This window comes from Pristiophorus japonicus, chromosome 28 (genome assembly GCF_044704955.1).
Source record: "Pristiophorus japonicus isolate sPriJap1 chromosome 28, sPriJap1.hap1, whole genome shotgun sequence".
In the NCBI taxonomy this organism is placed as follows: Eukaryota; Metazoa; Chordata; class Chondrichthyes; family Pristiophoridae; genus Pristiophorus; species Pristiophorus japonicus.
The window spans coordinates 17605446-17749624 of NC_092004.1; positions in this window are offsets into that span (position 1 = coordinate 17605446).

Genomic DNA, 144179 nt, shown 5'->3' on the forward strand with positions numbered 1-144179 from the left:
TGTGGATTGATGCGTGGAATGAATTGTGGAATGATGTTTGGAATGTTGAGTGGATTGATGAGTGGAATGATGTGTGGAATGATGTTTAGAATGAGGTGTCGAATGATGTGTGGAATGATGTGTGGAATGATGTGTAGAATGATGTGTGGAATGATGTGTGGAATGATGTTGGAATGATGTGTGGAATGACGTGTGGAATGATGCGTAAAATGATGCATTGAATGATGTGTGGATTGATGTGTGAAATAAATTGTGGAATGCTATGTGGAATGATGAATGGAATGATACGTGGAATGATGTGTGGAATTATGTTTAAAATGAGGTGTGGAATGAAGTGTGGAATGATTTGTGGAATGAGGTGTGGAATAATGTGTGGAATGAGATGTGGAATGATGTGTGGAAGGATATGTGGAATGATGTGTGGAATGATGTGGTGGAAGGATGTGTGGAATGACGTTTGGAATGAGGTTTGGAATGATGTGTGGAATGAGGTGTGGAATAATGTGTGGAATGATGTGTGGAATGACGTGTGTAATGATGTGTGGAATAAGGTTTGTAATGAGGTGTGGAATGATGTGTGGAATGAGGTGTGGAATGATGTGGGGAAGGATGTGTGGAATGAGGTTTGTAATGATATGTTGAATGATGCGTGGAATGATGTGTGGAATGATGTGTGGAATGATGCGTGGAATGATGCATGGAATGATGTGTGGATTGATGTGTGGAATGAATTGTGGAATGCTGTGTGGAATGATGTTTCGACAGAGTTGTGGGATGATGTGTGAAATAATTTGTGGAATGAGGTTTGGAATGATGTTTGGAATGATTTGTGGAACGAGGTGTGGAATGATGTGTGGAATGATGTTTGGAATAATGTGTGGAATGATATTTGGAATGATGTGTGGATTGATGTGTGAAACTAATTGTGGAATGATGTGTGGAATGAAGTTCCGACAGAGTTGTGGAATGATGTGTGAAATAATTTGTGGAATGAGGTTTGGAATGATGTGTGGAATGATGTGTGGAATGTTGTGTGGAATGAGGTGTGGAATGATGTTTGGAATGAGGTGTGGAATGATGTGTGGAATGATGTGTGGATTGAGGTGTGGATTGAGGTGTGGAATGATATGTGGAATGATGTGTGGAATGATGTGTCGGATGCTTTGTGGAATGATGTTTGGAATGATGTGTGGAATGATGTGTGGAATGAGGTGCGGCATGAATGTGGAATGATGTGTGGAATGATGTGTGGAATGATGTGTTGAATGATGTTTGGAATGATGTTTGAAATGATGTGTAGAATGAGGTGTGGAATGAGGATTGTAATGACATGTTGAATGATGTGTGGGATGTTGTGTTGAATGACTTGTGGAATAATGTGTGGAATAACGTGTGGAATGACGTGTGGAATGAGTTGTGGAATGATGTATGGAATGCGCTGTGGAATGATGTGTGGAAATGTGTGTGGAATGGTGTGTGGAATGATGTGTGGAATGAGGTGTGGTTTGAGGTGTGGAATGATGTGTGGAATGATATGAGGAATAATGTGTGCAATGATGTGTAGATTGATATGTGTAATGATGTTTGGAATGATATGTGGAATGATTTGTGGAATGATGTGTGGAATGATGTGTGGAATGATGTGTGGAAGGATGTGTGGAATGAATTGTGGAATAATGTGTGAAATGATGAGTGGATTGATGTGTGGAACGATTTGTGGAATTACGTGTGGAATGATGTTTGGAATGACGTTTGGAATGATGTGTGGAATGATGTGTTGAATGAGGTGTGGAATGATGTGTGGAATCAGATGTGGAATGAGGCGTGGAATGATGTGTGGAATGTTGTGTGGAATGATGTGTACAATGATATGTAGAATGATGTGTAGAATAATGTGTGGAATGATGTGTCAAATGATATTTGGAATGATGAGTGGAATGATGCGTGGAATGATGTGTGGAATGATATGTGGAATGACGAGTGGAATGACGTGTGGAATGACTTGTGGAATGATGTGTGGAATGCGCTGTGGAATGAAGTGTAGAAAGATGTGTGGAATGTTGTGTGGAATGAGGTGTGGAATGAGGTGTGGAATGATGTGTGGAATGTTTTGTGGAATGATGATTGCAATGATGTGTAGAATGATGTGTAGAATGATTTGTGGAATGATGTGTGGAATGATGTGTGGAATGATATGTGAAATGATGCTTGGAATGATGCGTGGAATGATGTGTGGATTGATGCGTGGAATGAATTGTGGAATGATGTGTGGAATGTTGAGTGGATTGATGAGTGGAATGATGTGTGGAATGATGTTTAGAATGAGGTGTCGAATGATGTGTGGAATGATGTGTGGAATGATGTGTAGAATGATGTGTGGAATGATGTGTGGAATGATGTGTGGAATGATGAATGGAATGATATGTGGAATGATGTGTGGAATGATGTTTAGAATGAGGTGAGGAATGATGTGTGGAATGATTTGTGGAATGAGGTGTGGAATGATGTGTGGAATGAGATGTGGAATGATGTGTGGAAGGATATGTGGAATGATGTGTGGAATGATGTGGTGGAAGGAAGTGTGGAATGAAGTTTGGAATGAGGTTTGGAATGATGTGTGGAATGAGGTGTGGAATGATGTGTGGAATAAGATTTGTAATGATGTGTGGAATGATGTGTGGAATGATGTGTGGAATGACGTTTGGAATGAGTTGTTGAATGATGTGTGGAATGCGCTGTGGAATGATGTGTGGAAAGATGTGTGGAATGGTGTGTGGAATGATGTGTGGAATGAGGTGTGGAATGAGGTGTGGAATGATGTGTGGAATGATGTGTGGAATGATGTGTGGAATGATGTGTAGAATGATGTGTGGAATGATGTGTGGAATGATGTGTAAAATGAGGTTTGTAATGATGGGTGGAAGGTTATGTAGAATGACGTGTGGAATGACGTGTGGAACGAGTTGTGCAATGATGTGTGGAATGCGCTATGGAATGATGTGTGGAAAGATGTGTGGAATGGTGTGTGGAATGATGTGTGGAATGAGGTGTGGATTGAAGTGTGGAATGATTTTTGGAATGTTTTGTGGAATGATGTGTGCAATGATGTGTAGAATGATGTGTGGAATATTGTGTGGAATGATGTGTGGAATGATGTGTGGAATGATGTTTGGAATGATGCGTGGAATGATGCGTGGAATGATATGTGGATTGATGTGTGGAATGAATTGTGGAATGATGTGTGGTTTGATGAGTAGATTGTTGCGTGGCATGATGTGTGGAATGATGTTTAGAATGAGGTGTGCAATGATGTGTGGAATTATTTGTGCAATGAAGTTTGGAATGAGGTGTGGAATGAGGTGTGGAATGATGTGTGGAATGTTTTGTGGAATGATGATTGCAATGATGTGTAGAATGATGTGTAGAATGATTTGTGGAATGATGTGTGGAATGATGTGTGGAATGATATGTGAAATGATGCGTGGAATGATGCGTGGAATGGTGTGTGGATTGATGCGTGGAATGAATTGTGGAATATGTGTGGAATGTTGAGTGGATTGATGAGTGGAATGATGTGTGGAATTATGTTTAGAATGAGGTGTCGAATGATGTGTGGAATGATGTGTGGAATGATGTGTAGAATGATGTGTGGAATGATGTGTGGAATGATGTGTGGAATGATGTGTCGAATGATGTGTGGAATGATGCGTGGAATGATGCGTGGATTGATGTGTGGAATGATGTGTGGATTGATGAATGGAATGAATTGTGGAATGATCTGTGGAATGTTGAGTGGATTGATGAGTGGAATGATGTGTGGAATGATGTTTAGAATGAGGTGTCGAATGATGTGTGGAATGATGTGTGGAATGATGTGTAGAATGATGTGTGGAATGATGTGTGGAATGATGTGTGTAATGATGTGTGGAATGATGTGTGGAATGATGCGTGGACTGATGCGTTGAATGATGTGTGGATTGATGTGTGGAATAAATTGTAGAATGCTGTGTGGAATGCTGAATGGAATGATATGTGGAATGATGTGTGGAATGATGTTTAGAATGAGGTGTGGAATGAAGTGTGGAGTGATTTGTGGAATGAGGTTTGGAATGATGTGTGTAATGAGGTGTGGAATGATGTGTGGAAGGATATGTGGAATGATGTGTGGAATGATGTGGTGGAAGGATGTGTGGAATGAAGTTAGGAATGAGGTTTGGAATGATGTGTGGAATGAGGTGTGGAATGATGTGTGGAATAAGATTTGTAATGATGTGTGGAATGATGTGTGGAACGATGTGTGGAATGACGTTTGGAATGAGTTGTTGAATGATGTGTGTAATGCGCTGTGGAATGATGTGTGGAAAGATGTGTGGAATGGTGTGTGGAATGATGTGTGGAATGAGGTGTGGAATGAGGTGTGGAATGATGTGTGGAATGATGTGTGGAATGATATTTGGAATGATGTGTAGAATGATGTGTGGAATGATGTGTGGAATGATATGTGAAATGAGGTTTGTAATGATGGGTGAAAGGTTATGTGGAATGACGTGTGGAATGACGTGTGGAACGAGTTGTGGAATGATGTGTGGAATGCGCTATGGAATGATGTGTGGAAAGATGTGTGGAATGGTGTGTGGAATGATGTGTGGAATGAGGTGTGGAATGAAGTGTGGAATGATTTGTGGAATGTTTTGTGGAATGATGTGTGCAATGATGTGTAGAATGATGTGTGGAATAATGTGTGGAATGATGTGTGGAATGATGTGTGGATTGATGTTTGGAATGATGTGTGGAATGATGCGTGGAATGATATGTGGATTGATGTGTGGAAAGAATTGTGGAATGATGTGTGGTTTGATGAGTAGATTGATGAGTGGAATGATGTGTGGAATGATGTTGAGAATGAGGTGTGCAATGATGTGTGGAATTATTTGTGCAATGAGGTGTGGAATGATGTGTGGAATGATGTGTGGAATGATGTGTGGATTGATGCGTGGAATGAATTGTGGAATGATCTGTGGAATGTTGAGTGGATTGATGGGTGGAATGATGTGTGGAATGATGTTTTGAATGAGGTGTCGAATGATGTGTGGAATGATATGTGGAATGATGTGTAGAATGATGTGTGGAATGATGTGTGGAATGATGTGTGGAATGATGTGTGGAATGATGTGTGGAATGATGCGTGGAATGATGCGTTGAATGATGTGTGGATTGATGTGTGGAATAAATTGTGGAATGCTGTGTGGAATGCTGAATGGAATGATATGTGGAATGAAGTGTGGAATGATGTTTAGAATGAGGTGTGGAATGAAGTGTGGAATGATTTGTGGAATGAGGTTTGGAATGATGTGTGGAATGAGGTGTGGAATGATGTGTGGAAGGATATGTGGAATGATGTGTGGATTGATGTGTTGGAAGGATGTGTGGTATGAAGTTTGGAATGAGGTTTGGAATGATGAGTGGAATGATATGTGGAATGATGTGTGGAATGACGTGTGGAATGACGTGTGGAATGATTAGTGGAATAAGGTTTGTAATGATGTGTGGAATGATGTGTGGAATGACGTGTGGAATGAAGTTTGGAATAAGTTGTTGAATGATGTGTGGAATGCGCTGTGGAATCATGTGTGGAAAAATGTGTGGAATGGTGTGTGGAATGATGTTTGGAATGTGGTATGGAATGAGGTGTGGAATGATGTGTGGAATGATGTGTGGAATGATGTGTGGAATGATGTATAGAATGATGTGTGGAATAATGTGGGCAATGATGTGTGAAATGAGGTTTAGAATGATGTGTGGAATGATATGTTGAATGACGTGTGGAATGACGTGTGGAATGAGTTGTGGAATGATGTGTGGAATGCGCTATGGAATGATGTGTGGAAAGATGTGTGGAATGGTGTGTGGAATGATGTGTGGAATGAGGTGTGGAATGAAGTGTGGAATGATGTGTGGAATGTTTTGTGGAATGATGTGTGCAAAGATGTGTAGAATGATGCGTGGAATGATGTGTGGATTGATTTGTGGAATTAATTGTGGAATGATGTGTGGAATTATGAGTAGATTAATGAGTGGAATGATCTGTGGAATGATGTTTAGAATGAGGTGTGCAATGATGTGTGGAATGATTTGTGCAATGAGGTGTGGAATGATGTGCGGAATGATGTGCGGAATGATGTGTGGAATGATGTGTGGAAGGATGTGTTGAATGAGCTTTGTAATGATATGTTGAATTATGTGTGGGATGATGTGCGGAATGATTTGTGGATGAGGTATGGAATGATGTGTGGAATGATATATGGAATGATGCGTGGAATGGTGCGTGTAATGAGGTGTGGAATGAATTGTGGAATGATGTGTTGAATGATTTGTGGAATGATGTGTGGAATGATGTGTAGAATGAGGTGAGGAATGATGTGTGGAATGATGTTTGGAGTGATGTGTGGAATAATGTGTGGAATGAGGATTGGAATGATGTGTGGAATGATTTGTGGAATGATGTGTGGAATGAATTGTGGAATGATGTGTGGAATGATGATTGGAATGATGTGCGAAATGATGTGAGTGATGATGTTTAGAATGAGGTGTGGAATGATGTGTGGAATGATTTGTGGAATGAGGTGTGGAATGATGTGTGGAATTATATGTGGAATCATGTGTGGAATGAGGTGCGGAATGAATGTGGAATGATGTGTGGAATGATTTGTGGGATGATGTGTGGAATGATGTTTGGAATGATGTGTAGAATGAAATGTGGAATGAGGTGTGGAATGATGTTTGTAATGTTGTGTGGAATGATGTGTGGAATGATGTGTGGATTGAGGTTTGGATTGAGGTGTCGAATGATATGTGGAATGATGTGTGGAATGATTTGTGGGATGATGTGTGGAATGATGTTTGGAATGATGTGTGGAATGGTGTGTGGAATGAGGTGCGGAACGAACGTGGAATGATGTGTGGAATGATGTGATAATGTGTGGAATGATATGTGGAATGATGTTTGGAATGATGTGTGGAATGATGTGTAGAATGAGGTAAGGAATGATGGGTGGAATGATGTGTGGAATGTTGTATGCAATGATGTGTGGAATGACGGGTGGAAAGAGTTGAGGAATGATGTGTGCAATGATGTGTGGAATGATGTGTGGAATGATTTTTGGATTGATGTGTGGAATGTTGTGTGGAATGAGGTTTTAGAATGATGTGTGGAATGAGGTTTGCAATGATGTGTGGAATGATGTGTGGAATGATGTGTTAAATAATATGTGGAATGATGTGCGGAATGATGTGTGGAATGACTTGTGGAATGATGTTTGGAATGATATGTGGAATGAAGTGTGGAATGACGGGTGGAATGAGTTGTGGAATGCTGCGTGGAATGATGTGTTGAATGATGTGTGGAATGATGTGTTGGAATGATGTTTGTAAAGATGTGTGGAATCAGGTTTGGAATGATGTGTGGAATGATGTATGGAATGCTGTGTGGAATGACAAATGGAATCACGTGTTGAATGATGTGTGGAATGTGTGTGGAATGATGTGTGGAATGATGTGTTAAATGACATGTGGAATGATGTGTGGAATTGATGTGTGGAATGATGTGTGGAATGAGGTTTGGAATGATGTGTGGAATGATGTGTGGAATGACGTGTGGAATCACGTGTTGAATGAGGTGTGGAATGGTGTGTGGAATGATGTGTGGAATGAGGTGTGGAATCATGTGTGGAAAGGTGTGTGGAATGATGTGTGGAATGATGTGTTAAATTACATGTGGAATGATGTGTGGAATGATGTGTCGAATGATGTGTGGAATGAGGTTTGGAATGATGTGTGGAATGATGTGTGGAATAATGTGGTGTAATGATGTGTGGAATGATGTGTGGAATGATGTGTGGAATGATGTGTGGAATGATGTGTCAAATGATATGTAGAATGATGTGTGGAATGAGGCGTGCAATGAGGTGTGCAATGACGTGTGGAATGAGGTGTGAAATGAGGTGTGGAATGATGTGTGGAATGATGTGTGGAATGATGTGTGGAATGAGGTATGAAATGAGGTGCGGAATGATGTTTGGAATGATGTGTGGAATGATGTTTGAAATGATGTGTAGAATGATGTGTGGAACATCCAGTGGTATTCAACATTCAGGAAGGAAAAGGAGGTTGGGTAGCATTGCTGGTTAAAGAGGAGATTAATGCAATAGTTAGGAAAGACATTAGCTTGGATGATGTGTGGAATGATGCGTGGAATGATGCGCGGAATGATGTGTGGAATGATGTGTGGAATGATGTGTCAAATGAGTGACTTTAATATGCACATAGATTGGGCGAGCCAAATTGGAATCAATACGGAGGAGGAGGATTTCCGGGAGTGCATAAGGGATGGTTTTCTAGACCAATATGTCGAGGAACCAACTAGGGGGGAGGCCATCTTAGACTGGGTGTTGTGTAATGAGAGAGGATCAATTAGCAATCTCATTGTGTGAGGCCCCTTGAGGAAGAGTGACCATAATATGGTGGAATTCTGCATTAGGATGGAGAATGAAACAGTTAATTCGGAGACCATGGTCCAGAACTTAAAGAAGGGTAACTTTGAAGGTATGGAGCGTGAATTGGCTAAGATAGATTGGCTGATGATACTTAAGGGGTTGACTGGGCAATGGCAGAAATTTAGAGACCGCATGGATGAATTTTCTACCACAGAAATTAGTTGAGGCCAATTCAATAAATATATTCAAAAGGGAGTTAGAAGAAGTCCTTACTACTCGGGGATCAAGGGGTATGGCGTGAAAGCAGGAAGGGGGTACTGAAGTTTCGTGTATAGCCATAAACTCATTGAATGGCGGTGTAGGCTAGAAGGGCTGAATGGCCTGCTCCTGCACCTATTTTCTATGTTTCTATGTTTCTATGTTGTGTGGAATGATGTGTGGAATGATGTGTGGAATGATGCGTGGAATGATGCGTTGAATGATGTGTGGATTGATGTATGGAATGACTTGTGGAATGCTGTCTGGAATGATGAGTGGAATGATGTGTGGAATTATATGTGGAATGATATTTAGAATGAGGTGTGAAATGATGTATGGAATGATTTGTGGAATGAGGTGTGGAATGATGTGAGGAATGATGTGTGGATTGATGTGTCGAATGATGTGTGGAATGATGTTTTGAATGAGGTGTGGAATGATGTGAGGAATGATGTGTGGAATGAGGTTTGTAATGATGTGTGGAATGATGTGAGAAATGAGGTGTGGAATGAGGTATGTAATGATGTGTGGAATGATGTGAGGAATGTTGTGTGGAATGATGTGTGGAATGATGTGTGGAATGATGTGTTGAATGATGTATGGAATGATGTGTGGAATGATGCGTGGAATGATGCGCGGAATGGTGTGTGGAATGATGTGTGGAATGATGTGTCCAATGAAATGTGGAATGATGTGCAGAATGATGTGTGGAATGAATTGTGGAATGCTTTGTGGAATGATGAGTGGAATGATGTGTGGAATGATGTGTCAAATGAAATGTGGTATGATGTGTGGAATGAGGTGTGAAATGAGGTCTGGAATGATGTGTGGAATGATGTGTGGAATGATGTATGGAATGATGTGTAGAATGATGTGTGGAACATCCAGGTGTATTCAACATTCAGAAAGGATAGAATAAAAGGAAAAGGAGGTTGGGTAGCATTGCTGGTTAAAGAGGAGATTAATGCAATAGTTAGGAAATACATTAGCTTGGATGATGTGGAATCGATATGGGTAGAGCTGCAGAACACTAAACGGCAAAAATCGTTAGTGGGAGTTGTGTACATACCTCCAAACATTAGTAGTGATGTTGGGGAGGGCATCAAACAGGAAATTAGGAGTGCATGCAATAAAGGTGCAGCAGTTATAATGGGTGACTTTAATATGCACTTAGATTGGGCGAGCCAAATTGGAATCAATACGGAGGAGGAGGATTTCCTTGAGTGCATAAGGGATGGTTTTCTAGACCAATATGTCGAGGAACCAACTAGGGGGGAGGCCATCTTAGACTGGGTGTTGTGTAATGAGAGAGGATCAATTAGCAATCTCATTGTGTGAGGCCCCTTGGGGAAGAGTGACCATAATATGGTGGAATTCTGCATTAAGATGGAGAATGAAACAGTTAATTCAGAGACCATGGTCCAGAACTTAAAGAAGGGTAACTTTGAAGGTATGGTGCGTGAATTGGCTAAGATAGATTGGCTAATGATACTTCAGGGTTTGACTGTGGATGGGCAATGGCAGACATTTAGAGACCGCATGGATGAATTACAACAATTGTACATTCCTGTCTGGCGTAAAAATAAAAAAGGGTAGGTGGCTCAACCGTGGCTATTTGGGGAAATCAGGGATAGTATTAAAGCCAAGGAAATGGCATACAAATTGGCCAGAAATAGCAGCGAACCTGGGGACTGGGAGAAATTTAGAACTCAGCAGAGGAGGACAAGGGGTTTGATTAGGGCAGGGAAAATGGAGTACGAGAAGAAACTTGCAGGGAACATTAAGGCGGATTGCAAAAGTTTCTATAGGTATGTAAAGAGAAAAAGGTTAGTAAAGACAAACGTAGGTCCCCTGCAGTCAGAATCAGGGGAAGTCATAACGGGGAACAAAGAAATGGCAGACCAATTGAACAAGTACTTTGGTTCAGTATTCACTGAGGAGGACACAAACAACCTTCCGAATATAAAATTGGTCAGAGGGTCTAGTAAGGAGGAGGAACTGAGGGAAATCTTTATTAGTCGGGAAATTGTGTTGGGGAAATTGATGGGATTAAAGGCCGATAAATCCCCAGGGCCTGATGGACTGCATCCCAGAGTACTTAAGGAGGTGGCCTTGGAAATAGCGGATGCATTGACAGACATTTTCCAACATTCCATTGACTCTAGATCAGTTCCAATCGAGTGGAGTTTAGCCAATGTAACCCCACTTTTTAAAAAAGGAGGGAGAGAGAAAGCAGGGAATTATAGACCGGTCAGCCTGACCTCAGTAGTGGGTAAAATGATGGAATCAATTATTAATGATGTCACAGAAGCGCATTTGGAAAATGGTGACATGATAGGTCCAAGTCAGCATGGATTTGTGAAAGGGAGATCATGCTTGACAAATCTTCTGGAATTTTTTGAGGATGTTTCCAATAAAGTGGACAAAGGAGTACCAGTTGATGTGGTATATTTGGACTTTCAGAAGGCTTTCTACAAATTCCCACACAGGAGATTAAAGTGCAAAGTTAAAGCTCATGGGATTGGGTGTCGTGTGCTGACGTGGATTGAGAACTGGTTGTCAGACAGGAAGCAAAGAGTAGGAGTAAATGGGTACTTTTCGGAATGGCAGGCAGTGACTAGTGGGGTACCGCAGGGTTCTGCGCTGGGGCCCCAGCTGTTTACATTGTACATTAAAAATTTAGACGAGAGGATTAAATGTAGTATCTCCAAATTTGCGGATGACACTAAGTTGGGTGGCAGTGTGAGCTGCGAGGAGGATGCTATGAGGCTACAGATTGACTTGGATACGTTAGGTGAGTGGGCAAATGCGTGGCAGATGAAGTATAATGTGGATAAAAGTGAAGTTATCCACTTTGGTGGTAAAAACAGAGAGACAGATCTGAATGGTGACAGATTAGGAAAAGGGAAGGTGCAACGAGACCTGGGTGTCATGGTACATCAGTCATTGAAGGTTGGCATGCAGGTACAGCAGGCGGTTAAGAAAGCAAATGGCATGTTGGCCTTCATAGCGAGGGGATTTGAGTACAGGGGCAGGGAGGTGTTGCTACAGTTGTACAGGGCCTTGGTGAGGCCAGACCTGGAGTATTGTGTACAGTTTGGTCTCCTAACTTGAGGAAGAACATTCTTGCTATTTAGGGAGTGCAGCGAAGATTCACCAGACTGATTCCCGGGATGGTGGGACTGACCTATCAAGAAAGACTGGATCAACTGGGCTTGTATTCACTGGAGTTCAGAAGAGCGAGAGGGGACCTCATAGAAAAGTTTAAAATTCTGACGGGTTTGGACAGGTTGAATGCAGGAAGAATGTTCCCAATGTTGGGAAAGTCCAGAACCAGGGGTCACAGTTTACGGATAAGGGGTAAGCCATTTAGGACAGAGATAAGGAGAAACTTCTTCACCCAGAGAGTGGTGAACCTGTCGAATTTTCTACCACAGAAATTTGTTGAGGACAATTCAATAAATAAATTCAAAAGGGAGTTAGATGATGTCCTTACTACTCGGGGGATCAAGGGGTATGGCGTGAAAGCAGGAAGGGGGTACTGAAGTTTCATGTTCAGCCATAAACTCAGTGAATGGCGGTGCAGGCTAGAAGGGCTGAATGGCCTGCTCCTGCACCTATTTTCTATGTTTCTATGTTTCTATGATGTGTGGAATGAAGTGTGGAATGATGTGTGGAATGATGCGTGGAATGATGCGTTGAATGATGTGTGGATTGATGTGTGGAATGACTTGTGGAATGCTGTCTGGAATGATGAGTGGAATGATGTGTGGAATTATATGTGGAATGATATTTAGAATGAAGTGTGAAATGATGTATGGAATGATTTGTGGAATGAGGTGTGGAATGATGTGAGGAATGATGTGTGGAATGATGTGTCGAATGATGTGAGGAGTGAAGTTTTGAATGAGGTGTGGAATGATTTGAGGAATGATGTGTGGAATGAGGTTTGTAATGATGTGTGGAATGATGTGTCGAATGATGTGAGGAGTGAAGTTTTGAATGAGGTGTGGAATGATTTGAGGAATGATGTGTGGAATGAGGTTTGTAATGATGTGTGGAATGATGTGAGAAATGAGGTGTGAAATGAGGTATGTAATGATGTGTGGAATGATTTGTGGAATGAGGTGTGGAATGATGTGTGGAATGATGTTTGGAACGATGTGAGGAATGTTGTGTGGAATGATATGTGGAATGATGTGTGGAATGATGTGTGGAATGATGTATGGAATGATGTGTGGAATGATGTGTGGAATGATGTGTCAAATGAAATGTGGAATGATGTGTGGAATGATGTGTGGAATGAATTGTGGAATGCTTTGTGGAATGATGAGTGGAATGATGTATGGAATGATGTGTCAAATGAAATGTGGTATGATGTGTGGAATGATGTGTGGAATGAGGTGTGAAATGAGGTGTTGAATGATGTGTGGAATGATGTGTGGAATGATGTGTGGAATGAGGTGTGAAATGAGGTGTGGAATGATGTGTGGAATGATGTGTGGAATGATCTGTGGAATGATGTGTAGAATGATGTGTGGAACATCCAGGGGCATTCAACATTCAGGATGGATAGAATAAAAGGAAAAGGAGGTTGGGTAGCATTGCTGGTTAAAGAGGAGATTAATGCAATAGTTAGGAAAGACATTAGCTTGGATGATGTGGAATCTATATGGGTAGAGCTGCAGAACACGAAACGGCAAAAATCGTTAGTGGGAGTTGTGTACAGACCTCTAAACATTAGTAGTGATGTTGGGGAGGGCATCAAACAGGAAATTAGGAGTGCATGCAATAAAGGTGCAGCAGTTATAATGGATGACTTTAACATGCACATAGATTGGGCGAGCCAAACTGGAATCAATACGGAGGAGCAGGATTTCCTGGAGTGCATAAGGGATGGTTTTCTAGACCAATATGTCGAGGAACCAACTAGGGGGAAGGCCATCTTAGACTGGGTGTTGTGTAATGAGAGAGGATCAATTAGCAATCTCATTGTGTGAGGCCTCTTGGGGAAGAGTGACCATAATATGGGAAATTCTGCATTAGGATGGAGAATGAAACAGTTAATACAGAGACCATGGTCCAGAACTTAAAGAAGGGTAACTTTGAAGGTATGGTGCGTGAATTGGCTAAGATAGATTGGCTAATGATAATTAAGGGGTTGACTGTGGATGGGCAATGGCAGACATTTAGAGACCGCATGGATGAATTACAACAATTGTACATTCCTGTCTGGCGTAAAAATAAAAAAGGGAAGGTGGCTCAACCGTGGCTATCTAGGGAAATCAGGGATAGTATTAAAGCCAAGGAAATGGCATACAAATTGGCCAGAAATAGCAGCGAACCTGGGGACTGGGAGAAATTTAGAACTCAGCAGAGGAGGACAAAGGGTTTGATTAGGGCAGGGAAAATGGAGTACGAGAAGAAGCTTTCAGGGAACATTAAGGCGGATTGCAAAAGTTTCTATAGGTATGTAAAGAGAAAAAGGTTAATAAAGACAAACGTAGGTCCCCTGCAGTCAGAATCAGGGGAAGTCATAACGGTGAACAAAGAAATGGCAGACCAATTGAACAAGTACTTTGGTTCAGTATTCACTAAGGAGGACACAAACAACCTTCCGAATATAAAAGTGGTCAGAGGGTCTAGTAAGGAGGAGGAACTGAGGGAAATCTTTATTAGTCGGGAAATTGTGTTGGGGAAATTGATGGGATTAAAGGCCGATAAATCCCCAGGGCCTGATGGACTGCATCCCAGAGTACTTAAGGAGGTGGCCTTGGAAATAGCGGATGCATTGACAGTCATTTTCCAACATTTCATTGACTCTGGATCAGTTCCAATCGAGTGGAGGGTAGCCAATGTAACCCCACTTTTTAAAAAAGGACGGAGAGAGAAAGCAGGGAATTATAGACCGGTCAGCCTGACCTCAGTAGTGGGTAAAATGATGGAATCAATTATTAAGGATGTCATAGCAGCGCATTTGGAAAATGGTGACATGATAGGTCCAAGTCTGCATGGATTTGTGAAAGGGAGATCATGCTTGACAAATCTTCTGGAATCTTTTGAGGATGTTTCCAATAAAGTGGACAAAGCAGTACCAGTTGATGTGGTATATTTGGACTTTCAGAAGGCTTTCGACAAGGTCCCACACAGGAGATTAATGTGCAAAGTTAAAGCACATGGGATTGGGTGTCGTGTGCTGACGTAGATTGAGAACTGGTTGTCAGACAGGAAGCAAAGAGTAGGAGTAAATGGGTACTTTTCGGAATGGCAGGCAGTGACTTGTGGGGTACCGCAGGGTTCTGTGCTGGGGCCCCAGCTGTTTACATTGAACATTAAAAATTTAGACGAGGGGATTAAATGTAGTTTCTCCAAATTTGCGGATGACACTAAGTTGGGTGGCAGTGTGAGCTGCGAGGAGGATGCTATGAGGCTACAGATTGACTTGGATAGGTTAGGTGAGTTGGCAAATGCGTGGCAGATGAAGTATAATGTGGATAAAAGTGAGGTTATCCACTTTGGTGGTAAAAACAGAGAGACAGATCTGAATGGTGACAGATTAGGAAAAGGGAAGGTGCAACGAGACCTGGGTGTCATGGTACATCAGTCATTGAATGTTGGCATGCAGGTACAGCAGGCGGTTAAGAAAGCAAATGGCATGTTGGCCTTCATAGCGAGGGGATTTGAGTACAGTGGCACGGAGGTGTTGCTACAGTTGTACAGGGCCTTGGTGAGGCCACACCTGGAGTATTGTGTACAGTTTGGTCTCCTAACTTAAGGAAGAACATTCTTGCTATTTAGGGAGTGCAGCGAAGATTCACCAGACTGATTCCCGGGATGGTGGGACTGACCTATCAAGAAAGACTGGATCAACTGGGCTTGTATTCACTGGAGTTCAGAAGAGCGAGAGGGGACCTCATAGAAACGTTTAAAATTCTGACGGGTTTGGATAGGTTGGATGCAGGAAGAATGTTCCCAATGTTGGGAAAGTCCAGAACCAGGGGTCACAGTTTAAGGATAAGGGGTAAGCCATTTAGGACAGAGATAAGGAGAAACTTCTTCACCCAGAGAGTGGTGAACCTGTCGAATTATCTACCACAGAAATTATTTGAGGCCAATTCAATAAATATATTCAAAAGGGAGTTAGATGAAGTCCTTACTACTCGGGGGATCAAGGGGTATGGCGTGAAAGCAGGAAGGGGGTACTGAAGTTTCATGTTCAGCCATAAACTCATTGAATGGCGGTGCAGGCTAGAAGGGCTGAATGGCCTGATCCTGCACCTATTTTCTATGTTTCTATGTTTCTATGATGTGTGGAATGATGTGTGGAATAATGTGTGGAATGATGTGTGGAATGATGCGTGGAATGATGCGTTGAATGATGTGTGGATTGATGTGTGGAATGACTTGTGGAATGCTGTCTGAAATGATGAGTGGAATGATGTGTGGAATTATATGTGGAATGATATTTAGAATGAGGTGAGAAATGATGTATGGAATGATTTGTGGAATGAGGTGTGGAATGATGTGAGGAATGATGTGTGGAATGATGTGTCGAATGATGTGTGGAATGATGTTTTGAATGAGGTGTGGAATGATGTGAGGAATGATGTGTGGAATGAGGTTTGTAATGATGTGTGGAATGATGTGATAAATGAGGTGTGGCATGAGGTATGTAATGAGGTGTGGAATGATTTGTGGAATGAGGTGTGGAATGATGTGTGGAATGATGTGTGCAATGATGTGAGGAATGTTGTGTGGAATGATGTGTGGAATGATGTGTGGAATGATGTGTGGAATGATGTATGGAATGATGTGTGGAATGCTGCGTGGAATGATGCGCGGAATGATGTGTGGAATGATGTGTGGAATGATGTGTCAAATGAAATGTGGTATGATGTGTGGAATGATGTGTGGAATGAGGTGTGAAATGAGGTGTGGAATGATGTGTGGAATGATGTGTGGAATGATGTGATGAATGAGGTGTGAAATGAGGTGTGGAATGATGTGTGGAATGATGTGTGGAATGATGTTTTGAATGAGGTGTGGAATGATGTGAGGAATGATGTGTGGAATGAGGTTTGTAATGATGTGTGGAATGATGTGATAAATGAGGTGTGGCATGAGGTATGTAATGAGGTGTGGAATGATTTGTGGAATGAGGTGTGGAATGATGTGTGGAATGATGTGTGCAATGATGTGAGGAATGTTGTGTGGAATGATGTGTGGAATGATGTGTGGAATGATGTGTGGAATGATGTATGGAATGATGTGTGGAATGCTGCGTGGAATGATGCGCGGAATGATGTGTGGAATGATGTGTGGAATGATGTGTCAAATGAAATGTGGTATGATGTGTGGAATGATGTGTGGAATGAGGTGTGAAATGAGGTGTGGAATGATGTGTGGAATGATGTGTGGAATGATGTGATGAATGAGGTGTGAAATGAGGTGTGGAATGATGTGTGGAATGATGTGTGGAATGATGTGTGGAATGATGTTAGAATGATGTGTGGAACATCCAGGGGTATTCAACATTCAGGAAGGATAGAATAAAAGGAAAAGTAGGTTGGGTAGCATTGCTGGTTAAAGAGGAGATTAATGCAATAGTTAGGAAAGACATTAGCTTGGATGATGTGGAATCTATATGGGTAGAGCTGCAGAACACTAAACGGCAAAAATCGTTAGTGGGAGTTGTGTTCAGACCTCCAAACATTAGTAGTGATGTTGGGGAGGGCATCAAACATGAAATTAGGAGTGCATGCAATAAAGGTGCAGCAGTTATAATGGGTGACTTTAATATGCACATAGATTGGGCGAGCCAAACTGGAATCAATGCGGAGGAGGAGGATTTCCTGGAGTGCATAAGGGATGGTTTTCTAGACCAATATGTCGAGGAACCAACTAGGGGGGAGGCCATCTTAGACTGGGTGTTGTGTAATGAGAGAGGATCAATTAGCAATCTCATTGTGTGAGGCCCCTTGGGGAAGAGTGACCATAATATGGTGAAATTCTGCATTAGGATGGAGAATGAAACAGTTAATTCAGAGACCATGGTCCAGAACTTAAAGAAGGGTAACTTTGAAGGTATGGTGCGTGAATTGGCTAAGATAGATTGGCTAATGATACTTCAGGGGTTGACTGTGGATGGGCAATGGCTGACATTTAGAGACCGCATGGATGAATTACAACAATTGTACATTCCTGTCTGGCGTAAAAATAAAAAAGGGAAGGTTGCTCAACCGTGGCTATCTAGGGAAATCAGGGATAGTATTAAAGCCAAGGAAATGGCATACAAATTGGCCAGAAATAGCAGCGAACCTGGGGACTGGGAGAAATTTAGAACTCAGCAGAGGAGGACAAAGGGTTTGATTAGGGCAGGGAATATGGAGTACGAGAAGAAGCTTGCAGGGAACATTAAGGCGGATTGCAAAAGTTTCTATAGGTATGTAAGGAGAAAAAGGTTAGTAAAGACAAACGTAGGTGCCCTGCAGTCAGAATCAGGGGAAGTCATAACGGGGAACAAAGAAATGGCAGACCCATTGAACAAGTACTTTGGTTCAGTATTCACTAAGGAGGACACAAACAACCTTCCGAATATAAAAGTGGTCAGAGGGTCAAGTAAGGAGGAGGAACTGAGGGAAATCTTTATTAGACGGGAAATTGTGTTGGGGAAATTGATGGGATTAAAGGCCGATAGATCCCCAGGGCTTGATGGACTGCATCCCAGAGTACTTAAGGAGGTGGCCTTGGAAATAGCGGATGCATTGACAGTCATTTTCCAACATTCCATTGACTCTGGATCAGTTCCAATCGAGTGGAGGGTAGCCAATGTAACCCCACCTTTTAAAAAAGGAGGAAGAGAGAAAGCAGCGAATTATAGACCGGCTGACCTCAGTAGTGGGGAAAATGATGGAATCAATTATTAAGGATGTCATAGCAGTGCATTTGGAAAATGGTGACATGATCGGTCCAAGTCAGCATGGATTTGTGAAAGGGAGATCATGCTTGACAAATCTTCTGGAATTTTTTGAGAATGTTTCAAATAAAGTGGACAAAGGAGTATCAGTTGATGTGGTATATTTGGACTTTCAGAAGGCTTTCGACAAGGTCCCACACAGGAGATTAATGTGCAAAGTTAAAGCACATGGGATTGGGTGTCGTGTGCTGACGTGGATTGAGAACTGGTTGTCAGACAGGAAGCAAAGAATAGGAGTAAATGGGTACTTTTCTGAATGGCAGGCAGTGACTGGTGGGGTACCAGAGGGTTCTGTGCTGGGGCCCCAGCTGTTTACATTGTACATTAAAAATTTAGACGAGAGGATTAAATTAGTATCTCCAAATTTGCGGATGACACTAAGTTGGGTGGCAGTGAGAGCTGCGAGGAGGATGCTATGAGGCTACAGATTGACTTGGATCGGTTCGGTGAGTGGGCAAATGCGTGGCAGATGAAGTATAATGTGGATAAAAGTGAGGTTATCCACTTTGGTGGTAAAAACAGAGAGACAGATCTGAATGGTGACAGATTAGGAAAAGGGAAGGTGCAACGAGACCTGGGTGTCATGGTACATCAGTCATTGAAGTTTGGCATGCAGGTACAGCAGGCGGTTAAGAAAGCAAATGGCATGTTGGCCTTCATAGCGAGGGGATTTGAGTACAGGGGCAGGGAGGTGTTGCTACACTTGTACAGGGCCTTGGTGAGGCCACACCTGGAGTATTGTGTACAGTTTGGTCTCCTAACTTGAGGAAGAACATTCTTGCTATTTAGGGAGTGCAGCGAAGATTCACCAGACTGATTCCCGGGATGGTGGGACTGACATATCAAGAAAGACTGGATCAACTGGGCTTGTATTCACTGGAGTTCAGAAGAGCGAGAGGGGACCTCATAGAAACGTTTAAAATTCTGACGGGTTTGGACAGGTTGGATGCAGGAAGAATGTTCCCAATGTTGGGAAAGTCCAGAACCAGGGGTCACAGTTTAAGGATAAGGGGTAAGCCATTTAGGACAGAGATAAGGAGAAACTTCTTCACCCAGAGAGTGGTGAACCTGTCGAATTTTCTACCACAGAAATTATTTGAGGCCAATTCAATAAATAAATTCAAAAGGGAGTTCGATGAAGTCCTTACTACTCGGGGGATCAAGGGGTATGGCGTGAAAGCAGGAAGGGGGTACTGAAGTTTCATGTTCAGCCATAAACTCATTGAATGGCGGTGCAGGCTAGAAGGGCTGAATGGCCTGCTCCTGCACCTATTTCCTATGTTTCTATGTTTCTATGATGTGTGGAATGATGTGTGGAATGATATGTGGAATGATGCGTGGAATGATGCGTTGACTGATGTGTGGATTGATGTGTGGAATGACTTGTGGAATGCTGTCTGGAATGATGAGTGGAATGATGTGTGGAATTATATGTGGAATGATATTTAGAATGAGGTGTGAATTGATGTATGGAATGATTTGTGGAATGAGGTGTGGAATGATGTGAGTAATGATGTGTGGAATGATGTGTGGAATGAGGTTTGTAATGATGTGTGGAATGATGTGAGAAATGAGGTGTGGAATGAGGTATGTAATGATGTGTGGAATGATTTGTGGAATGAGGTGTGGAATGATGTGGGGAATGATGTTTGGAATGATGTGAGGAATGTTGTGTGGAATGATGTGTGGAATGATGTGTGGAATGATGTATGGAATGATGTGTGGAATGATGCGTGGAATGATGCGCGGAATGATGTGTGGAATGATGTGTGGAATGATGTGTCAAATGAAATGTGGAATGATGTGTGGAATGATGTGTGCAATGAATTGTGGAATGCTTTGTGGAATGATGAGTGGAATGATGTTTGGAACGATGTGTCAAATGAAATGTGGTATGATGTGTGGAATGATGTGTGGAATGATGTGTGGAATGATGTGTGGAATGAGGTGTGGAATGAGGTGTGGAATGATGCGTGGAAGGATGTGTTGAATGAGGTTTGTAATGATATGTTGAATGATGTGTGGGATGATGTGTGGAATGTTTTGTGGAATGAGGTTTGGAATGATGTGTGGAACGATGTGTGGAATGATGAGTGGAATGATGAGTGGAATGATGTGTGGAATTAGGTGTGGAATGATGTGTAGAATGATGTGTGGAACATCCAGGGGTATTCAACATTCAGGAAGGATAGAATAAAAGGAAAAGGAGGTTGGGTAGCATTGCTGGTTAAAGAAGAGATTAATGCAATATTTAGGAAAGACATTAGCTTGGATGATGTGGAATCTATATGGGTAGAGCTGCAGAACACTAAACGGCAAAAATCGTTAGTGGGAGTTGTGTACAGACCTCCTAACATTAGTAGTGATGTTGGGGAGGGCATCAAACAGGAAATTAGGAGTGCATGCAATAAAGGTGCAGCAGTTATAATGGGTGACTTTAATATGCACATAGATTGGGCGAGCCAAACTGGAATCAATACGGAGGAGGAGGATTTCCTGGAGTGCATAAGGGATGGTTTTCTAGACCAATATGTCGAGGAACCAACTAGGGGGGAGGCCATCTTAGACTGGGTGTTGTGTAATGAGAGAGGATCAATTAGCAATCTCATTGTGTGAGGCCCCTTGGGGAAGAGTGACCATAATATGGTGGATTTCTGCATTAGGATGGAGAATGAAACAGTTAATTCAGAGACCATGGTCCAGAACTTAAAGAAGGGTAACTTTGAAGGTATGGTGCGTGAATTAGCTAAGATAGTTTGGCTAATGATACTTAAGGGGTTGACTGTGGATGGGCAATGGCAGACATTTAGAGACCGCATGGATGAATTACAACAATTGTACATTCCTGTCTGGCGTAAAAATAAAAAAGGGAAGGTGGCTCAACCGTGGCTATCTAGGGAAATCAGGGATAGTATTAAAGCCAAGGAAATGGCATACAAATTGGCCAGAAATAGCAGCGAACCAGGGGACGGGGAGAAATTTAGAACTCAGCAGAGGAGGACAAAGGTTTTGATTACGGCAGGGAAAATGGAGTACGAGAAGAAGCATGCAGGGAACATTAAGGCGGATTGCAAAATTTTCTACAGGTATGGAAAGAGAAAAAGGTTAGTAAAGACAAACGTAGGTCCCCTGCAGTCAGAATCAGGAGAAGTCATAACGGGGAACAAAGAAATGGCAGACCAATTGAACAAGTACTTTGGTTCAGTATTCACGAAGGAGGACACAAACAACCTTCCGAATATAAAAGTGGTCAGAGGGTCTAGTAAGGAGGAGGAACTGAGGGAAATCTTTATTAGTCGGGAAATTGTGTTGGGGAAATTGATGGGATTAAAGGCCGATAAATCCCCAGGGCCTGATGGACTGCATCCCAGAGTACTTAAGGAGGTGGCCTTGGAAATAGCGGATGCATTGACAGTCATTTTCCAACATTCCATTGACTCTGGATCAGTTCCAATCGAGTGGAGGGTAGCCAATGTAACCCCACTTTTTAAAAAAGGAGGGAGAGAGAAAGCAGGGAATTATAGACCGGTCAGCCTGACCTCAGTAGTGGGTAAAATGATGGAATCAATTATTAAGGATGTCATAGCAGCGCATTTGGAAAATGGTGACATGATAGGTCCAAGTCAGCATGGATTTGTGAAAGGGAGATCATGCTTGACAAATCTTCTGGAATTTTTTGAGGATGTTTCCAATAAAGTGGACAAAGGAGTACCAGTTGATGTGGTATATTTGCACTTTCAGAAGGCTTTCGACAAGGTCCCACACAGGAGATTAATGTGCAAAGTTAAAGCACATGGGATTGGCTGTCGTGTGCTGACGTGGATTGAGAACTGGTTGTCAGACAGGAAGCAAAGAGTAGGAGTAAATGGGTACTTTTCGGAATGGCAGGCAGTGACTAGTGGGGTACCGCAGGGTTCTGCGCTGGGGCCCCAGCTGTTGACATTGTACATTAAAAATTTAGACGAGAGGATTAAAGTAGTATCTCCAAATTTGCGGATGACACTAAGTTGGGTGGCAGTGTGAGCTGCGAGGAGGATGCTATGAGGCTACAGATTGACTTGGATAGGTTAGGTGAATGGGCAAATGCGTGGCAGATGAAGTATAATGTGGATAAAAGTGAGGTTATCCACTTTGGTGGTAAAAACAGAGAGACAGATCTGAATGGTGACAGATTAGGAAAAGGGAAGGTGCAACGAGACCTGGGTGTCATGGTACATCAGTCATTGAAGGTTGGCATGCAGGTACAGCAGGCGGTTAAGAAAGCAAATGGCATGTTGGCCTTCATAGCGAGGGGATTTGAGTACAGGGGCAGGGAGGTGTTGCTACAGTTGTACAGGGCCTTGGTGAGGCTACACCTGGAGTATTGTGTACAGTTTGGTCTCCTAACTTGAGGAAGAACATTCTTGCTATTTAGGGAGTGCAGCGAAGATTCACCAGACTGATTCCCGGGATGGTGGGACTGACCTATCAAGAAAGACTGGATCAACTGGGCTTGTATTCACTGGAGTTCAGAAGAGCGGGAGGGGACCTCATAGAAACGTTTAAAATTCTGACGGGTTTGGACAGGTTGAATGCAGGAAGAATGTTCCCAATGTTGGGAAAATCCAGAACCAGGGGTCACAGTTTAAGGATAAGGGGTAAGCCATTTAGGACAGAGATAAGGAGAAACTTCTTCACCCAGAGAGTGGTGAACCTGTCGAATTTTCTACGACAGAAATTTGTTGAGGCCAATTCAATAAATAAATTCAAAAGGGAGTTAGATGAAGTCCTTACTACTCGGGGGATCAAGGGGTATGGCGTGAAAGCAGGAAGGGGGTACTGAAGTTTCATGTACAGCCATAAACTCATTGAATGGCGGTGCAGGCTAGAAGGGCTGAATGGCCTGCTCCTGCACCTATTTTCTATGTTTCTATGTTTCTATGATGTGTGGAATGAAGTGTGGAATGATGTGTGGAATGATGCGTGGAATGATGCGTTGAGTGATGTGTGGATTGATGTGTGGAATGACTTGTGGAATGCTGTCTGGAATGATGAGTGGAATGATGTGTGGAATTATATGTGGAATGTTATTTAGAATGAGGTGTGGAGTGATGTTTTGAATGAGGTGTGGAATGATGTGTGGAATGAGGTGTGGAATGAGGTATGTAATGATGTGTGGAATGATTTGTGGAATGAGGTGTGGAATGATGTGTGGAATGATGTTTGGAATGATGTGAGGAATGTTGTGTGGAATGATGTGTGGAATGATGTATGGAATGATGTGTGGAATGATTTATGGAATGATGTGTGGAATGATGCGTGGAATGATGCGTGGAATGATGTGTGGAATGATGTGTGGAATGATGTGTCAAATGAAATGTGGAATGATGTGTGGAATGATGTGTGGAATGAATTGTGGAATGCTTTGTGGAATGATGAGTGGAATGATGTGTGGAATGATGTGTCAAATGAAATGTGGTATGATGTGTGGAATGAGGTGTGAAATGAGGTGTGAAATGAGGTGTGGAATGATGTGTGGAATGATGTGTGGAATGATGTGTAGAATGATGTGTGGAACATCCAGGGGTATACAACATTCAGGATGGATAGAATGAAAGGAAAAGGAGGTTGGGTAGCATTGCTGGTTAAAGAGGAGATTAATGCAATAGTTAGGAAAGACATTAGCTTGGATGATGTGGAATCTATATGGGTAGAGCTGCAGAACACGAAACGGCAAAAATCGTTAGTGGGAGTTGTGTACAGACCTCCAAACATTAGTAGTGATGTTGGGGAGGGCATCAAACAGGAAATTAGGAGTGCATGCAATAAAGGTGCAGCAGTTATAATGGGTGACTTTAATATGCACATAGATTGGGCGAGCCAAACTGGAATCAATACGGAGGAGGAGGATTTCCTGGAGTGCATAAGGGATGGTTTTCTAGACCAATATGTCGAGGAACCAACGAGGGGGGAGGCCATCTTAGACTGGGTTTTGTGTAATGAGAGAGGATCAATTAGCAATCTCATTGTGTGAGGCCTCTTGGGGAAGAGTGACCATAATATGGTGGAATTCTGCATTAGGATGGAGAATGAAACAGTTAATTCAGAGACCATGGTCCAGAACTTAAAGAAGGGTAACTTTGAAGGTATGGTGCGTGAATTGGCTAAGATAGATTGCCTAATGATATTAAGGGGTTGACTGTGGATGGGCAATGGCAGACATTTAGAGACCGCATGGATGAATTACAACAATTGTACATTCCTGTCTGGCGTAAAAATAAAAATGGGAAGGTGGCTCAACCGTGGCTATCTAGGGAAATCAGGGATAGTATTAAAGCCAAGGAAATGGCATACAAATTGGCCAGAAATAGCAGCGAACCTGGGGACTGGGAGAAATTTAGCACTCAGCAGAGGAGGACAAACGGTTTGATTAGGGCAGGGAAAATGGAGTACGAGAAGAAGCTTTCAGGGAACATTAAGGCGGATTGCAAAAGTTTCTATAGGTATGTAAAGAGAAAAAGGTTAATAAAGACAAACGTAGGTCCCCTGCAGTCAGAATCAGGGGAAGTCATAACGGTGAACAAAGAAATGGCAGACCAATTGAACAAGTACTTTGGTTCAGTATTCACTAAGGAGGACACAAACAACCTTCCGAATATAAAAGTGGTCAGAGGGTCTTGTAAGGAGGAGGAACTGAGGGAAATCTTTCTTAGTCGGGAAATTGTGTTGGGGAAATTGATGGGATTAAAGGCCGATAAATCCCCAGGGCCTGATGGACTGCATCCCAGAGTAATTAAGGAGGTGGCCTTGGAAATAGCGGATGCATTGACAGTCATTTTCCAACATTCCATTGACTCTGGATCAGTTCCAATCGAGTGGAGGGTAGCCAATGTAACCCCACTTTTTAAAAAAGGAGGGAGAGTGAAAGCAGGGAATTATAGACCGGTCAGCCTGACCTCAGTCGTGGGTAAAATGATGGAATCAATTATTAAGGATGTCATAGCAGCGCATTTGGAAAATGGTGACATGATAGGTCCCAGTCAGCATGGATTTGTGAAAGGGAGATCATGCTTGACAATCATTTGGAATTTTTTGAGGATGTTTCCAATAAAGTGGACAAAGGAGTACCAGTAGATGTGGTATATTTGGACTTTCAGAAGGCTTTCGACAATGTCCCACATAGGAGATTAATGTGCAAAGTTAAAGCACATGGGATTGGGTGTCGTGTGCTGACGTGGATTGAGAACTGGTTGTCAGACAGGAAGCAAAGAGTAGGAGTAAATGGGTACTTTTCGGAATGGCAGGCAGTGACTAGTGGGGTGCCGCAGGGTTCTGTGCTGGGGCCCCAGCTGTTTACATTGTACATTAAAAATTTAGACGAGGGGATTAAATGTAGTTTCTCCAAATTTGCGGATGACACTAAGTTGGGTGGCCATGTGAGCTGCGAGGAGGATGCTATGAGGCTACAGATTGACTTGGATAGGTTAGGTGAGTTGGCAAATGCGTGGCAGATGAAGTATAATGTGGATAAAAGTGAGGTTATCCACTTTGGTGGTCAAAACAGAGAGACAGATCTGAATGGTGACAGATTAGGAAAAGGGAAGGTGCAACGAGACCTGGGTGTCATGGTACATCAGTCATTGAAGGTTGGCATGCAGGTACAGCAGGCGGTTAAGAAAGCAAATGGCATGTTGGCCTTCATAGCGAGGGGATTTGAGTACAGGGGCAGGGAGGTGTTGCTACAGTTGTACAGGGCCTTGGTGAGGCCACACCTGGAGTATTGTGTACAGTTTGATCTCCTAACTTGAGGAAGAACATTCTTGCTATTTAGGGAGTGCAGCGAAGATTCACCAGACTGATTCCCGGGATGGTGGGACTGACCTATCAAGAAAGACTGGATCAACTGGGCTTGTATTCACTGGAGTTCAGAAGAGCGGGAGGGGACCTCATAGAAACGTTTAAAATTCTGACGGGTTTGGACAGGTTGGATGCAGGAAGAATGTTCCCAATGTTGGGAAAGTCCAGAACCAGGGGTCACAGTTTAAGGATAAGGGGTAAGCCATTTAGGACAGAGATAAGGAGAAACTTCTTCACCCAGAGAGTGGTAAACCTGTCGAATTTTCTACCACAGAAATTATTTGAGGCCAATTCAATAAATATATTCAAAAGGGAGTTAGATGAAGTCCTTACTACTCGGGGGATCAAGGGGTATGGCGTGAAAGCAGGAAGGGGGTACTGAAGTTTCATGTTCAGCCATAAACTCATTGAATGGCGATGCAGGCTAGAAGGGCTGAATGGCCTGCTCCTGCACCTATTTTCTATGTTTCTATGTTTCTATGATGTGTGGAATGATGTGTGGAATGATGTGTGGAATGATGTGTGGAATGATGCGTGGAATGATGCGTTGAATGATGTGTGGATTGATGTGTGGAATGACTTGTGGAATGCTGTCTGAAATGATGAGTGGAATGATGTGTGGAATTATATGTGCAATGATATTTAGAATGAGGTGTGAAATGATGTATGGAATTTTTGTGGAATGAGGTGTGGAATGATGTGAGGAATGATGTGTGGAATGATGTGTCGAATGGTGTGTGGAATGATGTTTTGAATGAGGTGTGGAATGATGTGAGGAATGATGTGTGGAATGAGGTTTGTAATGATGTCTGGAATGATGTGAGAAATGAGGTGTGGCATGAGGTATGTAATGATGTGTGGAATGATTTGTGGAATGAGGTGTGGAATGATGTGTGGAATGATGTTTGGAATGATGTGAGGAATGTTGTGTGGAATGATGTGTGGAATGATGTGTGGAATTATATGTGCAATGATATTTAGAATGAGGTGTGAAATGATGTATGGAATGATTTGTGGAATGAGGTGTGGAATGATGTGAGGAATGATGTGTGGAATGATGTGTCGAATGATGTGTGGAATTATGTTTTGAATGAGGTGTGGAATGATGTGAGGAATGATGTGTGGAATGAGGTTTGTAATGATGTGTGGAATGATGTGAGAAATGAGGTGTGGCATGAGGTATGTAATGATGTGTGGAATGATTTGTGGAATGAGGTGTGGAATGATGTGTGGAATGATGTTTGGAATGATGTGAGGAATGTTGTGTGGAATGATGTGTGGAATGATGTGTGGAATGATGTGTGGAATGATGTATGGAATGATGTGTGGAATGATGCGTGGAATGATGCGCGGAATGATGTGTGGAATGATGTGTGGAATGATGTGTGGAATGATGCGTGGAAGGATGTGTGGAATCATGTGTGGAATGAGGTGTGAAATGAGGTGTGGAATGATGTGTGGAATGATGTGTGGAATGATGTGTGGAATGAGGTGTGAAATGAGGTGTGGAATGATGTGTGGAATGATGTGTGGAATGATGTGTGGAATGATGTTAGAATGATGTGTGGAACATCCAGGGGTATTCAACATTCAGGAAGGATAGAATAAAAGGAAAAGTAGGTTGGGTAGCATTGCTGGTTAAAGAGGAGATTAATGCAATAGTTAGGAAAGACATTAGCTTGGATGATGTGGAATCTATATGGGTAGAGCTGCAGAACACTAAACGGCAAAAATCGTTAGTGGGAGTTGTGTTCAGACCTCCAAACATTAGTAGTGATGTTGGGGAGGGCATCAAACAGGAAATTAGGAGTGCATGCAATAAAGGTGCAGCAGTTATAATCGGTGACTTTAATATGCACATAGATTGGGCGAGCCAAACTGGAATCAATGCGGAGGAGGAGGATTTCCTAGAGTGCATAAGGGATGGTTTTCTAGACCAATATGTCGAGGAACCAACTAGGGGGGAGGCCATCTTAGACTGGGTGTTGTGTAATGAGAGAGGATCAATTAGCAATCTCATTGTGTGAGGCCCCTTGGGGAAGAGTGACCATAATATGGTGGAATTCTGCATTAGGATGGAGAATGAAACAGTTAATTCAGAGACCATGGTCCAGAACTTAAAGAAGGGTCACTTTGAAGGTATGGTGCGTGAATTGGCTAAGATAGATTGGCTAATGATACTTCAGGGGTTGACTGTGGATGGGCAATGGCAGACATTTAGAGACCGCATGGATGAACTACAACAATTGTACATTCCTGTCTGGCGTAAAAATAAAAAAGGGAAGGTGGCTCAACCGTGGCTATCTAGGGAAATCAGGGATAGTATTAAAGCCAAGGAAATGGCATACAAATTGGCCAGAAATAGCAGCGAACCTGGGGACTGGGAGAAATTTAGAACTCAGCAGAGGAGGACAAAGTGTTTGATTAGGGCAGGGAATATGGAGTACGAGAAGAAGCTTGCAGGGAACATTAAGGCGGATTGCAAAAGTTTCTATAGGTATGTTAGGAGAAAAAGGTTAGTAAAGACAAACGTAGGTCCCCTGCAGTCAGAATCAGGGGAAGTCATAACGGGGAACAAAGAAATGGCAGACCCATTGAACAAGTACTTTGGTTCAGTATTCACTAAGGAGGACACAAACAACCTTCCGAATATAAAAGTGGTCAGAGGGTCTAGTAAGGAGGAGGAACTGAGGGAAATCTTTATTAGTCGGGAAATTGTGTTGGGGAAATTGATGGGATTAAAGGCCGATAAATCCCCAGGGCCTGATGGACTGCATCCCAGAGTACTTAAGGAGGTTGCCTTGGAAATAGCGGATGCATTGACAGTCATTTTCCAACATTCCATTGACACTGGATCAGTTCCAATCGAGTGGAGGGTAGCCAATGTAACCCCACTTTTTAAAAAAGGAGGGAGAGAGAAAGCAGCGAATTATAGACCGTTCAGCCTGACCTCAGTAGTGGGTAAAATGATGGAATCAATTATTAAGGATGTCATAGCAGCGCATTTGGAAAATGGTGACATGATCGGTCCAAGTCAGCATGGATTTGTGAAAGGGAGATCATGCTTGACAAATCTTCTGGAATTTTTTGAGGATGTTTCCAATAAAGTGGACAAAGGAGTACCAGTTGATGTGGTATATTTGGACTTTCAGAAGGCTTTCGACAAGGTCCCACACAGGAGATTAATGTGCAAAGTTAAAGCACATGGGATTGGGTGTCGTGTGCTGACGTGGATTGAGAACTGGTTGTCAGACAGGAAGCAAAGAATAGGAGTAAATGGGTACGTTTCTGAATGGCAGGCAGTGACTGGTGGGGTACCAGAGGGTTCTGTGCTGGGGCCCCAGCTGTTTACATTGTACATTAAAAATTTAGACGAGAGGATTAAATGTAGTATCTCCAAATTTGCGGATGACACTAAGTTGGGTGGCAGTGTGAGCTGCGAGGAGGATGCTATGAGGCTACAGATTGACTTGGATAGGTTAGGTGAGTGGGCAAATGCGTGGCAGATGAAGTATAATGTGGATAAAAGTGAGGTTATCCACTTTGGTGGTAAAAACAGAGAGACAGATCTGAATGGTGACAGATTAGGAAAAGGGAAGGTGCAACGAGACCTGGGTGTCATGGTACATCAGTCATTGAAGGTTGGCATGCAGGTACAGCAGGCGGTTAAGAAAGCAAATGGCATGTTGGCCTTCATAGCGAGGGGATTTGAGTACAGGGGCAGGGAGGTGTTGCTACAGTTGTACAGGGCCTTGGTGAGGCCACACCTGGAGTATTGTGTACAGTTTGGTCTCCTAACTTGAGGAAGAACATTCTTGCTATTTAGGGAGTGCAGCGAAGATTCACCAGACTGATTCCCGGGATGGTGGGACTGACATATCAAGAAAGACTGGATCAACTGGGCTTGTATTCACTGGAGTTCAGAAGAGCGAGAGGGGACCTCATAGAAACGTTTAAAATTCTGACGGGTTTGGACAGGTTGGATGCAGGAAGAATGTTCCCAATGTTGGGAAAGTCCAGAACCAGGGGTCACAGTTTAAGGATAAGGGGTAAGCCATTTAGGACAGAGATAAGGAGAAACTTCTTCACCCAGAGAGTGGTAAACCTGTCGAATTTTCTACCACAGAAATTATTTGAGGCCAATTCAATAAATATATTCAAAAGGGAGTTAGATGAAGTCCTTACTACTCGGGGGATCAAGGGGTATGGCGTGAAAGCAGGAAGGGGGTACTGAAGTTTCATGTTCAGCCATAAACTCATTGAATGGCGATGCAGGCTAGAAGGGCTGAATGGCCTGCTCCTGCACCTATTTTCTATGTTTCTATGTTTCTATGATGTGTGGAATGATGTGTGGAATGATGTGTGGAATGATGTGTGGAATGATGCGTGGAATGATGCGTTGAATGATGTGTGGATTGATGTGTGGAATGACTTGTGGAATGCTGTCTGAAATGATGAGTGGAATGATGTGTGGAATTATATGTGCAATGATATTTAGAATGAGGTGTGAAATGATGTATGGAATTTTTGTGGAATGAGGTGTGGAATGATGTGAGGAATGATGTGTGGAATGATGTGTCGAATGGTGTGTGGAATGATGTTTTGAATGAGGTGTGGAATGATGTGAGGAATGATGTGTGGAATGAGGTTTGTAATGATGTGTGGAATGATGTGAGAAATGAGGTGTGGCATGAGGTATGTAATGATGTGTGGAATGATTTGTGGAATGAGGTGTGGAATGATGTGTGGAATGATGTTTGGAATGATGTGAGGAATGTTGTGTGGAATGATGTGTGGAATGATGTGTGGAATTATATGTGCAATGATATTTAGAATGAGGTGTGAAATGATGTATGGAATGATTTGTGGAATGAGGTGTGGAATGATGTGAGGAATGATGTGTGGAATGATGTGTCGAATGATGTGTGGAATTATGTTTTGAATGAGGTGTGGAATGATGTGAGGAATGATGTGTGGAATGAGGTTTGTAATGATGTGTGGAATGATGTGAGAAATGAGGTGTGGCATGAGGTATGTAATGATGTGTGGAATGATTTGTGGAATGAGGTGTGGAATGATGTGTGGAATGATGTTTGGAATGATGTGAGGAATGTTGTGTGGAATGATGTGTGGAATGATGTGTGGAATGATGTGTGGAATGATGTATGGAATGATGTGTGGAATGATGCGTGGAATGATGCGCGGAATGATGTGTGGAATGATGTGTGGAATGATGTGTGGAATGATGCGTGGAAGGATGTGTGGAATCATGTGTGGAATGAGGTGTGAAATGAGGTGTGGAATGATGTGTGGAATGATGTGTGGAATGATGTGTGGAATGAGGTGTGAAATGAGGTGTGGAATGATGTGTGGAATGATGTGTGGAATGATGTGTGGAATGATTTATGGAATGATGTGTGGAATGATGCGTGGAATGATGCGTTGACTGATGTGTGGATTGATGTGTGGAATGACTTGTGGAATGCTGTCTGGAATGATAAGTGGAATGATGTGTGGAATTATATGTGGAATGATATTTAGAATGAGGTGTGAAATGATGTATGGAATGATTTGTGGAATGAGGTGTGGAATGATGTGAGTAATGATGTGTGGAATCATGTGTGGAATGAGGTTTGTAATGATGTGTGGAATGATGTGATAAATGAGGTCTGGAATGAGGTATGTAATGATGTGTGGAATGATTTGTGGAATGAGGTGTGGAATGATGTGGGGAATGATGTTTGGAATGATGTGAGGAATGTTGTGTGGAATGATGTGTGGAATGATGTGTGGAATGATGTATGGAATGATGTGTGGAATGATGCGTGGAATGATGCGCGGAATGATGTGTGGAATGATGTGTGGAATGATGTGTCAAATGAAATGTGGAATGATGTGTGGAATGATGTGTGGAATGAATTGTGGAATGCTTTGTGGAATGATGAGTGGAATGATGTTTGGATCGATGTGTCAAATGAAATCTGGTATGATGTGTGGAGTGATGTGTGGAATGGTGTGTGGAATGATGTGTGGAATGAGGTGTGGAATGAGGTGTGGAATGATGCGTGGAAGGATGTGTGGAATGAGGTTTGTAATGATATGTTGAATGATGTGTGGGATGATGTGTGGAATGTTTTGTGGAATGAGGTTTGGAATGATGTGTGGAACGATGTGTGGAATGATGTGTGGAATGTTGTGTGGAAATGAATTGTGGAATGCTGTGTGGAATGATGAGTGGAATGATGTGTGGAATGATGTGTGGAATGATGTGTGGAATGATGTGTCGAATGATGTGTGGAGTGATGTTTTGAATAATGTGTGGAATGATGTGAGGAATGATGTGTGGAATGAGGTTTGTAATGATGTGTGGAATGATGTGAGAAAGGAGGTGTGGAATGAGGTATGTAATGATGTGTGGAATGATTTGTGGAATGAGGTGTGGAATGATGTGTGGAATGATGTTTGGAATGATGTGAGGAATGTTGTGTGGAATGATGTGTGGAATGATGTGTGGAATGATGTGTGGAATGATTTATGGAATGATGTGTGGAATGATGCGTGGAATGATGAGCGGAATGATGTGTGGAATGATGTGTGGAATGATGTGTCAAATGAAATGTGGAATGATGTGTGGAATGATGTGTGGAATGAATTGTGGAATGCTTTGTGGAATGATGAGTGGAATGATGTGTGGAATGATGTGTCAAATGAAATGTGGTATGATGTGTGGAATGATGTGTGGAATGATGTGTGGAATGATGTGTGGAATGAGGTGTGGAATGAGGTGTGGAATGATGCGTGGAAGGATGTGTGGAATGAGGTTTGTAATGATATGTTGAATGATGTGTGGGATGATGTGTGGAATGTTTTGTGGAATGAGGTTTGGAATGATGTGTGGAACGATGTGTGGAATGATGTGTGGAATGATGTGTGGGAATGAATTTTGGAATGCTGTGTGGAATGATGAGTGGAATAATGTGTGGCATGATGTGTGGAATTCGGTGTGGAATGATGCGTGGAAGGATGTGTAGAATGAGGTTTGTAATGATATGTTAAATGATGTTTGGGATGATGTATGGAATAATTTGTGGAATGATGTGTGGAATGATGTGTGGAATGATATGTGGAATAATTTTTTGAATGAGGTGTGGGATGATGCGTGGAATAATGTTTGGAATGATGTGTGGAATGATTTGTGGAATGATGTGTGGAATGATGTGTGGAATGATGTGTGGAATGATGCGTGGAATGATGTGTGGGATGATGTGTGGAATAATTTTTTGAATGAGGTGTGGGATGATGTGTGGAATAATTTGTGGAATGAGGTTTGGAATGATGTGTGGATGATGTGTGGAATGAATTGTGGAATAATGTGAGGAAAGATCAATGGAATATTTGGAGAATGATCTGTGGAATGATGTTTAGAATGAGGTGTGGAATGATGTGTGGAGTGATATGTGGAATGAGGTGTGGAATGATGTGTGGAATGATGTGTGGAATGATGTGTGGAATGATATGCGGAATGAATGTGGAATGATGTGTGGCATGAAGTGTGGGATGATCAGTGGAATGAAGTGTGGAATGATGTGTGGAATGATGTGTGGAATGACGTGTGGAATGATGCGTGGAATGAATTGTGGAATGAGGTGTGGAATGATTTGTGGAATGAGTTATGGAACGATGTGTGGAAGGATGTTTGGAATGAGGGTTGTGATGATATGTTGAATGATGTGTGGGATGATGTGTGGAATGATTTGTGGAATGAGGTTTTGAATGATGTGTGGAATTATGTAAGGAATGATGTGTGGAATGATGTGGAGAAATGATGTGTGGAATGAAGTTTGGAATGAGGTTTGGAATGATGTGTGTAATGAGGTCTGGAATGATGTGTGGAATGACGTGTGGAATGATGTGTGGAGCGTTTTGTGGAATGATGTGTTAAATGATATGTGGAATGATGTGTGGAATGATGTGTGGAATGATGTGTGGAATGATTTGTGGAATGACGTGTGGAATGATGTGTGGAATGAGGTTTGTAATTATGTGTGGAATGATGTGTGGAATGATGCGGTTTATATCGTGTGGAATGAGTTGTGCAATGATGGAGGAATGAGGTGTGGAATGATCTGTGGAATGAGGTGTGGAATGATGTGTGGAATGATGTGTGGAATGATGTGTGGAACGTTGTGTGGAATGATGTGTGAAATGATATGTGGAATGATGTGTGGAATGATGTGTGAAATGATATGTGGAAGGATGTGTGGAATGATGTGTGGAATGATGTGTGAAATGATGTGTGGAATGATTTGTGGAATGATGTGTGGAATGATGCGTGGATTGATGCGTGGAATGATGTGTGGATTGATGTATGCAATATATTGTGGAATGCTGTGTGGATTGATGAGTGAAATGATGTGTGGAATGATGTGTCAAATGAAATGTGGAATGATTTGTGGAATGATGTGTGGAATGATGTGTGGAATGATGTGTGGAATGATATCAGGAATGAGTTATGCAATAATGTGTGGAATGAGGTGTGGAATGATGTGTGGAATGATGTGTGCAATGATGGGTGGAATGAGCTGTCGAATGATGCGCGGAGTGATATGTGGAATGATGTCTGGAATGATGTGGTGGAATGATATCAGGAAAGAGTTGTGCAATGATGTGTGGAATGAGGTGTGGAATGATGAGTGGAATAATGTGTGGAATGATGTGTGAAATGATGTGTGGAATGAGGTGTGGAATGAGGTGTGGAATGAGGTGTGGAATGATATATGGAATGATGTGTGGAATGAGGTGTGGAATGAATTGTGGAATGCAGTCTGGAATGATGAGTGGAATGATGTGTGGAATGATGTTTAGAATGAGGTGTGAAATGATGTATGGAATGATTTGTGGAATGAGGTGTGGAATGATGTGTGGAATGATGTTTGGAATGATGTGTGGAATAATGTGTGGAATGATGTGTGGAATGAGGTGTGGAATGATGTGTGGAATGATGTGTGGAATGAGGTTTGTAATGATGTGTGCAATGATGGTGTAATGAGGTGTGGAATGACGTATGTAATGATGTGTGGAATGATTTGTTGAATGAGGTGTGGAATGATGTGTGGAATGATGTTTGGAATGATGTATGGAATGATGTTTGGAATGATGCATGGAATGATGCGCGGAATGGTGTGTGGAATGATGTGTGGAATGATGTTTGGAATGAGGTGTGGAATGATGTGTGGAATGATGTGTCAAATGAAATGTGGAATGATGTTTGGAATGAATTGTTGAATGCTGTGTGGAATGATGTGTGGAATGATGTGTCAAATTAAATGTGGTATGATGTTTGGAATGATGTGTGGAATGATGAGTGGAATGATGTGTGGAATGATGCGTGGAATGATGCGCGGAATGATGTGTGGAATAATGTGTGGAATGATGTGTCAAATGAAATGTGGAATGATGTGTGGAATGATGTGTGGAATGAATTGTGGAATGCTTTGTGGAATGATGAGTGGAATGATGTGTGGAATGATGTGTCAAATGAAATGTGGTATGATGTGTGGAATGATGTGTGGAATGATGTGTGGAATGATGTGTGGAATGAGGTGTGGAATGAGGTGTGGAATGATGCGTGGAAGGATGTGTGGAATGAGGTTTGTAATGATATGTTGAATGATGTGTGGGATGATGTGTGGAATGTTTTGTGGAATGAGGTTTGGAATGATGTGTGGAACGATGTGTGGAATGATGTGTGGAATGATGTGTGGGAATGAATTTTGGAAAGCTGTGTGGAATGATGAGTGTAATAATGTGTGGCATGATGTGTGGAATTCGGTGTGAAATGATGCGTGGAAGGATGTGTGGAATGAGGTTTGTAATGATATGTTGAATGATGTTTGGAATGATGTATGGAATGATTTGTGGAATGATGTGTGGAATGATGTGTGGAATGATGTGTGGAATAATTTTTTGAATGAGGTGTGGGATGATGTGTGGAATGATGTTTGGAATGATGTGTGGAATGATTTGTGGAATGATGTGTGGAATGATGTATGGAATGATGTGTGGAATGATGCGTGGAATGATGTGTGGAATGATGGGTGGAATAATTTTTTGAATGAGGTGTGGGATGATGTCTGGAATAATTTGTGGAATGAGGTTTGGAATGATGTGTGGATGATGTGTGGAATGAATTGTGGAATAATGTGAGGAAAGACCAATGGAATATTTGGAGAATGATCTGTGGAATGATGTTTAGAATGAGGTGTGGAATGATGTGTGGAGTGATATGTGGAATGAGGTGTGGAACGATGTGTGGAATGTTGTGTGGAATGATGTGTGGAATGATATGCGGAATGAATGTGGAATGATGTTTGGAATGAAGTGTGGGATGATGAGTGGAATGAAGTGTGGAATGATGTGTGGAATGATGTATGGAATGACGTGTGGAATGATGTGTGGAATGAATTGTGGAATGAGGTGTGGAATGATGTGTGGAATGAGTTGTGGAACTATGTGTGGAAGGATGTGTGGAATGAGGGTTGTGATGATATGTTGAATGATGTGTGGATGATGTGTGGAATGATTTGTGGAATGAGGTTTTGAATGATGTGTGGAATTATGTAAGGAATGATGTGTGGAATGATGTGGAGAAAAGATGTGTGGAATGAAGTTTGGAATGAGGTTTGGAATGATGTGTGTAATGAGGTCTGGAATGATGTGTGGAATGACGTGTGGAATGATGTGTGGAGCGTTGTGTGGAATGATGTGTTAAATGATATGTGGAATGATGTGTGGTATGATGTGTGGAATGATGTGTGGAATGATTTGTGGAATGACGTGTGGAATGATGTGTGGAATGAGGTTTGTAATGATGTGTGGAATGATGTGTGTAATGATGCGGTTTATATCGTGTGGAATGAGTTGTGCAATGATGGAGGAATGGGGTGTGGAATGATCTGTGGAATGAGGTGTGGAATGATGTGTGGAATGATGTGTGGAATGATGTGTGGAACGTTGTGTGGAATGATGTGTGAAATGATATGTGGAATGATGTGTGGAATGATGTGTGGAATGATGTGTGGAATGATGTGTGGAATGACGTGTGGAATGATGTGTGGAATGAGGTTTGTAATGATGTGTGGAATGATCTGTGGAATAATGTGAGGAATGATGTGTGAAATGATGTGTGGAATGATGTGTGGAATGATGTGTGGAATGATGCGTGGATTGATGCGTGAAATGATGTGTGGATTGATGTATGCAATAAATTGTGGAATGCTGTGTGGATTGATGAGTGGAATGATGTGTGGAATGATGTGTCAAATGAAATGTGGAATGATTTGTGGAATGATGTGTGGAATGATGTGTGGAATGATGTGTGGAATGATATCAGGAATGAGTTATGCAATAATGTGTGGAATGAGGTATGGAATGATGTGTGGAATGATATGTGCAATGATGGGTGGAATGAGCTGTCGAATGATGCGCGGAGTGATATGTGGAATGATGTGTGGAATGATGTGGTGGAATGATATCAGGAAAGAGTTGTGCAATGATGTGTGGAATGAGGTGTGGAATGATGTGTGGAATGATGTGTGGAATGATGTGTGAAATGATGTGTGGAATGAGGTGTGGAATGAGGTGTGGAATGAGGTGTGGAATGATATATGGAATGATGTGTGGAATGAGGTGTGGAATGATGTGTGGAATGATGTTTGGAATGATGTGTGGAATAATGTGTGGAATGATGTGTGGAATGAGGTGTGGAATGATGTGTGGAATGATGTGTGGAATGAGGTTTGTAATGATGTGTGCAATGATGGTGTAATGAGGTGTGGAATGACGTATGTAATGATGTGTGGAATGATTTGTTGAATGAGGTGTGGAATGATGTGTGGAATGATGTTTGGAATGATGTATGGAATGATGTTTGGAATGATGCGTGGAATGATGCGCGGAATGGTGTGTGGAATGAGGTGTGGAATGATGTTTGGAATGAGGTGTGGAATGATGTGTGGAATGATGTGTCAAATGAAATGTGGAATGATGTTTGGAATGAATTGTTGAATGCTGTGTGGAATGATGTGTGGAATGATGTGTCAAATGAAATGTGGTGTGATGTTTGGAATGATGTGTGGAATGATGAGTGGAATGATGTGTGGAATGATTTGTGGAATGATGTGTGGAATGAGGTGTGGAATGAGATATGGAAGGATGTTTGGAATGATGTGTGGAATGATGTGTAGAAATGAATTGTGGAATGCTGTGTGGAATGATGAGTGGAAAGATGTGTGGAAAGATGTGTGGAATGAGGTGTGGAATGATGTGTGGAAGCATGGGTGGAATGAGGTTTGTAATGATATGTTGAATGATGTGTGGGATGATGTGTGGGATGTTTTGTGGAATGATGTGGTGGAATGATGTGTGGAATGAAGTTTGGAATGAGGTTTGGAATGATGTGCGGAATGAGTTGTGGAATGATGTGTGGAATGATGTGTGGAATGATGTGTGGAACGTTGTGTGGAATGTTGTGTTAAATGATATGTGGAATGATGTGTGGAATGATGTGTGTAATGATGTGTGGAATGATGTGTGGAATGACGAGTGGAATGATGTGTGGAATGAGGTTTGTAATGATGTGTGGAATGATATGTGGAATGAGGTGTGGAATGTCGTGTGGAATGAGTTGTGCAATGATGATGGAATGAGGTTTGGAATGATCTGTGAAATGAGGTGAGGAATGAGGTGTGGAATGATGTGTGGAATGATTTGTGGAATGAGGTGTGGAATGATGTGTGGAATGATGTTTGAAATGATGTGTGGAATGTTGTGTGGAATGATGTGTGGAATGATGCGTGGAATGATGTGTGGAATGATGTTTGGAATAATTTTTTGAATGAGATGTGGGATGATGTGTGGAATCATTTGTGAAATGAGGTTTGGGATGATGTGTTGAATGATGTCTGGAATGAATTGTGGAATAATGTGCGGAATGAATGTGGAATGATCTGTGGAATGATGTGTGGGATGAGGTGTGGAATGATGTGTGGAATGATATGTGGAATGATGTGTGGAATGATGTGCGGAATGAATGTGGAATGATGTGTGGAATGATGTGTGGGATGATGTGTGGAATGATGTGTGGAATGATGTGTGGAATGATGTGGGGAATGACGTGCAGAATGATGTGTGGAATGATTTGTGGAATGATGTGTTGAATGATGTGTGGAATTATGTCAGGAATGATGTGTGGAATGATGTGGAGAAATTATGTGTGGAATGAAGTTTGGAATGAGGTTTGGAATGATGTGTGGAATGAGGTGTGGAATGATGTGTGGAATGATGTGTGGAATGTTGCGTGGAATGAGTTGTGGAATGATGTGTTAAATGATATGTGGAATGATGTGTGGAATGATGTGTGGAATGACGAGTGGAATGATGTGTGTAATGACGTGTGGAATGATGTTTGGAATGAGGTTTGTAATGATGTGTAGAATGATGTGCAGAATGAGGTGGTTAATGTCGTGTGGAATGAGTTGTGCATTGATGGAGGAATGATGTGTGGAATGATCTGTGGAATGAGTGGAATGAGGTATGTAATGATGTGTGGAATGATTTTTGGAATGAGGTGTGGAATGATGTATGGAATGATGTTTGGAATGATGTGATGAATGATGTGTGGAATGATGTCTGGAATGATGTTTGGAATGATGCGTGGAATGATGCGTGGAATGATGTGTGGAATGATGTGTCAAATGAAATGTGGAATGATTTGTGGAATGATGTGTGGAATGATGTGTGGAATGATGTGTGGAATGATATCAGGAATGAGTTATGCAATAATGTGTGGAATGAGGTATGGAATGATGTGTGGAATGATGTGTGCAATGATGGGTGGAATGAGCTGTCGAATGATGCGCGGAGTGATATGTGGAATGATGTCTGGACTGATGTGGTGGAATGATTTGTGGAATGATGTGTGGAATGATGTGTGGAATGATGTGTGGAATGATATCAGGAATGAGTTATGCAATAATGTGTGGAATGAGGTATGGAATGATGTGTGGAATGATATGTGCAATGATGGGTGGAATGAGCTGTCGAATGATGCGCGGAGTGATATGTGGAATGATGTCTGGAATGATGTGGTGGAATGATATCAGGAAAGAGTTGTGCAATGATGTGTGGAATGAGGTGTGGAATGATGTGTGGAATGATGTGTGGAATGATGTGTGAAATGATGTGTGGAATGAGGTGTGGAATGAGGTGTGGAATGAGGTGTGGAATGATATATGGAATGATGTGTGGAATGAGGTGTGGAATGATGTGTGGAATGATGTTTGGAATGATGTGTGGAATAATGTGTGGAATGATGTGTGGAATGAGGTGTGGAATGATGTGTGGAATGATGTGTGGAATGAGGTTTGTAATGATGTGTGCAATGATGGTGTAATGAGGTGTGGAATGACGTATGTAATGATGTGTGGAATGATTTGTTGAATGAGGTGTGGAATGATGTGTGGAATGATGTTTGGAATGATGTATGGAATGATGTTTGGAATGATGCGTGGAATGATGCGCGGAATGGTGTGTGGAATGAGGTGTGGAATGATGTTTGGAATGAGGTGTGGAATGATGTGTGGAATGATGTGTCAAATGAAATGTGGAATGATGTTTGGAATGAATTGTTGAATGCTGTGTGGAATGATGTGTGGAATGATGTGTCAAATGAAATGTGGTGTGATGTTTGGAATGATGTGTGGAATGATGAGTGGAATGATGTGTGGAATGATTTGTGGAATGATGTGTGGAATGAGGTGTGGAATGAGATATGGAAGGATGTTTGGAATGATGTGTGGAATGATGTGTAGAAATGAATTGTGGAATGCTGTGTGGAATGATGAGTGGAAAGATGTGTGGAAAGATGTGTGGAATGAGGTGTGGAATGATGTGTGGAAGCATGGGTGGAATGAGGTTTGTAATGATATGTTGAATGATGTGTGGGATGATGTGTGGGATGTTTTGTGGAATGATGTGGTGGAATGATGTGTGGAATGAAGTTTGGAATGAGGTTTGGAATGATGTGCGGAATGAGTTGTGGAATGATGTGTGGAATGATGTGTGGAATGATGTGTGGAACGTTGTGTGGAATGTTGTGTTAAATGATATGTGGAATGATGTGTGGAATGATGTGTGTAATGATGTGTGGAATGATGTGTGGAATGACGAGTGGAATGATGTGTGGAATGAGGTGTGGAATGTCGTGTGGAATGAGTTGTGCAATGATGATGGAATGAGGTTTGGAATGATCTGTGAAATGAGGTGAGGAATGAGGTGTGGAATGATGTGTGGAATGATTTGTGGAATGAGGTGTGGAATGATGTGTGGAATGATGTTTGAAATGATGTGTGGAATGTTGTGTGGAATGATGTGTGGAATGATGCGTGGAATGATGTGTGGAATGATGTTTGGAATAATTTTTTGAATGAGATGTGGGATGATGTGTGGAATCATTTGTGAAATGAGGTTTGGGATGATGTGTTGAATGATGTCTGGAATGAATTGTGGAATAATGTGCGGAATGAATGTGGAATGATCTGTGGAATGATGTGTGGGATGAGGTGTGGAATGATGTGTGGAATGATATGTGGAATGATGTGTGGAATGATGTGCGGAATGAATGTGGAATGATGTGTGGAATGATGTGTGGGATGATGTGTGGAATGATGTGTGGAATGATGTGTGGAATGATGTGGGGAATGACGTGCAGAATGATGTGTGGAATGATTTGTGGAATGATGTGTTGAATGATGTGTGGAATTATGTCAGGAATGATGTGTGGAATGATGTGGAGAAATTATGTGTGGAATGAAGTTTGGAATGAGGTTTGGAATGATGTGTGGAATGAGGTGTGGAATGATGTGTGGAATGATGTGTGGAATGTTGCGTGGAATGAGTTGTGGAATGATGTGTTAAATGATATGTGGAATGATGTGTGGAATGATGTGTGGAATGACGAGTGGAATGATGTGTGTAATGACGTGTGGAATGATGTTTGGAATGAGGTTTGTAATGATGTGTAGAATGATGTGCAGAATGAGGTGGTTAATGTCGTGTGGAATGAGTTGTGCATTGATGGAGGAATGATGTGTGGAATGATCTGTGGAATGAGTGGAATGAGGTATGTAATGATGTGTGGAATGATTTTTGGAATGAGGTGTGGAATGATGTATGGAATGATGTTTGGAATGATGTGATGAATGATGTGTGGAATGATGTCTGGAATGATGTTTGGAATGATGCGTGGAATGATGCGTGGAATGATGTGTGGAATGATGTGTCAAATGAAATGTGGAATGATTTGTGGAATGATGTGTGGAATGATGTGTGGAATGATGTGTGGAATGATATCAGGAATGAGTTATGCAATAATGTGTGGAATGAGGTATGGAATGATGTGTGGAATGATGTGTGCAATGATGGGTGGAATGAGCTGTCGAATGATGCGCGGAGTGATATGTGGAATGATGTCTGGACTGATGTGGTGGAATGATATCAGGAAAGAGTTGTGCAATGATGTGTGGAATGAGGTGTGGAATGATGTGTGGAATGATGTGTGGAATGATGTGTGAAATGATGTGTGGAATGAGGTGTGGAATGAGGTGTGGAATGAGGTGTGGAATGATATATGGAATGATGTGTGGAATGAGGTGTGGAATGATGTGTGGAATGATGTTTGGAATGATGTGTGGAATAATGTGTGGAATGATGTGTGGAATGAGGTGTGGAATGATGTGTGGAATGATGTGTGGAATGAGGTTTGTAATGATGTGTGCAATGATGGTGTAATGAGGTGTGGAATGACGTATGTAATGATGTGTGGAATGATTTGTTGAATGAGGTGTGGAATGATGTGTGGAATGATGTTTGGAATGATGTATGGAATGATGTTTGGAATGATGCGTGGAATGATGCGCGGAATGGTGTGTGGAATGAGGTGTGGAATGATGTTTGGAATGAGGTGTGGAATGATGTGTGGAATGATGTGTCAAATGAAATGTGGAATGATGTTTGGAATGAATTGTTGAATGCTGTGTGGAATGATGTGTGGAATGATGTGTCAAATGAAATGTGGTATGATGTTTGGAATGATGTGTGGAATGATGAGTGGAATGATGTGTGGAATGATTTGTGGAATGATGTGTGGAATGAGGTGTGGAATGAGATATGGAAGGATGTTTGGAATGATGTGTGGAATGATGTGTAGAAATGAATTGTGGAATGCTGTGTGGAATGATGAGTGGAAAGATGTGTGGAAAGATGTGTGGAATGAGGTGTGGAATGATGTGTGGAAGCATGTGTGGAATGAGGTTTGTAATGATATGTTGAATGATGTGTGGGATGATGTGTGGGATGTTTTGTGGAATGATGTGGTGGAATGATGTGTGGAATGAAGTTTGGAATGAGGTTTGGAATGATGTGCGGAATGAGTTGTGGAATGATGTGTGGAATGATGTGTGGAATGATGTGTGGAACGTTGTGTGGAATGTTGTGTTAAATGATATGTGGAATGATGTGTGGAATGATGTGTGTAATGATGTGTGGAATGATGTGTGGAATGACGAGTGGAATGATGTGTGGAATGAGGTTTGTAATGATGTGTGGAATGATATGTGGAATGAGGTGTGGAATGTCGTGTGGAATGAGTTGTGCAATGATGATGGAATGAGGTTTGGAATGATCTGTGAAATGAGGTGAGGAATGAGGTGTGGAATGATGTGTGGAATGATTTGTGGAATGAGGTGTGGAATGATGTGTGGAATGATGTTTGAAATGATGTGTGGAATGTTGTGTGGAATGATGTGTGGAATGATGCGTGGAATGATGTGTGGAATGATGTTTGGAATAATTTTTTGAATGAGATGTGGGATGATGTGTGGAATCATTTGTGAAATGAGGTTTGTGATGATGTGTTGAATGATGTCTGGAATGAATTGTGGAATAATGTGCGGAATGAATGTGGAATGATCTGTGGAATGATGTGTGGGATGAGGTGTGGAATGATGTGTGGAATGATATGTGGAATGATGTGTGGAATGATGTGCGGAATGAATGTGGAATGATGTGTGGAATGATGGGTGGGATGATGTGTGGAATGATGTGTGGAATGATGTGTGGAATGATGTGTGGAATGACGTGCAGAATGATGTGTGGAATGATTTGTGGAATGATGTGTTGAATGATGTGTGGAATTATGTCAGGAATGATGTGTGGAATGATATGGAGAAATTATGTGTGGAATGAAGTTTGGAATGAGGTTTGGAATGATGTGTGGAATGAGGTGTGGAATGATGTGTGGAATGATGTGTGGAATGTTGCGTGGAATGAGTTGTGGAATGATGTGTTAAATGATATGTGGAATGATGTGTGGAATGATGTGTGGAATGACGAGTGGAATGATGTGTGTAATGACGTGTGGAATGATGTTTGGAATGAGGTTTGTAATGATGTGTAGAATGATGTGCAGCATGAGGTGGTTAATGTCGTGTGGAATGAGTTGTGCATTGATGGAGGAATGATGTGTGGAATGATCTGTGGAATGAGTGGAATGAGGTATGTAATGATGTGTGGAATGATTTTTGGAATGAGGTGTGGAATGATGTATGGAATGATGTTTGGAATGATGTGATGAATGATGTGTGGAATGATGTCTGGAATGATGTTTGGAATGATGCGTGGAATGATGCGTGGAATGATGTGTGGATTGATGTGTGGAATGAATTGTGGAATGCTGCGTGGAATGATGAGTGGAATGATGTGTGGAATGATGTGACAAATGAAATGTGTAATGATTTGTGGAATGATGTGTGGAATGAAGTCTGGAATGATGTGTGGGATGATGTGTGGAATGATATCTGGAATGAGTTGTGCAATGATGTGTGGAATGATGTGTGGAATGAAGTGTGGAATGATGTGGTGGAATGATATCTGGAATGCGTTGTGCAATGATGTGTGGAATGAGGTGTGGAATAATGTGTGGAATGAATTGTGGAATGCTGTCTGGAATGATGAGTGGAATTATGTGTGGAATGATGTTTAGATTGAGGTGTGGAATGATGTGTGGAATGATTTGTGGAATGATGTGTGGAAGGATGTGTGGAATGAGGTTTGTAATGATATGTTGAATGATGTGTGGGATGATGTGTGGAATGTTTTGTGGAATGATGTGGTGGTATGATGTGTGGAATGAAGTTTGGAATGAGGTTTGGAATGATGTGCAGAATGAGTTGTGGAATGGTGTCTGGAATGATGTGTGGAATGATGTGTTCGAACGTTGTGTGGAATGGTGTGTTAAATGATATGTGGAATGATGTGTGGAATGATGTGTGGAATGATGTGTGGAATGATGTTTGGAATGACGAGTGGAATGATGTGTGGAATGAGGTTTGTAATGATGTGTGGAATGAGGTGTGGAATGTCGTGTGGAATAAGTTGTGCAATGATGGTGGAATCAGGTTTGGAATGATCTATGAAATGAGGTGAGGGATGAGGTGTGGAATGAGGTGTGGAATGAGGTGTGAAATGATTAGTGGAATGATGTGTGGAATGATGTGTGGAATGAATTGTGGAATGCTGTCTGGAATGATGAACGGAATGATGTGTGGAATGATGTTTAGAATGATGTGGTGGAATGATGTGTGGAGTGAAGTTTGGAATGAGGTTTGGAATGATGTGTGGAATGAATTGTGGAATGATGTGTTGAATGATGTGTGGAATGATGTGTGGAATGATGTGTGGAATGACGAGTGGAATGATGTGTGGAATGACGTTTGTAATGATGTGTGGAATGATGTGTGGAATGATGTATGGAATGATGTGTGGAATGTTGGGTTAAATGACATGTGGAATTATGTGTGAAATGATGTGTGGAATGATGTGTGGAATGAGGTTTGGAATGATGCGTAGAATGATGTGTGGAATGACGTATGGAATAATGTGTGGAATGATGTGTGGAATGATGTGTGGAATGATGTCTGGAATGATGTGTGGAATGACGAGTGGAATGACGTGTGGAATGACGTTTGTAATGATGTGTGGAATGAGGTGTGGAATCGTGTGTGGAATGATGTGTGGGATGAGGTGTGGAATCATGTGTGGAATGGTGTGTGGAATGATGTGTGGAATGATGAGTTAAATGACATATAGAATGATGTATGGAATGATGTGTGGAATGATGTGTGCAATGAGGTTCGGAATGATGTGTGGAATGATGTGTGGAATGATGTGGTGGAATGATGTGTGGAATGATGTGTGGAATGAGGTGTGAAATGAGGTGTGGAATGATGTGTGCAATGAGGTGTGCAATGACATGTGGAATGAGGTGTGAAATGACGTGTGGAATGAGGTGTGAAATGAGGTTTGGAATGATGTGTGGAATGATGTGTGGAATGATGTGTGGAATGTGGTGTGAAATGAGGTGTGGAATGATGTGTGGATTGATGTGTGGAATGATGTGTGGAATGATGTGTAGAATGATGTGTGGAATGATGTGTGGAATGATGTGTGGAATGATGTGTGGAATGAGATGTGGAATGATGTGTGGAATGATGTGTGGAATGAGATTTGTAATGATGTGTGGAATGATGTGTGGAATGAGGTGGTTAATTTCTTGTGGAATGAGTTGTGCAATGATTGTTGAATAAGGTGTGGAATGATCTGTGGAATGAGGTGTGGAATGAGATATGTAATGATGTGTGGAAATGAATTGTGGAATGATGTGTGGAATGATGAGAGGAATGATGTGTGTAATGAAGTGTGGAATGATGTTTAGAATGAGGTGTGGAATGATGTGTTGAATGATTTGTGGAATGATGTGCGGAATGATGTGTGGATTGATGTGTGGAATGAATTGTGGAATGCTGCGTGGAATGATGAGTGGAATGATGTGTGGAATGATGTGACAAATGAAATGTGGAATGATTTGTGGAATGATGTGTGGAATGATGTCTGGAATGATGTGTGGAATGATGTGTGGAATGATATCTGGAATGAGTTGTGCAATGATGTGTGGAATGATGTGTGGAATGAAGTGTGGAATGATGTGGTGGAATGATATCTGGAACGCGTTGTGCAATGATGTGTGGAATGAGGTGTGGAATGATGTTTGCAATGATGTGTGCAATGATGGGTGGAATGAGTTGTGGAATGATGCGTGCAGTGATGTGTGGAATGATGTCTGGAATGATATGGTGGAATGATATCTGGAATGAGTTGTGCAATGATGTGTGGAATGAGGTGTGGAATAATGTGTGGAATGAATTGTGGAATGCTGTCTGGAATGATGAGTGGAATTATGTGTGGAATGATGTTTAGAATGAGGTGTGGAATGATGTGTGGAATGATTTGTGGCATGATGCGTGGAAGGATGTGTGGAATGAGGTTTGTAATGATATGTTGAATGATGTGTGGGATGATGTGTGGAATGTTTTGTGGAATGATGTGGTGGTATGATCTGTGGAATGAAGTTTGGAATGAGGTTTGGAATGATGTGCTGAATGAGTTGTGGAATGGTGTCTGGAATGATGTGTGGAATGATGTGTGGAATGTTGTGTGGAATGGTGTGTTAAATGATATGTGGAATGATGTGTGGAATGATGTGTGGAATGATGTGTGGAATGATGTTTGGAATGACGAGTGGAATGATGTGTGGAATGAGGTTTGTAATGATGTGTGGAATGATGTTTGGAATGAGGTGTGGAATGTCGTGTTGAATAAGTTGTGCAATGATGGTGGAATCAGGTTTGGAATGATCTATGAAATGAGGTGAGTAATGAGGTGTGGAATGAGGTGTGGAATGAGGTGTGGAATGATTAGTGGAATGATGTGTGGAATGATGTGTGGAATGAATTGTGGAATGCTGTCTGGAATGATGAGCGGAATGATGTGTGGAATGATGTTTAGAATGATGTGGTGGAATGATGTGTGGAATGATGTGTGGAATGAGGTTTGTAATGATGTGTGGAATGATGTGTGGAATGAGGTGTGGAATGTCGTGTGGAATAAGTTGTGCAATGATGGTGGAATCAGGTTTGGAATGATCTATGAAATGAGGTGAGTAATGAGGTGTGGAATGAGGTGTGGAATGAGGTGTGGAATGATTAGTGGAATGATGTGTGGAATGATGTGTGGAATGAATTGTGGAATGCTGTCTGGAATGATGAGCGGAATGATGTGTGGAATGATGTTTAGAATGATGTGGTGGAATGATGTGTGGAATGAAGTTTGGAATGAGGTTTGGAATGATGTGTGGAATGAATTGTGGAATGATGTGTGGAATGATGTGTGGAATGACGAGTGGAATGATGTGTGGAATGACGTTTGTAATGATGTGTGGAATGATGTGTGGAATGATGTATGGAATGATGTGTGGAATGTTGTGTTAAATGACATGTGGAATTATGTGTGAAATGATGTGTGGAATGATGTGTGGAATGAGGTTTGGAATGATGCGTAGAATGATGTGTGGAATGACGTATGGAATAATGTGTGGAATGATGTGTGGAATGATGTGTGGAATGATGTCTGGAATGATGTGTGGAATGACGAGTGGAATGATGTGTGGAATGACGTTTGTAATGATGTGTGGAATGAGGTGTGGAATCGTGTGTGGAAGGATGTGTGGGATGAGGTGTGGAATCATGTGTGGAATGGTGTGTGGAATGATGTGTGGAATGATGAGTTAAATGACATATAGAATGATGTATGGAATGATGTGTGGAATGATGTGTGCAATGAGTTTCGGAATGATGTGTGGAATGATGTGTGGAATGATGTGGTGGAATGATGTGTGGAATGATGTGTGGAATGAGGTGTGAAATGAGGTGTGGAATGATGTGTGCAATGAGATGTGCAATGACATGTGGAATGAGGTGTGAAATGACGTGTGGAATGAGGTGTGAAATGAGGTTTGGAATGATGTGTGGAATGATGTGTGGAATGATGTGTGGAATGTGGTGTGAAATGAGGTGTGGAATGATGTGTGGATTGATGTGTGGAATGATGTGTGGAATGATGTGTAGAATGATGTGTGGAATGATGTGTGGAATGATGTGTGGAATGATGTGTGGAATGAGATGTGGAATGATGTTTCGAATGATGTGTGGAATGAGATTTGTAATGATGTGTGGAATGATGTGTGGAATGAGGTGGTTAATTTCTTGTGGAATGAGTTGTGCAATGATGGTTGAATAAGGTGTGGAATGATCTGTGGAATGAGGTGTGGAATTAGAAAAGTAATGATGTGTGGAAATTAATTGAGGAATGATGTGTGGAATGATGAGAGGAATGATTTGTGGAATGAGGTGTGGAATGATGTGTGGAATGATGTTTGTAATGATGTGTGGAATGATGTTTGGACTGATGTGTGGAATGATGTGTGGAATGATTTGTGGAACGTTGTGTGGAATGATATGTGGAATGACAAGTGGAATGATGTGTGGAATGAGGTTTGGAATGATCTGTGGAATGAAGTGTGGAATGAGGTGTGGAATGATGTGTGGAATGATTTGTGGAATGAGGTGTGGAATGATGTGTGGAATGATGTTTGTAATGATGTGTGGAATGATGTTTGGACTGATGTGTGGAATGATGTGTGGAATGATGTGTGTAATGATGTGTGGAATGATGTGTGGAATAATTTTTTGAATGTGGTGTGGGTTAATGTGTGGAATAATTTGTGGAATGAGGTTTGGAATGAAGTGTGGAATGATGTGTGGAATGAATTGTGGAATAACGTGAGGAATGATCAGTGGAATGAGTTGCAGAAGGATCTGTGGAATGATGTTTAGAATGATCTGTGGAATGATGTGTGGAATGATTTGTGGAATGAGGTGTGGAATGATGTGTGGAATGAGGTGTGGAACGATGTGTGGAAGGATGTGTGGAATGAGGTTTGTGATAATATGTTGAATGATGTGTGGGTTGATGTGTGGAATGATTTGTGGAATGAGGTTTTGATTGATGTTTGGAATTATGTGAGGTATAATGTGTGGAATGATGTGTGGAATGATGTGTGGAATGATGTGAGGAATGATGTGTGGAATGATGCAAGGAATGATGTGTGGATTGATGTGTGGAATGAATTGTGGAATGCTGTGTGGAATGATGAGTGGAATGATGTGTGGAATGATGTGTCAAATGAAATGTGGAATGATTTGTGGAATGATGTGTGGAATGATGTGTGGAATGATGTGTGGAATGATATCTGGAATGAGTTGTGCAATGATGTGTGGAATGAGGTATGGAATGATGTGTGGAATGATGTCTGGAATGATGTGGTGGAATTATATCTGGAATGAGTTGTGCTATGATGAGTGGAATGATGTCAGGAATAATGTGATGGAAAGATATCTGGAATGAGTTGTGCAATGATGTGTGGAATGAGGTGTGGAATGAGATTTGTAATGATGTGTGGAATGATGTGTGGAATGAGGTGGTTAATTTCTTGTGGAATGAGTTGTGCAATGATGGTTGAATAAGGTGTGGAATGATCTGTGGAATGAGGTGTGGAATGAGATATGTAATGATGTGTGGAAATGAATTGTGGAATGATGTGTGGAATGATGAGAGGAATGATGTGTGGAATGAAGTGTGGAATGATGTTTAGAATGAGGTGTGGAATGATGTGTTGAATGATTTGTGGAATGATGTGTGGAATGAGGTCTGGAATGATGTGTGCAAGGATGTATGGAATGAGGTTTGTAATGACTTGTTGAATGATGTTTGCGATGATGTGTGGAATGTTTTGTGGAATGAGGTTTGGAATGAAGTGTGGAATGATGTGTGGAATGATGTGTGGAATGATGTGGTGGAATGATGTGTGGATTGAAGTTTGGAATGAGGTTGGGAATGATGTGCGGAATGAGTTGTGGAATGATGTGTGGAATGATGTGTGGAATGATGTGTGGAACGTTGTGTGGAATGATGTGTGGAATGACAAGTGGAATGATGTGTGGAATGAGGTTTGGAATGATCTGTGGAATGACGTGTGGAATGAGGTGTGGAATGATGTGTGGAATGATTTGTGGAATGAGGTGTGGAATGATGTGTGGAATGATGTTTGTAATGATGTGTGGAATGATGTTTGGACTGATGTGTGGAATGATGTGTGGAATGATGTGTGTAATGATGTGTGGAATGATGTGTGGAATAGTTTTTTGAATGTGGTGTGGGTTAATGTGTGGAATAATTTGTGGAATGAGGTTTGGAATGAAGTGTGGAATGATGTGTGGAATGAATTGTGGAATAACGTGAGGAATGATCAGTGGAATGAGTTGCAGAATGATCTGTGGAATGATGTTTAGATTGATCTTTGGAATGATGTGTGGAATGATTTGTGGAATGAGGTGTGGAATGATGTGTGGAATGAGGTGTGGAACGATGTGTGGAAGGAAGTGTGGAATGAGGTTTGTGATAATATGTTGAATGATGTGTGGGTTGATGTGTGGAATGATTTGTGGAATGAGGTTTTGATTGATGTTTGGAATGATGTGAGGTATAATGTGTGGAATGATGTCTGGAATGATGTGGTGGAATTATATCTGGAATGAGTTGTGCTATGATGAGTGGAATGATGCCAGGAATGATGTGGTGGAAAGATATCTGGAATGAGTTGTGCAATGATGTGTGGAATGAGGTGTGGAATGATGTGTGGAATGATGTGTGGAACGATGTGTGAAATGATGTTTGGGTTGAGGTGTGAAATGAGGTGTGGAATGAGGTGTGGAATGATATGTGGAATGATGTGTTGAATGATGTGTGGAATGAAATGTGGAATGCTGTCTGGAATGATGAGTGGAATGATGTGTGGAATGAGGTTTAGAATGAGGAGTGGAATGATGTGTGGAATGATTTGTGGAATGAGGTGTGGAATGATGTGTGGAATGAGGTGTGGAATGATGTGTGGAACGATGTGTGGAATGAGGTTTGTAATGATATGTTGAATGATGTGTGGAATGATGTGTGGAATGATTTGTGGAATGAGGTTTGGAAAAATGTGTGGAATGATTTGTGGCATGACGGGTGGAATGATGTGTGGAATGATTTGTGGAATGAGGTGTGGAATGATGTGTGGAATGAGATGTGGAACGATGTGTGGAATGATGTGTGGAATGATGTGTGGAATGATGTGTGGAATGACGTGAGGAATGATGTGTGGAATGATGTGTGGAATGATGTGTGGAATGATGCGTGGAATGATGCATGGAATGATGTGTGGATTGATGTGTGGAATGAATTGTGGAACGCTGTGTGGAATGATACGTGGAATGATGTGTGGAATGATGTGTCAAATGAAATGTGGAATGATTTGTGGAATGATGCGTTGAATGATGTGTGGAATGATGTGTGGAATTAGGTGGTTAATGTCGTGTGGAATGAGTTGTTCAATGATGGAGGAATGAGGTGTGTAATGATCTGTGAAATGAGTGGAATGAGGTATGGAATGATGTGTGGAATGATGTGTGGAATGATGTGTGGAATGATGCTTGAAATGATGCGTTGAATGATGTGTGGATTGAATTGTGGAATGACTAGTGGAATGCTGTCTGGAATGATGAGTTGATTGATGTGTGGAATGATGCGTGGAATCATGTTTAGAATGAGGTGTGAAATAACGTATGGAATGATGTATGGAATGATGTGTGGAATGAGGTGTGGAATGATGTGTGGAATGATGTGTGGAATGAGATTTGGAATGATGTGTGGAATGATGTGTGGAATGAGGTTTGTAATGATGTGTGGAATGATGTGTGGAATGATGTGTGGAATGATATCTGGAAAGAGTTGTTCAATGATGTGTGGAATGATGTGTGGAATGAAGTGTGGAATGATGTGATGGAATGATATCTGGAATGCGTTGTGCAAAGATGTGTGGAATGAGGTTTGGAATGATGTTTGCAATGATGTGTGCAATGATCGGTGGAATGAGTTGTGGAATGATGCGTGGAGTGATGTGTGGAATGATGTCTGGAATGATGTGGTGGAATGATATCTGGAATGATTTGTGCAATGATGTGTGGAATGAAGTGTGGAATGATGTGTGGAATGAAGTGTGGAATGATGTGTGAAATGATGTGTGGGATGAGGTGTTGAATGAGGTGTGGAATGATGTGTGGAATGATATGTGGAATGAGGTGTGCAATGATGTGTGGAATAATGTGTGGAATGAATTGTGGAATGCTGTCTGGAATGATGAGTGGAATTATGTGTGGAATGATGTTTAGAATGAGGTGTGGAATGATGTGTGGAATGATTTGTGGAATGATGTGTGGAAGGATGTGTGGAATGAGGTTTGTAATGATATGTTGAATGATGTGTGGGATGATGTGTGGAATGTTTTGTGGAATGATGTGGTGGAATGATGCGTGGAATGAAGTTTGGAATGAGGTTTGGAATAATGTGCGGAATGAGTTGTGGAATGGTGTGTGGAATGATGTGTGGAATGATGTGTGGAATGATGTGTGGAATGAGGTTTGTAATGATATGTGGAGTGATGTGTGGAATGAGGTGTGGAATGTCGTGTGGAATGAGTTGTGCAATGATGGTGGAATGAGGTTTGGAATGATCTGTGAAATGAGGTGAGGAATGATGTGTGGAATGATGTGTGGAATGATGTGTGGAATTATGTGTGGAATGATGCGTGGAATGATGCATGGAACGATGTGTGGAAGGATGTGTGGAATGAGGTTTGTGATAATATGTTGAATGATGTGTGGTATGATGTGTGGAATGATTTGTGGTATGAGGTTTTGAATGATGTTTGGAATGATGTGAGGAATGATGTGTGGAATGATGTGTGGAATGATGTGTGGAATGATGTGTGCAATGATGTGAGGAATGATGTGTGGAATGATGTGTGGAATGATGTGTGGAATGATGTGTGGAATGATGCGTGGAATGATGCATGGAATGATGTATGGATTGATGTGTGGAATGAATTGTGGAATGCTGTGTGGAATGAAGAGTGGAATGATGTGTGGAATGATGTGTCAAATGAAATGTGGAATGATTTGTGGAATAATGTGTGGAATGATGTGTGGAATGATGTGTGGAATGATGTGTGGAATGATATCTGGAATGAGTTGTGCAATGATGTATGGAATGAGGTGTGGAATGATGTGTGGAATGATGTCTGGAATGATGTGTTGGAATGATATCTGGAATGATTTGTGCAATGATTTGTGGAAAGAGATTTGGAAAGATGTGTGGAATGATTTGTGGAATGACGTGTGGAATGATGTGTGGAATGATTTGTGGAACGATGTGTGGAATGATGTGTGTAATGAGATTTGTGATGATATGTTGAATGATGTGTGGGATGATGTGTGGAATGATTTGTGGAATGAGGTTTTGAATGATGTATGGAATGATGTGTGGAATGAATTGTGGAATGCTGTGTGGAATGATGAGTGGAATGATGTGTGGAATGATGTGTCAAATGAAATGTGGAAAGATTTGTGGAATGATGTGTGGAATGATGTGTGCAATGATGTGTGAAATGATGTGTGTAATGATATCTGGAATGAGTTGTGCAATGATATGTGGAATGAGTTGTGGAATGATGTGTGGAATGATGTCTGGAATGATGTGGTGGAATGATATCTGGAATGAGTTGTGCAATGATGTGTGGAATGATGTGTGGAATGATGTATGCAATGATGTGTGCAATGACGGGTGGAATGAGTTGTGGAATGATGCGTGGAGTGATGTGTGGAATGATGTCTGGAATGATGTGGTGGAATGATATCTGGAATGAGTTGTGCAATGATGTGTGGAATGAAGTGTGGAATGATGTGTGGAATGATGTGTGGAATGATGTGTGGAATGATGTGTGGAATGATGTGGTGGAATGAGGTGTAGAATGAAGTTTGGAATGAGGTTTGGAATGATGTGCGGAATGAGTTGTGGAATGATGTGTGGAATGATATGTGGAATGATGTGTGGAACGTTGTGTGGAATGGTGTGTTAAATGATATGTGGAATGATGTGTGGAATGAAGTGTGGAATGATGTGTGGAATGATGAGTGGAATGATGTGTGGAATGAGGTTGGTAATGATGTGTGGAATGATGTGTGGAATGAGATTTGGAATGTCGTGTGGAATGAGTTGTGCAATGATGGTGGAATGAGGTTTGGAATGATCTGTGGAATGAGGTGTAGAATGAGGTGTGGAATGTTGTGTGGTATCATTTGCGGAATGATGTATGGAATGATGTGTGGAATGATGTTTGGAATGATGTGTGGAATGATGTGTGGAATGATGTGTGGAATGATGTGTGGAATGATGTGTGGAATGATGCGTGTAATGATGTGTGGAATGATGTGTGGAATAATTTTTTGAATGAGGTGTGGGATGATGTATGGAATAATTTGTGGAATGAGGTTTGGAATGATGTGAGGAATGATGTGTGGAATGATACGTGGAATGATGCGTGGAATGACGTGTGGAATGCATTGTGGAATAATGTGAGGAATGTTCAGTTGAATAATGTGCAGAATGGTCTGTGGAATGATGATAGGAATGATGTGTGGAATGATGTGTGGAATAATGTGTGTAATCATGTGTGGAATGATGTGTTGAATAATTTTTTGAAAGTGGTGTGGTATAATGTATGGAATAAGTTGTGGAATGAGGTTTGGAATGAAGTGTGGAATGATGTGTGGAATGAATTTTGGAATAATGTGAGGAATGATTAGTGGAATGATGTGCAGAATGATCTGTGGAATGATGTTTAGAATGAGGTGTGGAATGATGTGAGGAATGATGTGTGGAATGAGGTTTGTAATGATGTGTGGAATGATGTGAGAAATGAGGTGTGGAATGATGTATGTAATGATGTGTGGAATGATTTGTGGAATGAGATGTGGAATGATGTGTGCAATGATGTTTGGAATGATGTGAGGAATGTTGTGTGGAATGATGTGTGGAATGATGTGTGGAATGATGTGTGGAATGATGTGTGGAATGATGTCTGGAATGAAGTTGTGGAATGATATCTGGAATGAGTTGTGCAATGATATGTGGAATGATGTGTGGAATGATGTGCGGAATGATGTGCGGAATGATGTCTGGAATTATGTGGTGGACTGATGTCTGGAATGAGTTGTGCAATGACGGGTGGAATGAGTTGTGGAATGATGCGTGGAGTGATGTGTGGAATGATGTCTGGAATGATGTGGTGGAATGATATCTGGAATGAGATGTGCAATGATGTGTGGAATGATGTGTGGAATGATGTGTGGAATGATGTGTGGAATGATGTGTTGAATGATGTGTGGGATGAGGTGATGGATGTGGTGTGGAATGAGGTGTGGAATGATATGTGGAATGATGTGTTGAATAATGTGTGGAATAATGTTTCGAATGATGTGCGGAATGACGTGTGGAATGAAGTGTGGAATGAATTGTGAAATGCTGTCTGGAATGATGAGTGAAATTATGTGTGAAATGATGTTTAGAATGACGTGTGGAATGATGTGTGGAATGATTTGTGGAATGAGGTGTGGAATGATGTGTGGAATGAGGTGTGGAATGATGTGTGGAAGGATGTGTGGAATAAGGATTGTAATGATGTGTGGAATGTTGTGTGGACCATTGTGTGGAATGTGGTGTTAAATGACCTGCGGAATGATGTGTGGAATGATGTGTGGAATGATGTGTGGAATGGCGAGTGGAATGATGTGTGGAATGAGGTTTGTAATGATGTGTGGAATGATGTATGGAATGATGTGTGGAATGATGTGTGGAATGAGTTTTGGAAGGATCTGTGGAATAAGGTTTGGAATGAGGTGTGGAACGATGTGTCGAATGATTTGTGGAATGAGGTGTGGAATGATGTGTGGAATGATGTTTGGAATGATGTGTGGAATGATGTGTGGAATGATGTGTGGAATGATGTGTGGAATGATGTGTGGAATGATTTGTGGAATGATTTGTGGAATGAGGTATGGAATGATGTGTGGATTGATGTTTGGAATGAATTGTGGAATGCTGTGTGGAATAATAAGTGGAATAATGTGTTTAATGAAATGTGGAATAATTTTTTGAATGAGGTGTGGGATGATGTGTGGAATAATTTGTGGAATGAGGTTTGGAATTGTGGGGTGGAAGGATTTGTGGAATGATGCGTGGAATGATGCGTGGAATGATGTGTGGAATGAATTGTGGTATGATGTGTTGAATGATCAGTGGAATGAGGTGCGGAATGATGTGTGGAATGATGTTTAGAATGAGGTGTGGAATGATGTATGGAATGATTTGTGGAATGAGGTGTGGAATGATGTTCGGAATGAATGTGGAATGATGTGTGGAATAATGTGTGGATAGTTGTCTGGAATGATGTTTTAAATGATATCGGGAATGATGTTTGGAATGATGTGTGGAATGATGTGTGGAATGATGTGTGGAATGACGTGTGGAATGAAGTGTGGAATGATGTATGCAATGATGTGTGCAATGATGTGTGGAATGAGGTGGTTCATGTCGTGTGGAATGAGTTGTGCAATGATGGTGGAATGAGGTGTGGAATGATCTGGGGAATGAGGTGTGGAATGAGGTATGTAATAATGTGTGGATTGATTTGTGGAATAAGGTGTGGAATGATGTGTGGAATGATGTGTGAAATGATGTCTGGAATGATGTGTGGAATGATGCGTGGAATGATGCATAGAATGATTTGTGGATTGAAGTGTGGAAGGAAATGTGGAATGCTGTGTTGAATGATGAGTGGAATGATGTGTCCAATGAAATGTGTAATGATTTGTGGAATCAGGTGTGCAGTGATGTGTGGAATGATGTCTGGAATGATGTGGTGGAATGATATCTGGAATGAGTTGTGCTGAATGAGGTGTGGAATGATGTGTGGAATGATGTGTGGAATGATGTGTGGAATGATGTGTGGAATGAGGTGTGGAATGAGGAGTGGAATGAGGTGTGGAATGATGCGCGGAATGATGTGTGGAATGATGTGTGGAATGAAGTCTGGAATGAGGTGTGGAATGATATGTGGAATGATCTGTGGAATGATTTGTGGAATAATGTGCAGAATGATGTGCGCAATGATCTGCGGAAAGATGTGTGGAATTAATAGTGGAATGCTGCCTGGAATGATGAGTTGAATGACGTGTGGAATGATGTTTAGAATGAGGTGTGGAATGATGAATGGAATGACGTGTGGAATGAGGTGTGAAATCAGGTGTGGAATGATGTGTGGAATGATGTGTGGAATGATGTGTGGAATGATGTGTAGAACGATGTGTGGAATGATGTGTGGAATTATGTGTGGAATGATGTGTGGAATGATGCGTGGAATGATGCGTTGAATGATGTGTGGATTGATGTGTGGAATGACTTGTGGAATGCTGTCTGGACTGCTGAGTGGAATGATGTGTGGAACGATGTGTGGAATGATGTGTGGAATGATGTGTGGAATGATGTATCGAATAATTTGTGGAATGAGGTGTGGAATGATGTGTGGAATGGGGTGTGGAATGATGTGTGGAATGATGTGTGGAATAATGTGTGGAATGAGGTTTGGAATGATGTTTGGAATGATATGTGGAATGAGGTGGTTAATGTGTGGAATGAGTTGTGCAATGATGTGTGGAATGAGGTATGTAATGATGTGTGGAATGAGTGGAATGAAGTATGAAAAGATTTGAGGAATGATTTGTGGAATGAGGTGTGGAATGATGTGTGGAATGTTGTTTGGAATGATGTGAGGAATGATGTGAGGAATGATGTGTGGAATGATGTGTGGAATGATGCGTGGAATGTTGCGTGGAATGATGTGTGGATTGATGTGTGGAATGAATTGTGGAATGCTGTGTGGAATCATGAGTGGAATGATGTGTGGAATGATGTGTCAAATGAAATGTGGAATGATTTGTGGAATGATGTGTGGAATGATGTGTGGAATGATGTGTGGAATGATATTTGGAATGAGTTGTGCAATGACGGGATGAATGAGTTGTGGAACGATGCGTGGAGTGATGTGCGAAATGATGTCTGGAATGATGTGTTGGAATGATATCTGGAATGAGTTGTGCAATGATGTGTGGAATGAGGTGTGGAATGATGTGTGGAATGATGTGTGGAATGATGTGTGGAATGATGTTTGGGATGAGGTGTGGAATGAGGTGTGGAATGAGGTGTGGAATGATATGTGGAATAATGTGTGGAATGATGTGTGGAATAAAGTGTAGAATGATGTGCGGAATGATGTGTAGAATGATGTGTGGAATGAATTGTGGAATGCTGTCTGGAATAATGAGTAGAATGATGTGTGGAATGAAGTTTAGAATGAGGTGTGGAATGATGTGTGGAATGATTTGTGGAATGAGGTGTGGAATGATGTGTGGAATGAGGTGTGGAATGATGTGTGGAAGGATCTGTGGAATGAGGTGTGGAATGATGTGTGGAATGATGTGTGGAATGATGTGTGGAATGATATTTGGAATGAGTTGTGCAATGACGGGATGAATGAGTTGTGGAACGATGCGTGGAGTGATGTGCGAAATGATGTCTGGAATGATGTGTTGGAATGATATCTGGAATGAGTTGTGCAATGATGTGTGGAATGAGGTGTGGAATGATGTGTGGAATGATGTGTGGAATGATGTGTGGAATGATGTTTGGGATGAGGTGTGGAATGAGGTGTGGAATGAGGTGTGGAATGATATGTGGAATAATGTGTGGAATGATGTGTGGAATAAAGTGTAGAATGATGTGCGGAATGATGTGTAGAATGATGTGTGGAATGAATTGTGGAATGCTGTCTGGAATAATGAGTAGAATGATGTGTGGAATGAAGTTTAGAATGAGGTGTGGAATGATGTGTGGAATGATTTGTGGAATGAGGTGTGGAATGATGTGTGGAATGAGGTGTGGAATGATGTGTGGAAGGATCTGTGGAATGAGGTTTGTAATGATATGTTGAATCATGTTTGGGATGATGTGTGGAATGATGTATGGAATGATTTGTGGAATGATGTGTGTAAGATGTGGTGGAATGATGTGTGGAATGAAGTTTGGAATGAGGTTTGGACTGATGTGTGGAATGAATTGTGGAATGATGTGTGGAATGATGTGTGGAACGTTGTATGGAATGGTGTGTTAAATGATCTGTGGAATGATGTGTGGAATAATGTGTGCAATGATGTGTGGAATGAGGTGGTTCATGTCGTGTGGAATGAGTTGTGCAATGATGGTGGAATGAGGTGTGGAATGATCTGGGGAATGAGGTATGTAATATTGTGTGGATTGATTTGTGGAATAAGGTGTGGAATGATGTGTCGAATGATGTGTGAAATGATGTCTGGAATGATGTGTGGAATGATTCCTGGAATGATGCATAGAATGATTTGTGGATTGCTGTGTGGAAGGAAATGTGGAATGCTGTGTTGAATGATGAGTGGAATGATGTGTGGAATGATGTGTCAAATGAAATGTGTAATGATTTGTGGAATGACGTATGGAATGATGCGTGGAATAATATCTGGAATGAGTTGTGCAATGATGTGTGGAATCAGGTGTGCAATGATGTGTGGAATGATGTGTGTAATGATGTGTGCAATGACGAGTGAAATGAATTGTGGAATGATGCGTGGAGTGATGTGTGGAATGATGTCTGGAATGATGTGGTGGAATGATATCTGGAATGAGTTGTGCAATGAAGTGTTGAATGAGGTGTGGAATGATGTGTGGAATGATGTGTTGAATGAGGTGTGGAATGAGGTGTGGAATGAGGTGTGGAATGATGTGTGGAATGATGTGTGGAATGAGGTGTGGAATGAGGTGTGGAATGAGGTGTGGAATGATATGTGGAATGATGTGTGGAATGATTTGTGGAATAATGTGCAGAATGATGTGCGCAATGATCTGCGGAAAGATGTGTGGAATTAATAGTGGAATGCTGCCTGGAATGATGAGTTGAATGACGTGTGGAATGATGTTTAGAATGAGGTGTGGAATGATGTATGGACTGACGTGTGGAATGAGGTGTGAAATCAGGTGTGGAATGATGTGTGGAATGATGTGTAGAACGATGTGTGGAATGATGTGTGGAATTATGTGTGGAATGATGTGTGGAATGATGTTTGCAATGATGCGTGGAATGATGCTTGGAATGATGTGTGGAATGATATGTGGAATGATGTTTTGAATGATGTGAGAAATGATGTGTGGAATGATGTGTGGAATGATGTGTGGAATGATGTGTAGAACGATGTGTGGAATGATGTGTGGAATGATGTTTGGAATGATGCGTGGAATGATGCTTGGAATGATGTGTGGAATGATATGTGGAATGATGTTTTGAATGATGTGAGAAATGATGCGTTGAATGATGTGTGGATTGATGTGTGGAATGACTTGTGGAATGCTGTCTGGACTGCTGAGTGGAATGATGTGTGGAACGATGTGTCGAATGATGTGTGGAATGATGTGTGGAATAATGTATCGAATAATTTGTGGAATGAGGTGTGGAATGATGTGTGGAATGGGGCGTGGAATGATGTTTGGAATGATGTGTGGAATAATGTGTGGAATGAGGTATGGAATGATGTTTGGAATGAAATGTGGAATGAGGTGGTTAATGTGTGAAATGAGTTGTGCAATGATGTGTGGAATGAGGTATGTAATGATGTGTGGAATGAGTGGAATGAAGTATGAAAAGATTTGTGGAATGATTTGTGGAATGAGGTGTGGAATGATGTTTGGAATGTTGTTAGGAATGATGTGAGGAATGATGTGAGGAATGATGTGTGGAATGATGTGTGGAATGATGCGTGGAATGTTGCGTGGAAAGATGTTTGGATTGATGTGTGGAATGAATTGTGGAATGCTGTGTGGAATCATGAGTGGAATGATGTGTGGAATGATGTGTCAAATGAAATGTGGAATGATTTGTGGAATGATGTGTGGAATGATGTGTGGAATGATGTGTGGAATGATGTGTGGAATGATATCTGGAATGAGTTGTGCAATGATTATGTGGAATGAGGTGTGGAATGATGTGTGGAATGATATCTGGAATGAGTTTTGCAATAATGTGTGGAATGAGGTGCGGAATGATGTATGCAATGATGTGTGCAATGAGGGGTGGAATGAATTGTGGAACGATGCGTGGAGTGATGTGCGAAATGATGTCTGGAATGATGTGGCGGAATGATATCTGGAATGAGTTGTGCAATGATGTGTGGAATGAGGTGTGGAATGATGTGTGGAATGAGGTGTGGAATGATGTGTGGAATGATGTGTGGAATGATGTGTGGAATGATGTGTGGGATGAGGTGTGGAATGAGTTGTGCAATGATGGTGGAATGAGTTTTGGAATGATCTGTGGAATGAGGTTTGGAAAGAGGTGTGGAATGATGTGTGCAATGATTTGTGGAATGAGGTGTGGAGTGATGTGTGGAATGATGTTTGGAATGATGTGTGGAATGATGTGTGGAATGATGTGTGGAATAATGTGTGGAATGATGTGTGGAATGATGTGTGGAATAATGCGTGGAATGACGCTTGGAATGATGTGTGGATTGATGTGTAGAATGAATTGTGGAATGCTGTGTGGAATGATGTGTGGAATGATATTTTGAATGAGGTGTGGGATGATGTGTGGAATAATTGTGGAATGAGGTTTAGAATTATGGTGTGGAAGGATTTGTGGAATGAGGGGTGGAATGATGCGTGGAATGATGTGTGGAATGAATTGTGGTATGATGTGCGGAATGATCAGTGGAATGAGGTGCGGAATGAATGTGGAATTATGTGTGGAATGATGTGTGGGAAGTTGTGTTAAATGATATGTGGAATGATGTGTGGAATGATGTGTGGAACGATGTGTGATATAATGTGTGGAATGACGTGTGGAATGATGTGTGGAATGAGGTATGCAATGATGTGTGGAATGATGTGTGGAATGAGGTGGTTAATGTCGTGTGGAATGAGCTGTGCAATGATGGTGGAATGAGGTGTGGAATGATCTGGGGAATGAGGTGTAGAATGAGGTATGTAATGATGTGTGGAATGATTTGTGGAATGAGGTGTGGAATGATGTGTGGAATGATGTTTGGTATGATGTGAGGAATGATGTGTGGAATGACGTGTGGAATGATGTGTGGAATGATGCGTGGAATGATGCGTGGAATGAAGTGTCAAATGAAATGTGGAATGCTTTGAGGAATGTTGTGTGGAATGATGAGTGGAATGATGTGTGCAATGATATCTGGAATGAGTTGTCCAATGATGTGTGGAATGAGGTGTGGATTGATGTGTGGAATGATGTGTGGAATGAAGTGTGCAATGATGGGTGGAATGATTTGTGGAATGATGCGTGGAGTGATGTGTAGAATGATGTCTGGAATGATGTGGTGGAATGAAAACTGGAATGAGTTGTGCAATGATTTGTGGAATGTGGTGTGGAATGAGGTGTGGAATGATATGTGGAATGATGTGTGGAATGATGTGTGGAATAATGTATAGAATGATGTGCGGAATGATGTGTGGAATGTTGTGTGGAATGAATAGTGGAATGCTGTCTGGAATGATGAGTGGAATGATGTGTGCAATGCTGTTTAGAATGAGGTGTGGAATGATGTGTTAAATCATTTGTGGAAAGAGATGTGGAATGATGTATGGAATGAGGTGTGGAATGATGTGTGTTGTGTGGTATGAGGTTTGTAATGATATGTTGAAGGATGAGTGGGATGATGTGTGGAATGATTTGTGGATTGAGGTTTGGAATGATGTGTGAAATGACGTGTGGAGTGATGTGTGGAATGCTGTGAAGGAATGATAGGTGGAATGAAGTTTTGAATGAGGTTTGGAATGATGTGTGGATTGAGGTGTGGAATGATGTGTGGAATGATGTGTGGAATGATGTGTGGAACGTTGTGTGGAATGGTGTGTTCAATGATATGTGGAATGATGTGTGAAATCAGGTGTGGAATGATGTGTGGAATGAAATGTGGAATGATGTGTCAAATGATTTGCAGAACAATGTGTGGAATGATGTGTGGAATTATGTGTGGAATGATGTGTGGAATGATGCGTGGAATGATGCGTTGAATGATGTGTGGATGATGTGTGGAATGACTTGTGGAATGCTTTCTGGACTGCTGAGTGGAATGATGTGTGGAACGATGTGTGGAATGATGTGTGGAATGATGTATTGAATAATTTGTGGAATGAGGTGTGGAATGATGTGTGGAATGGGGTGTGGAATGATGTGTGGAATGATGTGTGGAATAATGTGTGGAATGAGGTTTGGAATGATGTTTGGAATGATATGTGGAATGAGGTGGTTAATGTCGTGTGGAATGATGTGTGGAATGATGTGAGGAATGATGTGTGGAATGATGTGTGGAATGATGCGTGGAATGAATTGTGGAATGCTGTCTGGAATAATGAGTAGAATGATGTGTGGAATGAAGTTTAGAATGAAGTGTGGAATGATGTGTGGAATGATTTGTGGAATGAGGTGTGGAATGATGTGTGGAATGATGTGTGGAATGATGTGTGGAAGGATGTGTGTAATGAGGTTTGTAATGATATGTTGAATCATGTTTGGGATGATGTGTGGAATGATGTGTGGAATGATTTGTGGAATGATGTGTGGAATGATGTGGTGGAATGATGTGTGGAATGAAGTTTGGAATGAGGTTTGGACTGATGTGTGGAATGAATTGTGGAATGATGTGTGGAATGATGTGTGGAACGTTGAATGGAATGGTGTGTTAAATGATCTGTGGAATGATGTGTGGAATAATGTGTGAAATGATGTGTGGAATGATGTGTGGAATGACGAGTGGAATGATGTGTGGAATGAGGTTTGTAATGATGTGTGGAATGATGTGTGGAATGAGGTGTGGAATGTCGTGCGGAATGAGTTGTGCAATGATGGTGTATTGAGTTTTGGAATGATCTGTGGAATGAGGTTTGGAATGAGGTGTGGAATGATGTGTGCAATGATATGTGGAATGAGGTGTGGAATGATGTGTGGAATGATGTTTGGAATGATGTGTGGAATGATGTGTGGAATGATGTGTGGAATGATGTGTGGAATGATGTGTGGAATGATGTGTGGAATGATGCGTGGAATGATGCTTGGAATGATGTGTGGATTGATGTGTAGAATGAATTGTGGAATGCTGTGTGGAATGATGTGTGGAATGATATTTTGAATGAGGTGTGGGATGATGTGTGGAATAATTTGTGGAATGAGGTTTAGAATTATGGTGTGGAAGGATTTGTGGAATGAGGGGTGGAATGATGCGTGGAATGATGTGTGGAATGAATTGTGGTACGATGTGCGGAATGATCAGTGGAATGATGTGCGGAATGATGTGTGGAATGATGTTTAGAATGAGGTGTGGAATGATGTATGGAATGATTTGTGGAATGAGGTGTGGAATGATGTGTAAAATGATGTGTGGAATGATATGTGGAATGATGTGTGGAATGAGGTGCGGAATGAATGTGGAATGATGTGTGGAATGATGTGTGGAATGATGTGTGATATAATGTGTGGAATGATATGTTGATTGATGTGTGGAATGAGGTATGCAATGATGTGTGGAATGACGTGGTTAATTTCGTGTGGAATGAGTTGTGCAATGATGGTGGAATGAGGTGTGGAATGATCTGGGGAATGAGGTGTGGAATGAGGTATGTAATGATGTGTGGAATGATTTGTGGAATGAGGTGTGGAATGATGTGTGGAATGATGTTTGGAATGATGTGAGGAATGATGTGTGGAATGATTTGTGGATTGATGTATGGAATGAGTTGTGGAATGCTGTGTGGAATGATGAGTTGAATGATGTGTGGAATGATGTGTCAAATGAAATGTGGAATGGTTTGAGGAATGTTGTGTGGAATGATGTGTGGAATGATGTGTGCAATGATATCTGGAATGAGTTGTGCAATGATGTTTGGAATGAGGTGTGGATTGATGTGTGGAATGATGTGTCGAATGCAGTGTGCAATGATGGGTGGAACGATTTGTGGAATGATGCGTGAAGTGATGTGTACAATGATGTCTGGAATGATGTGGTGGAATGAAAACTGGATTGAGTTGTGCAATGATTTTTGGAATGTGGTGTGGAATGAGGTGTGGAATGATATGTGGAATGATGTGTGGAATGATGTGTGGAATAATGTGTAGAATGATGTGCGGAATGCTGTGTGGAATGTTGTGTGGAATGTATAGTGGAATGCTGTCTGGAATGATGAATGGAATGATGTGTGCAATGCTGTTTAGAATGAGGTGTGGAATGATGTGTTAAATCATTTGTGGAAAGAGGTGTGGAATGATGTGTGGAATGAGGTGTGGAATGATGTGTGGAAGGATGTGTGGTATGAGGTTTGTAATGATATGTTGAATGATGAGTGGGATGATGTGTGGAATGATTTGTGGATTGAGGTTTGGAATGATGTGTGAAATGATGTGTGGAATGAAGTGTGGAATGCTGTGAAGGAATGATGTGTGGAATGAAGTTTGGAATGAGGTTTGGAATGATGTGTGGATTGAGGTGTGGAATGATGTGTGGAATGATGTGTGGAATGATGTGTGGAACGTTGTGTGGAATGGTGTGTTAAATGATGTGTGGAATGATGTGTGGTATGATGTGTGGAATGAGATTTGGAATGATGTAGGGAATGTTGTGTGGAATGATGTGTGGAATGATGTGTGGAATGATGTGTTAAATGATATGTGGAATGATGTGTGGAATGATGTGTGGATTGCTGTGTGGAATGAATTGTGGAATGCTGTGTGGATTGATAAGTGGAATAATGTGTGTAATGAAATGTGGAATAATTTTTTGAATGAGGTGTGGGATGATGTGTGGAATAATTTGTGGAATGAGGTTAGGAATTGTGGGTTGGAAGGATTTGTGGAATGATGCGTGGAATGATGCGTGGAATGATGTGTGGAATGAATTGTGGTATGATGTGTGGAATGATCAGTGGAATGATGTGGGGAATGATGAGTGGAATGATGTTTAGAATGAGGTGTGGAATGATGTATGGAATGATTTGTGGAATGAGGTGTGGAATGATGTTCGGAATGAATGTGAAATGATGTGTGGAATAATGTGTGGATAGTTGTGTGGAATAATGTTTTACATGATATCTGGAATGATGTGTGGAATGTTGTGTGGAATGAGGTATGTCATGATGTGTGCAATGATGTGTGGAATGAGGTGGTTCATGTCGTGTGGAATGAGTTGTGCAATGGTGATGGAATGAAGTGTGGAATGATCTGGGGAATGAGGTGTGGAATGAGGTATGTAATAATGTGTGGATTGATTTGTGGAATAAGGTGTGGAATAATGTGTGAAATGATGTGTGGAATGATGTGTGGAATGATGCGTGGAATGATGCATAGAATGATTTGTGGATTGATGTGTGGAAGGAAATGTGGAATGCTGCGTGGAATGATGAGTGGAATGATGTGTGGAATGATGTGTCAAATGAAATGTGTAATGATGTGTGGAATGATGTGTGGAATGATGTGTGGAATGACGAGTGGAATGATGTGTGGAATGTGGTTTGGAATGATGTGTGGATGATGTGTGCAATGATATGTGGAATGATATGTGGAATGCTGCGTGGAATGATGCTTGGAATGATGTGTGAATTGATGTGTGGAATGAATTCAGGAATGCTGTGTGGAATGATGAGTGAAATGACGTGTGGAATGATGTGTGGAATAACTTTTGGAATGAGGTGTGGGATGATGTGTGGAATAATTTGTGGAATGAGGTTTGGAATTATGATGTGGAATGATGTGTGGAATGAGGTGTGGAATGATGTGCGGTATGATGTGTGGAATGATGTTTAGAATGAGGTGTGGAATTATGTGTGGAATGATGTTTGGAATGATGTGTGGAATGATGTGTGGAATGATGTGTGGAATGATGTGTGGTATGATGTGTGGAATGAGATTTGGAATGATGTAGGGAATGTTGTGTGGAATGATGTGTGGAATGATGTGTGGAATGATGTGTTAAATGATATGTGGAATGATGTGTGGAATGATGTGTGGATTGCTGTGTGGAATGAATTGTGGAATGCTGTGTGGATTGATAAGTGGAATAATGTGTGTAATGAAATGTGGAATAATTTTTTGAATGAGGTGTGGGATGATGTGTGGAATAATTTGTGGAATGAGGTTAGGAATTGTGGGTTGGAAGGATTTGTGGAATGATGCTTGGAATGATGCGTGGAATGATGTGTGGAATGAATTGTGGTATGATGTGTGGAATGATCAGTGGAATGATGTGGGGAATGATGAGTGGAATGATGTTTAGAATGAGGTGTGGAATGATGTATGGAATGATTTGTGGAATGAGGTGTGGAATGATGTTCGGAATGAATGTGGAATGATGTGTGAAATAATGTGTGGATAGTTGTGTGGAATAATGTTTTAAATGATATCTGGAATGATGTGTGGAATGTTGTGTGGAATGAGGTATGTAATGATGTGTGCAATGATGTGTGGAATGAGGTGTTTCATGTCGTGTGGAATGAGTTGTGCAATGGTGATGGAATGAAGTGTGGAATGATCTGGGGAATGAGGTGTGGAATGAGGTATGTAATAATGTGTGGATTGATTTGTGGAATAAGGTGTGGAATAATGTGTGAAATGATGTGTGGAATGATGTGTGGAATGATGCGTGGAATGATGCATAGAATGATTTGTGGATTGATGTGTGGAAGGAAATGTGGAATGCTGCGTGGAATGATGAGTGGAATGATGTGTGGAATGATGTGTCAAATGAAATGTGTAATGATTTGTGGAATGACGTATGGAATGATGTGTGGAATAATATCTGGAATGAGTTGTGCAATGATGTGTGGAATCAGGTGTGGAATGATGTGTGGAATGATGTGTGTAATGATGTGTGCAATGACGAGTGGAATGAATTGTGGAATGATGCGTGGAGTGATGTGTGGAATGACGTCTGGAATGATGTGTGGAATGAGGTGTGGAATGATGTGTGGAATAAATTTTGGAATGAGGTGTGGGATGTTGTGTGGAATAATTTGTGGAATGAGGTTTGGAATTCTGATGTGGAATGATGTGTGGAATGAGGTGTTGAATAATGTGCGGTATGATGTGTGGAATGATGTTTAGAATGAGGTGTGGAATTATGTGTGGAATGATGTTTGGAATGATGTGTGGAATGATGTGTGGAATGATGTGTGGAATGAGGTGTGGAATGATGTTTGGAATGATATGTGGAATGATGTGTGGAATGATGTATGGGATGATGTGTGGAATGATGTTTGGAATGATGTGTAGAATGATGTGTGGAACGAGGTGCGTAATGAATGTGGAATGAATTGTGGAATGATGTGTGGTATGATGTGTGGAATGAGATTTGGAATGATGTAGGGAATGTTGTGTGGAATGATGTGTGGAATGATGTGTGGAATGATGTGTTAAATGATATGTGGAATGATGTGTGGAATGATGTGTGGATTGCTGTGTGGAATGAATTGTGGAATGCTGTGTGGATTGATAAGTGGAATAATGTGTGTAATGAAATGTGGAATAATTTTTTGAATGAGGTGTGGGATGATGTGTGGAATAATTTGTGGAATCAAGTTTGGAATTGTGGGTTGGAAGGATTTGTGGAATGATGCGTGGAATGATGCGTGGAATGATGTGTGGAATGAATTGTGGTATGATGTGTGGAATGATCAGTGGAATGATGTGGGGAATGATGTGTGGAATGATGTTTAGAATGAGGTGTGGAATGATGTATGGAATGATTTGTGGAATGAGGTGGGAAATGATGTTCGGAATGAATGTGGAATGATGTGTGGAATAATGTGTGGATAGTTGTGTGGAATGATGTTTTAAATGATATCTGGAATGATGTGTGGAATGATGTGTTGAATGATGTGTGGAATAATGTTTCGAATGATGTGCGGAATGACGTGTGGAATGAAGTGTGGAATGAATTGTGAAATGCTGTCTGGAATGATGAGTGAAATTATGTGTGAAATGATGTTTAGAATGACGTGTGGAATGATGTGTGGAATGATTTGTGGAATGAGGTGTGGAATGATGTGTGGAATGAGGTGTGGAATGATGTGTGGAAGGATGTGTGGAATAAGGATTGTAATGATGTGTGGAATGTTGTGTGGACCATTGTGTGGAATGTGGTGTTAAATGACCTGCGGAATGATGTGTGGAATGATGTGTGGAATGATGTGTGGAATGGCGAGTGGAATGATGTGTGGAATGAGGTTTGTAATGATGTGTGGAATGATGTATGGAATGATGTGTGGAATGATGTGTGGAATGAGTTTTGGAAGGATCTGTGGAATAAGGTTTGGAATGAGGTGTGGAACGATGTGTCGAATGATTTGTGGAATGAGGTGTGGAATGATGTGTGGAATGATGTTTGGAATGATGTGTGGAATGATGTGTGGAATGATGTGTGGAATGATGTGTGGAATGATGTGTGGAATGATTTGTGGAATGATTTGTGGAATGAGGTATGGAATGATGTGTGGATTGATGTTTGGAATGAATTGTGGAATGCTGTGTGGAATAATAAGTGGAATAATGTGTTTAATGAAATGTGGAATAATTTTTTGAATGAGGTGTGGGATGATGTGTGGAATAATTTGTGGAATGAGGTTTGGAATTGTGGGGTGGAAGGATTTGTGGAATGATGCGTGGAATGATGCGTGGAATGATGTGTGGAATGAATTGTGGTATGATGTGTTGAATGATCAGTGGAATGAGGTGCGGAATGATGTGTGGAATGATGTTTAGAATGAGGTGTGGAATGATGTATGGAATGATTTGTGGAATGAGGTGTGGAATGATGTTCGGAATGAATGTGGAATGATGTGTGGAATAATGTGTGGATAGTTGTCTGGAATGATGTTTTAAATGATATCGGGAATGATGTTTGGAATGATGTGTGGAATGATGTGTGGAATGATGTGTGGAATGACGTGTGGAATGAAGTGTGGAATGATGTATGCAATGATGTGTGCAATGATGTGTGGAATGAGGTGGTTCATGTCGTGTGGAATGAGTTGTGCAATGATGGTGGAATGAGGTGTGGAATGATCTGGGGAATGAGGTGTGGAATGAGGTATGTAATAATGTGTGGATTGATTTGTGGAATAAGGTGTGGAATGATGTGTGGAATGATGTGTGAAATGATGTCTGGAATGATGTGTGGAATGATGCGTGGAATGATGCATAGAATGATTTGTGGATTGAAGTGTGGAAGGAAATGTGGAATGCTGTGTTGAATGATGAGTGGAATGATGTGTCCAATGAAATGTGTAATGATTTGTGGAATCAGGTGTGCAGTGATGTGTGGAATGATGTCTGGAATGATGTGGTGGAATGATATCTGGAATGAGTTGTGCTGAATGAGGTGTGGAATGATGTGTGGAATGATGTGTGGAATGATGTGTGGAATGATGTGTGGAATGAGGTGTGGAATGAGGAGTGGAATGAGGTGTGGAATGATGCGCGGAATGATGTGTGGAATGATGTGTGGAATGAAGTGTGGAATGAGGTGTGGAATGATATGTGGAATGATCTGTGGAATGATTTGTGGAATAATGTGCAGAATGATGTGCGCAATGATCTGCGGAAAGATGTGTGGAATTAATAGTGGAATGCTGCCTGGAATGATGAGTTGAATGACGTGTGGAATGATGTTTAGAATGAGGTGTGGAATGATGAATGGAATGACGTGTGGAATGAGGTGTGAAATCAGGTGTGGAATGATGTGTGGAATGATGTGTGGAATGATGTGTGGAATGATGTGTAGAACGATGTGTGGAATGATGTGTGGAATTATGTGTGGAATGATGTGTGGAATGATGCGTGGAATGATGCGTTGAATGATGTGTGGATTGATGTGTGGAATGACTTGTGGAATGCTGTCTGGACTGCTGAGTGGAATGATGTGTGGAACGATGTGTGGAATGATGTGTGGAATGATGTGTGGAATGATGTATCGAATAATTTGTGGAATAAGGTGTGGAATGATGTGTGGAATGGGGTGTGGAATGATGTGTGGAATGATGTGTGGAATAATGTGTGGAATGAGGTTTGGAATGATGTTTGGAATGATATGTGGAATGAGGTGGTTAATGTGTGGAATGAGTTGTGCAATGATGTGTGGAATGAGGTATGTAATGATGTGTGGAATGAGTGGAATGAAGTATGAAAAGATTTGAGGAATGATTTGTGGAATGAGGTGTGGAATGATGTGTGGAATGTTGTTTGGAATGATGTGAGGAATGATGTGAGGAATGATGTGTGGAATGATGCGTGGAATGTTGCGTGGAATGATGTGTGGATTGATGTGTGGAATGAATTGTGGAATGCTGTGTGGAATCATGAGTGGAATGATGTGTGGAATGATGTGTCAAATGAAATGTGGAATGATTTGTGGAATGATGTGTGGAATGATGTGTGGAATGATGTGTGGAATGATATTTGGAATGAGTTGTGCAATGACGGGATGAATGAGTTGTGGAACGATGCGTGGAGTGATGTGCGAAATGATGTCTGGAATGATGTGTTGGAATGATATCTGGAATGAGTTGTGCAATGATGTGTGGAATGAGGTGTGGAATGATGTGTGGAATGATGTGTGGAATGATGTGTGGAATGATGTTTGGGATGAGGTGTGGAATGAGGTGTGGAATGAGGTGTGGAATGATATGTGGAATAATGTGTGGAATGATGTGTGGAATAAAGTGTAGAATGATGTGCGGAATGATGTGTAGAATGATGTGTGGAATGAATTGTGGAATGCTGTCTGGAATAATGAGTAGAATGATGTGTGGAATGAAGTTTAGAATGAGGTGTGGAATGATGTGTGGAATGATTTGTGGAATGAGGTGTGGAATGATGTGTGGAATGAGGTGTGGAATGATGTGTGGAAGGATCTGTGGAATGAGGTGTGGAATGATGTGTGGAATGATGTGTGGAATGATGTGTGGAATGATATTTGGAATGAGTTGTGCAATGACGGGATGAATGAGTTGTGGAACGATGCGTGGAGTGATGTGCGAAATGATGTCTGGAATGATGTGTTGGAATGATATCTGGAATGAGTTGTGCAATGATGTGTGGAATGAGGTGTGGAATGATGTGTGGAATGATGTGTGGAATGATGTGTGGAATGATGTTTGGGATGAGGTGTGGAATGAGGTGTGGAATGAGGTGTGGAATGATATGTGGAATAATGTGTGGAATGATGTGTGGAATAAAGTGTAGAATGATGTGCGGAATGATGTGTAGAATGATGTGTGGAATGAATTGTGGAATGCTGTCTGGAATAATGAGTAGAATGATGTGTGGAATGAAGTTTAGAATGAGGTGTGGAATGATGTGTGGAATGATTTGTGGAATGAGGTGTGGAATGATGTGTGGAATGAGGTGTGGAATGATGTGTGGAAGGATCTGTGGAATGAGGTTTGTAATGATATGTTGAATCATGTTTGGGATGATGTGTGGAATGATGTATGGAATGATTTGTGGAATGATGTGTGTAAGATGTGGTGGAATGATGTGTGGAATGAAGTTTGGAATGAGGTTTGGACTGATGTGTGGAATGAATTGTGGAATGATGTGTGGAATGATGTGTGGAACGTTGTATGGAATGGTGTGTTAAATGATCTGTGGAATGATGTGTGGAATAATGTGTGCAATGATGTGTGGAATGAGGTGGTTCATGTCGTGTGGAATGAGTTGTGCAATGATGGTGGAATGAGGTGTGGAATGATCTGGGGAATGAGGTATGTAATATTGTGTGGATTGATTTGTGGAATAAGGTGTGGAATGATGTGTCGAATGATGTGTGAAATGATGTCTGGAATGATGTGTGGAATGATTCCTGGAATGATGCATAGAATGATTTGTGGATTGCTGTGTGGAAGGAAATGTGGAATGCTGTGTTGAATGATGAGTGGAATGATGTGTGGAATGATGTGTCAAATGAAATGTGTAATGATTTGTGGAATGACGTATGGAATGATGTGTGGAATAATATCTGGAATGAGTTGTGCAATGATGTGTGGAATCAGGTGTGCAATGATGTGTGGAATGATGTGTGTAATGATGTGTGCAATGACGAGTGAAATGAATTGTGGAATGATGCGTGGAGTGATGTGTGGAATGATGTCTGGAATGATGTGGTGGAATGATATCTGGAATGAGTTGTGCAATGAAGTGTTGAATGAGGTGTGGAATGATGTGTGGAATGATGTGTTGAATGAGGTGTGGAATGAGGTGTGGAATGAGGTGTGGAATGATGTGTGGAATGATGTGTGGAATGAGGTGTGGAATGAGGTGTGGAATGAGGTGTGGAATGATATGTGGAATGATGTGTGGAATGATTTGTGGAATAATGTGCAGAATGATGTGCGCAATGATCTGCGGAAAGATGTGTGGAATTAATAGTGGAATGCTGCCTGGAATGATGAGTTGAATGACGTGTGGAATGATGTTTAGAATGAGGTGTGGAATGATGTATGGACTGACGTGTGGAATGAGGTGTGAAATCAGGTGTGGAATGATGTGTGGAATGATGTGTAGAACGATGTGTGGAATGATGTGTGGAATTATGTGTGGAATGATGTGTGGAATGATGTTTGCAATGATGCGTGGAATGATGCTTGGAATGATGTGTGGAATGATATGTGGAATGATGTTTTGAATGATGTGAGAAATGATGTGTGGAATGATGTGTGGAATGATGTGTGGAATGATGTGTAGAACGATGTGTGGAATGATGTGTGGAATGATGTTTGGAATGATGCGTGGAATGATGCTTGGAATGATGTGTGGAATGATATGTGGAATGATGTTTTGAATGATGTGAGAAATGATGCGTTGAATGATGTGTGGATTGATGTGTGGAATGACTTGTGGAATGCTGTCTGGACTGCTGAGTGGAATGATGTGTGGAACGATGTGTCGAATGATGTGTGGAATGATGTGTGGAATAATGTATCGAATAATTTGTGGAATGAGGTGTGGAATGATGTGTGGAATGGGGCGTGGAATGATGTTTGGAATGATGTGTGGAATAATGTGTGGAATGAGGTATGGAATGATGTTTGGAATGAAATGTGGAATGAGGTGGTTAATGTGTGAAATGAGTTGTGCAATGATGTGTGGAATGAGGTATGTAATGATGTGTGGAATGAGTGGAATGAAGTATGAAAAGATTTGTGGAATGATTTGTGGAATGAGGTGTGGAATGATGTTTGGAATGTTGTTAGGAATGATGTGAGGAATGATGTGTGGAATGATGTGTGGAATGATGCGTGGAATGTTGCGTGGAAAGATGTTTGGATTGATGTGTGGAATGATTGTGGAATGCTGTGTGGAATCATGAGTGGAATGATGTGTGGAATGATGTGTCAAATGAAATGTGGAATGATTTGTGGAATGATGTGTGGAATGATGTGTGGAATGATGTGTGGAATGATGTGTGGAATGATATCTGGAATGAGTTGTGCAATGATTATGTGGAATGAGGTGTGGAATGATGTGTGGAATGATATCTGGAATGAGTTTTGCAATAATGTGTGGAATGAGGTGCGGAATGATGTATGCAATGATGTGTGCAATGAGGGGTGGAATGAATTGTGGAACGATGCGTGGAGTGATGTGCGAAATGATGTCTGGAATGATGTGGCGGAATGATATCTGGAATGAGTTGTGCAATGATGTGTGGAATGAGGTGTGGAATGATGTGTGGAATGATGTGTGGAATGATGTGTGGAATGATGTGTGGGATGAGGTGTGGAATGAGTTGTGCAATGATGGTGGAATGAGTTTTGGAATGATCTGTGGAATGAGGTTTGGAAAGAGGTGTGGAATGATGTGTGCAATGATTTGTGGAATGAGGTGTGGAGTGATGTGTGGAATGATGTTTGGAATGATGTGTGGAATGATGTGTGGAATGATGTGTGGAATAATGTGTGGAATGATGTGTGGAATGATGTGTGGAATAATGCGTGGAATGACGCTTGGAATGATGTGTGGATTGATGTGTAGAATGAATTGTGGAATGCTGTGTGGAATGATGTGTGGAATGATATTTTGAATGAGGTGTGGGATGATGTGTGGAATAATTGTGGAATGAGGTTTAGAATTATGGTGTGGAAGGATTTGTGGAATGAGGGGTGGAATGATGCGTGGAATGATGTGTGGAATGAATTGTGGTATGATGTGCGGAATGATCAGTGGAATGAGGTGCGGAATGAATGTGGAATGATGTGTGGAATGATGTGTGGGAAGTTGTGTTAAATGATATGTGGAATGATGTGTGGAATGATGTGTGGAACGATGTGTGATATAATGTGTGGAATGACGTGTGGAATGATGTGTGGAATGAGGTATGCAATGATGTGTGGAATGATGTGTGGAATGAGGTGGTTAATGTCGTGTGGAATGAGCTGTGCAATGATGGTGGAATGAGGTGTGGAATGATCTGGGGAATGAGGTGTAGAATGAGGTATGTAATGATGTGTGGAATGATTTGTGGAATGAGGTGTGGAATGATGTGTGGAATGATGTTTGGTATGATGTGAGGAATGATGTGTGGAATGACGTGTGGAATGATGTGTGGAATGATGCGTGGAATGATGCGTGGAATGAAGTGTCAAATGAAATGTGGAATGCTTTGAGGAATGTTGTGTGGAATGATGAGTGGAATGATGTGTGCAATGATATCTGGAATGAGTTGTCCAATGATGTGTGGAATGAGGTGTGGATTGATGTGTGGAATGATGTGTGGAATGAAGTGTGCAATGATGGGTGGAATGATTTGTGGAATGATGCGTGGAGTGATGTGTAGAATGATGTCTGGAATGATGTGGTGGAATGAAAACTGGAATGAGTTGTGCAATGATTTGTGGAATGTGGTGTGGAATGAGGTGTGGAATGATATGTGGAATGATGTGTGGAATGATGTGTGGAATAATGTATAGAATGATGTGCGGAATGATGTGTGGAATGTTGTGTGGAATGAATAGTGGAATGCTGTCTGGAATGATGAGTGGAATGATGTGTGCAATGCTGTTTAGAATGAGGTGTGGAATGATGTGTTAAATCATTTGTGGAAAGAGATGTGGAATGATGTATGGAATGAGGTGTGGAATGATGTGTGTTGTGTGGTATGAGGTTTGTAATGATATGTTGAAGGATGAGTGGGATGATGTGTGGAATGATTTGTGGATTGAGGTTTGGAATGATGTGTGAAATGACGTGTGGAGTGATGTGTGGAATGCTGTGAAGGAATGATAGGTGGAATGAAGTTTTGAATGAGGTTTGGAATGATGTGTGGATTGAGGTGTGGAATGATGTGTGGAATGATGTGTGGAATGATGTGTGGAACGTTGTGTGGAATGGTGTGTTCAATGATATGTGGAATGATGTGTGAAATCAGGTGTGGAATGATGTGTGGAATGAAATGTGGAATGATGTGTCAAATGATTTGCAGAACAATGTGTGGAATGATGTGTGGAATTATGTGTGGAATGATGTGTGGAATGATGCGTGGAATGATGCGTTGAATGATGTGTGGATGATGTGTGGAATGACTTGTGGAATGCTTTCTGGACTGCTGAGTGGAATGATGTGTGGAACGATGTGTGGAATGATGTGTGGAATGATGTATTGAATAATTTGTGGAATGAGGTGTGGAATGATGTGTGGAATGGGGTGTGGAATGATGTGTGGAATGATGTGTGGAATAATGTGTGGAATGAGGTTTGGAATGATGTTTGGAATGATATGTGGAATGAGGTGGTTAATGTCGTGTGGAATGATGTGTGGAATGATGTGAGGAATGATGTGTGGAATGATGTGTGGAATGATGCGTGGAATGAATTGTGGAATGCTGTCTGGAATAATGAGTAGAATGATGTGTGGAATGAAGTTTAGAATGAAGTGTGGAATGATGTGTGGAATGATTTGTGGAATGAGGTGTGGAATGATGTGTGGAATGATGTGTGGAATGATGTGTGGAAGGATGTGTGTAATGAGGTTTGTAATGATATGTTGAATCATGTTTGGGATGATGTGTGGAATGATGTGTGGAATGATTTGTGGAATGATGTGTGGAATGATGTGGTGGAATGATGTGTGGAATGAAGTTTGGAATGAGGTTTGGACTGATGTGTGGAATGAAATGTGGAATGATGTGTGGAATGATGTGTGGAACGTTGAATGGAATGGTGTGTTAAATGATCTGTGGAATGATGTGTGGAATAATGTGTGAAATGATGTGTGGAATGATGTGTGGAATGACGAGTGGAATGATGTGTGGAATGAGGTTTGTAATGATGTGTGGAATGATGTGTGGAATGAGGTGTGGAATGTCGTGCGGAATGAGTTGTGCAATGATGGTGTATTGAGTTTTGGAATGATCTGTGGAATGAGGTTTGGAATGAGGTGTGGAATGATGTGTGCAATGATATGTGGAATGAGGTGTGGAATGATGTGTGGAATGATGTTTGGAATGATGTGTGGAATGATGTGTGGAATGATGTGTGGAATGATGTGTGGAATGATGTGTGGAATGATGTGTGGAATGATGCGTGGAATGATGCTTGGAATGATGTGTGGATTGATGTGTAGAATGAATTGTGGAATGCTGTGTGGAATGATGTGTGGAATGATATTTTGAATGAGGTGTGGGATGATGTGTGGAATAATTTGTGGAATGAGGTTTAGAATTATGGTGTGGAAGGATTTGTGGAATGAGGGGTGGAATGATGCGTGGAATGATGTGTGGAATGAATTGTGGTACGATGTGCGGAATGATCAGTGGAATGATGTGCGGAATGATGTGTGGAATGATGTTTAGAATGAGGTGTGGAATGATGTATGGAATGATTTGTGGAATGAGGTGTGGAATGATGTGTAAAATGATGTGTGGAATGATATGTGGAATGATGTGTGGAATGAGGTGCGGAATGAATGTGGAATGATGTGTGGAATGATGTGTGGAATGATGTGTGATATAATGTGTGGAATGATATGTTGATTGATGTGTGGAATGAGGTATGCAATGATGTGTGGAATGACGTGGTTAATTTCGTGTGGAATGAGTTGTGCAATGATGGTGGAATGAGGTGTGGAATGATCTGGGGAATGAGGTGTGGAATGAGGTATGTAATGATGTGTGGAATGATTTGTGGAATGAGGTGTGGAATGATGTGTGGAATGATGTTTGGAATGATGTGAGGAATGATGTGTGGAATGATTTGTGGATTGATGTATGGAATGAGTTGTGGAATGCTGTGTGGAATGATGAGTTGAATGATGTGTGGAATGATGTGTCAAATGAAATGTGGAATGGTTTGAGGAATGTTGTGTGGAATGATGTGTGGAATGATGTGTGCAATGATATCTGGAATGAGTTGTGCAATGATGTTTGGAATGAGGTGTGGATTGATGTGTGGAATGATGTGTCGAATGCAGTGTGCAATGATGGGTGGAACGATTTGTGGAATGATGCGTGAAGTGATGTGTACAATGATGTCTGGAATGATGTGGTGGAATGAAAACTGGATTGAGTTGTGCAATGATTTTTGGAATGTGGTGTGGAATGAGGTGTGGAATGATATGTGGAATGATGTGTGGAATGATGTGTGGAATAATGTGTAGAATGATGTGCGGAATGCTGTGTGGAATGTTGTGTGGAATGTATAGTGGAATGCTGTCTGGAATGATGAATGGAATGATGTGTGCAATGCTGTTTAGAATGAGGTGTGGAATGATGTGTTAAATCATTTGTGGAAAGAGGTGTGGAATGATGTGTGGAATGAGGTGTGGAATGATGTGTGGAAGGATGTGTGGTATGAGGTTTGTAATGATATGTTGAATGATGAGTGGGATGATGTGTGGAATGATTTGTGGATTGAGGTTTGGAATGATGTGTGAAATGATGTGTGGAATGAAGTGTGGAATGCTGTGAAGGAATGATGTGTGGAATGAAGTTTGGAATGAGGTTTGGAATGATGTGTGGATTGAGGTGTGGAATGATGTGTGGAATGATGTGTGGAATGATGTGTGGAACGTTGTGTGGAATGGTGTGTTAAATGATGTGTGGAATGATGTGTGGTATGATGTGTGGAATGAGATTTGGAATGATGTAGGGAATGTTGTGTGGAATGATGTGTGGAATGATGTGTGGAATGATGTGTTAAATGATATGTGGAATGATGTGTGGAATGATGTGTGGATTGCTGTGTGGAATGAATTGTGGAATGCTGTGTGGATTGATAAGTGGAATAATGTGTGTAATGAAATGTGGAATAATTTTTTGAATGAGGTGTGGGATGATGTGTGGAATAATTTGTGGAATGAGGTTAGGAATTGTGGGTTGGAAGGATTTGTGGAATGATGCGTGGAATGATGCGTGGAATGATGTGTGGAATGAATTGTGGTATGATGTGTGGAATGATCAGTGGAATGATGTGGGGAATGATGAGTGGAATGATGTTTAGAATGAGGTGTGGAATGATGTATGGAATGATTTGTGGAATGAGGTGTGGAATGATGTTCGGAATGAATGTGAAATGATGTGTGGAATAATGTGTGGATAGTTGTGTGGAATAATGTTTTACATGATATCTGGAATGATGTGTGGAATGTTGTGTGGAATGAGGTATGTCATGATGTGTGCAATGATGTGTGGAATGAGGTGGTTCATGTCGTGTGGAATGAGTTGTGCAATGGTGATGGAATGAAGTGTGGAATGATCTGGGGAATGAGGTGTGGAATGAGGTATGTAATAATGTGTGGATTGATTTGTGGAATAAGGTGTGGAATAATGTGTGAAATGATGTGTGGAATGATGTGTGGAATGATGCGTGGAATGATGCATAGAATGATTTGTGGATTGATGTGTGGAAGGAAATGTGGAATGCTGCGTGGAATGATGAGTGGAATGATGTGTGGAATGATGTGTCAAATGAAATGTGTAATGATGTGTGGAATGATGTGTGGAATGATGTGTGGAATGACGAGTGGAATGATGTGTGGAATGTGGTTTGGAATGATGTGTGGATGATGTGTGCAATGATATGTGGAATGATATGTGGAATGCTGCGTGGAATGATGCTTGGAATGATGTGTGAATTGATGTGTGGAATGAATTCAGGAATGCTGTGTGGAATGATGAGTGAAATGACGTGTGGAATGATGTGTGGAATAACTTTTGGAATGAGGTGTGGGATGATGTGTGGAATAATTTGTGGAATGAGGTTTGGAATTATGATGTGGAATGATGTGTGGAATGAGGTGTGGAATGATGTGCGGTATGATGTGTGGAATGATGTTTAGAATGAGGTGTGGAATTATGTGTGGAATGATGTTTGGAATGATGTGTGGAATGATGTGTGGAATGATGTGTGGAATGATGTGTGGTATGATGTGTGGAATGAGATTTGGAATGATGTAGGGAATGTTGTGTGGAATGATGTGTGGAATGATGTGTGGAATGATGTGTTAAATGATATGTGGAATGATGTGTGGAATGATGTGTGGATTGCTGTATGGAATGAATTGTGGAATGCTGTGTGGATTGATAAGTGGAATAATGTGTGTAACGAAATGTGGAATAATTTTTTGAATGAGGTGTGGGATGATGTGTGGAATAATTTGTGGAATGAGGTTAGGAATTGTGGGTTGGAAGGATTTGTGGAATGATGCTTGGAATGATGCGTGGAATGATGTGTGGAATGAATTGTGGTATGATGTGTGGAATGATCAGTGGAATGATGTGGGGAATGATGAGTGGAATGATGTTTAGAATGAGGTGTGGAATGATGTATGGAATGATTTGTGGAATGAGGTGTGGAATGATGTTCGGAATGAATGTGGAATGATGTGTGAAATAATGTGTGGATAGTTGTGTGGAATAATGTTTTAAATGATATCTGGAATGATGTGTGGAATGTTGTGTGGAATGAGGTATGTAATGATGTGTGCAATGATGTGTGGAATGAGGTGTTTCATGTCGTGTGGAATGAGTTGTGCAATGGTGATGGAATGAAGTGTGGAATGATCTGGGGAATGAGGTGTGGAATGAGGTATGTAATAATGTGTGGATTGATTTGTGGAATAAGGTGTGGAATAATGTGTGAAATGATGTGTGGAATGATGTGTGGAATGATGCGTGGAATGATGCATAGAATGATTTGTGGATTGATGTGTGGAAGGAAATGTGGAATGCTGCGTGGAATGATGAGTGGAATGATGTGTGGAATGATGTGTCAAATGAAATGTGTAATGATTTGTGGAATGACGTATGGAATGATGTGTGGAATAATATCTGGAATGAGTTGTGCAATGATGTGTGGAATCAGGTGTGGAATGATGTGTGGAATGATGTGTGTAATGATGTGTGCAATGACGAGTGGAATGAATTGTGGAATGATGCGTGGAGTGATGTGTGGAATGACGTCTGGAATGATGTGTGGAATGAGGTGTGGAATGATGTGTGGAATAAATTTTGGAATGAGGTGTGGGATGTTGTGTGGAATAATTTGTGGAATGAGGTTTGGAATTCTGATGTGGAATGATGTGTGGAATGAGGTGTTGAATAATGTGCGGTATGATGTGTGGAATGATGTTTAGAATGAGGTGTGGAATTATGTGTGGAATGATGTTTGGAATGATGTGTGGAATGATGTGTGGAATGATGTGTGGAATGAGGTGTGGAATGATGTTTGGAATGATATGTGGAATGATGTGTGGAATGATGTATGGGATGATGTGTGGAATGATGTTTGGAATGATGTGTAGAATGATGTGTGGAACGAGGTGCGTAATGAATGTGGAATGAAGTGTGGAATGATGTGTGGTATGATGTGTGGAATGAGATTTGGAATGATGTAGGGAATGTTGTGTGGAATGATGTGTGGAATGATGTGTGGAATGATGTGTTAAATGATATGTGGAATGATGTGTGGAATGATGTGTGGATTGCTGTGTGGAATGACTTGTGGAATGCTGTGTGGATTGATAAGTGGAATAATGTGTGTAATGAAATGTGGAATAATTTTTTGAATGAGGTGTGGGATGATGTGTGGAATAATTTGTGGAATCAAGTTTGGAATTGTGGGTTGGAAGGATTTGTGGAATGATGCGTGGAATGATGCGTGGAATGATGTGTGGAATGAATTGTGGTATGATGTGTGGAATGATCAGTGGAATGATGTGGGGAATGATGTGTGGAATGATGTTTAGAATGAGGTGTGGAATGATGTATGGAATGATTTGTGGAATGAGGTGGGAAATGATGTTCGGAATGAATGTGGAATGATGTGTGGAATAATGTGTGGATAGTTGTGTGGAATGATGTTTTAAATGATATCTGGAATGATGTGTGGAATGATGTGTGGAATGAGGTATGTAATGATGTGTGCAATGATGTGTGGAATGAGGTGGTTCATGTCGTGTGGAATGAGTTGTGCAATGGTGATGGAATGAAGTGTGGAATGATCTGGGGAATGAGGTGTGGAATGAGGTATGTAATAATGTGTGGATTGATTTGTGGAATAAGGTGTGGAATAATGTGTGAAATGATGTGTGGAATGATGTGTGGAATGATGCGTGGAATGATGCATAGAATGATTTGTGGATTGATGTGTGGAAGGAAATGTGGAATGCTGCGTGGAATGATGAGTGGAATGATGTGTGGAATGATGTGTCAAATGAAATGTGTAATGATGTGTGGAATGATGTGTGGAATGATGTGTGGAATGACGAGTGGAATGATGTGTGGAATGTGGTTTGGAATGATGTGTGGATGATGTGTGCAATGATATGTGGAATGATATGTGGAATGCTGCGTGGAATGATGCTTGGAATGATGTGTGAATTGATGTGTGGAATATATTCAGGAATGCTGTGTGGAATGATGAGTGAAATGACGTGTGGAATGATGTGTGGAATAACTTTTGGAATGAGGTGTGGGATGATGTGTGGAATAATTTGTGGAATGAGGTTTGGAATTATGACGTGGAATGATGTGTGGAATGAGGTGTGGAATGATGTGCGGTATGATGTGTGGAATGATGTTTAGAATGAGGTGTGGAATTATGTGTGGAATGATGTTTGGAATGATGTGTGGAATGATGTGTGGAATGATGTGTGGAATGATGTGTGGTATGATGTGTGGAATGAGATTTGGAATGATGTAGGGAATGTTGTGTGGAATGATGTGTGGAATGATGTGTGGAATGATGTGTTAAATGATATGTGGAATGATGTGTGGAATGATGTGTGGATTGCTGTGTGGAATGAATTGTGGAATGCTGTGTGGAATGATAAGTGGAATAATGTGTGTAACGAAATGTGGAATAATTTTTTGAATGAGGTGTGGGATGATGTGTGGAATAATTTGTGGAATGAGGTTAGGAATTGTGGGTTGGAAGGATTTGTGGAATGATGCGTGGAATGATGCGTGGAATGATGTGTGGAATGAATTGTGGTATGATGTGTGGAATGATCAGTGGAATGATGTGGGGAATGATGAGTGGAATGATGTTTAGAATGAGGTGTGGAATGATGTATGGAATGATTTGTGGAATGAGGTGTGGAATGATGTTCGGAATGAATGTGGAATGATGTGTGAAATAATGTGTGGATAGTTGTGTGGAATAATGTTTTAAATGATATCTGGAATGATGTGTGGAATGTTGTGTGGAATGAGGTATGTAATGATGTGTGCAATGATGTGTGGCATGAGGTGGTTCATGTCGTGTGGAATGAGTTGTGCAATGGTGATGGAATGAAGTGTGGAATGATCTGGGGAATGAGGTGTGGAATGAGGTATGTAATAATGTGTGGATTGATTTGTGGAATAAGGTGTGGAATAATGTGTGAAATGATGTGTGGAATGATGTGTGGAATGATGCGTGGAATGATGCATAGAATGATTTGTGGATTGATGTGTGGAAGGAAATGTGGAATGCTGCGTGGAATGATGAGTGGAATGATGTGTGGAATGATGTGTCAAATGAAATGTGTAATGATTTGTGGAATGACGTATGGAATGATGTGTGGAATAATATCTGGAATGAGTTGTGCGATGATGTGTGGAATCAGGTGTGGAATGATGTGTGGAATGATGTGTGTAATGATGTGTGCAATGACGAGTGGAATGAATTGTGGAATGATGCGTGGAGTGATGTGTGGAATGATGTCTGGAATGATGTGTGGAATGAGGTGCGGAATGAATGTGGAATGATGTGTGGAATGATGTGTGGAATGATGTGTGATATAATGTGTGGAATGACGTGTTGATTGATGTGTGGAATGAGGTATGCAATGATGTGTGGAATGACGTGGTTAATTTCGTGTGGAATGAGTTGTGCAATGATGTGTGGAATGAGGTGTGGAATGATGTGCGGTATGATGTGTGGAATGATGTTTAGAATGAGGTGTGGAATTATGTGTGGAATGATGTTTGGAATGATGTGTGGAATGATGTGTGGAATGATGTGTGGAATGAGGTGTGGAATGATGTGTGGAATAAATTTTGGAATGAGGTGTGGGATGTTGTGTGGAATAATTTGTGGAATGAGGTTTGGAATTATGATGTGGAATGATGTGTGGAATGAGGTGTTGAATAATGTGCGGTATGATGTGTGGAATGATGTTTAGAATGAGGTGTGGAATTATGTGTGGAATGATGTTTGCAATGATGTGTGGAATGATGTGTGGAATGATGTGTGGAATGAGGTGTGGAATGATGTTTGGAATGATATGTGGAATGATGTGTGGAATGATGTATGGGATGATGTGTGGAATGATGTTTGGAATGATGTGTAGAATGATGTGTGGAACGAGGTGCGTAATGAATGTGGAATGAAGTGTGGAATGATGTGTGGTATGATGTGTGGAATGAGATTTGGAATGATGTAGGGAATGTTGTGTGGAATGATGTGTGGAATGATGTGTGGAATGATGTGTTAAATGATATGTGGAAGGATGTGTGGAATGATGTGTGGATTGCTGTGTGGAATGAATTGTGGAATGCTGTGTGGATTGATAAGTGGAATAATGTGTGTAATGAAATGTGGAATAATTTTTTGAATGAGGTGTGGGATGATGTGTGGAATAATTTGTGGAATGAGGTTTGGAATTGTGGGTTGGAAGGATTTGTGGAATGATGCGTGGAATGATGCGTGGAATGATGTGTGGAATGAATTGTGGTATGATGTGTGGAATGATCAGTGGAATGATGTGGGGAATGATGTGTGGAATGATGTTTAGAATGAGGTGTGGAATGATGTATGGAATGATTTGTGGAATGAGGTGGGAAATGATGTTCGGAATGAATGTGGAATGATGTGTGGAATAATGTGTGGATAGTTGTGTGGAATGATGTTTTAAATGATATCTGGAATGATGTGTGGAATGATGTGTGGAATGAGGTATGTAATGATGTGTGCAATGATGTGTGGAATGAGGTGGTTCATGTCGTGTGGAATGAGTTGTGCAATGGTGATGGAATGAAGTGTGGAATGATCTGGGGAATGAGGTGTGGAATGAGGTATGTAATAATGTGTGGATTGATTTGTGGAATAAGGTGTGGAATAATGTGTGAAATGATGTGTGGAATGATGTGTGGAATGATGCGTGGAATGATGCATAGAATGATTTGTGGATTGATGTGTGGAAGGAAATGTGGAATGCTGTGTGGAATGATGAGTGGAATGATGTGTGGAATGATGTGTCAAATGAAATGTGTAATGATTTGTGGAATGACGTATGGAATGATGTGTGGAATAATATCTGGAATGAGTTGTGCAATGATGTGTGGAATCAGGTGTGGAATGATGTGTGGAATGATGTGTGTAATGATGTGTGCAATGACGAGTGGAATGAATTGTGGAATGATGCGTGGAGTGATGTGTGGAATGATGTCTGGAATGATGTGGTGGAATGATATCTGGAATGAGTTGTGCAATGATGTGTTGAATGAGGTGTGCAATGAGGTATGGAATGAGGTGTGGAATGAGGTGTGGAATGATATGTGGAATGATGTGTGGAATGATTTGGTGGAATAATGTGCAGAATGATGCGCGCAATGATGTGCGGAAAGATGTGTGGAATTAATAGTGGAATGCTGTCTGGAATGATGAGTTGAATGACGTGTGGAATGATGTTTAGAATGAGGTGTGGAATGATGTGTGGAATGAAGTGTGGAATGAGGTGTGAAATCAGGTGTGGAATGATGTGTGGAATGATGTGTGGAATGATGTGTGGAATGATGTGTAGAACGATGTGTGGAATGAGGTGTGGAATTATGTGTGGAATGATGTGCGGAATGATGCGTTGAATGATGTGTGGATTGATGTGTGGAATGACTTTTGGAATGCTGTATGGACTGCTGAGTGCAATGATGTGTGGAACGATGTGTGGAATGATGTGTGGAATGATGTGTGGAATGATGTGTTGAATAATTTGTGGAATGAGGTGTGGAATGATGTGTGGAATGGGGTGTGGAATGATGTGTGGAATGATGTGTGGAATAATGTGTGGAATGAGGTTTGGAATGATGTTTGGAATTATATGTGGAATGAGGTGGTTAATGTCGTGTGGAATGAGTAGTGCAATGATGTGTGGAATGAGATATGTAATGATGTGTGGAATGAGTGGAATGAGGTATGTAATGATTTGTGGAATGATTTGTGGAATGAGGTGTGGAATGATGTGTGGAATGTTGTTTGGAATGATGTGAGGAATGATGTGTGGAATGATGTGTGGAATGATGTGTGGAATGATGCGTGGAATGATGCGTGGAATGCTGTGTGGATTGATGTGTGGAATGAATTGTGGAATGCTGTGTGGAATGATGAGTGGAATTATATTTTGAATGAGGTGTGGGATGATGTGTGGAATAATTTGTGGAATGAGGTTTAGAATTATGGTGTGGAAGGATTTGTGGAATGAGGGGTGGAATGATGCGTGGAATGATGTGTGGAATGAATTGTGGTATGATGTGCGGAATGATCAGTGGAATGATTTGCGGAATGATGTGTGGAATGATGTTTAGATTGAGGTGTGGAATGATGTATGGAATGATTTGTGGAATGAGGTGTGGAATGATGTGTAAAATGATGTGTGGAATGATGTGTGGAATGATGTGTGGAATGAGGTGCGGAATGAATGTGGAATGATGTGTGGGAAGTTGTGCAGAATGATGTGTTAAATGATATGTGGAATGATGTGTGGAATGATGTGTGGAATGATGTGTGATATAATGTGTGGAATGACGTGTGGAATGATGTGAGGAATGAGGTATGCAATGATGTGTGGAATGATGTGTGGAGTGATGTGGTTAATATCGTGTGGAATGAGTTGTGCAATGATGGTGGAATGAGGTGTGGAATGATCTGGGGAATGAGGTGTGGAATGAGGTATGTAATGATGTGTGGAATGATTTGTGGAATGAGGTGTGGAATGATTTGTGGAATGATGTTTGGAATGATGTGAGGAATGATGTGTGGAATGACGTGTGGAATGATGTGTGGAATGATGTGTGGAATGATGCCTGGAATGATGCGTGGAATGATTTGAGGATTGATGCGTGGAATGATTTGTCGATTTATGTGTGGAATGAATTGAGGAATGCTGTGTGGAATGATGAGTGGAATGATGTGTGGAATGATGTGTCAAATGAAATGTGGAATGGTTTGAGTAATGTTGTGTGGAATGATGTGTGGAATGATGTGTGCAATGATTTGTGGAATGATGCGTGGAGTGATGTGTAGAATGATGTCTGGAATGATGTGGTGGAATGAAAACTGGAATGAGTTGTGCAATGATTTGTGGAATGTGGTGTGGAAAGATGTGTGGAATGATGTGTGACATGAGGTGCGGAATGGGGTGTGGAATGAGGTGTGGAATGATATGTGGAATGATGTGTGGAATGATGTGTGAAATAATGTGTAGAATGATGTGCGGAATGCTGTGTGGAATGTTGTGTGGAATGTATAGTGGAATGCTGTCTGGAATGATGAGTGGAATGACGTGTGCAATGCTGTTTAGAATGAGGTGTGGAATGATGTGTTAAATCATTTGTGGAAAGAGGTGTGGAATGATGTGTGGAATGAGGTGTGGAAAGATGTGTGGAAGGATGTGTGGTATGAGGTTTGTAATGATATGTTGAATGATGTGTGGAATGATTTGTGGATTGAGGTTTGGAATGATGTGTGAAATGATGTGTGGAATGATGTGTGGAATGCTGTTTAGGAATGATGTGTGGAATGAAGTTTGGAATGAGGTTTGGAATGATGTGTGGATTGAGGTGTGGAATGATGTGTGGAATGATGTGTGGAATGATGTGTGGAACGTTGTGTGGAATGGTGTGTTAAATGATATGTGGAATGATGTGTGGAATGATGTGTGGAATGATGTGTGGAATGATGTGTGGAATGATTTGTGGAATGAGGTGTGGAATGATTTGTGGAATGATGTTTGGAATGATGTGAGGAATGATGTGTGGAATGACGTGTGGAATGATGTGTGGAATGATGTGTGGAATGATGCCTGGAATGATGCGTGGAATGATTTTTGGATTGATAAGTGGAATGATTTGTCGATTTATGTGTGGAATGAATTGAGGAATGCTGTGTGGAATGATGAGTGGAATGATGTGTGGAATGATGTGTCAAATGAAATGTGGAATGGTTTGAGTAATGTTGTGTGGAATGTTGTGTGGAATGATGTGTGCAATGATTTGTGGAATGATGCGTGGAGTGATGTGTAGAAAGATGTCTGGAATGATGTGGTGGAATGAAAACTGGAATGAGTTGTGCAATGATTTGTGGAATGTGGTGTGGAAAGATGTGTGGAATGATGTGTGACATGAGGTGCGGAATGTGGTGTGGAATGAGGTGTGGAATGATATGTGGAATGATGTGTGGAATGATGTGTGGAATATTGTGTAGAATGATGTGCGGAATGCTGTGTGGAATTTTGTGTGGAATGTATCGTGGAATGCTGTCTGGAATGATGAGTGGAATGACGTGTGCAATGCTGTTTAGAATGAGGTGTGGAATGATGTGTTAAATCATTTGTGGAAAGAGGTGTGGAATGATGTGTGGAATGAGGTGTGGAAAGATGTGTGGAAGGATGTGTGGTATGAGGTTTGTAATGATATGTTGAATGATGTGTGGAATGATTTGTGGATTGAGGTTTGGAATGATGTGTGAAATGATGTGTGGAATGATGTGTGGAATGCTGTTTAGGAATGATGTGTGGAATGAAGTTTGGAATGAGGTTTGGAATGATGTGTGGATTGAGGTGTGGAATGATGTGTGGAATGATGTGTGGAATGATGTGTGGAACGTTGTGTGGAATGGTGTGTTAAATGATATGTGGAATGATGTGTGGAATGATGTGTGGAATGATGTGTGGAATGATGTGTGGAATGATTTGTGGAATGAGGTGTGGAATGATTTGTGGAATGATGTTTGGAATGATGTGAGGAATGATGTGTGGAATGACGTGTGGAATGATGTGTGGAATGATGTGTGGAATGATGCCTGGAATGATGCGTGGAATGATTTGTGGATTGATGTGTGGAATGAATTGAGGAATGCTGTGTGGAATGATGAGTGGAATGATGTGTGGAATGATGTGTCAAATGAAATGTGGAATGGTTTGAGTAATGTTGTGTGGAATGATGTGTGGAATGATGTGTGCAATGATTGGTGGAATGATTTGTGGAATGATGCGTGGAGTGATGTGTAGAATGATGTCTGGAATGATGTGGTGGAATGAAAACTGGAATGAGTTGTGCAATGATTTATGGAATGTGGTGTGGAAAGATGTGTGGAATGATGTGTGACATGAGGTGCGGAATGTGGTGTGGAATGAGGTGTGGAATGATATGTGGAATGATGTGTGGAATGATGTGTGGAATAACGTGTAGAATGATGTGCGGAATGCTGTGTGGAATGTTGTGTGGAATGTATAGTGGAATGCTGTCTGGAATGAAGAGTGGAATGACGTGTGCAATGCTGTTTAGAATGAGGTGTGGAATGATGTGTTAAATCATTTGTGGAAAGAGGTGTGGAATGATGTGTGGAATGAGGTGTGGAAAGATGTGTGGGAGGATGTGTGGTATGAGGATTGTAATGATATGTTGAATGATGTGTGGAATGATTTGTGGATTGAGGTTTGGAATGATGTGTGAAATGATGTGTGGAATGATGTGTGGAATGCTGTTTAGGAATGATGTGTTGAATGAAGTTTGGAATGAGGTTTGGAATGATGTGTGGATTGAGGTGTGGAATGATGTGTAGAATGATGTGTGGAATGATGTGTGGAACGTTGTGTGGAATGGTGTGTTAAATGATATGTGGAATGATGTGTGGAATGATGTGTGGAATGATGTGTGGAATGATGTGTGGAATGACGAGTGGAATGATGTGTGGAATGTGGTTTGTAATGATGTGTGAAATGATCTGTGGAATGATGTGTGAAATTTCGTGTGGAATGAGTTTGCAATGATGGTGAAATGAGTTGTGGAATGATCTGTGGAATGAGGTGTGGAATGAGGTGTGGAATGATGTGTGGAATGGTTTGTGGAATGAGGTGTGGAATAATGTGTGGAATGATGTTTGGAATGATGTGTGGATGATGTGTGGAATGATATGTGGAATGATATGTGGAATGCTGCGTGGAATGATGCTTGGAATGATGTGTGAATTGATGTGTGGAATGAATTCTGGAATGCTGTGTGGAATGATGAGTGAAATGACGTGTGGAATGATGTGTGGAATAACTTTTTGAATGAGGTGTGGGATGATGTGTGGAATAATTTGTGGAATGAGGTTTGGAATTATGATGTGGAATGATGTGTGGAATGGTGCGTGGAATGAGTTGTGCAATGATGTGTGGAATGAGGTGTGGAATGTTGTGTGGAATGAGGTGTGGAATGATGTGCGGAATGATGTTTGGAATGATGTGTGGAATGATGTGTGGAATGATGTGTGGAATGAGGTGTGGAATGATGTTTGGAATGATATGTGGAATGATGTGTGGAATGAGGTTTGGAATGATGTGTGGAATGAGGTTTGGAATGATGTTTGGAATGACGTGTGGAATGATGTGTGGAACGTTGTGTGGAATAATGTGTTAAATGATATTTGGAATGATGTGCGGAATGATGTGTGGAATGATGTGTGGAATGATGTGTGGAATGAGGTGTGGAATGTCGTGTGGAATGAGTTGTGCAATAATGGTGGAATGAGGTTTGGAATGATCTGTGGAATGAGGTGTGGAATGAGGTGTGGAATGATGTGTGGAATGATTTGTGGAATGATTTTTGGAATGTTGTGTGGAATGATGTGTGGAATGATGTGTGGAATGATGTGTGGAATGATGTGTGGAATGATGCTTTGAATGATGATTGGAATGATGTGTGGAATAATTTTTTGAATGAGGTGAGGGATGATGTGTGGAATAATTTGTGGAATGAGGTTTGAAATGATGTGTGGAATGATGTGTGGAATGATGCGTGGAATGATGCGTCGAATGACGTGTGGAATGATGTGTGGAATGATTTGTGGAATGCGGTGTGGAATGATGTGTGGAATGTGGTATTGAATAATATGTGGAAGGATGTGTGGAATGAGGTTTGTGATGATATGTTGAATGATGTGTGGGAGGATGTGTGGAATGATTTGTCGAATGAGGTTTGGAATGATGTGTGGAATTACGTGTGGAATGATGTGGGGAATGATGTGGCGAAATGATGTGTGGAATGAAGTTTGGAATGAGGTTTGGAATGATGATGGAATGAGCTGTGGAATGATCTGTGGAATGATTGGAATGAGGTATGTAATGATGTGTGGAATGATTTGTGGAATGAGGTGTGGAATGATGTGAGGAATAAAGTTTGGAATGACGTGAGGAATGATGTGTGTAATGATGTGTGGAATGATGTGTGGAATGATGTGTGGAATGATGCGTGGAATGATGCGTGGCATGATGTGTGGATTGATGTGTGGAATGAATTGTGGAATGCTGTGTGGAATGATGAGTGGAATGATGTGTGGAATGATGTGTGGAATGATATCTGGAATGAGTTGTGCAATGATGTGTGGAATGAGGTGTGGAATGATGTGTGGAATGATGTCTGGAATGATGTGGTGGAATGATAACTGGAATGAGTTGTGCAATGATGTGTGGAATGAGGTGCGGAATGATGTGTGCAATGATGTGTGCAATGACGGGCGGAATGAGTTGTGGAATGATGCGTGGAGTGATGTGCGGAATGATGTCTGGAATGATGTGGTGGAATGACATCTGGAATGAGTTGTGCAATGATTTGTGGAATGTGGTGTGGAATAATGTGTGGAATGATGTATGGAATGATGTGTGGAATGATGTGTGGGATGAGGTGTGGAATAAGGTGTGGAATGAGGTGTGGAATGATATGTGGAATGATGTGTGGAATGATGTGTGGAATAAAGAGTAGAATGAGGTGCGGAATGATGTGTGGAATGATGTGTGGAATGAATTGTGGAATGCTGTCTGGAATGATGAGTGGAATGATGTGTGGAATGATGTTTAGAATGAGGTGTGGAATGATGTGTGGAATGATTTGTGGAATGAGGTGTGGAATGATGTGTGGAATGAGGTGTGGAATGATGTATGGAAGGATGTGTGGAATGAGGTTTGTAATGATATGTTGAATCATGTGTGGGATGATGTGTGGAATGATGTGTGGAATGATTTGTGGAAAGTTGTGTGGAATGATGTGGTGGATTGATCTGTGGAATGAAGTTTGGAATGAGGTTTGGACTGATGTGTTGAATGTATTTTGGAATGATGTGTGGAATGAGGTGTGGAATGAGGTGTGGAATGACGTATGGAATGATTTGTGGAATGAGGTGTGGAGTGATGTGTGGTATGATGTTTGGAATGATGTGTGGAATGATGTGTGGAATCATGTGTGGAATGATGCGTGGAATGATGCTTGGAATGATGTGTGGATTGATGTGTAGAATAAATTGTGGAATGCTGTGTGGAATGATGATTGGCATGATGTGTGGAATGATGTGTGGAATAGTTTTTTGAATGAGGTGTGGGATGATTTGTGGAATAATTTGTGGAATGAGGTTTGGAATTATGGTGTGGAAGGAATTGTGGAATGATGCGTGGAATGATGCGTGGAATGATGTGTGGAATGAATTGTGTTATGATGTGTGGAATGATCAGTGAATTTATGTGCAGAATGATGTGTGGAATGATGTTTAGAATGAGGTGTGAAATGATGTATGGAATGATTTGTAGAATGAGGTGTGGAATGATGTGTACAATTTTGTGTGGAATGATGTGTGGAATGATGAGTGGAATGAGGTGCGGAATAAATGGGGAATGATGTATGGAATGATGTGTGGGAAGTTGTGTGGAATGATGTGTTAAATGATATGTGGAATGATGTGTGGAATGATGTGTGGAATGATGTGTGGAATGATGTGTGCAATGACGTGTGGAATGATGTGTGGAATGAGGTATGTAATGATGTGTGGAATGATGTGTGGAATGAGGTGGTTAATGTCGTGTGGAATGAGTTGTGCAATGATGGTGGAATGAGGTGTGGAATGATCTGGGGAATGAGGTGTGGAATGAGGTATGTAATGATGTGTGGAATGATTTATGGAATGAGGTGTGGAATGTTGTGTGGAATGATGTTTGGAGTGATCTGAGGAATGATGTGTGGAATGATGTGTGGAATGAATTGTGGTATGATGTGCGGAATGATCAGTGGAATGATTTGCGGAATGATGTGTGGAATGATGTTTAGAATGAGGTGTGGCATGATGTATGGAATGATTTGTGGAATGATGTGTGGAATGATGTGTGGAATGAGGTGCGGAATGAATGTGGAATGATGTGTGGGAAGTTGTGTAGAATGATGTGTTAAATGATATGTGGAATGATGTGTGGAATGATGTGTGGAATGTTGTGTGATATAATGTGTGGAATGACGTGTGGAATGATGTGTGGAATGAGGTATGCAATGATGTGTGGAATGATGTGTGGAATGAGGTGGTTAATGTCGTGTGGAATGAGTTGTGCAATGATGGTGGAATGAGGTGTGGAATGATCTGGGGAATGAGGTGTGGAATGAGGTATGTAATGATGTGTGGAATGATTTGTGGAATGAGGTGTGGAATGATGTGTGGAATGATGTTTGGAATGATGTGAGGAATGGTGTGTGGAATGACGTGTGGAATGATGTGTGGAATGATGTGTGGAATGATGCCTGGAATGATGCGTGCAATGATTTGTGGATTGATGTGTGGAATGAATTGTGGAATGCTGTGTGGAATGATGAGTGGAATGATGTGTGGAATGATGTGTCAAATGAAATGTGGAATGGTTTGAGGAATGTTGTGTGGAATGATGTGTGGAATGATTTGTGCAATACTGTTTAGAACGAGGTGTGGAATGATGTGTTACATCATTTGTGGAAAGAGGTGTGGAATGATGTGTGGAATGAGGTGTGGAATGATGTGAGGAAGGATGTGTGGTATGAGGTTTGTAATGATATGTTGAATGATGTGTGGGATGATGTGTGGAATGATTTGTGGATTGAGGTTTGGAATGATGTGTGAAATGATGTGTGGAATGATGTGTGGAATGCTGTGAAGGAATGGTGTGTGTAATGAAGTTTGGAATGAGGTTTGGAATGATGTGTGGATTGAGGTGTGGAATGATGTGTGGAATGATGTGTGGAATGATGTGTGGAACGTTGTGTGGAATGGTGTGTTAAATGATATGTGGAATGATGTGTGGAATGATGTGTGGAATGATGTGTGGAAGGATGTGTGGAATGACGAGTGGAATGATGTGTGGAATGTGGTGTGTAATAATGTGTGGAATGATCTGTGGAATGTGGTGTGGAATTTCGTGTGGAATGAGTTTGCAATGATGGTGGAATGAGTTTTGGAATGATCTGTGGAATGAGGTGAAATGAAGTGTGGAATGATGTGTGGAATGCTGTGAAGTAATGGTGTGTGGAATGAAGTTTGGAATGAGGTTTGGAATGATGTGTGGATTGAGGTGTGGAATGATGTGTGGAATGACGAGTGGAATGATGTGTGGAATGTGGTTTGTAATAATGTGTGGAATGATCTGTGGAATGAGGTGTGGAAATTCGTGTGGAATGAGTTTGCAATGATGGTGGAATGAGTTTTGGAATGATCTGTGGAATGAGGTGAAATGAAGTGTGGAATGATGTGTGGAATGATTTGTGGAATGAGGTGTGGAATAATGTGTCGAATGATGTTTGGAATGATGTGTGGATGATGTGTGGAATGATATGTGGAATGACATGTGGAATGCTGCGTGGAATGATGCTTGGAATGGTGTGTGAATTGATGTGTGGAATGAATTCTGGAATGCTGTGTGGAATGATGAGTGAAATGACGTGTGGAATGATGTGTGGAATAACTTTTTGAATGAGGTGTGGGATGATGTGTAGAATAATTTGTGGAATGAGGTTTGGAATTATGATGTGGAATGATGTGTGGAATGATGCGTGGAATGAGCTGTGCAATGATGTGTGGAATGAGGTGTGGAAAGATGTGTGGAATGAGGTGTGGAATGATGTGCGGAATGATGTGTGGAATGATGTTTAGAATGAGGTGTGGAATTATGTGTGGAATGATGTATGGAATGATGTGTGGAATGATGTCTGGAATGATGTGTGGAATGAGGTTTGGAATGATGTTAGGAATGATATGTGGAATGATGTGTGGAATGATGTGTGGAATGATTTGTGGAATGAGGTGTGGAATGATGTGTGGAATGAGGTGTGGAATGGTGTGTGGAAGGATGTGTGGAATGAGGTTTATGATGATATGTTGAATGATGTGTGGGATGATGTGTGGAATGATTTGTGGAATGAGGTTTGGAATGATGTGTGGAATTATGTGTGGAACGTTGTGTGGAATGATGTGTTAAATGATATGTGGAATGATGTGCGGAATGATGTGTGGAATGATGTGTGGAATGATGTGTGGAATGAGGTGTGGAATGTCGTGTGGAATGAGTTGTGCAATGATGGTGGAATGAGGTTTGGAATGATCTGTGGAATGAGGTGTGGAATGAGGTGTGGAATGATGTGTGGAATGATTTGTGGAATGATTTTTGGAATGTTGTGTGGAATGATGTGTGGAATGATGTGTGGAATGCTGTGTGGACTGATGAGTGGAATGATGTGTGGAATGATGTGTGGAATAGTTTTTTGAATGAGGTGTGGGATGATTTGTGGAATAATTTGTGGAATGAGGTTTGGAATAATGGTGTGGAAGGAATTGTGGAATGATGCGTGGAATGATGCGTGGAATGATGTGTGGAATGAATTGTGTTATGATGTGTGGAATGATCAGTGAAATTATGTGCAGAATGATGTGTGGAATGATGTTTAGAATGAGGTGTGAAATGATGTATGGAATGATTTGTGGAATGAGGTGTGGAATGATGTGTAAAATTTTGTGTGGAATGATGTGTGGAATGATGTGTGGAATGAGGTGCGGAATGAATGGGGAATGATGTATGGAATGATGTGTGGGAATTTGTGTGGAATGATGTGTTAAATGATATGTGGAATGATGTGTGGAATGATGTGTGGAATGATGTGTGGAATGATTTGTGCAATGATGTGTGGAATGATGTGTGGAATGAGGTATGTAATGATGTGTGGAATGATGTGTGGAATGAGGTGGTTAATGTCGTGTGGAATGAGTTGTGCAATGATGGTGGAATGAGGTGTGGAATGATCTGGGGAATGAGGTGTGGAATGAGGTATGTAATGATGTGTGGAATAATTTATGGAATGAGGTGTGGAATGATGTGTGGAATGATGTGTGGATTGATGTGTAGAATGAATTGTGGAATGCTGTGTGGAATGATGTGTGGAATGATATTTTGAATGAGGTGTGGGATGATGTGTGGAATAATTTGTGGAATGAGGTTCAGAATTATGGCGTGGAAGGATTTGCGGAATGAGGGGTGGAATGATGCGTGGAATGATGTGTGGAATGAATTGTGTTATGATGTGCGGAATGATCAGTGGAATGATTTGCGGAATGATGTGTGGAATGATGTTTAGAATGAGGTGTGGAATGATGTATGGAATGATTTGTGGAATGAGGTGTGGAATGATGTGTAAAATGATGTGTGGAATGATGTGTGGAATGATGTGTGGAATGATGTGCGGAATGAATGTGGAATGATGTGTGGGAAGTTGTGTAGAATGATGTGTTAAATGATATGTGGAATGATGTGTGGAATGATGTTTTGAATGATGTGTGATATAATGTGTGGAATGACGTGTGGAATGATGTGTGGAATGAGGTATGCAATGATGTGTGGAATGATGTGTGGAATGAGGTGGTTAATGTCGTGTGGAATGAGTTGTGCAATGATGGTGGAATGAGGTGTGGAATGATCTGGGGAATGAGGTGTGGAATGAGGTATGTAATGATGTGTGGAATGATTTGTGGAATGAGGTGTGGAATGATGTGTGGAATGATGTTTGGAATGATGTGAGGAATGATGTGTGGAATGACGTTTGGAATGATGTGTGGAATGATGTGTGGAATGATGCCTGGAATGATGCGTGGAATGATTTGTGGATTGATGTGTGGAATGAATTGTGGAATGCTGTGTGGAATGATGAGTGGAATGATGTGTGGAATGATGTGTCAAATGAAATGTGGAATGGTTTGAGGAATGTTGTGTGGAATGATGTGTGCAATGATATCTGGAATGAGTTGTGCAATGATGTGTGGAATGAGGTGTGGATTGATGTGTGGAATGATGTGTGGAATGAAGTGTGCAATGATGGGTGGAATGATTTGTTTAATGATGCGTGGAGTGATGTGTAGAATGATGTCTGGAATGATGTGGTGGAATGAAAACTGGAATGAGTTGTGCAATGATTTGTGGAATGTGGTGTGGAAAGATGTGTGGAATGATGTGTGGAATGATGTGTGGAATGATGTGTGACATGAGGTGTGGAATGTGGTGTGGAATGAGGTTTGGAATGAATGATATGTGGAATGATGTGTGGAATGATGTGTGGAATAATGTGTAGAATGATGTGCGGAATGCTGTGTGGAATGTTGTGTGGAATGTATAGTGGAATGCTGTCTGGAATGATGAGTGGAATGATGTGTGCAATACTGTTTAGAATGAGGTGTGGAATGATGTGTTACATCATTTGTGGAAAGAGGTGTGTAATGATGTGTGAAATGAGGTGTGGAATGATTTGTGGAAGGATGTGTGGTATGAGGTTTGTAATGATATGTTGAATGATGTGTGGGATGATGTGTGGAATGATTTGTGGATTGAGGTTTGGAATGATGTGTGAAATGATGTGTGGAATGATGTGTGGAATGCTGTGAAGGAATGGTGTGTGGAATGAAGTTTGGAATGAGGTTTGAAATGATGTGTGGATTGAGTAGTGGAATGATGTGTGGAATGATGTGTGGAATGATGTGTGGAATGATGTGTGGAACGTTGTGTGGAATGATGTGTTAAATGATATGTGGGATGATGTGCGGAATGATGTGTGGAATGATGTGTGGAATGATGTGTGGAATGAGGTGTGGAATGTCGTGTGGAATGAGTTGTGCAATGATGGTGGAATGAGGTTTGGAATGATCTGTGGAATGAGGTGTGGAATGAGGTGTGGAATGATGTGTGGAATGATTTGTGGAATGATTTTTGGAATGTTGTGTGGAATGATGTGTGGAATGATGTGTGGAATGATGTGTGGAATGATGCTTTGAATGATGATTGGAATGATGTGTGGAATATTTTTTTGAATGAGGTGAGGGATGATGTGTGGAATAATTTGTGGAATGAGGTTTGGAATGATGTGTGGAATGATGTGTGGAATTATGCGTGGAATGATGCGTCGAATGACGTGTGGAATGATGTGTGGAATGATTTGTGGAATGAGGTGTGGAATGATGTGTGGAATGTGGTGTGGAATAATATGTGGAAGGATGTGTGGAATGAGGTTTGTGATGATATGTTGAATGATGTGTGGGATGATGTGTGGAATGATTTGTCGAATGAGGTTTGGAATGATGTGTGGAATTACGTGTGGAATGATGTGTGGAATGATGTGGCGAAATGATGTGTGGAATGAAGTTTGGAATGAGGTTTGGAATGATGGTGGAATGAGCTGTGGAATGATCTGTGGAATGAGTGGAATGAGGTATGTAATGATGTGTGGAATGATTTGTGGAATGAGGTGTGGAATGATGTGAGGAATGAAGTTTGGAATGACGTGAGGAATGATGTGTGTAATGATGTGTGGAATGATGTGTGGAATGATGCGTGGAATGATGCGTGGGATGCTGTGTGGATTGATGTGTGGAATGAATTGTGGAATGCTGTGTGGAATGATGAGTGGAATGATGTGTGGAATGATGTGTCAAATGAAATGTGGAATGATTTGTGGAATGATGTGTGGAATGATGTGTGGAATGATGTGTGGAATGATGTGTTGAATGATATCTGGAATGAGTTGTGCAATGATTTGTGGAATGAGGTGTGGAATGATGTGTGGAATGATGTCTGGAATGATGTGTTGGAATGATAACTGGAATGATTGTGCAATGATTTGTGGAACATTTAGGACCGAGATGAGGGGAAACTTCTTCACCCAGAGAGTGGGGAACATGTGGAATTCTCTACCACAGAATGTTGTTCAGGCCAATTCACTAAATATATTCAAAAAGGAGTTAGATGTAGTCCTTACTACTAGGGGGATCAAGGGGATTGGCCAGAAAGCAGGAATGGGGTACTGAAGTTGCATGTTCAGCCATGAACTCATTGAATGGCGGTGCAGGCTCGAAGGGCCGAATGGCCTACTCCTGCACCTATTTTCTCTGTTTCTATGTTTCTACGAGGTGCGGAATGATGTGTGCAATGATGTGTGCTATGACGGGTGGAATGAGTTGTGGAATGATGCGTGGAGTGATGTGCGGAATGATTTCTGGAATGATGTGGTGGAATGACATCTGGAATGAGTTGTGCAATGATGTGTGGAATGTGGTGTGGAATGATGTGTGGAATGATGTGTGGAATGATGTGTGGAATGATGTGTGGGATGAGGTGTGGAATGAGGTGTGGAATGAGGTTTGTAATGATATGTTGAATCATATGTGGGATGATGTGTGGAATGATGTGTGGAATGATTTGTGGAATGATGTGTGGAATGATGTGGTGGAATGATCTGTGGAATGAAGTTTGGAATGAGGTTTGGACTGATGTGTTGAATGTATTGTGGAATGATGTGTGGAATGAGGTGTGGAATCGTGTGGAATGAGTTGTGCAATGATGCTGGAATGAATTTTGGAATGATCTGTGGAATGAAGTGTGGAATGAGGTGTGGAATGATGTGTGGAATGATTTGTGGAATGAGGTGTGGAGTGATGTGTGGAATGATGTTTGGAATGATGTGTGGAATGATGTGTGGAATGATGTGTGGAATGATGCGTGGAATGATGCTTGGAATGATGTGTGGATTGATGTGTAGAATGAATTGTGGAATGCTGTGTGGAATGATGAGTGGAATGATGTGTGGAATGATGTGTGGAATAGTTTTTTGAATGAGGTGTGGGATGATTTGTGGAATAATTTGTGGAATGAGGTTTGGAATAATGGTGTGGAAGGAATTGTGGAATGATGCGTGGAATGATGCGTGGAATGATGTGTGGAATGAATTGTGTTATGATGTGTGGAATGATCAGTGAAATTATCTGCAGAATGATGTGTGGAATGTTGTTTAGAATGAGGTGTGAAATGATGTATGGAATGATTTGTGGAATCAGGTGTGGAATGATGTGTAAAATTTTGTGTGGAATGATGTGTGGAATGAGTTGCGGAATGAATGGGGAATGATGTATGGAATGATGTGTGGGAAGTTGTGTGGAATGATGTGTTAAATGATATGTGGAATGATGTGTGGAATGATGTGTGGAATGATGTGTGGAATGATGTGTGCAATGATGTGTGGAATGATGTGTGGAATGAGGTATGTAATGATGTGTGGAATGATGTGTGGAATGAGGTGGTTAATGTCGTGTGGAATGAGTTGTGCAATGATGGTGGAATGAGGTGTGGAATGATCTGGGGAATGAGGTGTGGAATGAGGTATGTAATGATGTGTGGAATGATTTATGGAATGAGGTGTGGAATGATGTGTGGAATGATGTGTGGAATGATGCGTGGAATGATGCTTGGAATGATGTGTGGATTGATGTGTAGAATGAATTGTGGAATGCTGTGTGGAATGATGTGTGGAATGATATTTTGAATGAGGTGTGGGATGATGTGTGGAATAATTTGTGGAATGAGGTTCAGAATTATGGTGTGGAAGGATTTGCGGAATGAGGGGTGGAATGATGCGTGGAATGATGTGTGGAATGAATTGTGGTATGATGTGCGGAATGATCAGTGGAATGATTTGCGGAATGATGTGTGGAATGATGTTTAGAATGAGGTGTGGAATGATGTATGGAATGATTTGTGGAATGAGGTGTGGAAAGATGTGTAAAATGATGTGTGTAATGATGTGTGGAATGATGTGTGGAATGATGTGCGGAATGAATGTGGAATGATGTGTAGGAAGTTGTGTAGAATGATGTGTTAAATGATATGTGGAATGATGTGTGGAATGATGTGTGGAATGATGTGTGATATAATGTGTGGAATGACGTGTGGAATGATGTGTGGAATGAGGTATGCAATGATGTGTGGAATGATGTGTGGAATGAGGTGGTTAATGTCGTGTGGAATGAGTTGTGCAATGATGGTGGAATGAGGTGTGGAATGATCTGGGGAATGAGGTGTGGAATGAGGTATGTAATGATGTGTGGAATGATTTGTGGAATGAGGTGTGGAATGATGTGTGGAATGATGTTTGGAATGATGTGAGGAATGATGTGTGGAATGACGTGTGGAATGATGTGTGGAATGATGTGTGGAATGATGCCTGGAATGATGCGTGGAATGATTTGTGGATTGATGTGTGGAATGAATTGTGGAATGCTGTGTGGAATGATGAGTGGAATGATGTGTGGAATGATGTGTCAAAGGAAATGTGCAATGGTTTGAGGAATGTTGTGTGGAATGATGTGTGGAATGATGTGTGCAATGATATCTGGAATGAGTTGTGCAATAATGTGTGGAATGAGGTGTGGATTGATGTGTGGAATGATGTGTGGAATGAAGTGTGCAATGATGGGTGGAATGATTTGTGGAATGATGCGTGGAGTGATGTGTAGAATGATGTCTGGAATGATGTGGTGGAATGAAAACTGGAATGAGTTGTGCAATGATTTGTGGAATGTGGTGTGGAAAGATGTGTGGAATGATGTGTGGAATGATGTGTGGAATGATGTGTGACATGAGGTGTGGAATGTGGTGTGGAATGAGGTTTGGAATGAATGATATGTGGAATGATGTGTGGAACGATGTGTGGAATAATGTGTAGAATGATGTGCGGAATGCTGTGTGGAATGTTGTGTGGAATGTATAGTGGAATGCTGTCTGGAATGATGAGTGGAATGATGTGTGCAATACTGTTTAGAATGAGGTGTGGAATGATGTGTTACATCATTTGTGGAAAGAGGTGTGGAATGATGTGTGGAATGAGGTGTGGAATGATGTGTGAAAGGATGTGTGGTATGAGGTTTGTAATGATATGTTGAATGATGTGTGGGATGATGTGTGGAATGATTTGTGGATTGAGGTTTGGAATGATGTGTGAAATGATGTGTGGAATGATGTGTGGAATGCTGTGAAGGAATGGTGTGTGGAATGAAGTTTGGAATGAGGTTTGGAATGATGTGTGGATTGAGAGTGGAATGATGTGTGGAATGATGTGTGGAATGATGTGTGGAACGTTGTGTGGAATGGTGTGTTAAATGATATGTGGAATGATGTGTGGAATGATGTGTGGAATGATGTGTGGAATGATGTGTGGAATGACGAGTGGAATGATGTGTGGAATGTGGTTTGTAATAATGTGTGGAATGATCTGTGGAATGAGGTGTGGAATTTCGTGAGGAATGAGTTTGCAATGATGGTGGAATGAGTTTTGGAATGATCTGTGGAATGAGGTGAAATGAAGTGTGGAATGATGTGTGGAATGATTTGTGGAATGAGGTGTGGAATAATGTGTCGAATGATGTTTGGAATGATGTGTGGATGATGTGTGGAATGATATGTGGAATGACATGTGGAATGCTGCGTGGAATGATGCTTGGAATGGTGTGTGAATTGATGTGTGGAATGAATTCTGGAATGCTGTGTGGAATGATGAGTGAAATGACGTGTGGAATGATGTGTGGAATAACTTTTTGAATGAGGTGTGGGATGATGTGTGGAATAATTTGTGGAATGAGGTTTGGAATTATGATGTGGAATGATGTGTGGAATGATGCGTGGAATGAGCTGTGCAATGATGTGTGGAATGAGGTGTGGAATGATGTGTGGAATGAGGTGTGGAATGATGTGCGGAATGATGTGTGGAATGATGTTTAGAATGAGGTGTGGAATTATGTGTGGAATGATGTATGGAATGATGTGTGGAATGATGTGTGGAATGATGTGTGAAATGAGGTGTGGAATGATGTTTGGAATGATATGTGGAATCATGTGTGGAATGATGTTTGGAATGATTTGTGGAATGAGGTGTGGAATGATGTGTGGAATGAGGTGTGGAATGGTGTGTGGAAGGATGTGTGGAATGAGGTTTATGATGATATGTTGAATGATGTGTGGGATGATGTGTGGAATGATTTGTGGAATGAGGTTTGGAATGATGTGTGAAATGATGTGTGGAATGATGTGTGGAACGTTGTGTGGAATGATGTGTTAAATGATATGTGGAATGATGTGCGGAATGATGTGTGGAATGATGTGTGGAATGATGTGTGGAATGAGGTGTGGAATGTCGTGTGGAATGAGTTGTGCAATGATGGTGGAATGAGGTTTGGAATGATCTGTGGAATGAGGTGTGGAATGAGGTGTGGAATGATGTGTGGAATGATTTGTGGAATGATTTTTGGAATGTTGTGTGGAATGATGTGTGGAATGATGTGTGGAATGATGTGTGGAATGATGCTTTGAATGATGATTGGAATGATGTGTGGAATAATTTTTTGAATGAGGTGAGGGATGATGTATGGAATAATTTGTGGAATGAGGTTTGGAATGATGTGTGGAATGATGTGTGGAATGATGCGTGGAATGATGCGTCGAATGACGTGTGGAATGATGTGTGGAATGATTTGTGGAATGAGGTGTGGAATGATGTGTGGAATGTGGTGTGGAATAATATGTGGAAGGATGTGTGGAATGAGGTTTGTGATGATATGTTGAATGATGTGTGGGATGATGTGTGGAATGATTTGTCGAATGAGGTTTGGAATGATGTGTTGAATTACGTGTGGAATGATGTGTGGAATGATGTGGCGAAATGATGTGTGGAATGAAGTTTGGAATGAGGTTTGGAATGATGGTGGAATGAGCTGTGGAATGATCTGTGGAATGAGTGGAATGAGGTATGTAATGATGTGTGGAATGATTTGTGGAATGAGGTGTGGAATGATGTGAGGAATGAAGTTTGGAATGACGTGAGGAATGATGTGTGTAATGATGTGTGGAATGATGTGTGGAATGATGCGTGGAATGATGCGTGGGATGCTGTGTGGATTGATGTGTGGAATGAATTGTGGAATGCTGTGTGGAATGATGAGTGGAATGATGTGTGGAATGATGTGTCAAATGAAATGTGGAATGATTTGTGGAATGATGTGTGGAATGATGTGTGGAATGATGTGTGGAATGATGTGTTGAATGATATCTGGAATGAGTTGTGCAATGATTTGTGGAATGAGGTGTGGAATGATGTGTGGAATGATGTCTGGAATGATGTGGTGGAATGATAACTGGAATGATTGTGCAATGATGTGTGGAACATTTAGGACCGAGATGAGGGGAAATCTCTTCACCCAGAGAGTGGTGAACCTGTGGAATTCTCTACCACAGAATGTTGTTCAGGCCAATTCACTAAATATATTCAAAAAGGAGTTAGATGTAGTCCTTACTACTAGGGGGATCAAGGTGATTGGCCAGAAAGCAGGAATGGGGTACTGAAGTTGCATGTTCAGCCATGAACTCATTGAATGGCGGTGCAGGCTCGAAGGGCCGAATGGCCTACTCCTGCACCTATTTTCTATGTATCTATGTTTCTATGAGGTGCGGAATGATGTGTGCAATGATGTGTGCTATGACGGGTGGAATGAGTTGTGGAATGATGCGTGGAGTGATGTGCGGAATGATTTCTGGAATAATGTGGTGGAATGACATCTGGAATGAGTTGTGCAATGATGTGTGGAATGTGGTGTGGAATGATGTGTGGAATGATGTGTGGAATGATGTGTGGAATGATGTGTGGGATGAGGTGTGGAATGATGTTTGGAATGAGGTTTGTAATGATATGTTGAATCATGTGTGGGATGATGTGTGGAATGATGTGTGGAATGATGTGTGGAATGATGTGGTGGAATGATCTGTGGAATGAAGTTTGGAATGAGGTTTGGACTGATGTGTTGAATGTATTGTGGAATGATGTGTGGAATGAGGTGTGGAATCGTGTGGAATGAGTTGTGCAATGATGCTGGAATGAATTTTGGAATGATCTGTGGAATGAGGTGTGGAATGAGGTGTGGAATGATGTGTGGAATGATGCGTGGAATGAGGTGTGGAGTGATGTGTGGAATGATGTTTGGAATGATGTGTTGAATGATGTGTGGAATGATGTGTGGAATGATGCGTGGAATGATGCTTGGAATGATGTGTGGATTGATGTGTAGAATGAATTGTGGAATGCTGTGTGGAATGATGAGTGGAATGATGTGTGGAATGATGTGTGGAATAGTTTTTTGAATGAGGTGTGGGATGATTTGTGGAATAATTTGTGGAATGAGGTTTGGAATAATGGTGTGGAAGGAATTGTGGAATGATGCGTGGAATGATGCGTGGAATGATGTGTGGAATGAATTGTGTTATGATGTGTGGAATGATCAGTGAAATTATGTGCAGAATGATGTGTGGAATGATGTTTAGAATGAGGTGTGAAATGATGTATGGAATGATTTGTGGAATGAGGTGTGGAATGATGTGTAAAATTTTGTGTGGAATGATGTGTGGAATGATGTGTGGAATGAGGTGCCGGAATGAATGGGGAATGATGTATGGAATGATGTGTGGGAAGTTGTGTGGAATGATGTGTTAAATGTTATGTGGAATGATGTGTGGAATGATGTGTGGAATGATGTGTGGAATGATGTGTGCAATGATGTGTGGAATGATGTGTGGAATGAGGTGGTTAATGTCGTGTGGAATGAGTTGTGCAATGATGGTGGAATGAGGTGTGGAATGATCTGGGGAATGAGGTGTGGAATGAGGTATGTAATGATGTGTGGAATGATTTATGGAATGAGGTGTGGAATGATGTGTGGAATGATGTGTGGAATGATGCGTGGAATGATGCTTGGAATGATGTGTGGATTGATGTGTAGAATGAATTGTGGAATGCTGTGTGGAATGATGTGTGGAATGATATTTTGAATGAGGTGTGGGATGATGTGTGGAATAATTTGTGGAATGAGGTTCAGAATTATGGTGTGGAAGGATTTGCGGAATGAGGGGTGGAATGATGCGTGGAATGATGTGTGGAATGAATTGTGGTATGATGTGCGGAATGATCAGTGGAATGATTTGCGGAATGATGTGTGGAATGATGTTTAGAATGAGGTGTGGAATTATGTGTGGAATGATGTATGGAATGATGTGTGGAATGATGTGTGGAATGATGTGTGAAATGAGGTGTGGAATGATGTTTGGAATGATATGTGGAATCATGTGTGGAATGATGTTTGGAATGATTTGTGGAATGAGGTGTGGAATGATGTGTGGAATGAGGTGTGGAATGGTGTGTGGAAGGATGTGTGGAATGAGGTTTATGATGATATGTTGAATGATGTGTGGGATGATGTGTGGAATGATTTGTGGAATGAGGTTTGGAATGATGTGTGAAATGATGTGTGGAATGATGTGTGGAACGTTGTGTGGAATGATGTGTTAAATGATATTTGGAATGATGTGCGGAATGATGTGTGGAATGATGTGTGGAATGATGTGTGGAATGAGGTGTGGAATGTCGTGTGGAATGAGTTGTGCAATGATGGTGGAATGAGGTTTGGAATGATCTGTGGAATGAGGTGTGGAATGAGGTGTGGAATGATGTGTGGAATGATTTGTGGAATGATTTTTGGAATGTTGTGTGGAATGATGTGTGGAATGATGTGTGGAATGATGTGTGGAATGATGCTTTGAATGATGATTGGAATGATGTGTGGAATAATTTTTTGAATGAGGTGAGGGATGATGTATGGAATAATTTGTGGAATGAGGTTTGGAATGATGTGTGGAATGATGTGTGGAATGATGCGTGGAATGATGCGTCGAATGACGTGTGGAATGATGTGTGGAATGATTTGTGGAATGAGGTGTGGAATGATGTGTGGAATGTGGTGTGGAATAATATGTGGAAGGATGTGTGGAATGAGGTTTGTGATGATATGTTGAATGATGTGTGGGATGATGTGTGGAATGATTTGTCGAATGAGGTTTGGAATGATGTGTTGAATTACGTGTGGAATGATGTGTGGAATGATGTGGCGAAATGATGTGTGGAATGAAGTTTGGAATGAGGTTTGGAATGATGGTGGAATGAGCTGTGGAATGATCTGTGGAATGAGTGGAATGAGGTATGTAATGATGTGTGGAATGATTTGTGGAATGAGGTGTGGAATGATGTGAGGAATGAAGTTTGGAATGACGTGAGGAATGATGTGTGTAATGATGTGTGGAATGATGTGTGGAATGATGCGTGGAATGATGCGTGGGATGCTGTGTGGATTGATGTGTGGAATGAATTGTGGAATGCTATGTGGAATGATGAGTGGAATGATGTGTGGAATGATGTGTCAAATGAAATGTGGAATGATTTGTGGAATGATGTGTGGAATGATGTGTGGAATGATGTGTGGAATGATGTGTTGAATGATATCTGGAATGAGTTGTGCAATGATTTGTGGAATGAGGTGTGGAATGATGTGTGGAATGATGTCTGGAATGATGTGGTGGAATGATAACTGGAATGATTGTGCAATGATGTGTGGAACATTTAGGACCGAGATGAGGGGAAACCTCTTCACCCAGAGAGTGGTGAACCTGTGGAATTCTCTACCACAGAATGTTGTTCAGGCCAATTCACTAAATATATTCAAAAAGGAGTTAGATGTAGTCCTTACTACTAGGGGGATCAAGGTGATTGGCCAGAAAGCAGGAATGGGGTACTGAAGTTGCATGTTCAGCCATGAACTCATTGAATGGCGGTGCAGGCTCGAAGGGCCGAATGGCCTACTCCTGCACCTATTTTCTATGTATCTATGTTTCTATGAGGTGCGGAATGATGTGTGCAATGATGTGTGCTATGACGGGTGGAATGAGTTGTGGAATGATGCGTGGAGTGATGTGCGGAATGATTTCTGGAATAATGTGGTGGAATGACATCTGGAATGAGTTGTGCAATGATGTGTGGAATGTGGTGTGGAATGATGTGTGGAATGATGTGTGGAATGATGTGTGGAATGATGTGTGGGATGAGGTGTGGAATGAGGTGTGGAATGAGGTTTGTAATGATATGTTGAATCATGTGTGGGATGATGTGTGGAATGATGTGTGGAATGATGTGTGGAATGATGTGGTGGAATGATCTGTGGAATGAAGTTTGGAATGAGGTTTGGACTGATGTGTTGAATGTATTGTGGAATGATGTGTGGAATGAGGTGTGGAATCGTGTGGAATGAGTTGTGCAATGATGCTGGAATGAATTTTGGAATGATCTGTGGAATGAGGTGTGGAATGAGGTGTGGAATGATGTGTGGAATGATGCGTGGAATGAGGTGTGGAGTGATGTGTGGAATGATGTTTGGAATGATGTGTTGAATGATGTGTGGAATGATGTGTGGAATGATGCGTGGAATGATGCTTGGAATGATGTGTGGATTGATGTGTAGAATGAATTGTGGAATGCTGTGTGGAATGATGAGTGGAATGATGTGTGGAATGATGTGTGGAATAGTTTTTTGAATGAGGTGTGGGATGATTTGTGGAATAATTTGTGGAATGAGGTTTGGAATAATGGTGTGGAAGGAATTGTGGAATGATGCGTGGAATGATGCGTGGAATGATGTGTGGAATGAATTGTGTTATGATGTGTGGAATGATCAGTGAAATTATGTGCAGAATGATGTGTGGAATGATGTTTAGAATGAGGTGTGAAATGATGTATGGAATGATTTGTGGAATGAGGTGTGGAATGATGTGTAAAATTTTGTGTGGAATGATGTGTGGAATGATGTGTGGAATGAGGTGCCGGAATGAATGGGGAATGATGTATGGAATGATGTGTGGGAAGTTGTGTGGAATGATGTGTTAAATGTTATGTGGAATGATGTGTGGAATGATGTGTGGAATGATGTGTGGAATGATGTGTGCAATGATGTGTGGAATGATGTGTGGAATGAGGTGGTTAATGTCGTGTGGAATGAGTTGTGCAATGATGGTGGAATGAGGTGTGGAATGATCTGGGGAATGAGGTGTGGAATGAGGTATGTAATGATGTGTGGAATGATTTATGGAATGAGGTGTGGAATGATGTGTGGAATGATGTGTGGAATGATGCGTGGAATGATGCTTGGAATGATGTGTGGATTGATGTGTAGAATGAATTGTGGAATGCTGTGTGGAATGATGTGTGGAATGATATTTTGAATGAGGTGTGGGATGATGTGTGGAATAATTTGTGGAATGAGGTTCAGAATTATGGTGTGGAAGGATTTGCGGAATGAGGGGTGGAATGATGCGTGGAATGATGTGTGGAATGAATTGTGGTATGATGTGCGGAATGATCAGTGGAATGATTTGCGGAATGATGTGTGGAATGATGTTTAGAATGAGGTGTGGAATGATGTATGGAATGATTTTTGGAATGAGGTGTGGAATGATGTGTAAAATGATGTGTGGAATGATGTGTGGAATGATGTGTGGAATGATGTGCGGAATGAATGTGGAATGATGTGTGGGAAGTTGTGTAGAATGATGTGTTAAATGATATGTGGAATGATGTGTGGAATGATGTGTGGAATGATGTGTGATATAATGTGTGGAATGACGTGTGGAATGATGTGTGGAATGAGGTATGCAATGATGTGTGGAATGATGTGTGGAATGAGGTGGTTAATGTCGTGTGGAATGAGTTGTGCAATGATGGTGGAATGAGGTGTGGAATGATCTGGGGAATGAGGTGTGGAATGAGGTATGTAATGATGTGTGGAATGATTTGTGGAATGAGGTGTGGAATGACGTGTGGAATGATGTTTGGAATGATGTGAGGAATGATGTGTGGAATGACGTGTGGAATGATGCCTGGAATGATGCGTGGAATGATTTGTGGATTGATGTGTGGAATGAATTGTGGAATGCTGTGTGGAATGATGAGTGGAATGATGTGTGGAATGATGTGTCAAATGAAATGTGGAATGGTTTGAGGAATGTTGTGTGGAATGATGTGTGGAATGAAGTGTGCAATGATGGGTGGAATGATTTGTGGAATGATGCGTGGAGTGATGTGTAGAATGATGTCTGTAATGATGTGGTGGAATGAAAACTGGAATGAGTTGTGCAATGATTTGTGGAATGTGGTGTGGAAAGATGTGTGGAATGATGTGTGGAATGATGTGTGGAATGATGTGTGACATGAGGTGTGGAATGTGGTGTGGAATGAGGTTTGGAATGAATGATATGTGGAATGATGTGTGGAATGATGTGTCGAATAATGTGTAGAATGATGTGCGGAATGCTGTGTGGAATGTTGTGTGGAATGTATAGTGGAATGCTGTCTGGAATGATGAGTGGAATGATGTGTGCAATACTGTTTAGAATGAGGTGTGGAATGATGTGTTACATCATTTGTGGAAAGAGGTGTGGAATGATGTGTGGAATGAGGTGTGGAATGATGTGTGGAAGGATGTGTGGTATGAGGTTTGTAATGATATGTTGAATGATGTGTGGGATGATGTGTGGAATGATTTGTGGATTGAGGTTTGGAATGATGTGTGAAATGATGTGTGGAATGATGTGTGGAATGCTGTGAAGGAATGGTGTGTGGAATGAAGTTTGGAATGAGGTTTGGAATGATGTGTGGATTGAGTAGTGGAATGATGTGTGGAATGATGTGTGGAATGATGTGTGGAACGTTGTGTGGAATGGTGTGTTAAATGATATGTGGAATGATGTGTGGAATGATGTGTGGAATGACGAGTGGAATGATGTGTGGAATGTGGTTTGTAATAATGTGTGGAATGATCTGTGGAATGAGGTGTGGAATTTCGTGTGGAATGAGTTTGCAATGATGGTGGAATGAGTTTTGGAATGATCTGTGGAATGAGGTGAAATGAAGTGTGGAATGATGTGTGGAATGAAGTTGTGGAATGAGGTGTGGAATAATGTGTCGAATGTTTGGAATGGTGTATGGATGATGTGTGGAATGATATGTGGAATGACATGTGGAATGCTCCGTGGAATGATGCATGGAATGGTGTGTGAATTGATGTGTGGAATGAATTCTGGAATGCTGTGTGGAATGATGAGTGAAATGACGTGTGGAATGATGTGTGGAATAACTTTTTGAATGAGGTGTGGGATGATGTGTGGAATAATTTGTGGAATGAGGTTTGGAATTATGATGAGGAATGATGTGTGGAATGATGCGTGGAATGAGCTGTGCAATGATGTGTGCAATGAGGTGTGGAATGATGTGTGGAATGAGGTGTGGAATGATGTGCGGAATGATGTGTGGAATGATGTTTAGAATGAGGTGTGGAATTATGTGTGGAATGATGTATGGAATGATGTGTGGAATGATGTGTGGAATGATGTGTGGAATGAGGTGTGGAATGATGTTTGGAATGATATGTGGAATGATGTGTGGAATGATGTTTGGAATGATTTGTGGAATGAGGTGTGGAATGATGTGTGGAATGAGGTGTGGAATGGTGTGTGGAAGGATGTGTGGAATGAGGTTTATGATGATATGTTGAATGATGTGTGGGATGATGTGTGGAATGATTTGTGGAATGAGGTTTGGAATGATGTGTGGAATTATGTGTGGAATGATGTGTGGAATGATGTGGAGAAATGATGTGTGAAATGAAGTTTGGAATGAGTTTTGGAATGATGTGTGGAATGAGGTTTGGAATGATGTGTGGAATGACGTGTGGAATGATGTGTGGAACGTTGTGTGGAATGATGTGTTAAATGATATGTGGAATGATGTGCGGAATGATGTGTGGAATGATGTGTGGAATGATGTGTGGAATGAGGTGTGGAATGTCGTGTGGAATGAGTTGTGCTATGATGGTGGAATGAGGTTTGGAATGATCTGTGGAATGAGGTGTGGAATGAGGTGTGGAATGATGTGTGGAATGATTTGTGGAATGATGTTTGGAATGTTGTGTGGAATGATGTGTGGAATGATGTGTGGAATGATGTGTGGAATGATGTGTGGAATGATGCTTTGAATGATGATTGGAATGAGGTGTGGAATGATGTGTGGAATGAGGTTTGTGAAGATATGTTGAATGATGTGTGGGATGATGTGTGGAATGATTTGTCGAATGAGGTTTGGAATAATGTGTGGAATTACGTGTGGAATGATGTGTGGAATGATGTGGCGAAATGATGTGTGGAATGAAGTTTGGAATGAGGTTTGGAATGATGGTTGAATGAGCTGTGGAATGATCTGTGGAATGAGTGGAATGAGGTATGTAATGATGTGTGGAATGATTTGTGGAATGAGGTGTGGAATGATGTGTGGAATGAAGTTTGGAATGACGTGAGGAAAGATGTGTGTAATGATGTGTGGAATGATGTGTGGAATGATGTGTGGAATGATGTGTGGAATGATGCGTGGAATGATGCGTGGAATGATGTGTGGATTGATGTGTGGAATGAATTGTGGAATGCTGTGTGGAATGATGAGTGGAATGATGTGTGGAATGATGTGTCAAATGAAATTTGGAATGATTTGTGGAATGATGTGTGGAATGATGTGTGGAATAATGTGTGGAACGATGTGTGGAATGATATCTGGAATGATTTGTGCAATGATGTGTGGAATGAGGTGCGGAATGATGTGTGCAATGATGTGTGCAATGACGGGTGGAATGAGTTGTGGAATGATGCGTGGAGTGATGTGCGGAATGATGTCTGGAATGATGTGGTGGAATGACATCTGGAATGAGTTGTGCAATGATTTGTGGATTGAGGTTTGGAATGATGTGTGAAATGATGTGTGGAATGATGTTTGGAATGATGTGTGGGATGAGGTGTGGAATGAGGTGTGGAATGAGGTTTGGAATGATATGTGGATTGATGTGTGGAATGATGTGTGGAATAAAGTGTAGAATGATGTGCGGAATGATGTGTGGAATGATGTGTGGAATGAATTGTGGAATGCTGTCTGGAATGATGAGTGGAATGATGTGTGGAATGATGTTTAGAATGAGGTGTGGAATGATGTGTGGAATGATTTGTGGAATGAGGTGTGGAATGATGTGTGGAATGATGTGTAGAATGATGTTTGGAATGATGTGTGGGATGAGGTGTGGAATGAGGTGTGGAATGAGGTGTGGAATGATATGTGGATTGATGTGTGGAATGATGTGTGGAATAAAGTGTAGAATGATGTGCGGAATGATGTGTGGAATGATGTGTGGAATGAATTGTGGAATGCTGTCTGGAATGATGAGTGGAATGATGTGTGGAATGATGTTTAGAATGAGGTGTGGAATGATGTGTGGAATGATTTGTGGAATGAGGTGTGGAATGATGTGTGGAATGAGGTTTGTAATGATATGTTGAATCATGTGTCGGATGATGTGTGGAATGATGTGTGGAATGATTTGTGGAATGATGTGTGGAATGATGTGGTGGAATGATCTGTGGAATGAAGTTTGGAATGATGTTTGGACTGGTGTGTTGAATGAATTGTGGAATGAAGTGTGGAATGATTTGTGGAACGTTGTATGGAATGGTGTGTTAAATGATCTGTGGAATGATGTGTGGAATAATGTGTGGAATGATGTGTGGAATGACGTGTGGAATGACGAGTAGAATGATGTGTGGAATGTGATTTGTTATGATGTTTGGGATGATGTGTGGAATGAGGTGTGGAATCGTATGTAATGAGTTGTGCAATGATGCTGGAATGACTTTTGGAATGATCTGTGGAATGAGGTGTGGAATGAGGTGTGGAATGATGTGTGGAATGATTTGTGGAATGAAGTGTGGAGTGATGTGTGCAATGATGTTTGGAATGATGTGTGGAATGATGTGTGGAATGATGTGTGGAATGATGTGTGGAATGATGCGTGGAATGATGCTTGGAATGATGTGTGGATTGATGTGTAGAATGAATTGTGGAATGCTGTGTGGAATGATGAGTGGAATGATGTGTGGAATTATGTGTGGAATAGTTTTTTGAATGAGGTGTGGGATGATTTGTGGAATAATTTGTGGAATGAGGTTTGGAATTTTGTGTGGAAGGAATTGTGGAATGATGCGTGGAATGATGCGTGGAATGATGTGTGGAATGAATTGTGTTATGATGTGTGGAATGATCAGTGAAATTATGTGCAGAATGATGTGTGGAATGATGTTTAGAATGAGGTGTGAAATGATGTAGGAATGATTTGTGGAATGAGGTGTGGAATGATGTGTAAAATTTTGTGTGGAATGATGTGTGGAATAATGTGCGGAATGAGGTGCGGAATGAATGGGGAATGATGTATGGAATGATGTGTGGGAAGTTGTGTGGAATGATGTGTTAAATGATATGTGGAATGATGTGTGGAATGATGTGTGGAATGATGTGTGGAATGATGTGTGCAATGATGTGTGGAATGATGTGTGGAATGAGGTATGTAATGATGTGTGGAATGAGGTGGTTAATGTCGTGTGGAATGAGTGTGCAATGATGGTGGAATGAAGTGTGGAATGACCTGGGGAATGAGGTGTGGAATGAGGTATGTAATGATGTGTGGAATGATTTATGGAATGAGGTGTGGAATGGTGTGTGGAATGATGTTTGGAGTGATCTGAGGAATGATGTGTGGAATGATGTGTGGAATGATGTGTGAAATGATGCGTGGATTGATGCGTGGAATGATTTGTGGATTGATGTGTGGAATGAATTGTGGAATGCTGTGTGGAATTATGAGTGGAATGATGTGTGGATTGATGTGTTAAATGAAATGTGGAATGATTTGTGGAATGATGTGTGGAATGATGTGTGGAATGATGTGTGCAATGATATCTGGAATGATGTGTGGAATGATGTGTGGAATGAGGTGCGGAATGAATGGGGAATGATGTATGGAATGATGTGTGGGAAGTTGTTTGGAATGATGTGTTAATTGATATGTGGAATGATGTGTGGAATGATGTGTGGAATGATGTGTGGAATGATGTGTGCAATGACGTGTGGAATGATGTGTGGAATGAGGTACGTAATGATGTGTGGAATAATGTGTGGAATGAGATGGTTAATGTCGTGTGGAATGAGTTGTGCAATGATGGTGGAATGAGGTGTGGAATGACCTGGGGAATGAGGTGTGGAATGAGGTATGTCATGATGTGTAGAATGATTTATGGAATGAGGTGTGGAATGATGTGTGGAATGATGTTTGGAGTGATCTGAGGAATGATGTGTGGAATGATGTGTGGAATGATGTGTGGAATGATGCGTGGATTGATGCGTGGAATGATTTGTGGATTGATGTGTGGAATGAATTGTGGAATGCTGTGTGGAATGATGAGTGGAATGATGTGTGGAATGATGTGTTAACTGAAATTTGGAATGATGTGTGGAATGATGTGTGGAATGATGTGTGGAATGATGTGTGCAATGATATCTGGAATGAATTGTGCAATGATGTGTGGAATGAGGTGTGGAATGATGTGTGGAATGAAGTGTGGAATGATGTGTGAAATGAGGTGTGGAATGTGGTGTGGAATGAAGTGTGGAATGATATGTGAAATGATATGTGGTATGATGTGTGGTATAATGTGTAGAATGATGTACGGAATGATGTGTGGCATGATGTGTGGAATGAATAGTGGAATGCTGTCTGGAATGATGAGTGGAATGATGTGTGGAATGATGTTTAGAATGAGGTATGGAATGATGTGTTAAATGATATGTGGAATGAGGTTGGAATGATGTGTGGAATGATGTGGAGGAATGATGTGTGGAATGAAGTTTGGAATGAGGCTTGGAATGATGTGTGGAATAATGTGTGGAATGATGTGTGGAATGATGTGTGGAATGATGTGTGGAACGTTTTTGGAATGGTATGTTAAATGATATGTGGAATGATGTGTGGAATGACGAGTGGAATGATGTGTGGAATGAGGTTTGTAATGATGTGTGGAATGATGTGTGGAATGATGTACGGAATGATGTGTGGAATGATGTGTGGAATGATGTATGGAATGATATGTGGAATGCTGCGTGGAATGATGCTTGGATTGATGTGTGGATTGATGTGTGGTATTATTTGTGGAATGCTGTGTGGAATGATGAGTGAAATGACGTGTGGAATGATGTGTGGAATAATTTGTGGAATGAGGTTTGGAATTATGGTGTGGAATGATGTGTGGAATGATGCGGGGAATGATGAGTGGAATGATGTGTGGGATGAGGTGTGGAATGAGGTGTGGAATGAGGTGTGGAATGATATGTGGAATGATGTGTGGAATGATGTGTGGAATAAAGTGTAGAATGATGTGTGGAATGATGTGTGGAATGAGGTTTGTAATGATGTGTGGAATGATGTGTGGAAAGAGGTGTGGAATTTCGTGTGGAATGAGTTGTGCAATGATGGTGGAATGAGTTTTGGAATGATCTGTGGAATGAGGTGTGGAATGAGGTATGGAATGATGTGTGGAATGATTTGTGGAATGAGGTGTGGAATTATGTGTGGAATAATGTATGGAATGATGTATGAAATGATGTGTGGAATGATGTGTGGAATGATATGTGGAATGCTGCGTGGAATGATGCTTGGATTGATGTGTGGATTAATGTGTGGAATTATTTGTGGAATGCTGTGTGGAATGATGAGTGAAATGACGTGTGGAATGATGTGTGGAATAATTTTTTGAATGAGATTTGGGATGATGTGTGTAATAATTTGTGGAATGAGGTTTGGAATTATGGTGTGGAATGATTTGTGGAATGATGCGGGGAATGGTGCGTGGAATGATGTGTGGAATGAATTGTGGTATGATGTTTAGAATGAGGTGTGGAATGATGTGTGGAATGATGTTTGGAATGATGTGTGGAATGATGTTTTAAATGATTTGTGGAATGAGGTGTGGAATGATGTGTGGAATGAGGTGTGGAATGATGTGTGGAAGGATGTGTGGAATGAGTTTTGTAATGATTTGTTGAATGATGTGTGGGATGATGTGTGTAATGATTTGTGGATTGAGGTTTGGAATGATGTGTGGAATGATGTGTGGAATGATGTGTGGAATGATGTGGAGGAATGATGTGTGGAATGAAGTTTGGAATGAGGTTTGGAATGATGTGTGGAATGAGGTGTGGAATGATGTGTGGAATGATGTGTGGAATGATGTGTGGAACGTTGTGTGGAATGGTGTGTTAAATAATATGTGGAATGATGTGTGGAATGAGGTTTGTAACGTTGTGCGGAATGATGTGTGGAATGAGGTGTGGAATTTCGTGTGGAATGAGTTGTGCAATGATGGTGGAATGCGTTTTGGAATGATCTGTGGAATGAGTTGTGGAATGAGGTGTGGAATGATGTGTGGAATGATTTGTGCAATGAGGTGTGGAATGACGTGTGGAATGACGAATAGAATGATGTGTGGAATAAGGTTTGTAATGAAGTTTGGAATGATGTTTGGAATGAGGTGTGGAATCGTGTGGAATGAGTTGTGCAATGATGCTGGAATGAGTTTTGGAATGATCTGTGGAATGAGGTGTGGAATGAGGTGTGGAATGATGTGTGGAATGATTTATGGAATGAGGTGTGGAGTGATGTGTGGAATGATGTTTGGAATGATGTGTGGAATGATGTGTGGAATGATGTGTGGAATGATGTGTGGAATGATGCTAGGAATGATGCTTGAAATGATGTGTGGATTGATCTGTAGAATGAATTGTGGAAAGCTGTGTGGAATGATAGTGGAATGATGTGTGGAATGATGTTAGGAATAGTTTTTTGAATGAGGTGTGGGATGATATGTGGAATAATTTGCGGAATGAGGTTTGGAATTATGATGTGGAATGAATTGTGTTATGATGTGTGGAATGATCAGTGGAATTATGTGCAGAATGATGTGTGGAATGATGTTTAGAATGAGGTGTGAAATGATGATTGGAATGATTTGTGGAATGAGGTGTGGAATGATGTGTAAAATTTTGTGTGGAATGACGTGTGGAATGATGTGTGGAATGAGGTGCGGAATAAATGGGGAATGATGTATGGAATGATGTGTGGGAAGTTGTGTGGAATGATGTGTTAATTGATATGTGGAATGATGTGTGGAATGATGTGTGGAATGATGTGTGGAATGATGTGTGCAATGACGTGTGGAATGATGTGTGGAATGAGGTACGTAATGATGTGTGGAATGATGTGTGGAATGAGATGGTTAATATCGTGTGGAATGAGTTGTGCAATGATGGTGGAATGAGGTGTGGAATGACCTGGGGAATGTGGTGTGGAATGAGGTATGTCATGATGTGTAGAATGATTTATGGAATGAGGTGTGGAATGATGTTTGGAGTGATCTGAGGAATGATGTGTGGAATGATGTGTGGAATGATGTGTGGAATGATGCGTGGATTGATGCGTGGAATGATTTGTGGATTGATGTGTGGAATGAATTGTGGAATGCTGTGTGGAATGATGAGTGGAATGATGTGTGGAATGATGTGTTAAATGAAATGTGGAATGATGTGTGGAATGATGTGTGGAATGATGTGTGGAATGATGTGTGCAATGATATCTGGAATGAATTGTGCAATGATGTGTGGAATGAGGTGTGGAATGATGTGTGGAATGATGTGTGGAATGATGTGTGAAATGAGGTGTGGAATGTGGTGTGGAAAGAAGTGTGGAATGATATGTGAAATGATGTGTGGAATGATGTGTGGTATAATGTGTAGAATGATGTGCGGACTGATGAGTGGAATGATGTGTGGAATGAATAGTGGAATGCTGTCTGGAATGATAATTGGAATGATGTGTGGAATGATGTTTAAAATGAGGTGTGGAATGAGGTGTTAAATGATTTGTGGAATGAGGTGTGGAATGATGTGTGGAATGAGGTGTGGATTGATGTGTGGAACGATGTGTGGAATGAGGTTTGTAATGATTTGTTGAATGATGTGTGGGATGATGTGGGGAATGATATGTGGATTGAGGTTTGGAATGATGTGTGGAATGATGTGTGGAATGATGTGTGGAATGATGTGAGGAATGATGTGTGGAATGAAGTTTGGAATGCGGTTTGGAATGATGTGTGGAATGATGTGCGGAATGATGAGTGGAATGATGTTTGGAACGTTTTGTGGAATGGTGTGTGGAATGAAGTGTGGAATGATGTGTGGAATGATGTGTGGAATGACGAGTGGAATGTTGTGTGGAATGACGAGTGGAATGATGTGTGGAATGAGGTTTGTAATGATGTGTGGAATGATGGGTGGAATGAGGTGTGGAATTTCGTGTGGAATGAGATGTGCAATGATGGTGCAATGAGTTTTGGAATGATCTGTGGAATGAGGTTTGGGATGAGGTGTGGAATGATGTGTGGAATGATTTGTGGAATGAGGTGTGGAATGATGTGTGGAATGATGTATGGAATGATGTGTGGAATGATGTGTGGAATGATGTGTGGAATGATATGTGGAATGCTGCGTGGAATGATGCTTGGATTGATGTGTGGATTGATGTGTGGAATTATTTGTGGAATGCTGTGTGGAATGATGAGTGAAATGACGTGTGGAATGATGTGTGGAATAATTTTTTGAATGAGATGTGGGATGATGTGTGGAATAATTTGTGGAATGAGGTTTGGAATTATGGTGTGGAATGATGTGTGGAATGATGCGGGGAATGATGAGTTGAATGATGTGTGGGATGAGGTGTGGAATGAGGTGTGGAATGAGGTGTGGAATGATATGTGGAATGATGTGTGGAATGATGTGTGGAATAAAGTGTAGAATGATGTGTGGAATGATGCGGGGAATGATGAGTGGAATGATATGTGGAATGATGTGTGGAATGATGTGTGGAATAAAGTGTAGAATGATGTGTGGAATGATGCGGGGAATGATGAGTGGAATGATGAGTGGAATGATGTGTGGAATGATGTGTGGAAGGATGTGTGGAATGAGGTTTGTAATGATATGTTGAATCATGTGTGGGATGATGTGTGGAATGATGTGTGGAATGATTTGTGGAATGATGTGTGGAATGATGTGGTGGAAAGATCTGTGGAATGAAGTTTGGAATGAGGTTTGGACTGATGTGTGGAATGAATTGTGGAATGATGTGTGGAATGATGTGTGGAACGTTGTATGGAATGGTGTGTTAAATGATCTGTGGAATGATGTGTGGAATAATGTGTGGAATGATGTGTGGAATGACGTGTGGAATGACGAGTAGAATGATGTATGGAATGAGGTTTGAAATGATGTTTGGAATGATGTGTGGAATGAGGTGTGGAATCGTGTGGAATGAGTTGAGCAATGATGCTGGAATGAGTTTTGGAATGATCTGTGGAATGAGGTGTGGAATGAGGTGTGGAATGATGTGTGGAATGATTTGTGGAATGAGGTGTGGAGTGATGTGTGGAATGATGTTTGGAATGATGTGTGGAATGATGTGTGGAATGATGTGTGGAATGATGCGTGGAATGATGCTTGGAATGATGTGTGGAATGATGTGTAGAATGAATTGTGGAATGCTGTGTGGAATGATGAGTGGAATGATGTGTGGAATGATGTGTGGAATAATTTTTTGAATGAGGTGTGGGATGATTTGTGGAATAATTTGTGGAATGAGGTTTGGAATTATGGTGTGGAAGGAATTGTGGAATGATGCGTGGAATGATGCGTGGAATGATGTGTGGAATGAATTGTGTTATGATGTGTGGAATGATCAGTGAAATTATGTGCAGAATGATATGTGGAATGATGTGTGGAATGATGTCTTAAATGAAATGTGGAATGATTTGTGGAATGATGTGTGAAATGATGTGTGGAATGATGTGTGCAATGATATCTGGAATGAGTTGTGCAATGATGTGTGGAATGAGGTGTGGAATGATGTGTGGAATGATGTGTGGAATGATGTGTGAAATGAGGTGTGGAATGTGGTGTGGAATGAAGTGTGGAATGATATGTGAAATGAGGTGTGGAATGATGTGTGGTATAATGTGTAGAATGATGTGCGGAATGATGTGTGGAATGATGTGTGGAATGATGTTTAGAATGAGGTGTGGAATGAGGTGTTAAATGATAAGTGGAATGATGTGTGGAACGATGTGTGGAATGAGGTTTGTAATGATTTGTTGAATGATGTGTGGGATGATGTGTGGAATGATTTGTGGATTTAGGTTTAGAAAGATGTGCGGTATGATGTGTGGAATGATGTGTGGAATGATGTGGAGGAATGATGTGTGGAATGAAGTTTGGAATGAGGTTTGGAATGATGTGTGGAATGATGTGTGGAATGATGTGTGGAATGATGTGTGGAATGATGTGTGGAACGTTTTGTGGAATGGTGTGTTAAATGATATGTGGAATGATGTGTGGAATGATGTGTGGAATGATGTGTGGAATGATGTGTGGAATGACGAGTGGAATGATGTGTGGAATGAGGTTTGTAATGATGTGTGGAATGATGTGTGGAAAGAGGTGTGGAATTTCGTGTGGAATGAGTTGTGCAATGATGGTGGAATGAGTTTTGGAATGATCTGTGGAATGAGGTGTGGAATGAGGTATGGAATGATGTGTGGAATGATTTGTGGAATGAGGTGTGGAATTATGTGTGGAATAATGTATGGAATGATGTATGAAATGATGTGTGGAATGATGTGTGGAATGATATGTGGAATGCTGCGTGGAATGATGCTTGGATTGATGTGTGGATTAATGTGTGGAATTATTTGTGGAATGCTGTGTGGAATGATGAGTGAAATGACGTGTGGAATGATGTGTGGAATAATTTTTTGAATGAGATTTGGGATGATGTGTGTAATAATTTGTGGAATGAGGTTTGGAATTATGGTGTGGAATGATTTGTGGAATGATGCGGGGAATGGTGCGTGGAATGATGTGTGGAATGAATTGTGGTATGATGTTTAGAATGAGGTGTGGAATGATGTGTGGAATGATGTTTGGAATGATGAGTGGAATGATGTTTTAAATGAGTTGTGGAATGAGGTGTGGAATGATGTGTGGAATGAGGTGTGGAATGATGTGTGGAAGGATGTGTGGAATGAGTTTTGTAATGATTTGTTGAATGATGTGTGGGATGATGTGTGTAATGATTTGTGGATTGAGGTTTGGAATGATGTGTGGAATGATGTGTGGAATGATGTGTGGAATGATGTGGAGGAATGATGTGTGGAATGAAGTTTGGAATGAGGTTTGGAATGATGTGTGGAATGAGGTGTGGAATGATGTGTGGAATGATGTGTGGAATGATGTGTGGAACGTTGTGTGGAATGGTGTGTTAAATAATATGTGGAATGATGAGTGGAATGAGGTTTGTAACGTTGTGCGGAATGATGTGTGGAATGAGGTGTGGAATTTCGTGTGGAATGAGTTGTGCAATGATGGTGGAATGCGTTTTGGAATGATCTGTGGAATGAGTTGTGGAATGAGGTGTGGAATGATGTGTGGAATGATTTGTGCAATGAGGTGTGGAATGACGTGTGGAATGACGAGTAGAATGATGTGTGGAATAAGGTTTGTAATGAAGTTTGGAATGATGTGTGGAATGAGGTGTGGAATCGTGTGGAATGAGTTGTGCAATGATGCTGGAATGAGTTTTGGAATGATCTGTGGAATGAGGTGTGGAATGAGGTGTGGAATGATGTGTGGAATGATTTATGGAATGAGGTGTGGAGTGATGTGTGGAATGATGTTTGGAATGATGTGTGGAATGATGTGTGGAATGATGTGTGGAATGATGTGTGGAATGATGCTAGGAATGATGCTTGAAATGATGTGTGGATTGATCTGTAGAATGAATTGTGGAAAGCTGTGTGGAATGATGAGTGGAATGATGTGTGGAATGATGTTAGGAATAGTTTTTTGAATGAGGTGTGGGATGATATGTGGAATAATTTGCGGAATGAGGTTTGGAATTATGATGTGGAATGAATTGTGTTATGATGTGTGGAATGATCAGTGGAATTATGTGCAGAATGATGTGTGGAATGATGTTTAGAATGAGGTGTGAAATGATGATTGGAATGATTTGTGGAATGAGGTGTGGAATGATGTGTAAAATTTTGTGTGGAATGACGTGTGGAATGATGTGTGGAATGAGGTGCGGAATAAATGGGGAATGATGTATGGAATGATGTGTGGGAAGTTGTGTGGAATGATGTGTTAATTGATATGTGGAATGATGTGTGGAATGATGTGTGGAATGATGTGTGGAATGATGTGTGCAATGACGTGTGGAATGATGTGTGGAATGAGGTACGTAATGATGTGTGGAATGATGTGTGGAATGAGATGGTTAATATCGTGTGGAATGAGTTGTGCAATGATGGTGGAATGAGGTGTGGAATGACCTGGGGAATGTGGTGTGGAATGAGGTATGTCATGATGTGTAGAATGATTTATGGAATGAGGTGTGGAATGATGTTTGGAGTGATCTGAGGAATGATGTGTGGAATGATGTGTGGAATGATGTGTGGAATGATGCGTGGATTGATGCGTGGAATGATTTGTGGATTGATGTGTGGAATGAATTGTGGAATGCTGTGTGGAATGATGAGTGGAATGATGTGTGGAATGATGTGTTAAATGAAATGTGGAATGATGTGTGGAATGATGTGTGGAATGATGTGTGGAATGATGTGTGCAATGATATCTGGAATGAATTGTGCAATGATGTGTGGAATGAGGTGTGGAATGATGTGTGGAATGATGTGTGGAATGATGTGTGAAATGAGGTGTGGAATGTGGTGTGGAAAGAAGTGTGGAATGATATGTGAAATGATGTGTGGAATGATGTGTGGTATAATGTGTAGAATGATGTGCGGACTGATGAGTGGAATGATGTGTGGAATGAATAGTGGAATGCTGTCTGGAATGATAATTGGAATGATGTGTGGAATGATGTTTAAAATGAGGTGTGGAATGAGGTGTTAAATGATTTGTGGAATGAGGTGTGGAATGATGTGTGGAATGAGGTGTGGATTGATGTGTGGAACGATGTGTGGAATGAGGTTTGTAATGATTTGTTGAATGATGTGTGGGATGATGTGGGGAATGATTTGTGGATTGAGGTTTGGAATGATGTGTGGAATGATGTGTGGAATGATGTGTGGAATGATGTGGAGGAATGATGTGTGGAATGAAGTTTGGAATGCGGTTTGGAATGATGTGTGGAATGATGTGCGGAATGATGTGTGGAATGATGTTTGGAACGTTTTGTGGAATGGTGTGTTAAATGATGTGTGGAATGATGTGTGGAATGAAGTGTGGAATGATGTGTGGAATGATGTGTGGAATGACGAGTGGAATGTTGTGTGGAATGACGAGTGGAATGATGTGTGGAATGAGGTTTATAATGATGTGTGGAATGATGGGTGGAATGAGGTGTGGAATTTCGTGTGGAATGAGCTGTGCAATGATGGTGCAATGAGTTTTGGAATGATCTGTGGAATGAGGTGTGGGATGAGGTGTGGAATGATGTGTGGAATGATTTGTGGAATGAGGTGTGGAATGATGTGTGGAATGATGTATGGAATGATGTGTGGAATGATGTGTGGAATGATGTGTGGAATGATATGTGGAATGCTGCGTGGAATGATGGGTGGAATGAGGTGTGGAATTTCGTGTGGAATGAGCTGTGCAATGATGGTGCAATGAGTTTTGGAATGATCTGTGGAATGAGGTGTGGGATGAGGTGTGGAATGATGTGTGGAATGATTTGTGGAATGAGGTGTGGAATGATGTGTGGAATGATGTATGGAATGATGTGTGGAATGATATGTGGAATGATGTGTGGAACGTTTTGTGGAATGGTGTGTTAAATGATATGTGGAATGATGTGTGGAATGAGGTTTGTAATGTTGTGTGGAATGATGTGTGGAATGAGGTGTGGAATTTCGTGTGGAATGAGTTGTGCAATGATGGTGGAATGCGTTTTGGAATGATCTGTGGAATAAGGTGTGGAATGAGGTGTGGAATGATGTTTGGAATGATTTGTGGAATGAGGTGTGGAATGATGTGTGGAATGTTGCTTGGATTGATGTGTGGATTGATGTGTGGAAGGATTTGTGGAATGCTGTGTGGAATGATGAGTGAAATGACGTGTGGAATGATGTGTGGAATAATCTTTTGAATGAGGTGTGGGATGGTGTGTGGAATGTGGTGTGGAATGATGTGTGGACTGATGTGTGAAATGATGTGTGGAACGTTGTGTTAAATGGTGTGTTAAATGATATGTGGAATGTTGTGTGGAATGATGTGTGGAATGTTGTGTGGAATGATGTGTGGAATGACGAGTGGAATGATGTGTGGAATGAGGTTTGTAATGATGTGTGGAATGATGTGTGGAATGAGGTGTGGAATTTCGTGTGGAATGAGTTGTGCAATGATGGTGTAATGAGTTTTGGAATGATCCGTGGAATTAGGTTTGGAATGAGGTGTGGAATGAGGTGTGGAATGATTTGTGGAATGCGGTGTGGAATGATGTGCGGAATGATGTTTGGAATGATGTGTGGAATGATGTGTGGAATGATGTATGGAATAATATGTGGAATGCTGCGTGGAATGATGCTTGGATTGATGTGTGGATTGATGTGTGGAATGATTTGTGGAATGCTGTGTGGAATGATGAGTGAAATGACGTGTGGAATGATGTGTGGAATAATTTTTTGAATGAGGTGTGGGATGATGTGTGGAATAATTTGTGGAATGAGGTTTGGAATTATGGTGTGGAATGATGTGTGGAATGATGTGTGGAATGAATTGTGGTATGATGTTTAGAATGAGGTGTGGAATGATGTGTAGAATGATGTTTGGAATGATGTGTGGAATGATGTGTGGAATGATGTGTGGAATGAGGTGTGGAATGATGTTTGGAATGATATGTGGGATGATGTGTGGAATGATTTATGGGATGAAGTGTGGAATGATGTTTGGAATGATGTGTAGGATGGTGTGTGGAACGAGGTGCGGAATGAATGTGGAATGAAGTGTGGAATGATGTGTGGAATGATGCTTGGAATGATGTGTGGAATTATGTGTAGAATGAGGTATGGAATGATGGGTGGAATGATGTGTGGAATGTTGCGTGGAATGATGTGTTGAATGAGGTTGGGAATGATGTATGGAATGAGGTGTGGAATGATGTGTGGAACGATGTGTGGAATGATGTGTGCAATGATGGGTGGAATGAGTTGTGGAATGATGCGTTGAGTGATGTGTGGAATGATGTGTGGAATGATGTGGTGGAATGAAAACTGGAATGAGTTGTGCAATGATGTGTGGAATGAGGTGTGGAATGATGTGTGGAATGATCGCTTGAATGATGTGTGGAATGATGTGTGAAATGAGGTGTGGAATGTGGTGTGGAATGAGGTGTGCAATGATATGTGGAATGATGTGTGGAATGATGTGTGGAATAATGTGTAGAATGATGTGCGGAATGAAGTGTGGAATGATGTGTGGAATGATGTTTAGAATGAGCTGTGGAATGATGTGTTAAATGATTTGTGGAATGAGGTGTGGAATGATGTGTGGAATGAGATGTGGAATGATGTGTGGAAGGATATGTGGAATGAGGTTTGTAATGATTTGTTGAATGATGTGTGGGATGATGTGTGGAATGATTTGTGGATTGAGGTTTGGAATGATGTGTGGAATGATGTGTGGAATGATGTGGAGGAATGATATGTGGAATGAAGTTTGGAATGAGCTTTGGAATGCTGTGTGGAATGATGTGTTGAATGATGTGTGGAATGATGTGTGGAATGATGTGTGGAACGTTGTGTGGAATGATGTGTGCAATGATGGGTGGAATGAGTTGTGGAATGATGCGTGGAGTGATGTGTGGAATGATGTCTGGAATGATGTGGTGGAATGATGGGTGGAATGAGTTGTGGAATGATGCGTGGAGTGATGTGTGGAATGATGTGTGGAACGTTTTGTGGAATGATGTGTGCAATGATGGGTGGAATGAGATGTCGAATTATGTGTGGAATGATGTGTGGAATGATGTGTGAAATGATGTGTGGAATGTGGTGTGGAATGACGAGTGGAATGATATGTGGAATAAGGTTTGTAATGATGTGTGGAATGATTTGTGGAATGAGGTGTGGAATTTCGTGTGGAATGAGTTGTGCAATGATGGTGGATAGAGTTTTGGAATAATCTGTGGAATGAGGTGTGGAATGTGGTGTGGAATGATATGTGAAATGATGTGTGGAATGATGTGTGGTATAATGTGCAGAATGATGTGCGGAATGATAAGTGGAATGTGGTGTGGAATGATTAGTGGAATGCTGTCTGGAATGATGAGAGGAATGATGTGTGGAATGATGTTTAGAATGAGGTGTGGAATGATGTGTTAAATGATTTGTGGGATGATGTGTGGAATGATTTGTGGATTGAGGTTTGAAATGATGTGTGGAATGATGTGTGGAATGATGTGGAGGAATGATGTGTTGGATGAAGTTTGGAATGAGGTTTGGAATGATGTGTTGAATGAGGTGTGGAATGATGTGTGGAATGATGTGTGGAATGAGGTTTGTAATGAATTGTGGTATGATGCTTAGAATGAGGTGTGGAATGATGTGTGGAATGATGTTTGGAATGATGTGTTGAATGATGTGTGGAATGTGGTGTGGAATGTCGTGTGGAATGAGTTGTGCAATGATGGTGGATTGAGTTTTGGAATGATCTGTGGAATGAGGTGTGGAATGAGGTGTGGAATGATGTGTGGAATGAAGTTTGGAATGATGCGTGAATGATGTGTGGAATGAATTGTGGTATGATGTTTAGAATGAGGTGTGGAATGATGTGTGGAATGATGTTTGGAATGATGTGTGGAATGATGTGTTAAATGATTTGTGGAATGAGGTGTGGAATGATGTGTGGAATGAGATGTGGAATGATGTGTGAAAATATGTGTGGAATGAGGTTTGTAATGATTTGTTGAATGATGTGTGGGATGATGTGTGGAATGATTTGTGGATTGAGGTTTGGAATGTTGTGTGGATGATGTGTGGAATGATGTGTGGAATGATGTGGAGGAATGATGTGTGGAATGAAGTTTGGAATGAGGTTTGGAATGATGTGTGGAATGAGGTGTGGAATGATGTATGGAATGATGTGTGGAATGATGCGTGGAACGTTGTGTGGAATGGTGTTTTAAATGATATGTGGAATGACGAGTGGAATGATGTGTGGAATGAGGTTTGTAATGATGTGTGGAATGATGTGTGGAATGAGGTGTGGAATTTCGTGTGGAATGAGTTGTGCAATGATGGTGGAATGCATTTTGTAATCATCTGTGGAATGAGGTGTGGAATGAGGTGTGGAATGATGTGTGGAATGATTTGTGGAATGAGGTGTGGAATGATGTGTGGAATGATGTTTGGAATGATGTGTGGAATGATGTGTGGAATGATGTGTGGAATGATATGTGGAATGCTGCGTGGAATGATGCTTGGATTGTTGTGTGGATTGATGTGTGGACTGATTTGTGGAATGCTGTGTGGAATGATGAGTGAAATGACGTGTGGAATGATGTGTGGAATAATTTATTGAATGAGATGTGGGATGATGTGTGGAATAATTTGTGGAATGAGGTTTCGAATTATTGTGTGGAATGATGTGTGGAATGATGCGTGGAATGATGCGTGGAATGATGTGTGGAATGATATTTGGAATGATATGTGGGATGATGTGTGGAATGATGTATGGGATGATGTGTGGAATGATGTTTGGAATGATGTGTAGAATGATGTGTGGAACGAGGTGCGGAATGAATGTGGAATGAAGTGTGGAATGAGGTGTGGAATGATGCTTGGAAAGATGTGTGGAATGATGTGTAGAATGAGGTATGGAATGATGGGTGGAATGATGTGTGGAATGTTGTGTGGAATGATGTGTGGAATGAGGTTTGGAATGATGTATGGAATGAGGTGTGGAATGATGTGTGGAATGATGTGTGGAATGATGTGTGCAATGATGGGTGGAATGAGTTGTGGAATGATGCGTGGAGTGATGTCTGGAATGATGTCTGGAATGATGTGGTGGAATGAAAACTGGAATGAGTTGTGCAATGATGTGTGGAATGAGGTGTGGAATGATGTGTGGAATGATGTATGGAATGATGTGTGGAATGATGTGTGAAATGAGGTGTGGAACGTGGTGTGGAATGAGGTGTGCAATGATATGTGGAATGATGTGTGGAATGATGTGTGGAATAATGTGTAGAATGATGTGCTGAATGATGAGAGGAATGATCTGTGGAATGATGTTTAGAATGAGGTGTAGAATGATGTGTTAAATGATTTGTGGAATGAGGTGTGGAATGATGTGAGGAATGAGGTCTGGAATGATGTTTGGAAGGATGTGTGGAATGAGGTTTGTAATGATTTGTTGAATGATGTGTGGGATGATGTGTGGAATGATTTATGGATTGAGGTTTGGAATGATGTGTAGAATGATGTGTGGAATGATGTGTGGAATGATGTGGAGGAATGATGTGTGGAATGAAGTTTGGAATGAGGTTTAGAATGATGTATGGAATGAGGTGTTGAATAATGTGTGGAATGATGTGTGGAATGTTGTGTGGAACGTTGTGTGGAATGGTGTGTTAAATGATATGTGGAATGATGTGTAAAATGATGTGTGGAATGTTGTGTGGAATGATTTGGGGAATGAGGTGTGGAATGATGTGTGGAATGATGTGTGGAATGATTTGTAGAATGAGGTGTGGACGGATGTGTGGAATGATGTTTGGAATGATGTGTGGAATGATGCGTGGAATAATGCTTGGCATGATGTGTGGATTGATGTGTGGAATGAATTGTGAAATGCTGTATGGAATGATGAGTGAAATGACGTGTGAATGATGTGTGGAATAATTTTTTGAATGAGGTGTGTGATGATGTGTGGAATAATTTGTGGAATGAGGTTTGGAATTATGGTATGGAATGATGTGTGGAATGATGCGTGGAATGATGCGTGGAATGATGTGTGGAATGAATTGCGGTATGATGTTTAAAAAACGGTGTGGAATGATGTGTGGAATGATATTTGGAATGATGTGTGGAATGATGTGTGGAATGATGTGTGGAATGAGGTGTGGAATGATGTTTGGAATGATATGTGGAATGATGTGTGGAATGGTATATGGGATGATGTGTGGAATGATATTTGGAATGTTGTGTAGAATGATGTGTGGAACGAGGTGCGGAATGAATGTGGAATAAATGTGGAATGATGTTTGGAATGATGTGTGGAATGAAGTGTGGAATGATGTGTGGAATGATATGTGGAATGCTGCGTGGAATGATGCTTGGATTGATGTGTGGATTGATGTGTGGAATGATTTGTGGAATGCTGTGTGGAATGATGAGTGAAATGACGTGTGGAATGATGTGTGGAATCATTTTTTGAATGAGGTGTGGGAAGATTTGTGGAATAATTTGTGGAATGAGGTTTGGAATTATGGTGTGGAATGATGTGTGGAATGATACGTGGAATGATGCGTGGAATGATGTGTGGAATGAATTGTGGTATGATGTTTAGAATGAGGTGTGGAATGATGTGTGGAATGATGTTTGGAATGATGTGTGGAATGATGTGTGGAATGATGTGTGGAATGATGCGGGGAATGATGCGTGGAATGATGTGTGGAATGAATTGTGGTCTGATGTTTAGAATGAGGTGTGGAATGATGTGTGGAATGATTTGTGGAATGAGGTGTGGAATGATGTGTGGAATGAGGTGAGGAATGATGTGTGGAAATATGTTTGGAATGAGGTTTGTAATGATTTGTTGAATGATGTGTGGGATGATGTGTGGAATGAATTGTGGATTGAGGTTTGGAATGATATGTGGAATGATGTGTGGAATGATGTGTGGAATGATGCGGGGAATGATGTGTGGAATGATGTGTTAAATGATTTGTGGAATGAGGTGTGGAATGATGTGTGGAATGAGGTGAGGAATGATGTGTGGAAATATGTGTGGAATGAGGTTTGTAATGATTTTTTGAATGATATGTGGGATGATGTGTGGAATGATTTATGGATTGAGGTTTGGAATGATGTGTGGAATGATGTGTGGAACGATGTGTGGAATGATGTGGAGGAATGATGTGTGGAATGAAGTTTGGATTCAGGTTTGGAATGATGTGTGGATGATGTGTGGAATGATGTGTGGAATGATGTGGAGGAATGATGTGTGGAATGAAGTTTGGAATGAGGTTTGGAATGATGTGTGGAATGAGGTGTGGAATGATGTGTGGAATTATGTGTGGAATGTTGTGTGGAACGTTGTGCGGAATGGTGTTTTAAATGATATGTGGAATGATGTGTGGAATGATGTGTGGAATGATGTGTGGAATGTTGTGTGGAATGACGAGTGGAATGATGTGTGGAATGAGGTTTGTAATGATGTGTGGAATGATGTGTGGAATGAGGTCTGAAATTTCGTGTCGAATGAGTTGTGCAATGATGGTGGAATTAATTTTGTAATGATCTGTGGAATGAGGTGTGGAATGAGGTGTGGAATGATATGTGGAATGATTTGTGGAATGAGGTGTGGAATGATGTGTGGAATGATATTTGGAATGTTGTGTAGAATGATGTGTGGAACGAGGTGCGGAATGAATGTGGAAAGAAATGTGGAATGATGTTTGGAATGATGTGTGGAATGAAGTGTGGAATGATGTGTGGAATGATATGTGGAATGCTGCGTGGAATGATGCTTGGATTGATGTGTGGATTGATGTGTGGAATGATTTGTGGAATGCTGTGTGGAATGATGAGTGAAATGACGTGTGGTATGATGTGTGGAATCATTTTTTGAATGAGGTGTGGGAAGATTTGTGGAATAATTTGTGGAATGAGGTTTGGAATTATGGTGTGGAATGATGTGTGGAATGATACGTGGAATGATGCGTGGAATGATGTGTGGAATGAATTGTGGTATGATGTTTAGAATGAGGTGTGGAATGATGTGTGGAATGATGTTTGGAATGATGTGTGGAATGATGTGTGGAATGATGTGGGAATGATGCGGGGAATGATGCGTGGAATGATGTGTGGAATGAATTGTGGTCTGATGTTTAGAATGAGGTGTGGAATGATGTGTGGAATGATGTTTGGAATGATGTGTGGAATGATGTGTTAAATGATTTGTGGAATGAGGTGTGGAATGATGTGTGGAATGAGGTGAGGAATGATGTGTGGAAATATGTGTGGAATGAGGTTTGTAATGATTTGTTGAATGATGTGTGGGATGATGTGTGGAATGATTTGTGGATTGAGGTTTGGAATGATATGTGGAATGATGTGTGGAATGATGTGTGGAATGATGCGAGGAATGATGTGTGGAATGATGTGTTAAATGATTTGTGGAATGAGGTGTGGAATGATGTGTGGAATGATGTCTGGAATGATGTGGTGGAATGAAAACTGGAATGAGTTGTGCAATGATGTGTGGAATGAGGTGTGGAATGATGTGTGGAATGATGTATGGAATGATGTGTGGAATGATGTGTGAAATGAGGTGTGGAACGTGGTGTGGAATGTTGTGTGGAATGACGAGTGGAATGATGTGTGGAATGAGGTTTGTAATGATGTGTGGAATGATGTGTGGAATGAGGTCTGAAATTTCGTGTCGAATGAGTTGTGCAATGATGGTGGAATTAATTTTGTAATGATCTGTGGAATGAGGTGTGGAATGAGGTGTGGAATGATATGTGGAATGATTTGTGGAATGAGGTGTGGAATGATGTGTGGAATGATATTTGGAATGTTGTGTAGAATGATGTGTGGAACGAGGTGCGGAATGAATGTGGAAAGAAATGTGGAATGATGTTTGGAATGATGTGTGGAATGAAGTGTGGAATGATGTGTGGAATGATATGTGGAATGCTGCGTGGAATGATGCTTGGATTGATGTGTGGATTGATGTGTGGAATGATTTGTGGAATGCTGTGTGGAATGATGAGTGAAATGACGTGTGGTATGATGTGTGGAATCATTTTTTGAATGAGGTGTGGGAAGATTTGTGGAATAATTTGTGGAATGAGGTTTGGAATTATGGTGTGGAATGATGTGTGGAATGATACGTGGAATGATGCGTGGAATGATGTGTGGAATGAATTGTGGTATGATGTTTAGAATGAGGTGTGGAATGATGTGTGGAATGATGTTTGGAATGATGTGTGGAATGATGTGTGGAATGATGTGGGAATGATGCGGGGAATGATGCGTGGAATGATGTGTGGAATGAATTGTGGTCTGATGTTTAGAATGAGGTGTGGAATGATGTGTGGAATGATGTTTGGAATGATGTGTGGAATGATGTGTTAAATGATTTGTGGAATGAGGTGTGGAATGATGTGTGGAATGAGGTGAGGAATGATGTGTGGAAATATGTGTGGAATGAGGTTTGTAATGATTTGTTGAATGATGTGTGGGATGATGTGTGGAATGATTTGTGGATTGAGGTTTGGAATGATATGTGGAATGATGTGTGGAATGATGTGTGGAATGATGCGAGGAATGATGTGTGGAATGATGTGTTAAATGATTTGTGGAATGAGGTGTGGAATGATGTGTGGAATGATGTCTGGAATGATGTGGTGGAATGAAAACTGGAATGAGTTGTGCAATGATGTGTGGAATGAGGTGTGGAATGATGTGTGGAATGATGTATGGAATGATGTGTGGAATGATGTGTGAAATGAGGTGTGGAACGTGGTGTGGAATGAGGTGTGCAATGATATGTGGAATGATGTGTGGAATGATGTGTGGAATAATGTGTAGAATGATGTGCTGAATGATGAGAGGAATGATCTGTGGAATGATGTTTAGAATGAGGTGTAGAATGATGTGTTAAATGATTTGTGGAATGAGGTGTGGAATGATGTGAGGAATGAGGTCTGGAATGATGTGTGGAAGGATGTGTGGAATGAGTTTTGTAATGATTTGTTGAATGATGTGTGGGATGATGTGTGGAATGATTTGTGGATTGAGGTTTGGAATGATGTGTAGAATGATGTGTGGAATGATGTGTGGAATGATGTGGAGGAATGATGTGTGGAATGAAGTTTGGAATGAGGTTTAGAATGATGTGTGGAATGAGGTGTTGAATAATGTGTGGAATGATGTGTGGAATGTTGTGTGGAACGTTGTGTGGAATGGTGTGTTAAATGATATGTGGAATGATGTGTAGAATGATGTGTGGAATGTTGTGTGGAATAATTTTTTGAATGAGGTGTGGGATGATGTGTGGAATAATTTGTGGAGTGAGGTTTGGAATTATGGTATGGAATGATGTGTGGAATGATGCGTGGAATGATGCGTGGAATGATGTGTGGAATGAATTGCGGTATGATGTTTAAAAAACGGTGTGGAATGATGTGTGGAATGATATTTGGAATGATGTGTGGAATGATGTGTGGAATGATGTGTGGAATGAGGTGTGGAATGATGTTTGGAATGATATGTGGAATGATGTGTGGAATGATATATGGGATGATGTGTGGAATGATACTTGGAATGTTGTGTAGAATGATGTGTGGAACGAGGTGCGGAATGAATGTGGAATGAAGTGTGGAATGATGTTTGGAATGATGTGTGGAATGAAGTGTGGAATGATGTGTGGAATGATATGTGGAATGCTGCGTGGAATGATGCTTGGATTGATGTGTGGATTGATGTGTGGAATGATTTGTGGAATGCTGTGTGGAATGATGAGTGAAATGACGTGTGGAATGATGTGTGGAATCACTTTTTGAATGAGGTGTGGGAAGATTTGTGGAATAATTTGTGGAATGAGGTTTGGAATTATGGTGTGGAATGATGTGTGGAATGATACGTGGAATGATGCGTGGAATGATGTGTGGAATGAATTGTGGTATGATGTTTAGAATGAGGTGTGGAATGATGTGTGGAATGATGTTTGGAATGATGTGTGGAATGATGTGTGGAATGATGTGTGGAATGATGCGGGGAATGATGCGTGGAAAGATGTGTGGAATGAATTGTGGTCTGATGTTTAGAATGAGGTGTGGAATGATGTGTGGAATGATGTTTGGAATGATGTGTGGAATGATGTGTTAAATGATTTGTGGAATGAGGTGTGGAATGATGTGTGGAATGAGGTGAGGAATGATGTGTGGAAATATGTGTGGAATGAGGTTTGTAATGATTTGTTGAATGATGTGTGGGATGATGTGTGGAATGATTTGTGGATTGAGGTTTGGAATGATATGTGGAATGATGTGTGGAATGATGTGTGGAATGATGCGAGGAATGATGTGTGGAATGATGTGTTAAATTATTTGTGGAATGAGGTGTTGAATGATTTGTGGAATGAGGTGAGGAATGATGTGTGGAAATATGTGTGGAATGAGGTTTGTAATGATTTTTTGAATGATATGTGGGATGATGTGTGGAATGATTTGTGGATTGAGGTTTGGAATGATGTGTGGAATGATGTGTGGAACGATGTGTGGAATGATGCGGAGGAATGATGTGTGGAATGAAGTTTGGATTGAGGTTTGGAATGATGTGTGGATGATGTGTGGAATGATGTGTGGAATGATGTGGAGGAATGATGTGTGGAATGAAGTTTGGAATGAGGTTTGGAATGATGTGTGGAATGAGGTGTGGAATGATGTGTGGAATGATGTGTGGAATGATGTGTGGAACGTTGTGCGGAATGGTGTTTTAAATGATATGTGGAATGATGTGCGGAATGATGTGTGGAATGATGTGTGGAATGAAGTTTGGAATGAGGTTTGGAATGATGTGTGGAATGAGGTGTGGAATGATGTGTGGAATGGTGTTTTAAATGATATGTGGAATGATGTGCGGAATGATGTGTGGAATGATGTGTGGAACGTTGTGCGGAATGGTGTTTTAAATGATATGTGGAATGATGTGCGGAATGATGTGTGGAATGATGTGTGGAATGTTGTGTGGAATGACGAGTGGAATGATGCGTTGAATGAGGTTTGTAATGATGTGTCGAATGATGTGTGGAATGAGGTGTGAAATTTCGTGTGGAATGAGTTGTGCAATGATGGTGGAATGAATTTTGTAATGATCTGTGGAATGATGTGTGGAATGAGGTGTGGAATGATGTGTGGAATGATTTGTGGAATTGGGTGTGGAATGATGTGTGGAATGCTGCGTGGAATGATGCTTGGATTGATGTGTGGATTGATGTGTGGAATGATGTGTAGAATGCTGTGTGGAATGATGAGTGAAATGACGTGTGGAATGATGTGTGGAATAATTTTTTGAATGAGGTTTGGGATGATGAGTGGAATGATGCGTGGAATGATGCGTGGAATGATGTGTGGAATTAATTGTGGTATGATGTTTAGAATGAGGTGTGGAATGATGTGTGGAACGATGTTTGGAATGATGTGTGGGATGATATGTGGAATGATGTGTGGAATGAGGTGTGGCATGATGTTTGGAATGATGTGTGGAATGATGTGTGGAATGTTGTGTGGAATGATGTTTAGAATGAGGTGTGAAATGATGTATGGAATGTATTTTGGAATGAGGTGTGGAATGATGTGTGGAATGATGTGTGGAATGATGTGTGGAATGATGTGTGGAATGATGTGTGGAATGATGTGTGGAACGTTGTGTGGAATGATGCGTGGCATGATGTGTGGAATGATGTGTGGAATGTTGTGTGGAATGATGTGTGGAATGACGGGTGGAAAGAGTTGAGGAATGATGTGTGCAATGTGTTTGGAATGATGTGTGGGATGAGGTTTGCAATGATGTGTGGAATGATGTTTGGAATGATATGTGGAATGAGGTGTGGAATGACGGGTGGAATCAGCTGGCATATTGTTTTTACAATATTTTCGGTGAATTGGGTGCCTTGGTCGGAATCTATTTGAAGAGGCACTCACCATTCTGGAATCACTTGCTCGGTCAATATCGTTGCCACTGTTGAGGCAGTGCAATCACGTGTGGGGAAAGCTTCCACCAACCGGGTAAATTGATCTATAATCACTCGGCGATATCTTTTTCAATGTGATGGGGGCAAAGGACCTGTGAAATCAATTTGTACGTGATCCCATGGCCCCCGTTGACGGGGCCGGTGTCCCATTTTAATTTTAATGGGCCTGCCTGGATTATATTGTGCGCACATAACGCATCGATGACAATATTTGGCAATATCTCTCCCCATCCCCTTCCACCACCAATCTCTCCCAAGATTCCCGGTCATGGCCTCTCGTCCTGAATGAGATATGCCATGATGCAACTCCAGTAAGGTATTCTGTATGCATCCAGGCGCCATTACCTTGTCGTTTCGTCTCCAAACGTTATCCTTCCCTTGCGTTGCGCCCTGGTTTGACCACATACATATTTCCTCCTCAGAAGTGTCCTGGTGTAGTTTCTCAATACTTTTCTGTTCGTCTCGGGCCCCAGCAGCACACTGATTGAGGCTTCCTCACACTCTTCCTGTTCTAATACCTTCTGTGCAGCTTTGTCTGCAGCTTTATTTCCCTGGTTACTCAGCCAATCTGGACTTGTTCGGTCCGGCTCCCTTCTGTGGGCTTTAATTTTAATAACCGCCACCTGTTTTGGTTTATTACTGGCTGCTAAAAGAGCTTCTATTCTTAGCTGATACTTTATGGGATGTCCGCTAGTTGTGATAATACCCCTTCTCCCTCATGCAAACATATAATCGTGTACTACCCATAATGCATATCTGCTGTGAATGTAGGGAGCGAGGAGCTAAATTAAAAAGTAGGACCTCAAAAGTAGTAATCTCAGGAATGCTACGAGTCCCACGTGCTAGTCAGAGTAGGAATCGCAGGATAGCGCAGATGAATACGTGGCTTGAGCAGTGGTGCAGCAGGGAGGGATTCAAATTTCTGGGGCATTGGAACCGGTTCTGTGGGAGGTGAGGCCAGTACAAACCGGACGGTCTGCACCTGGGGAGGACCGGAACCAATGTCCTAGGGGGAGTGTTTGATAGTGCTGTTGGGGAGGAGTTAAACTAATATGGCAGGGGGATGGGAACCAATGCAGGGAGACAGAGGGAAACAAAAAGGAGGCAAAAGCAAAAGACAGAAAGGAGATGAGGAAAAGTGGAGGGCAGAGAAACCCAAGGCAAAGAACAAAAAGGGGCATTGTACAGCAAAATTCTAAAAGGACAAAGCGTATTAAAAAAACAAGCCTGAAGGCTTTGTGTCTTAATGCAAGGAGTATCCTCAATAAGGTGGATGAATTAACTGTGCAAATAGATGTTAACAAATATGATGTGATTGGGATTACGGAGACGTGGCTCCAGGATGATCAGGGCTGGGAACTCAACATCCAGGGCTCATCAACATTTTGCAAAGGTAGAAAAAAAGAAAAAGGAGGTGGGGTAGCATTGCTGGTTAAGGAAGAAATTAAGGCAATACTTCGGAAGGACATTAGCTTGGATGATGTGGAATCTATATGGGTAGAGCTGCAGAACAGCAAAGGGCAAAAAACGTTCGTGGGAGTTGTGACTGGAAACAGCATTCTCCACACTAAACACACATTGGTAGAAATGTTAAACACAGGAAAACTGAGAACCGTATCTAATATGAGACGGGCAAAGTGGGAAGCAGTCCCCTTACCACCCAACAAAGCGGTAACCATAATTAGGGATGCAGGAAACAACCCCGCAGAAGGTACGATGGGTGAGGGGGAACCCCACTTTTGTGAAGAGGTATGTGAGGATATGGAAGAGGATACAATAAAATACGCCCCCCTTCAAACCGCAGAACAAACCTTGTTTGTGGACGGCTCACGGAAATACGTAGAGGAACTACCTCGTACCGAATGGGCCGTAGTTAACCAGGATGTAGAGACAGTTGAATCAGGGCGAATTAATGGGGGGTCGTCAGCTCAAGTGGCAGAACTGGTAGCCCTCACTGGAATTATCGAAAAATATGATTGTTAATATCTATACGGACAGAGAAACATAGAAACATAGAAAATAGGTGAAGGAGTAGGTCATTCAGCCCTTCTAGCCTGCACCGCCATTCAATGAGTTCATGGCTGAATATGCAACTTTAGTCCCCGCTTCCTGCTTTCTCGCCATACCCCTTGATCCCCCGAGTAGTAAGGACTTCATCTAACTCCCTTTTGAATATATTTAGTGAATTGGCCTCAACTACTTTCTGTGGTAGAGAATTCCACAGGTTCACCACTCTCTCGTTGAAGAGGTTTCTCCTCATCTCGGTCCTAAATGTCTTACCCCTTATCCTTAGACTGTGACCCCTGGTTCTGGACTTCCCCAACATTGGGAACATTCTTCCTGCATCCAACATGTCTAAACCCGTCAGAATTGTAAACGTTTCTATGAGGTCCCCTCTCATTCTTCTGAACTCCAGTGAAATCAAGCCCAGTTGATCCAGTCTTTCTTGCTAGGTCAGTCCCGCCATCCCGGGAATCAGTCTGGTGAATCTTCGCTGCACTCCCTCAATAGCAAGAATGTCCTTCCTCAAGTTAGGAGACCAAAACTGTACACAATACACCAGGTGTGGCCTCACCAAGGCCCTGTACAACTGTAGCAACACCTGCCTGCCCCTGGACTCAAATCCCCTCGCTATGAAGGCCAACATGCCATTTGTTTTCTTAACCGCCTGCTGTACCTGCATGCCAACCTTCAATGACTGATGTACCATGACACCCAGGTCTCGTAGCACCTCCCCTTTTCCTAATCTGTCACCATTCAGATAATAGTCTGTCTCGCTGTTTTTACCACCAAAGTGGATAACCTCACATTTATCCACATTATACTTCATCTGCCATGTATTTGCCCACTCACCTAAACTATCCAAGTCAATCTGCAGCCTCATAGCATCCTCCTCGCAGCTCACACTGCCACCCAACTTAGTGTCATCCGCAAATTTGGAGATACTACATTTAATGCCCTCGCCTAAATTATTAATGTACAATGTAAACAGCTGAGGTCCCAGCAAAGATCCTTGCGGTACCCCACTAGTCACTGCCTCCCATTCTGAAAAGTCCCCATTTACTCCTACTCTTTGCTTCCTGTCGGACAACCAGTTCTCAATCCACGTCAGCACACTACCCACAATCCCATGTGCTTTAACTTTGCACAGGGGACCTCGTACTGAGCCCTGCCGAAACCCACTGGAAACAATCTTCCAGTCACAAAAACACACCAATCATTTGCCTTTGCGTCCTGCCACTGGGACAATTATGGATCCAACTTCACACTTTCCCTTGGATCCGATGATTTTTATTTTTCTTCCATGTGGGAGTTTGCTGCAAGCAATGATTTAAATCCATGCAGACTACATCAAACAAACTGTCTTCACCGAACCTCCTTGTTACCGCCTCAAAAAATTCAATCATGTTAGTTCGACATGAGTTTCCCTTAACAGATCCATGCTGACTGTCCTTGATTAATCCGTTACATATGAATGATTAATACTGTCGCTCTGACTTTTTCTGATTATTTTCCCACGGTCTTGTTCAGGCTCACACAACTTGAATTACTCGGTGAACCCCTTTCTTCATTTTAAACAATGGTACAGTGTTAGCAAACCGCCAGTCCTCTGGCACCACACTTTATTCCATAGCAGATTGGAAATTGATGGCCAGAGCCTCCGCTATTTTCTCCACTGTTTATCTTAATAGCCTGGGTTACATTCCTTCCGAGTCCAGTGAAGTCTCTTCTTTAAAAATGCTAAAAAAAAACTTAACATTTCCACTCCCACTACATTTATCTCATCTAATAATTCACACACCAGCCCTTAACTACAATTTCTGCATCGTGTCCCTTGTGAAGACAGATACACATTTTTCGTTGAGGAACATTCCCACGTCTTCCAAATCCATACACATGTTACTTTTTTGCTCTCTAATAGGCCATACACTTTCTGTAGGTAGGATTTTGCCCTTCATGTATTTATAAAAAAGCTTTGTGTTTTCCTTGATTTCACTTGCCAATATTTTGTCATAGTTCTGTAATTTTTTTGAAATTCCATTTTCCGCTTGGCTTTCTGTAGTATTTAGGTTTCTGTATCTGACTTAAGCTTCCCTTTTTTGTCTCATTTTATTAATTGACACCCATGAGGCTCTAGTAGTTGAGCTCCACACTTCTTGAAAGAAACATAATTGCTCTGAAATCTCTCGATCTCTTCCTCGAATGCCTCACACTACTCCGGCACTGATCTACCTTCAGTAGTTGTTTCCAGTCCACATTCGATAAATCGCATCTCACCACATTAAAATAGGCCTTTCCCCAATTGAAACTTGTAACTCCTAGTCTATCTGTCTCCTTTAACATAAATACAATAAATTTTACTGAATTAGGATCAATGCCACCAACATATTCTCACCCACCTGTACAACTTAATTCATTAAAACTAAGATCAGGATTTCTCCCTCTGTTGTTTTTCTTGCTAAGTACAGGCTCAAAATGCTGAGCTCAATATATTTTATGAATAACGCGCCCTCTATACCGTTCACACTAATTATATGCCAATTATTCACCTGGAATATAACGTTGGTGGCAATGAAAAACGTTTACCACTGGCCACAAATATCCAGCGACCATTGTTTCGAGAATTTCTGGTACTAGACGTGTAATACATATCAGCGGATATAAGTGGGGATTCCCGAGATTTTTTAATTCATTCCAGGATGTGGTGATCGCTGGCAAAGCCAACATTTATTATCCATCGCGTAATTACCCTTGAGGAGATGGTGGTGAAATGCCGTCATGAATTGCGGCAATCCTTGTGGTTACAGT